This window comes from Mobula birostris, chromosome 9, assembly GCF_030028105.1.
Source record: "Mobula birostris isolate sMobBir1 chromosome 9, sMobBir1.hap1, whole genome shotgun sequence".
NCBI lineage: Eukaryota > Metazoa > Chordata > Chondrichthyes > Myliobatiformes > Myliobatidae > Mobula > Mobula birostris.
The window spans coordinates 125,627,450-125,749,345 of NC_092378.1; the positions used below are offsets into that span (position 1 = coordinate 125,627,450).

Genomic DNA, 121,896 nt, shown 5'->3' on the forward strand with positions numbered 1-121,896 from the left:
TTCACACAGGATTTATCTTTTCTTCGGTATAAGTTCTTAGTTGGATATCTGCAGGCTTCAGTTTAGTATCTTTGAAATGCCTCTCAAACTCATTTTGTGGAATCACTGAAACAGCTGAACCAGTGTCCAATTCCATTTTAATTAATTTGCTGTTCACTTCTGGTGTAAGCCATATTGCTAGTCTATTGTTAGTTTTCACATTGTAAATCTGAAGGCTACACAGTCCTGTCACTCTCATCATTAGCAGATTTTTAGAGTCATAGAAAAGTGCAGCACAGAAACAGCCACTTTGACCCATCTAGTCTATGCCAAACTATTTAAACTGCCTTCTCCCATTGATCTGCACCCATATCATATCCCTCCATACCCCTACCGTTCATGTACTTCTCCCAACTTCTCTTAAATGATGAAATCAAGCTCACATGCACCACTAGTGCTGACAGCTCGTTCCACTCTCTCACCATACTCTGAGTGAAAAACTTTCTCCTCATGTTCCCCTTAAACATTTCACCTTTCATCCATAACCCATGACCTCCAGTTAATCAATTACAGTACTGTATACATGTATAGAATAGATTAAAAAACATGCAAAAATCAGAAATACTGTATATTAAAAAAAATGAGGTAGTGTCCAAGGGTTCAATGTCCACTTAGGAATCAGATGGCAGAGGGAAAGAAGCTGTTCCTAAATCACTGAGTGTGTGCCTTCAGGCTTCTGAACCTCCTACCTGATGGTAACATTGAGAAAAGGTAACAGTGAGAAAACCTTATTTACATCTTTCCTGTATATAGGTGACCAAAGCTGTACGCAATTCTCCAAATTAGGCCTCACCAATGTCTTATAGAACTTCAACATAACATCTCATTTCCTGTGCTCAATATTTTAATTTATGAAGTCCAATGTGCGAAAAGCTTTCTTTACAACCATATCAACATATGTTGCCACTTTCAGTGAATTATGGACCTGCATTCCCAGATCCCTTTGTTCTACCACACTCCTCAGTGCTCTACTATTCACTATGTAAGACCTACCCTGGTTGGTCCTACCGAAATGCAACACCTCACACTTGTCTGCATTAAATTCCACCAATTTTTCACCAACAGCATGCAGATTAGTGCTCTTTTTGTTCAGTCAATTTATCTTGTCTGCCTGCCATCCTTTTTGTATGTGTCGTACTTTGTTGCTTTTTCTGCAACTTCGCCTTTGTTTCTGCCTGCATAAGTTTGGTATTTGTGAGCCCTAGTCACAACAGTAACACAATTTGGTCAGCCAGGCAAGTTCTGTTTAGACGTTGCAACTTTGTTCATGCTCACTTTCATTCCTGACTGCAACTCAATTGCATTTCTGGTTGTTGTTTCCATTGAAACAGCAATTTCAACTGCTCTTTTCAATGTGAGTTGCGCTTCTGTTAGGAGCCTTTTTTGAATGCTTTATTGTACGATTTCACAAACTAAATGATCTGTCAGTGCGTCATTAGCCCATTACTGAACTGACAGTGCTCAAACAGTGTCTTCAGTTCTGTCACGTCAGCTGAAATGGACCCCCCTTCCTTTTGACTCTGCTAATGAAACCTAAAAAGTTCTACAATCCATGATGGTTTCTGTTTTAAATGTTCTCACATTATTTTCATGATATCAGCAAAGCTGATTTCGACTGGTTTGCTTGGAGCAGTTCAATGTTTAAGCAAATCGAATGCTTTTCCACCCACTGCACTCAGCAAAACTGGCACTTGCTTTTCATTGGCTATTTTATTTGCTTCAAATTACTGCTCCATTTGCTCAGTATACAATATCTAATTACTTTTGTGCAATCAAATGCATCTACCTATTTGATGTAGCCAACTATTTCTGTTCTTTTTTCAATATTTTGGATAGTTATCACCTGATACTCACTGTTTACAAACCAGTGATTTCATCCATTTTCTGCCTTTTTAAAAAATTCTACTGTCTTTTCTCTTCCCCTTGCGAAGAAATGATGTGTTGTGCTTTCTTCACACTCAAACAACTTGCTGTGTTTCAACGAGCAGGTAGACTTCTTGGGTTTGTTTAAAACATCCACATTGCCATTGTTATGTTTACAACTCCGAAACATAGAACTAATTGAAAGAAAACACAGAGTCAGGAGATGTGTGTGCTATGTTTTGTTTTTACTTTTAGCAGGGCACACATTTATGACATGGTGGTGTGATGACATATGCCATTCATATACTATTATATATAATCTGTAATGAATTATTTAAACAATAAAGAATGCTTAGTCAAACAATATATTTACAATACCACTCAAATATTATTGAAATACTAAACACACAACAATTACCTTTTCAAGAAACTCTATAAGGTTCATCAAGCATGATTTTCCATGCACTCCTAATCAGTCTTGGTATAATCAGATGTTGGGGTAGATTCTATCCCTCAGAATTCCCTCCAGTCACTTCCCTACTACATGTCAGGCTGACTGGCTTGTCCTTGTTACCTCCCTTAAACAATGGAACAACATTAGCCACCCTTATAATGTGGCTAACAGTGAAGTACATAGCTCTGCAAGGGCCTGCATAATTTCCTCTCTGGCCTCCCAGAGGGATGTGAACGCACTGGAGAGAGTTCAGAGCAGGGCAACGAGACTCTTTCCAGGTCTACAGGGTAGGAGTTTTGAAGAAAGACTGAAAGAATGAAATCTTTTTTAGCCTAAGTAGACATAGAATGAGAGGAGACATGATAGAAGTGTTCAAAATCATTAAAGGTATCAGAAGGTGGATGCCAGCTGCTACCTCAAAATTAATCCATCAATGAGGACACGGGGCCATAGGTGGAGACTGGTTAAAGGGAGGTTTCGGACTAACATCAGGAAGCATTTCTTTACACAACGAGTTGTGGACACATGGAACAACCTACCTAGTTGTGTAGTTGAGAGTAGTACCTTAGAGACTTTCAAATCTAAACTTGATAGTTATTTCAATGCACTATGTGAATAGGAATTTGGCGAGCTTTGTTGGATCGAATGGCTTGCTCTTGCCAAATACTTTTTAATGTTCTAATTTCCACTTGTTTCCATCATATCTTGAGTAACTACAATTTGCTCCTGTAAACACCAAGGAGAAATATTTGTTAAAAATTTCATCCTTGCGCATTTCCTTGCTCACATCACTTCACTTCACTCTCCCTCATTACAAACTTCTCAAAAATGAAATTCTTGAATAAATTCCTGCTCACTTTTCCTATCCTCTTCCAGTTATCCAACTTTCTTATGGAATTAGAGACATGTGGTACTCAGTAAAGAGATTTCAGCAGAAAAACAGTGTGACTGAAGTTAGGATTTAAATAAACAATGCAGGTTTAGGATTTAAAGTGTCTGACTAAGTAACACCATTGGAAATGTTTATAAAAGGTTTTACTAAAATACTGAATTAAATCTAGTATTTGTGAAGAAATTAATGGAGCCAGAAATTCTTGTATCTTCATTAGCCACAGGTGAGATACCAGAAACATTGGGGATACAGATAATCCTTGGGGATAAGTATATAGTACCCTAAAAGTAGCGACCCAGTTGGACAAGATAGTGAAGAAGGCATGTGGGATACTTGACTTTGTTGTTTGTGGCATTGAGCATAAGAGCGCCTCATCATGAAGCAGTTGCCCAAGATGAAGGTGAGATTGCATAAACTATTGAGTACAGTTCTGATCATCACACTGTAGGAAGGATGTGATTAAACTAAAGAGCATTTAGGAAAGGTTTGCAAGTACTGGAGGGCTTGAATTATGAGGAAAGACAGGACAGGATGTGATTGTTTACCTTGCAATGAAGGAGGCTGAAGTTTGACTTTGTTGAGGTTTACAAAATCATGAGGGGCATAGATAAGGTGGATTGTTGCTGCCTTTATCCCAGGTAGGGAAGTCTGAAATGAGAGGGCATATGTTTAAGGTGAGAGGAGACTGATTTAAAGAGGATCTTCATGGCAAATTTTTCATATAGAGTGCAATGGGACTATGCAGTGAACTTTGAGAGGAAGTGGCATGTGCAATAACTAATGTTTAGAGAAAATCACTTAGGCATGTGTCTGGAGAGGAAAAGTTTGGAGAGATATGGGCTGGCAAATGGGACTCAGTTAGATAGGCGCCTTGGTCAGCATGAACAAGTTGGGCCAAAGGGCCAACTTATTTATTTATTTAGAGATACAGCACAGAACTGGCCTTCTGGCCCAATAAGTCCCACTGCCCAGCACCCCACCTATTTAACACTGGCATAATCACAGGACAGTTTACAATGACCAATTAACCCACTAACCAGTATGTTTTTGGAGTGTGGGAGGAAACCAGAGCACCCGGAGGAACTCCACACGATTTACAGGGAGAAAGTGTAAACTCCTTGGAACTAGCTCCAGACTTGAACTCTAAACTCCGGAATGCACAGATCTGTAATAGCTGTTTCTGTGCTGTATCTAACAGGTCATCTTGTTAACATTCAAATAAAGATAATGTATAATTTTTATTCAGTATAGGTTTTCTTAATTTTGCACTATATCACTATGAATCTTTCTCTTACTCTGTTTTGGCAAGTAAATTGAAATATGTATCCTAATTTTGCTCTGTTAAAACCTTTTTTGTTGACATCACTTGACCTCTTAGTTTGGATGAAAATGTGAAATCAGGCCAAAGATTAAAATATGTACAATGTTGATATATTGAACATTTACTTTTTGCAAATAATTGGATGCAGAAATGATATAGATTTTAAGTATAAATAACTTAATTTGAGAGTTGACATCTTCATTATTGAAAATTTTGATGAGGTAAGTGCATACATTCAATTTATCTTTACAGCATTAAGACTAACTAAACTAAAGATCAAGGAAGTTTGTTCATTATGAAACTAACAAAATAGATATTCAGTGTTGAGTGTGTAAAAGTAAATCTGACTATTCAAATTTACTGACAACAAAGGGTGAATTTATTTGCTATTATTATGGATTCACTAAAAGGACAGCCAACAATTGATAAGATTGGAAATTCTTTGTTAGCATTAATGCAGATAATCATCCTTGCTTAAATAAAGAGTGTACTTAACCTCAGATTACAAACAATGTTGTTTATCCTTTTATGCTATTTCTAATGTTTCATTTCTCTCTCTCTGACCATGTGTATTTTGATTGTCTGACTTTTAAAAAAAATTTGCTTCTCACTTTACCATTTATTCACAAGTGGATTGCAGAAATTGAAAGACTAAAAGATGATTTAACCTCATTAAAGACAAAACCAACTCAGGAGAAGGAAAATGACACACCTAGGAGGAACAAGCTATTTATTAAGGAAACTGAAGAGGACAACATAGACATTAACAGATGGGGCATCTATCAAGCTAGCAGGTATGAAGGGGGAACACAAGAATAACAAAAGAAGTACGTGTTAATCTGACTTCTGTCAGACTTATTTATAGATTTATCCTAACATTTTCTATCATTTTACTACTATTCGTATATTAGAACATTGTGCAATAACTGGTTTGCCATGGTTTTAGTTTTGGTGGCAAGAGAGCCGACTTGTTTGTTTTTCAGGCTGGGTGATATGTAAAGTTCAAAGTTCTTAGTGCAGGAAATACGGTACATTTTTAGACACTTTTTAATGTAGCATTTATTAGAAAACTGTTGTAGAAGTGGAGTGTATGTATTAATTGGATATAACAAATTTAATTTGTTTTGCTAAACTGGAAGTAAATTGATTCTACATCATGCTGATTTCTTTAAGTTTTATATTTCTCTTTATAAACTTGTTTTATCTATTGATAATTGACAACTATGATAAATCTAATGGTCAGTTCACTTCTTTTGCTCTTTATTGCAGTGCTCTCCCACGGCATTGGTATTGTCTTTTTGGTATTTGCTTTTATGTAATGTAAAAACAATTATAAAACTTTATGTCTTTTGCCAATGGCTTGCTGAACTACTCAAATTATAATCAGTTCTTCAAAAAAATCTATCCATAATCCAAGTAAGTTACAATTGTCCACATTCAGTAACTTACTTGTGTTCATTTTTGGGATGGTGAAAGGCCGTCAGTTATTCTCCATTCCTAAGCCCTTTTGAGAAGGTGGTGGCATGTTGTCTTCTTGAACTGCTCCATTATTCTGTTGAAACCCTCACATTGTGGTTGGGTGTTCCAGAATTTACACTGAGTGACAATGTAGGACAGGTGATACACAGTATTGCCAAGTCAAAATCCTTTCTTTTTCAATCTTTTTATTAATTTCAAAATATAGAAACAAAACATAGCAATAATACAGATAATATGAGATGTATTGTTACATTTAAAAAAAGAGTAATTGCAAAACCAAATAGTGGAAATTACCAAAACTCCCATACATGTAGAACTGGCCAAGTCAAAATCCTGGTGCACCCATGTAACTGACCTTCTTAGTGATTGAGTTCAAGGTTTGGGGTGATACCTCTGGAATAGCCTAGCAAATAACTGCATCGCACGTTTGTAGGTGGAATGCACTATATTTATTGGAGATGGTTATTATCTGGGACGTTAATGTAAATTTTACCAATCCATACCTGGATGCGTTGGCTAGGTCTTTCTACTTTTGAGTATGGATTATTCATTGTGCACCAGTGGTACAGGGAGTTAATATTTTGAGTGGTTAATAGAGTACCCATCAAATGTTCACTCTGATGTTGAGCTGCTTTAGAGTTGTTGGTGCTGCAAGGAAATGGAAATTTTTCCAACATGTTCCTGAATTTTGGCTGGTAGAAGCTTTGTGATGTCTGGAGGCAAATCACTTACTGCAAGATACCCAACTTCTGACCTGCAGTGATGGTTATACTATACTTCTGACTGATCAGTGATCCTAGATATTAATGGTAGGAGGTACTGAATCTAAGGGATGGGTGGCGAGACTTTTTTACTTGCAGTTAGCAATCCATACCTGGGTGCTGTTGAGATCTATCTGCTTATGAGCATGGATTGCTTCAGTTACTGAGAAATCATCAGTAATTATTTCAGTTTTGACCTTATGATGGAAGGTCATTGATGAAAAGCTGAAGATTGGTTGGAGCAAGCATATTGTTGTATGGAAGAGCTACAACAATGTCCTGAACCAGGCATAATTGACCTCCAACAACTGCACTTCTTTCTGTGTGTGAAATATGATTTTCCTTCAATGCCCATTGATTTCAGCTTTATCAGAGTGTCACGATACCAGGTTCATTCAAGCACTGTCCTCACTTCAGGAATTCAGCTTTTGTCCTATATTTGGACCAAAGCTGTGAAAGAGGTATGGAACTGAGTGGTCCTGTCTAATCCCAAAATGGGCACCTGTGAGTAGATTACTGGTGACTAATTGCTCCTTGCAGCACTATCAAACATTCTGTGATTGATAATTGACAGATTGCGAGATATTTAACCAAGCTGGATTTGTCTTGTATTTAGTGAGCATTAACTACCTTGACATTTGTCCACACTGTTGGCTACATGCAGTATTGTAACTACTAAATCAGCTATTTAGAGGCATAGTTTGTTCTGGAGCAAGGCTTTTTAAAGTCAAAATCAAATTTATTGTCCTCTGTAGAAGTACACCATAAGTAGAGGTGTGATGAAAAATTTACTTGCAGCAGTTTCACATGCATGTAACATCATATAAGCAGGCCTTAGCAAGAAAAACATTTAAAAATAAATTACTCCAAATGTGGTCTGACCAATGTTTCATAAAGCCTTAGCATTACATCCCTGCTTTCATATTCTAGTCTTCTCAAAATGAATGTTAACATTGCATTTGTCTTCCTATTGCAGACTCAAACTGTAAGTTAACCTTTCAGGAATCCTGCACTAGCACTACAGCTCCCTTTTCTCCCTGTTTAGAAAATAGTCAACACCTTTATTCCTTCTACCAAAGTGCATGACCATATACTCCTTTACCCTGCATTCCATCCGTCACTTCTTTGCCCGTTCTCCTAATCTGTCCAAGTGTTTCCGCAAACTTCCTGCTTCTCAACTCTCCCTGCCTCTCCACCTATATTTGTATCATCCTCAAACTTGACCACAAAGCCATCAATTCCATCATCCAGATCATTAACATATAACGTGAAAAGTAGCAGACCCAACACTGACAACTGTGAAACACAACTAATCACCAGCTGCCAAACAGAAAAGACCCCCTTTATTCCCATTCTTTGCCTTGTCAGTCAGTACCTTGTCAAAGACCTTCTGAAAATCCAACCACCACTGACTCACCTGTTACTCCCTCCCTTCTTAAAGAGTGGAGTGGCAATTGCATTTTTCCAGTCCTCCAGAACCCATTCCGGAATCTAGTGATTCTTGATGGATCATGACTAACGCTGCCACAGTCTCTTCAACTACCTCATTCAGAACCCTGGGTGTAGTCCATCTGATCCAGGAGATTCATCTATCTTCAGACCTGTCAACTTTCCAAGCACTTCCTCCTTAGTAATAATGATTACACTCTCTTCTGCTCCCTGGCTGTCTTGAATTTCTGGCATGCTATTGGTGCCTTTCACAGTGATGACTGATGCAAAATACTTATTCAGTTCATCTGTCATTTCTTTGTCTCCCATCACAACCTCTCTAGCATCATTTTTCAGTGGTCTAATGCCCACTCTTTCCTTTCTTTTACTCTTAGTATATCTGAAAAAAAAAGCCTTTTGGTATCCTCTTTTGTATCAAATGTCTAGTTTCTTGCTGCCAACAAAGTTAAATCTATGCTGGCTAGGACATCAAGTGTTACTTAATAGCTTTCAGTGTACCTGACTGTTCTGAGAGGATCATTGCTAAAACAGACTTAATGGAGCTAAAAGTTTTCATTTAATGCAAATGCAGAGTGACTAAAACATTTTCAAACAATTATTCGGAAATAACGAAACTAGGTAAGGTGGTGACAATAGTTTTTTTATGCATTACTGTTATTTAAATAGCTTTAATTTTATTGAAGCTTCCCCTGAAGAGGCTGTGGAGGCATTAGTTGTGATATTTCTGCAGTATCTTGTTTTCCTGATAGTACAACTAAGTAATGACATGTTATTCATTGTAATTAAACACATTTATATATGGTGCAAAGTATATGCTGTAATTAAATCAGTAATTATCATATTACATAAACAATATTACTAATATATACTGTTCATTAATGATTTTTAGGTGGATGTCATGGAAGCAAAAATTGAAAAAGCTGGCAAAACCAAATTCAAAAGTAAAGGATGACTAAAATGTTAATCCTACATGATTTCAAGTAAAGAAACAGTATGAAAGAGCAAAACCTGTTATGAGAACCATTAATTCTTCTTCCTCACATATTAGAGGTGATGGGCAGTGTGTTATCATGAACTAGTGACCAAATAATATCAAATACTAGTAGCTGTTTTTATAAAAGTGCAGCTGTTACAAAGTTCAATGATGTTATTTGCTTATTTTGATTAGGTTTTGATATCAAAGGGGCACAGAAATTTGTAGCAAAAACTACGCTCTTTGCCTTCTTTTTTAATAGTTCTGTGAGACAGACCCTGGTTTTGACTGTTCTGAAGTGACTAATGAGGCCAGTGTGGGAACTGTAAGCTCCTCCACAGATGGGGCAGGAGAGCACTACTGGGGGCTGGTGAATAATTTGGGAGGTAATTACGTGTACTCCTGACATTTGTGGTGAACTTCTAGGTGCTTCCAATGTGTGGACTTGAAGTTCTTGGTACCAAACAGAATGTTCCTTTCCATTTTGTAAGGTTACAGGTATTAGTATAACTTGTTATGTTTTATTCAAACAAAACATTGACATCCTAGAAAGACTAAGCTGTTATCCTGAATATCTTTTTCCATCTGGAGATATCAGAAAGTTATTGATAGATGTATAAGTCAACTTAATGGAATGAAATTATTAAATAATTCTTACTTACTTGCAGTAATTGCAGATCAGGTGGAGATCAGGTTTGGAAGTGTTTAGCTTAAGGTTAGATATTTAATAATCACAGGCCAAATAGAATAAATAGTTGCATGTTTATATGAAACCACATCACTTGTACTGTTGTTCCTTTTCGCACGTTGGGTGGCACTTTTTTTTTGCCATTTCCTTAGCATTTGTCTGCTTTTTACAAGGCCAAGTTGCTAGCTTGACCTTCAACTCAGCATGGATGGAAAGCCAGCCAGATTCAAACCTGGAACCATTTGCCTCGAAGTCTGGTACTGATACCACTACACCACCAGCCAGCAAACATTAATTGTATAGGAGATAAATCATGCGAAAACTGAATTCCATCATTATAGAAGATTACAAAAGTCAGAGTACCAGGATTACAAAGTTCGAGACCATAATTTAAGGGGTTGAATTAATTCAAATACTGTACACAAACTAATATGTTATAAATTACACCATTCTGGTGAAATTATAGTATATGTTCAGTAATGCCCATCTGAAATGTACAGAACTGTCAAATAGTGAAATCAATCCGCATGTAACTTTGACTTGACCGTAGCACTGAAGCTTTGGATTTGTGCCCACTTTTAACTGAACACATTTCACAAGGAGGATTTTCCCTTCCCTGATTGTGTTGTTTAAAGGGATTGCAGATTAGTTGCCAAATGATCTCTGGTGGCTTCTGATGCCATTGTAAAGGAGTCTGGTGCTCTTTAGAAGTTATTTAAGTCTAAATGGCATGGTGAGGCAGGTGTGGATTTCAAGGCCTCTGTGGAAACCAGTTTCACCCTGTATTAATAGGCATTCCCTTTAGGGTGCAAACACCTTACTAATTCTTGCAGATAAGGTAAATGTGGAGAACTCCTACTCCAGGAATGTGAGAGCAAAACAACCAATACCATTTTTACAAAGAATAGTTTACTGAGTAAAATAGTGACATTGAAAAGCTTGAGAACAATCAGATATGTTCTTATGATAGTTTTACATAAAGATCTGCTGTTTTTTTCAGGCCTGAATTTCCCTTTCCCTGATCTCAAACACAATCAGGTGTCAGCTATAGCGGATCTCTGATAACCCGCAACAACAATCAATCAAGCCAGCCAGACAATCAGACTGACGACTTTCCAGAGGCAGTAAACTCTAAGGTTTAACCTTTTAAATGTGAGCATATACAAAAGATCAGAACATTGACATGAGATTAAGATGGAAGGTGAAGTTTTACTAACAACATTTCGTCCTTGCAAAAGGATTGTAATTTTAAAATATTTTACTGAGCAACGTAACACCCACGGGCTTTTTCTCTGAGAGGGTCTTAAGGGTCTCTGCAGCATTGAGGTTCTACACCTGGACTGACCAAATGTGCTTTGATAAATGCAAAGGTAGAACACAGCCTTGATTCATATTAAAGCTAATATAGATCTTAATAAAATTTAATTAATTCTGACATTGAGAAATTTACAAAATGGTAATATTGGAATAGGATTAATACAACCTTATGAAATACTTTTAATTGCAAACAAGTGAAAATCTGCAGATGTTGGAAATCCAAGCAACTCACACAAAATGCTGGAGGGACTCAGAAGGCTGGGCAGCAGCTATGGAAAAAAGTATATTCAAGGTTTTGGGCCAGGACCCTTCGACAGGATTGGAAAAAAAAGATGAGGAGTGCATTTAAAAGGTGGGGGGGGAAGGTGAGTGAAACCCGGAGGGGAGGGATAAATTAAAGTGCTGGGAAGTTGATTCGTGAAAGAGATACAGGGCTGGATAAGGGGGACTCTGATAGCAGAGGACAGAAGGCATTGGAAGAAAGAAAAGGGGGGAGGAGCACCAGGGGGAAGCGATGGGCAGGTAAGAAGGTAAGGTGAGAGAGATAAAAGGCGATAGGGTATGGTGAAGGGTGGACATTACTGGAAGTTCAAGAAGTCAATTTTCATGCTATCAGATTGGTGGCTACTTCAGTCCTGTATCTCTTTCAACAATCAACTTCCCAGCTCTTTATTTCCTCCCTCCCCCTCCTGGTTTCACCTATCACCTTGTGTTTCTCTCTCCGTCCCCCACCTTTTAAATCTGCTTCTCATCTTTTTGTTCTCCAGTTCTGCCAAAGGTTCTCGGCCTAAAACGTCGACTGTACTTTTTACCCATAGATGCTGCCTGGCCTGCTGAGTTCTGCTAGCATTTTGTGTGTGTTGCTTGAAATACTTCTTAATTAAAGCAAAACAATTAAAAAAATAAACTTGGCTCCTATATTCAGGTCCAAACTTAACCACATAAATCAGTAAGTTTTAGATCCAATATTTAGTCTAACATTTCTTGAAGGCTCAGAGGCAATTCTCCTGTGTATTGGTGGTGGGTTCATTAAATTCCAGATTTGTATGTACATTTTGGTTCAGCACATAGTTTTATTTGAATGATTAAATACACCATTTACAATCAGAAGATTTGGAGAAGGTTGTATCAGTGTACTTTGTGGAGGAATACAAAAGAATCTGGTATCATGTTTAGTTATGAATGTTCACCTTCAAGAAGTTCCTGCCATATTTCCTCCATTACAATGGTGAATGGTTTTGAGAGAATCCTTACCACAAATTCCAAGCCAAAGTGTTGTACTCTCCGTTTTAACTGTTCTTAGAATTGAACCCCTCTTTGTCTGTAATACTATACTTTTCATGCCTTTGAGCAAATTTTGTGGCTAACATCATAATTAACATTGAAAATGATCTTATTAACTTCAGCAATAAGTTAAAATATATTTAGAGTAATCACAGGGCAGTTATCCTTGCAGTATAAGTTTAAGATATAGCCAACAAAGTCAAATCCCTGTGGGGACGTTTAGCAGATTTTCAGTATTATCTGAGTCATAAGTCATGGCCAACATCACATCATATGTTCCAAGGTCTATTAGTGTTTGTCTGTAAGTATGGCAGGTGGCAAAAAGGATAAAGGAAACCACAGGATATCTCACTTTGCATGAAATATTGTATGATGAGTAGTAAACCACTTTGTTCCTAGTAACCTAAATGGTTATCAGGCATGAATTTGCTTTGCTACTGTTTTTTTATGACCCTGTAATATGGCATAATGGAGTCTTGTTGAATAACAGAAAATAAAAATCAATCAATAGTCTTGCTCTTTTGTACTTGTTGTACCATCCCAACCCGATAAAGTAAATCCAATCACACTTTGAAATTTGACCAGAACAGGCTTAACTTGAGTTTGAATCATTACCTAAAACAGTGTATGTATTAGAAGCTATTCATTGCATTTGGAAGTTTGAAAGAAAGAGGGAAATAAATTATTCTAAAAAATTATATTGAAAATATATTGTATTATTCACAAAAGGCACACAACCTTTTGTTAGACTTTTAAAATACATTTTACAAAGACAAAAAACAGGAAATGTTCTCATTGTTCAAAAGTAAAATGTTTAAAGTACATTTATTATCAAAAGTATGTATACTATATACAACCTTGAGATTCATCTCCTTACAGACAGCCACAAAGCAAAGAAACCCAACAGAACCCATTAAAGTTTGTACCTTGCTCTTGGGCCTGGGCCCTGCTACTTCAATTTGGCCCATACCCAACCATTCCACTTCGGCCCAGTGCTCTGCCTCGATTTGGCCTGCACCCAACCTTTCCAATTTGGCCTGGCGCTCAAATAGATAAAGCCTTGGGTCCATCCTTGCTCTCAGGCTCGGCCTCTGCCTCACCTCGGTTCTGCACATTGAAAGGCCTCCAAGTCCGCTCCAGCAGTGAGGGATAAAAATATTTTATTGATGACTTTTTTCAGGTGCCACTTGAGCAAGAATAGAGCAGATCATTCTGTGCTTGGGAATATGCAATGGAGAGTTAATTTAATGGAGAAGGAAGTACATTTTCAATAAAAAGCACGAGAGACTGATCTATTCTCTCATTTCCCCTGCTTTAATCTGCACTAACCACTGCTGATTTGCTGAGTATTTTCAGCATCTTCTGTTTTTTTTTAATTTTCTGCATGTACATTGCTTAATTCTCCTGCTGCTATTTAAATTAGTTAGGCAAGCAAGCATTTTATTGCCCTCATTAATCATATATACCTTGATATGATCACCTTGCAAGTGGCGCTTTTCTAGACTGATCGTTCTAAGCTTTGCCATTGTGTCTTCATAACTCTGAGATCAGCCTTATCTCTTATCTTCACAATTGAAAGTGCCTTAGTTACAGTATTTTGGTGATATTAGTGACTCAGGACATGCCCAATTTCTACAAAGGAAGAATGGTGGTTAGTATTAATAGGACATTCAAATAACACTCATCTATATGCTGAACATGATGCATGAAAGTGCTGACATTCTGTTCACTCTTTCCACTGTCAATCTATAGTTCTAACCTTATTCTTGGATTTTGTGTTAAGTGTTCTTGGCAGATCACCTTAAAAATGGAATGGCAACACATTTTGACTGGCTGCAGCATTTAAGTGATTCTGTCAGTGGTTTTGAGACCAACAACTTTGTATTACCAACTAAGCATTACATGTTTCCCTCCTGCTCAGCCAAAAAATATTGTGTTTTGTAGCCTGTGACCAGGCTGCTATCGATAATGATGTAAAATCATAAAATGCTGGAAGCACTCTGCAGGTCAGGCAACAACTGTGGAAAGAGAAACAGAGTTCACTTCTCTGGTCATCACCACTGCAGGAAACAGTTTAGGTGTAAGTCTCAGCTCCCCCACATTGTCAACAACTTAAAACCAGCCTTTTTTTTTGGTCTCTGGTGACAAAGGGTCTACAATCTGAAATGTTAACTCCATTTCTCATTCCACAGATGCTGCCTGACTTGCTGTTGCTCTGTCCGCCAGAGAAAGCAGGATCTCCCAGTGGCCACACATTTTAATTCCACATCCCATTCCCATTCTGATATGTCTATCCGCGGCCTCCTTTACTGTAAAGATGAAGCCACACTCAGGTTGGAGGAACAACACCTTATATTCCGTCTGGGTAGCCTCCAACCTGATGGCATGGACACCGACTTCTCTAACTTCCGCTAATGCCCCACCTCCCCCTCGTACCCCATCCGTTATTTATTTATATACACACATTCTTTCTCTCTCTCTCTCTTTTTTCTCCCTTTGTCCCTCTGACTATACCCCTTGCCCATCCTCTGGGTTTCCCTCCCCCTCCCCCTTTTCTTTCTCCCTGGTCCTCCTGGCTCATGATCCTCTCATATCCCTTTTGCCAATCACCCGTCCAGCTCTTGGCTCCATCCCTCCCCCTCCTGCCTTCTCCTATCATTTTGGATCTCCCCCTCCCCCTCCCACTTTCAAATCCCTTACTCACTCTTCTTTCAGTTAGTCCTGACAAAAGGTCTCGGCCCGAAACTTCGACTGTACCTCTTCCTAGAGATGCTGCCTGTCCTGCTGCGTTCACCAGCAACTTTTATGTGTGTTGCTTGAAATTCCAGCATCTGCAGATTTCCTCGTGTTGACATCGACTATCTATTCATTTCCATAGATACTGCCTGATCTACTGAGTTCCTCCAGCATCTTATGTGTCTTACTTAGCAAATATGGCTCTTGGGTATGGATATCTTTCCACTGCTTATACTGAGGGAATTCTGCCCTGGCAAGCAATTCCCTCAGTATAAGTAGAAAGCTGCTTCTGACTGCTGCCCAGTTTCCCCCAAGGATGTCTATTTAAGATCTTATTTCAAAGAGGAGTAAGGGAGTTGTCACTGGCCAGGAATGATCACCATCTCAAAATTACTACCGAAAGGATTAGATATGTAATCATAAAACATGGAGACGGGTCCTTTTAGTCCACCACGTCCACACCAGCCATACACTTAATCCTATATTAATCCCCTTATTTTCTCCTGACATTCCCATCAACGCCTTCCAGATTGTACCACTTCGTCGGCGACGGTGGTAGAGGTGGATACAATAGGGTCTTTTAAGAGACACTTTGATAGGTACATGAAGCTTAGAAAAATAGAGGGCTATGCGGTAGGGAAATGCTCAGCAGTTTCTAGAGTAGGTTACATGGTCAGCACAACACTGTGGGTCGAAGGGCCTGTAATGTGCTGTAGATTTCTATGTTTCTATGTTTCACTCACTTAAGCAGAACAGGCAATAAACAGTGTCCAGTTAACCTATCACTCTGTGTGGGCACCATGGTAACACAACCTATCACAGCTCAGGGCATCAGAGTTTGGAGTTCAATTCCAACACGGTCTCTAAGGAATTTGTACGTCTCTCTTTGTGAACATTTTGATCTCTTCTGGGTGCTCCGGTTTCCTCCCACATTCCAAAGACATATTGGTTAGTAGGTTAACTGATCATTGTAAATTGTCCTGTGATTAGGCTAGGGTTAAATAGGGGGGTTTCTGGGCAGTGTGGCTTGAGGGACCAGAAGGGTCTGTTCTGCTCTGTATCTCTAAAATAAATATATTTTGGATGCCAGAAAACTCAACGGAAACCCATGCTATCACAGGGAGAAGGTCACACAGAGAGCACCAGAGGTTCGTTTGAACACAAGTCACTAGCTGTACTCTCACCCCATCCTCCCGCCACCCCACTAGGAATAGGGTTCCCCTTGTCCTCACCTACCACCCCACCAGCCTCTGGGTCCAACATATAATTCTCCGTAACTTCCGTCACCTCCAACGGGATTCCACCACTAAGCACATCTTTCCCTCCCCCCCCCCCCCCGCTTTCTGCAAGGATTGCTCCCTACGTGATTCCCTTGTCCATTCGTCCCCCCCATCCCTCCCCACTGATCTCCCTCCTGGCACTTTTTTTTTACAATCAAAAGACTATACTGGACTCCATGAAACTCAGGTACTGCAAGTCTACCCCATCAGTGAGCTGCTTGTTGATTAAAGTAGCTGGACTGGGTGTTAGCGAAGCCAGCTGGGATGTCAAAGGAGCCTGTCAGTGTGTTGGAGGAGCTTCTCAAGGTGTTGGAGGAAACAGCTGGTGAGTCAGACTGGGCTCAGAGGAGCTAGCCATGGTGCAGACCATGCTACATGAAGGCATTAGAGTTGGTGCACGAAAGCAGCATGCAGTGTAATTGTGGGTGATTGTCTTGAATGTTTCTCTGTGATCGCAGGACCCTTTTGGACATTGATAATGTAAGACGCCAGAGGCCTGTTTCCCTCATTTGTTGGTGCGGCAGGTGGCAGAGAGCTGCATAGCCTTGGTTGTAGTGAGGACCAGCCCTCAAGCCGTGGGCTTGCCTGCTGCTGCAGCCCAGGTGAGGAGACACCAGAGGCGGTGCAGCATGGCATCCATGCTGCTCGACTGGGGGCTGGGCTCTCCTGTCGCTGCTTCCCTCCAGTGTTCAATTGGTGGAATGACAGACTGGATTGCGTGTGTCTGCGCACTGCCAATAACTGTACTGTGGGACATGTCGCTAAAGGCTCTTGGGCTATATATGTGTTTTTTGCATGACTATTTCTTTTTGTTTATTGATGATGATGATGATGATGATGACATCGACTCAGGCCTGAGAAGCCAGTGTCAGGCATTTTCATGCCTTACAAGGTGTGGATCAGAAGGCAGTGTGGGGTGCCACTCCTCACACAGACATTTCGCAGTATTTTTCTTTATTTTACGAGATCGAGTTGTGGGCTCAACACTCAACCCGGCACAGATGGAAAGCGTACTCGGGAGCGACCCGACTGGATTCGAACCCGAGAACCTCCGTTCCGGAGTCCGGCGCTGATGTCACTGTGCCACCAGTGTTAGTTCACTGATGCTTTAGTGTTTGTTCATTAGTGTGAATGAACTATGTATACTTTGCTTCTTGGCCCCAGAATAATGCTGTTTTGTTTGGCTGTATTCATGTATGATTGAATGATAATTAAACTTGAATTTGATTGATGGATAGAAGATTGGCTGACTGGCAGAAAGCAAAGAACAGAAATAAAAGGGGCCTTTTCTGGTTGGCTGCTGGTGACTAGTATTGTTCTGCAGGGGTTAGTTTTGCGACTGCTTCGGTTTACATTATGTGTCAATGTCTTGGATGATGGAATTAATGGCTGTGTGGCCAAGTTTGTAGGTGATACAAAAATAGGTGGAAAGGTAGGTAACGCTGAGGAAGCAGGGAGTATATAGAAGGACCTAGACAGATTAGGAAAACGGGCAAGGAAGAGGCAGATGGAATACAGTGTCGGGAGGTGTGTTGTGCACTTTGATAGTAGAAATAAAGGTGTAGGCTACTTTCTTAATGGGGAGAAAAATAAAAATTCAGAGGTGGAAGGGGACTTGGGAGTCTTTGTGCAGAATTCCTTAAAGGTTGACTTGTAGGTTGAGTCAGTGATAAGGAAGGCGAATGTAATGTTAGCATTCATTTTGAGAGGATGAGAATGACATTGCATTAGCAAGAATGTAATGCTAAGACTTTAGAAAGCATTGGTCATACCTCATTTGGAGTATTGTGAGTAGTTTTAGGCCCCTTATCTAAGAAAAAATATGCTGGCATTGGAGAGGGTTCAGAGGAGGTTCATGAGAATGATTTTGGGAATGAAAGGATCAACATACTGTATGAGGAGCATTTTATGGCTCTGGGCCTTAATCACTGGAGTTCAGAAGAATGGGGAGGGGGGATCTCATTGAAACCTATTGAATATTGAAAGGCGTAGGTAGAATGGACGTGAAGAGGATGTTTCTATAGTGGGGGAGTCTATTACCAGAGGATACAGCCTCAGAATAGAGGGACGTCCACCTAGAATAGAGATGAGGAGGAATTTCTTTAACCAGAGTGTGGTGAACTTGTGGAATTCAATGCTAAGGACGGCTGTGGAGTGTAAGTCATTAAGTATATTTTAAGTGGAGGTTGATAGGTTCCTCATTAGTCAGGGCATCAAAAGTTACGGGGGGAAGGCAGGAGAATGAGTTTGAGAGGATAATAAATCAGCTATTGTGGAATGGCTGAGAAGACTTGATGGGCCAAATAGCCTAATTCTGCTCCTATGTCGTATGGTCTAAATCAATCACTAATGCTTTAGTGTTTGTCTGTTCTGAAGCCACCGTATATATTTCTGCTATCAATCTCTAATATTCTGTACAAATAAGTTGTTTTTAAACAGTTGAAGGTTTGACTTAATTTTTTTTTAAAATGACTCATTGATGCTTCTGGTGTCAAGTCTTCTGTCATTTCCAGACTGGAGTTTATTAAATATTTGAGACAAACAGCAAATGTTGTGTAAACAAGAAGTAATTGTTAAAGTATTCTGTGCTGACACTCCAGAGAAATATCAAATATCTCCCATAGGTAAATTTGCACCTGAAGATTTAGTTGCTTCCTCTTTAAGTAAACTGATGCTCTGATTCAGACAGGTTACCTGAATCAGAATCTGAATCAGTATTTGTTGTTTTGTGGCAGCAGTACTGTGCAAAGGCATCCAATTTCACCTCATTTAGGATTTTGATAATTATTCTGATTTTGGTAACTTGCCTGATTCAGGGAATAATTTTATTTAATTAGAAAGCAAATCAATCTTCAGTTGACACATATCAAAGTTGCTGGTGAACGCAGCAGGCCAGGCAGCATCTCTAGGAAGAGGCCGGAAACGTCGACTGTACCTCTTCCTAGAGATGCTGCCTGGCCTGCTGCGTTCACCAGCAACTTTGATGTGTGTCGCTTGAATTTCCAGCATCTGCAGAATTCCTCGTGTTTGCGTTTTCAATCTTCAGTTGTATGTTTTTATCCATTCTGTTTACCAGAAAAAGATTTTAAAATATTTTCAAATCTCAAATTTTTAATGGAATGTAATATTCTACTGTTTTTCATGAAGTAGGTAGAATATTGTAGGTCTAAAGTGTTGCAAAGATTGCAATGTTTTATGAAAACCTTGACAGGTAACAATTCATTGAAGGAAAAGGATCTTCTGTGTTTGATCTGACATTTAAGTAAAAATGCACATTTACAATGCAAGAGAACTGGGTAAATATAAAAAGCCAAATACTGTAGTCATTGAAAACCTGAAACTATTTCTGGTATTATCCTGGCTCTAAGATAGATTACACGTTGACAATTTGCTTAACTGTTGCTGCTTGTCCTATTATTCTACCTATATGACAACAGAACTCACCAATGCTAAAGAAAATAGATTGAAATTTGAAAAAATTTTTTAATTTCAACATTAATAATTATATCAGCACATGAACAACTTCATCAAACATGTTCTGGTAACAGTTTATTAAAATGCAATGGTCTACGTATTTACGCATCAATATAAATATGTAACAATAATACTTATATTTTTCTCACTTGGTTGGTATCCAAATATATAAAACACAATGCAAAATTTAAATGCCAATAAATTACAGATAATCTTCAGGAAAATTCAATGGAATGATTGCAGCAAATTTTCTGAGATGCTAGTTGTTTTCAATTTTCTTTCATTTTCCATTAACCATTCATAGGACATATTCTTCAAATAAGATAGAGAATTACTTTAAAGTTAGCAAAAATAATAATTTTAGGATATACCCTTATAGCTAAATACTTAACATCTTAGAAGGATAGCAGAAACATGAGCACTCAGGTGTTTAATAAGAGATTTATGAAAAATTACTATTTGCACTATACAACCTGATAAGGTTCAGATTCCAGTGACTGTCTATTTATTTCAGTTGAGATTTCTCTAGTAACTTGGAGTTCTTGTCCATTTGATTCTGAAGTCCAATTGGCTAAAAGATCACTAAAATCAGGTGTGCTAGTATGAAGGATGCAGCTAGGCACAAGAGAAACAGGCTCTTTCCAAAAAGATGAAGGAAGCTTTCGTCTGTGCATTGGGATTACATTGGCATACTTTTGATCCAGTTTTTGCATCCTGTTGTCTCTCCTGTTCAAGGTTGATGGTTTCATGTATTTGTACAAACCATATTCAAAAAGTTCTGCCAGGGGACCTAATTTTTTAATACTTTCTCTGTCACAGATTAATTCCAGTGCCTGAGTGTCTATTTCTTTGGGTTGCAGTAAAGATACATTTGGTTCCTCCTCTTCTTGATCTCCATCTTGTGCAATTTTTATGAGGTCTGCATAGTACAGCTCTCTACCTGATTTACCGGAATAAAACCTGTCTTCGTAGATATTGCAAGAATCAGGATCATCATCTTTGCTTTTCCTACCAAAGTACTTCTGAATATCATTGTTGATTAACTCAGTAAACCTTAGTAGCTGCAACGTGGTTTTGGTGCTCTTTGCTACAGGTGTAAATGACTGGTGCGTTGCACTGCAGTTTTCACCTCCAGGGCATTTCCTAATGCTTCCTGAATTCTGTTCTTCACTGTTATCTTCTAGTTCTTCCTCTTCCTCAGATGTTTCCTGGAAATCCGTGTCCTGGTGAACATCGAGATTTAGAAAAGGAAGCTGAAAGGCTTGCGCTAGTCTAAAATCAGACATGTTCTTTATCACACCTGCTGCCATTGCGTGCTTATCTTGGTTCTGTTTCTGGCTTGTATCTGCCCTGTGTACAATTTAAAAAGATACAGTGTATTGCCATGATTTTGCAATGCTATCAATCAGATCTCAAGATATAACCCCCCCCCCCCCCCCACACACACACAGAAACCACTGCAGGTAACAGTTGTTTCTACATAGAAAAATCGATTATCAATAAATTTGAATCATTAATCTGGGAGTTGGTGTAATAAAACAGTGACTTCTATGTTCCATTAAAACAGTATCTATGTTTAATATGAATCAAATAACTTCAAAAGTTATCAGATGTAGACCTCTTAACTAATTCTAATACAGACTTCCATTAGATTTTAACGTGCAAGCCTGTTACTTGAAAAGTCTGTCTTACATTTGAGTAATTCTCAGGTGTTCTTAAATTGACTTTATGAAGTTCACATTTCCTTAACAACAACACAGTGTGTTTTATAGTACAACATCTAAAGAATTAAGAAATTTCACCATATTTATCACTATGTCACCGCTAATCCTTAAATCTCATGCAACAGGGGTTGCTGAGAGCTTTACGTTTGTTTAATGGTTCAGAGGATCTTTTACAAAATTGGTAACAAGGTAATAGCTCTTACCTGAATTATACCGTCACACTGGAAAAGCACACCAAAGAGCTACCCTGCCTTAATAGCAGTTCCACACCTGTGATTAATGCATTTATAGTATTGCATGGACTGACTTTTGACAAATATTTGGTGGGAGTATTGTAATAGTAGACTTTGTAAACAGAGCTTCGGTTTGCTTTAGCACCCAGCAACCAGAGAGTGTTGAAGAAAGCAAATCAGAGGGACGGAAGATAGGCTTTAGCTTAATGGTCTGCTTGCCAGGGAATTTTCAAGTGCTGTTCCTGTAAATTCAGCTATTAAATCTCCATGTCACAGATGCTAAACTGGCTTCACACTTGGCCAAAGGGTTTTTATCAACTCTTCTGATTTGTGCTCAAATCAGGTGAGTCAAATAGGCGTAAAATTGAATTTCATGGTATTTTGACTTATTGAGTAGGCACAGTTAAGAAACATAATTGTTATTACACAATCGGTGTTTAAAGAGGATAGGGAGCAGTAATTTAGAAAACTAGTACATGATCAAATGCACTGCCAATGGTTTCAGAATTATGGATTCTTCTAAATAGCAAAGCATACAGTATGGCTTAAATTTAAAACATGCTAATTAATGGATGCTTTAAAATCATGTATGAATATTTATTTTACAAAATTGGTGACCAAAGGATGCAGTTACCTTTTAATAAAAATACAATTAAAAGATACTTCTCAGAATATGAAAATACTACTTTATTTAAAGCATTTTCGTAATTCTGGCATTGGCCTACTCCTTTGAATGCAAACAAGACCTTTCGATTTCCTATCTTTATGTTGTCCATCATTGACACCTTTAGGAACATATCAGATTCCACACATCTAGTGATGATTCTTGTGTATCTTTTTTATTTTGATGTGTCACGTAACCTGTCAGTAGATCATAGCCTCAGGTCATCTGTTGCTGAAATCCTTCACCCTTCATTAATTCTGTATTTAACTCTTCCATTTCTCTACTGTCTATCTTCTCACTTTATTGCTCTCTGTAAAATTTCAGCTCACTTAAAGGTTTTCTTCCTTTTTCCCAGGTTGCATCAAGTCTGTCATTCTCCATTGTTGTGCTTGCCAATCTGTATTTGCTCCTGGTTCAGCAGCATTCAATATTAATATTTTCATCTTTTTCTTCAAAGCCCCTCTTTTTCCCATCTATGAAACCTTCACCAGGCCTACTGCCCATTGAGATTCAAAGAGTGCTCCAAATAGGGCCTCTTGCAAATCATTGATTTTTATTGCTCCACTTTGAGAATCATGCATTTGACATTACTGTAAGCTTCAGATTTTCTTTTCTAAACCTCTCCATTTCTCTACCTTTAGAATATTCCTCAAAGTCCAAGTTCCTGGTCACCTCATTATTTCAATATGTACCTTATGGTGTTTTGCTGCTTTTAAGGTGTTATAGAAAGGCAAATCATTGCTCGTTAAGTCCCAACCTGTCTTTGACAGGATATTTATTGATTGACTGAAGAATATAACAATGGAAGCAAGTGGAAGAATTTAAATTTTAAGCTGTTATTAAGGGTGAGGGAGTTTTGAATTTCAAATGTTTATAGTCAAAAATATTATAATTTCAAGCACATTTTAAATAACTAATCTAAGAGAGAGCTTCAATTTAATAATTGTAAAATTTTTGTTTTCATAATATGAATCTTATTTAAAACTTAAACTGCCATTTTATGTTTTGAGTTTATAACTCTTGAGTTTTGCCAAAACAGAGTAGATTTCCTGAAGTTATTGTGGGATAGTCATTTATGCAGATTTATTTCTACTTTTGGAGAAGGAAAACTCTGATTTTAAACCTCCGCTGCCTTACGGCCACACCCACTCATGGGGAAGGATTCAGGAGTAAACCCTGAGGAAGAAATCTGGAGCCGGGGTCCCTAAGGCAGTTTGATGTTGTTCACAACTTCACTCTGACAACTTCTGTGACAACACTGGTGCCAAGCTGTATCGGCTCTTGCCCTTCCCTTGGACCACATCAGTGACGTGGAGAGGGAGACCTGCAGCATGGGTAACAGCCGATTCTTCAAATCTTCCTGCCCAGGCTGCACCCTGGAGAGGACACAGTCCACCAGAGGTGTAAACCCATGATCCCCTGGGATCGATGGCTGCCTGCTATTTTGACTACTTACATAGGCAACCTTTGGAAGAGGTAATTGACTTGTGACTAGTGACTAGTGGTGTTCCTTAGGGGTTAGTATTGGCACCACTAATTTTAACATTGTTTGCCAATGATTTAGACAATGGAATTGATGGCTTTGTGGAAAAGCTTGTGGATGATACAAAGATAAATGGAGGGGTAGGTAGTGCTGAGGAAGGAATGTGATTGCAACAGGACTTATATTGGAAGAATGGGCAAAAAAAGTGGCAGATGGAATACAGTGCTGGGAAATGTGTGATAATGCATTTTGGTAAAAGGTACAATAGTGTGGACTATTATCTAAATGGGGGAGAAAGTTCAAACATCAGAGGGACAGAGGGACTTAGGAGTCCTCGTGCAAGACTCCCAGAAGGTTAATTTACAGGTTGAGTCTGTTGGCAAATGCAATATTGGCATTTATTTCAAAGGGAATAGAATATAAAAGCAAGGAGATAATGCTGAGCCTTTGTAAGACACTAGTCAGGCCACACATGGGGTATTGTCAAAGAGTTTTGGGCCCCATATCTCAGAAAGGATGTTTTGTCATTGAAGAGAATCCAGAGGAGGTTCATGAGGATGATTCTAGGAATGAAGGGGTTAACACATGAGTAGCATCTGGCAGCTTTGGGCCTGTACTCACTGGAATTTAGAAGAATGCAGGGGATCTCATTGAAACCTACTGAATGTTGAAAGGACTAGATAGGGTAGATGTGAAGAGCATCTTTCCTGTGGTGGGGGTATCCAGAACAAGAGGGCACAGTCTCAAAATTGAGGGCAAATCCTTTAGAACGGAGGTAAGGAAGAATTTTTTTAGCCAGAGAGTAGTAGATCTGTGGAATGCTCTGCCACAGACTGTGGTGGAGGTCCAGTCCATGAGTATATTTTAGGCGGAATTTGATAGTTTTCTGATCGGTAAAGGCATCAAAGGATATGGCGAGAAGGCAGGTGTATGGGGTTGAGTGGGGTCGAGGATCAGCCATGATGGAATGGTGCAGCAGACTCGATGGGCTGAATGGCCTAATTCTGCTTCGATATCTTATGGTCTTATGGTAATAACGTTATTTTTATCTCTGATTCTGTAGATGGACACACCCACTGAGCTACACTTTATTATTTCAAAATACCCTACGAATTGGATAACAGGCAAACACTGTATGAAAAAGATTTGTGAAGGTAGTGTGGAAAATTATTTCAAAATTCAAGTTATAAAACAATCCTTTATGTTCAAGTTGTGGACTACATGTTATACTATCTTGATGTAATAGACTTTCTTATCTCAGATTATAATCAATATAGTTTGAGTCTGGATTGAAGACATCTGCATTCCGGTTTTTGAGTTTACAAATTTGGCCTCAGAGTGCTAATTTCATTCTTTCAATTTGTTTATTTTGAATAACTATTTATTACTATTTAAGAATACTCAAACAATTTTCATTACTATTTAAGTATACTTTAAAAGAAGATTACATTCCATACCAACCATTCCGTTCTTTCAGTTTCACAAACAAATGAAAAAGATTCAATAAAGAAGTTCTCCTCAGATTACCTTCTCAATTTCTGTCACAAAGGTCAAATTACTTCATTGGGATAAGAAGGATTCATTTTGGAGACCAGGCATAAAAATGGAGCTAAAGGAATGTCTGACCTTTGTAACTTTTGGAGGAATAGAGATAAAAAAACAAAGGTGTTATGATGCACTGTTATTATCCACTGAAGTCTACTATAAGCCTACTGACCCTCACAGCTATCTGGACTATTCCTCTTCTCACCCTGCCTCTTGCAAAAACGCCATCCACTTCTTGCAATTCCTCCGTCTTCGCCGCATCTGCTCTCAGGATGAGGCTTTTCATTCTAGGACGAGGGAGATGTCCTCCTTTTTTAAAGAAAGGGGCTTCCCTTCCTCCACTATCAACTCTGCTCTTAAACACATCTCCCCCATTTCACGTACATGTGCTCTCAGTCCATCCTCCCGCCACCCCACTAGGAATAGGGTTCCCCTGGTTCTCACCTACCACCCCACCAGCCTCCGGGTCCAACATATTATTCTCTGTAACTTCCGCCACCTCCAACGGGATCCCACCACTAAGCACGTCTTTCCCTCCCCACCCCCCCGCTTTCCGCAGGGATCGCTCCCTACGCGACTCCCTTGTCCATTCGTCCCCCCCATCCCTCCCCACTGATCTCCCTCCTGGCACTTATCCTTGTAAGCGGAACACGTGCTACACATGCCCTTACACTTCCTCCCTTACCACCATTCAGGGCCCCAAACAGTCCTTCCAGGTGAGGCGACACTTCACCTGTGAGTCGGCTGGGGTGATATACTGCGTCTGGTGCTCCTGATGTGGCCTTTTATATATTGGCGAGACCCAACGCAGACTGGGAGACCGCTTTGCCGAACACCTACGCTCTGTCCGCCAGAAAAAGCAGGATCTCCCAGTGGCCACACATTTTAATTCCACATCACATTCCCATTCTGACATGTCTATCCACGGCCTCCTCTACTGTAAAGATGAAGCCACACTCAAGTTGGCGGAACAACACCTTATATTCCGTCTGGGTAGCCTCCAACCTGATGGCATGAACATCGACTTCTCTAACTTCCGCTAATGCCCCACCTCCCCCTCGTACCCCAACTGTTATTTATTTTTATACACACATTCTTTCTCTCACTCTCCTTTTTCTCCCTCTGTTCCTCTGAATATACCCCTTGCCCATCCTCTGGGTTCCCCCCCACCCCCGTTTTTCTTCCTGGACCTCCTGTCCCATGATCCTCTCGTATCCCTTTTGCCAATCACCTGTCCAGCTCTTGGCTCCATCCCTCCCCCTCCTGTCTTCTCCTATCATTTTGGATCTCCCCCTCCCCCTCCAACTTTCAAATCTCTTACTAACTCCTCCTTCAGTTAGTCCTGACGAAGGGTCTCGGCCTGAAACGTCGACTGTACCTCTTCCTAGAGATGCTGCCTGGCCTACTGCGTTCACCAGCAACTTTGATGTGTGTTGCTTGAATTTCCAGCATCTGCAGAATTCCTGTTGTTTGTGTTATGATGCACTATCAATTACTCCAAAAGACTGGAAGTAGAGTAAATATTGAAAGGCTTTTATGAACAGTAAATGGACCAACGTCCATGCTGAGTATCGGTCCTGGACTGAGGGAGGAGCAGCGACACAATCACCTTTATTCAGGGATCTGTGGGAGGAGCCACAGGAGCAGTCAGCAGAGGGGCGTGTCCAGGCATATCCAGACGGGTAACCAAGTTACAACCTATAGATATATGGTTTACCACAAGTTAAAAAAATTATCAGAAAACATAATGCTATACCCATGATTGTCACTCCTGCTTGGCCTTTTTCCTGCTCCTGTTTACTCATGTTCTTATATTGAAAATATATTCAAAAGTATTATAATAATTGAAATCTGAAAGACACACATAACAGTAGTTCCTCTACAAAGTTGTACTTTATTTGCTCTGTTGACATTTATTATTTCCTTTGGTACAGTAATATACTGGATGTTAAGGATTAACTGGAGTAGGTAGCATATTTTTCATCTTGAGAAGAGACCTAAGAAGATCACAATGGTATTTGTGTGCACTTGTGGTACAAGCTGTGTCAGATTCCACACTGATGAAGGTACTAATATTACATAATGAACAGTCACAAGAGATATACAATACAATGCAACCAGATCAAGACATCAATTAGTATTCATTGGACTTAATATGATTTCCTCTGTTAAACACCAATAGGTCAATACATTGTAAGCAGCAGGAAAGATTCCCTATGTCTCAATGCCAGTCATTTAAAAAGTATCATGAACAACTCATATGTTAGTGATAAGTAGAGTTTCTGTTAGTTCTACGAACTTTTACTTTCTCCAGATGATTTAAATCGCAGTAATCTACAAGAAGTGATGGGACAGGTTCAGAAAGGCTTAAAGCTGCGCCTTCAGGCTTTGTTGAAAACCGTTGTTCCCAGATATGGATGCAACATCAACCATTTCCCTTGCTGTACAGTATAACTGATAAAAAATATCAACAGAAGGCATACAGAATGAAGTACTAGATGGGAAAGCCTTTCATGTAATCCCAAATGTGTCTAATAAGTTCAGAGAGGAATCTGTCTACTGAAATTTAATGAGAACAATGTGTATGAAGCCTAGACTTCACCAAGAATGCCTTCATTGAAACTTGTCACATATTCTGGCAATAATACATCTTTAAATGAGGATTAGCTCTAAACAATATGTGTTTAGAGATAATCTTCATTTAAAGGTGTATTATTTAAAGATGTATTATTAAGTACTAGCCACATTTAATATTGCCCTGGTGCTGTCGTCAAAGAATAGTTTGGTTAGCACTGGCTGGGTGCTGGACTGAACACAAAGTAATAAGATTATAAATTGCCTGCACTTCACTGAATGAATTCTAGTTAATCACACATTGTGATTCTCAGGACTATTATCTCAACTGAGACTCCAATTTCTGGCAAATATTTATATCATTTATGCTTTGCAATCATTCATACACATACATAAGGAATAGCAGTACATCTTTGCAAGTATTTACTTCAAAATGAGAATATATTTTATTCGGAGATACAAGTTTTCTTTTTTTATTATTAAAGCATTAGTGCTACATCAGTTTGCACTCATGGTTGAAAGTCTCTCCCTTTTTTTTGTTCAGCGTCTTGGTTCAAGTATTGCTGTATTCATTGACTGAATATTTGACCATCTGGTGACTATAAAGCTTCTAATGATCCAATAGAGTAACATGTACTTGCTGGAGCATATGTCCTAGCAGATGCTGCCCTTGATGTGCTCTCCAATACCTAGTATTTATAACAAAATGAGACATTTGAGCCACATGCCTTATCTTCATATCAGATTATGGCTTATACCTCCTCCTTTGCTTTTTGTGTTCCTTTGTCTCAGGAAAGTGCATAGCCTTTTCTGCCCTTCTGTAGGCCTCATTTGTACCTTACTGCATTCTTGGTTTAAAAAATGTACGCTGCTATTTTATCCAAGATTATGAGAGTTTTAATGATGCATAAAATGCATTTTATGCTATGTTGTTTTTTCAGTTATGAATTTTCTGTTTTAATACTCACCTTTGTTCAAGGGGAATGAACATAATAAAATGAAGGAGTAGCCAATAAGCTACTTGATCTTTAATAAGATTATGATCTTATCTTAGATCCAATCTTGATTAACTTTCCTGTCCTCTCCCCAAATCCACTTTCCTACACTCTTCCCGCACCCCATGACTCCTTGAGAGATTGAATATCTGCCAATATTTGTCTTGATTATATTCAATGACTCCATCTTCAAGCCCTCTGAAGAAGAGAATATCAATGATTCACAACACACTGAGAAAAGAAATTCTTCCTTGTCTTCTTCTGAAACTATGCCCTCTAGTTCTAGATGACCTCTAGGGAAAACATCTTTTCAGTGTCTACCCTGCCAGCCTTTGTTCTGAGGGGTATTCACAGGGTGGCTCATTTTAGCCATGTTCTGCTGCTGCAGAGAGTAATTTATTTCTCTCTCTCTCAGGTATAGTGAAGAGTTCTTCATCTTGATTGTTCAAAGATCAACATAACTTTATTATCAAAGTGTATAAAAGTTGCCATATGCTCCCTTGAGATCAATTTCTTGCAGGCATTTGCAGGAAAAAAACAACACAATAAGCTTATGAAAAACTATACATAAAATGACTAAGATTGACAAACATTTGTATTTCACAATGAGAGAATAGCCACAAAGGAGTAAAAAAGTGACATGGAGATTCTCTCTGACTTTCGTGTGTAACTCTGAACAGTCTGACTTGGAATCAGTACATAGTAGCTAACAGATGAAGTCAATATATGTTTTCGCTGTCATGTGCTATTCCATCGCATAGCAGTTAGTTATCCATACATATAATTTTTCGCAACATAATTATTTGTCCTGCCCTGTCTCCCAGCAATCTTGGTCACTCAAATAACTGATAATATTTTCAACTTTGAGAAGTTAATTGTTGCAATTAAAGTTGCTTTTCATGCTTGTTCCATGTTGAATGTTCCATGGTGGTTTACATAATTACATCCCATTTGTCTTGTCAGATGAAAATAAATGGCTACTTATGTCAAAACTCGGGAAAAACAATAAATTATACGATCAACTGAGTACAGAAAGCTCTGTTAAAAGTTCCTTGGCCACCAGTATTTCCTTCACTGATGAAAAGTCTTTTTTTGTTTTATTTTTCTAAGAACCACTTGCAAAAGATTAGCAAAATAAATATCTGTACAGCAAACACTAAATGATCAAGATACATTGGAGTAATGTTGTCTGGATGTAGTTAATGCACGGTTTTAACAGCACAGGAGCTGAGCTAGATGGAACTGGGTGATTATCTTGTTGAAGGTTGTGAGGGTTGTTATTAAAAAAGAGCTTCAGGTATATTCAAGCAGGTGGAGGACATAGGGTTCAAGGTGCAATATTTTAGGAAGTCTGAGAAGTATTGAATGTTAGAATGAGAATCTGAAAAGGTAGAGGAATGAGAAATGAAAACAGAAGAGGAGGTGTAAAAATTAAAAATGAGGAAATAGAATGGGGTTGGATATGAAGAGGCATGCAAGTCAGTCCCTGGATATAAAACTGGGGCAAAGCTAAAGATTCCTATCAGTTCCTGGAGTGGAGAATAGTGCAGGCTAGAATTTTTAGTCAAGGTTACATGTAGCAAAATTACCTGAAGTACTTCTGCCTTTACAAGGAGAGTCAAGTTATTTCTTTTGGCGCTGGGACCAACCAAAAGTATTTCAGTTTTAACTTCATTTAGTTTTAGGAAATTATAACTCATCCATATGTTTATTGCAGCCAAATCAGAAGTCAGAGAAAATAAGATGTTGTCATCATCAGGCACAAATATACAATTGTATATCTCCTGCGTAACTGGGAAAATGTATAAGGAGAAGAGCAGGAAACCAAGACTGCTTCCTTGTGGTACACTAAAAGGTTCATTGTATCTCTTAGAAAATTGGTCTCCAAGACAGACAAAAATTTTCTCTCTAAGATATATGAACAAAACTATTTAAAGGACAACCAAAGTCCAACTACCAGAGGGGCCAACTCAGTTCTCAAGGTGATCTGGGAGAATGTTGTGGTCAATAGTGTGGAAGGTAGCACTTAATTCTGGTAATTCTGGTAACAGTAGTAATAATGAAGAACGTGAAGATGAAATTTAGTTGTTACATGTACATCAAACCATTGAAACATACAGTGAAATGTATTGTTTATGCAAACAGCCAACACAGTCTGAGGATGTGCTGGGTGCAGCCCACAAGTGTTGGCATGCTTCCAGCACCAACAAAGCACTCCCATAACTTACTAACCCATACAACCACTACTGTGCAGCACGGGGCATGGTTGAGATTATAGGATGGATAAAGTTACTTTAAATCTTAAGCAACTGAATTGTGTATTTCATGTACAGCAGTTAAACCTTGTCATGTAATGTGGGGACAAAATAGTTCAAGAGAAGTCTGGAAACTTGGATGTCCAACCTGAGCAGAAATCCAGTGCTCACAGATGAAAACTAAGAACAACACCGTGAGTGTGTGGTAAACACAAGATGTTCTGCAGATTTGCAGATTATGCAGATACTTAGCAATACACACAAAATGCTGAAGGAATTCATCAAGTCAGGCAGCATCTATGGAGGGGAATAAACATGATGTTTTGGTAAGTTAACAGAAGTATTGATGAAGAAGATGAAGATGAAGGGCTCAGCCTGAAATGTCATTGTTTGACTCCAGGGACTTCCGGACTATGTGTTCAACAAGTCCTTTGAGAAGGACAGAGTGAGGATAAGTACAAGGTGAATTATAAAAGAGGAATACAGATGTATATCAAAGAAATAAAAGTTATTTATGGAACTTAGCATAATCCTCAGAAGTGTCTGTGATTGGGAACAATTGGGAGCTTAAGTGTGCTTGGGAAATTGCTGTTAGCCAAATGATTTCCACATTCAACACAAATGTGTCAGCGTACAGCAAGCAACCAAATCAACATGGCTGAGTTCAGTTTAGTGAGAATGGCTGCACGTTCACAGGTCTTCTGAGCTTCCTGAAGCTTGCCTCGGACAGCAAGGTGACAGTGTAATGGATTTGGAGGTTGCCAGGCGAAGACTGACAATTGCTTATTTGAGTGACATTTGGAAAGCTTATTTACAGAATTTGCAATGACAGCCAGCATTGGAGGTACATTTGTAAACTATGTATTTAGTTTAAGTATGGAAGCTAAACCTGTTAAAATAGCAGCAGCCCCATTGAAATAAATTGGAGAGATAGTTGCTGGGAGGAGCCGGATTGACCTTTTTTATTTGAATTTTTTAGAGTCATAAAGTTGGACAGCATAGAAATAGGTTCTTTGGCCCAAACATGACAATGCAGACCACCATGCCTATCTGCACATTACTTGCCTGCCTTACGTCTGTATCCCTTTTGCCTTGTTCATTTAAATACCTGTCCAGATGCCTCTTAAATGATGTTACTGTTCCTGCCTCTACCACCTCCTCTGGTAACTCATACCAATTACTCCTTGTGAGAAAAATATATCTTCACATCTTCTTAAAACCTCTCCCTCCTCACCTTAAACCACTGCCCACTGGGTTTAGACAATCCTACTATAGACTCTGACTATTTACCCTGTCCGCCTCTCTCTTAATTTTATATATGTAATTTATTTAGTGTCATTGAACACTACAGCACCAAAGCAGGTCTTTTGGCCCATCTGATCTGTGCTAAACTATAATTCTGCCCAGTCCCATTGATTTACTCCTGGACAATAGCCCTCCATACCTCTCCCATCCATCTACCTATTCAAATTTCCCTTAAATGTTGAAATCGAACCGACATCCACCACTTCTGCTGGCAGCTCATTTCACATTGAAGAAGCGCCCCCTCATGTTCCTGTTAAACATTTCACCTTTCACCCTTAATCCATGACCTCTAGTTTCACCCAATCTCAGTGGAAAATGCCTGCTGGCCTCGATCTACACCCCTCACAATTTTGTATATCTCCATCATATCTCCCCTTATTCTTCTTTGCTCCAAGAAATAAAGTCCTGATCTATTCAATTTTTCCCTATAACTCAGATCCTCAAGGCTTAGCAACATCCTCTGCGCTCTTTCAATCTTATTGACATCTTTCCTTTAGATAATGAGGAAAACGGCACACAGTACTCCAAATTAGGTCTCACTGTTAGGGCGTATTCTGGAGTTATGGTATATAGCAAATACTAATTTCAACAGCAGCCAGTCTTCAGACCTGAACATGGATTGTAGATTGAATTTAAAGTGCAGCTCTGAACAATGGTCTTCCTGGAGCTGCATTTTGGTGTGGACTGCAAACAAAGAAACACTGAATTTGACCTCAGATGCCTGCATATACATGATGCAGCCCAGAGTCTGTAAGAATTAACATTCATTTTGGGTGAAGATGGATATGTAATTCAAAGGAAGCGTTGTAGATACATTGTAACTATAGAATTGTGTCAAGATCTCTGAGGATCTAACCTGGTCCCAACATATCGATGTAGTTATCAAGAAGGCAAGACCGCGGCTATACTTCATGAGGAGTTTGAAGAGATCTGACATGTCAACAAATACACTCAAAAACTTCTATAGTTGTACCGTGGAGAGCATTTGGACAGGCTGCATCACTGTCTGGTATTGGGGGGGGGGGGGGAGGGCGGGATGCTTCTGCACTGGACCGAAAGGAGCTGCAAAGGGTTGTAAATCTAGTCAGCTCCATCTTGGGTACTAGCCTACAAAGTACCCAGGACATCTTCAGGGAGCGGTGTCTCAGAAAGGCAGCGTCAATTATTAAGGACCTTCAGCACCTAGGGCATGCCCTTTTCTCACTGTTACCATCAGGTAGGAGGTACAGAAGCCTGGAGGCACACACTCAGTGATTCAGGAACAGTTTCGTCCCCTTTGCCATCTGATTCTTAAATGAACGTTGAACCCTTGGACACAACCTCACTTTTTTTGCATGTTTTTAAAAAATCTATTCAATATTTGTATACTATAATTGATATACTTGTTTATTATTATTTTTATTTATTTATTATTATTTCTTTTCCTGCTAGATTATGTATTGCATTGAACTGCTACTGCTAAGTTAACAAATTTTACGTCACATGCCGATGATAATAAACCTGATTCTGATTCTTATTCCTGCTGTTACCTTTGATTTTTAGTATATAAAAATGTCATGTAGTATTGGGTCAGATCAGCCTCTTCTTCCAAGTGTGTCTTGAATATGATGCCTGCTGCTTGTTTTGTTGAATGAAGACTTTTATATCCACCAGCTTCAGTGTATCTCTGGTGACTTTGTTCACAGTCACAACACTTACCAATGACTTAAAGAGCTTTAGCTTAACATCCCAACTCCTGTACTCAATACTTTGAAAGCCAATGTACCAATAGCTCTCTTTACAACACTATCTACTTGTGCTGCCACATTCAAGGAATTATGGATCTTTTTTTCCAGATCCCTCTGTTCCACTGCATTCTTCAGTGCCCTATTGTTTACCAAGTAAGTCCTACCTTGGTTTGTCCTCCCATAAGTGCACACTTAACATTTGTCTGGCATTAAATTCCATCTGCTATTTTTCAGCCCATGTTTCCAGCTGTTTCAGATCTCACTGCAAAGCTTTGATAGTCTTCCTCACTGCCTAGTATACCCCCAGTCTAGTGTCCTGTGAAAGTTTGCTGAATCAGTTAACCACATTATCATCCAAATCATTGATAGAGATGACAAATAATCGTAGACCTATCACCAAGCTTTGCAGTAAACCACTAGTCACAGGCCTCCAGTCAGTGAAGCAACCATCTACTACCACTCTCTAGCTTCTCCCAGAAAGCCAATGTTGAATGCCAAGGGAATTCCATGTGGGAAGTTGTTAAAGACTTTGCTAAAGTCCATATAGACAACATCTGTGACCTTTCCTTCATCAACTTTCCGGGTAACTTAGTTAAAAGACCATAAGACCATAAGTTTTAGGAGCAGAAGTAGGCCATTCGGCCCAGCAAGTCTGCTCTGTCATTCAATCATGGGCTGATCCACTTCATTCAGTGATCCCCACTCCCCTGCTTTCACCTCATACCCTTTGATGCCCTGGCTAATCAAGAACCTATCTATCTCTGCCCTGAATACACCCAAAGATTTGGCCTCCACAGCCGCTCGTGGCAACAAATTCCACAGATTTACCACCCTCTGACCAAAGTAATTTCTCCGCATCTCAGTTCTAAAAGGACGTCCTTCAATCCTGAAGTCTCGCCCTCTTGTCCTAGAATCCCCTACCATGGGAAATAACTTTGCCATATCTAATCTGTTCAGGCCTTTTAACATTTGTAATGTTTCTAAGAGATCCTCCCTCATTCTCCTGAACTCCATGGAATACAGCCCAAGAGCTGCCAGACATTCCTCATACAGTAACCCTCTCATTCCTGGAATCATTCTCGTGAATCTTCTCTGAACCCTAAAAAAGTCTATAAGATCTGTTAGACATGACCTGCCATGCATAAAGCCATGTTGACTATCCCTAACAAATCCCTGATTTGTCTATCCAAATACTTACATACGCGATCCCTTTAAATAACTCCCAATAGCTTACCCACCATTGATATCGAACGCACTGGCCTATAATTTCCATCTTATTCTTAGAGCCTTTCCTAAACAACGGAACAATTTTTAATATCCTCCAATCCTCCAGCACTTCACCCATGGCTAAGGATATTTTAAATACTTCTGCTAGGGCCCCTGGAATTCCTGCACTGGACTCCTACAAGGTCCAAAGGAGCATATTGTCAGGCCCCGTAGATACATCCACCCTAATCTGCCTCAACACAGCAACCACATGCTCCTCTGTAATCCATATATGATCTATGACTTTACACCTTTTATGCTTCATTTCTATAAGATCTTTGTCCTCAGAAAATACAGATGCAAAATCCATTTAAGATGTCTCCGATTTCCTGTGGCTCCATGTATAGATGGTCACACTGATAGTCAAGTAGAAACTGATTTGTTTAAATTAATTTTATTGTTCAAATGTTGGGAAAAAACTAATTTAAACATAGAAAGATAGAAAACCTACAGCACAACACAATACAGGCCTTTCTGCCCACAAAGCTGTGCCGAACATGTCCTTACCTTAGAAATTACCTAGGGTTACCCGTAGCCCTCCGTTTTTCTGAGCTCCATGTATCCATCCAGGAGTCTCTTAAAAGACCCTATCACATCCGCCTCCACCGCCGCCGCCAGAAGCCCATTCCACACACTCACCACTCTCTTTGTGAAAAACTTACCCCTGACATCTCCTCTGTATCTACTTCCAAGCACCTTAAAACTGTGCCCTCTCGTGTTAACCATTTCAGCCCTGGGAAAAAGCCTCTGACTACATGATCAATGCCTCTCATCATCTTATACACAATTTAAATTTGTTTACTTTTTTTTAAAGAAGAGTTTCGACTGTATTTGGCAGGGGTAGTTACAAACATTCAATTTTAGTGAAACTTTGATAGATGGCAAGTGGGAGAATTGGTGGTGTACAGGGGTGGCCTTTGAAGCCTGTCAAGGGCATCATGAAAGTGCAGATAGTTGCGTGTACTGGGGCAAACTCCACACTGCATTTCACCATACCAAATATGGTAGGAATCTGTTTGCTAGTGGTACGCAGGATACAACATAGTCAAAAAGCAGGCAGCAAACTTGGACATCTTTCCCCTCTTCCGTTAGGGTTCTATCAGGTGGCAGATCAGAAACAAAGGGGGCTCACCATTGAATGCAAAAGTTCTTCTGGGCATCCTGATGCTGGGGAAAGCTTGATATAAATAGAAGGATCTTTTTATTTGGTACAGGAATCCTTTCACCTTCCACCTGAATTGCCAGATATCATATATTTTAATTGCTCAAGCTACCTGTGCCACATATTCTCATGATCCTTTCTACTGCTATAGAGCTTCAAAATGGTAACAACATACAGTTTAAATCCTTGTTTACAATATAGAATATACAGCAAAACCTCTGCAGCTCCGGAGAGGACAAGGGATTGAGCAACAGGAGAGAGAGTTCAAAAGAGGTGAGAAATTTGGGATATTCTGCAACCACAGTTCCCAAGGAGATGTGCAAAGGGTTGTGCAAAATTAGGTACTTGGCAAGGGCCAATAAAAGTAAGTTAGGTTTAAGTGCAGTGGCCACTGTCTGAGTGGGCCAATGTTAGAGTGGGGCGATTACGCTTTGGCTGATAGAGGCTTCGGTGAGAAAAGATAAAGGCTGTAGGTAGATTTTTTTCCGTTCAATATTTCTTTCTTTCTTCCTCATTGCACAGTTAGAGGAGTGGGATAGCCAGGCAGAATGCTCCTCTTGCAGGATGTGGGAAGGCAGGGAGACCGCCAGATCCTTTACTCCAAGTTGAAGGAAGGTCAGTGAGCCTCTGGTGGGCAAAGGAAACACTTCAAAGGGAACGTCAAAGTCAGTCTGAAGAAATTTATCACTGCAGCTAAAAACTGAGAAGACTTTGCACTCAATAGAAGAACCTGGAGGAAATCTGATCAAGAGGAAGCTATGCTGCATAAGAGCAACCTCTGCTGTGTTGCAGAGAACAAGTGACCACTGCTAAAGGAGAGACCGAACAACCAAAAGACTCAACCACTAACTACAATCACCACTTACACACTGCACCAGGATACATGGATCTTGGATCAGCCTTTACTGCCACCTGAGGACCCACCAATAGACACCCACTTAGGATACTTAACTCGAGTGACCACACTGATACAGCTACACCAGTAAGGTATGCATCCAGCTGCAGCTTCTTTCAGACCGTGTTAAGGAATTGGAGCTGGAACTGGATGAACTTGGATTATTCAGGAGGCTGAGGGGGTGATTGACAGGAAATACAGGGTGGTAGCTACCCTCAAGGTGCAAGGCACAGTTAACTGGATGACCATCAGGAGGGGGAAGGAGTTAGGCACCCAGTGCAGAGTACTCCTGTACCCGTTCCCCTCAACAACAGGTATACCGCTTTGGATACTGTTGGTAGTGGTGGGGGGGGGGGGGGGCGGGGTGTGACCTAGCAAGGAAAGCCACAAGGGTCAGATCTCTGGCACTGAATCTGGCTCTGTAGCTCAGAAAAGAAGTGGGGGAAGGGAGAAGAGGTGAGTTGTAGTGACAGGGGATTCTATTGAGGGGAACAGACAGGAGGTTCTGTGGATGAGAACAGGATTTCCGAATGGTATTTCACTTCCTGGGCATCTCAGATTGATTCCACAGCATTCTTAAGTGGGAGGGTGAGCAGCCAGTGGTCCACGTCGGTAAAGAGAGTTCAGGGAGACAGGTGCCAACTTAAATGACTGGACCTCCAGAGTTGTGATCTCAGGATTGCTACCCATGCCATGTGCGGGTGAGGCCAGAAGTAGGACGATCATACAGTTCATGTGGATAAGGAGATGCTGCCAGAGGCAGGGTTTCAGATTTTTGGATCACTGGGTTCTCTTCCAAGGAAGGTGGGACCTCTATAGAAGGGAGAGTTTGCACCTGAACTGGTGGGGGACTAATAACCTTGTGGGAAGGTTTGCTGGTGCTACACTGGGTGGGGGGGGGGGTGTGGCAGAGATTGTTAAATCAGAGTTGCTGGGGGATGGCAACCAGAACTCCAGAGCAGATAGTTGAGCAGGTGTGGGGAAAGATGTGGTTAAGCTTAAAGGGTGTCAGGAATCAAACCAATGAGCATGGTAGGACTAATGTTCTGAGTTGTGTATATTTCAATGGAGGGAGTATTACAGGAGAGGTGGATGATCTTAGGACATGGATCGCCATGCGGAGTTATAACAATGCAGCCATTATGAGCAACACACATCAAAGTTGCTGGTGAATGCAGCAGGCCAGGCAGCATCTATAGGAAGAGGTACAGTCAACGTTTTGGGCCAAGACCCTTTGTCAGGACTAACTGAAAGAAGAGCTAGTAAGAGATTTGAAAGTGGGAGGGGGAGGGGGAGATCCAAAGTGATAGGAGAAGACAGGAGGGGGAGGGATGGAGCCAAGAGCTGGACAGGTGATTGGCAAAAGGGATACGAGAAGATCATGGGACAGGAGGCCCAGGGAGAAAGACAAGGTGGAGGGGGGAAACCCAGAGGATGGGCAAGGGGTATAGTGAGAGGGACAGAGGGAGAAAAAGGAGAGAGAGAAAAAGAATGTGTGTATATAAATAAATAACAGTTGGGGTACGAAGGGGAGGTGGGGCATTAGCGGAAGTTTGAGGTCAATGTTCATGCCATCAGGTTGGAGGCTCCCCAGACGGAATATAAGGTGTTGTTCCTCCAACCTGAGTGTGGCTTCATCTTTACAGTAGAGGAGGCCGTGGACAGACATATCAGAATTAGAATGGGACGTGGAATTAAAATGGGTGGCCACTGGGAGATGCTGCTTTCTCTGGCGGACAGAGCGTAGGTGTTCAGTGAAACAATCTCCCAGTCTGCGTCGGGTCTTGCCAATATATAGAAGGCCACATCGGGAGCACCGGACGCAGTATATCGCCCCAGCCGACTCACAGGTGAAGCATCGCCTCACCTGGAAGGACTGTCTGGGGCCCTGAATGGTGGTAAGGGAGGAAGTGTAAGGGCATGCGTAGCACTTGTTCCGCTTTGGATAAATGCCAGGAGGGAAATCGGTGGGGAGGGACGGCGGGGGGGGGGGGGGGGATGAATGGACAAGGGAGTTGCGTAGGGAGTGATCCCAGCGGAAAGCAAGTGGGGGGGGAAGATGTGCTTAGTGGTGGGATCCCATTGGAGGTGGCGGAAGTTACAGAGGATAATATGTTGGACCCGGAGGCTGGTGGGATGGTGGGCGAGGACAAGGGGAACCCTATTCCTAGTGGGGTGGCGGGAGGAGGGAGTGAGAGCAGATGTGCGTGAAATGGGGAAGTAATAATTCTTACTCCTTTTCCTGGTGTAGTTGACATGTACTATATATGGAACAAATGAGCACTCAGAATATCTTTAATATAAAAGTCACAAGCTGGAACGTTAGGGGACTAAAGAGGTTAACCAAATTGAAACAGGTTATAAATAGGATCAAACAGCTTAAGTCCAAAATAATTTTTCTTCAAGAAACCCATCTGACAGTCTCAGATGTTGAACTCGTACGGAATAGATGGCCTGGCCAAGTAACATATGCAACATACAACAACTATGCTCGAGGTTTACTTATTCTTATTCATAGAACGATACCATTTCAAACTATGAAAACAATCCAAGACTCAGCTGGAAGGTACGTTATTACGCAAGGTAATATCCTTTCTTTCACATTAAACCTAGTCAGTATATATGGCCCCAATGAGGATAATCCTAAATTTTTTGAAGATTTTTTCCTTACTGTGTCCACTTTATGAGACTTTTATATCATTGGGGGAGACTTTAATTGTACTTTAATTTATCCGTCAGTATTCCAAATTTAATGCAACAGATTGAATTGTTTGGGCAGTTCTCTGGTTATAACAGTAACAACTCAAAATCATCAATACTGTACTATTTTTGAACAAAGAAGAAAGATTGAAACCAGTCATAAAAACCCCATTTATAAATGCAAAGGAAGGATTTACCCATCTTGGTGTCAAAATTACCCCTGAAATTAAAACGATTGTCCCAACAAACTATGACCCACTTAGTGGGCGAAGTGAAGGAGATGTTGGATTGATGGATAACAATGCCCATATCAATGATTGGCCGTATAAACATGATCAAAATGAATATATTACCAAAATTTCTATACCTTTTTCGAGCACTTCCTTTCCCACTACCAAAGTTATTTTTTGATAAGCTTCATAGTATTTTTAGTAAATTCATTTGGAATAATAAAAAATCTAGACTGAGACTTAGGCCGCTATACCTGTCTTATGAAAGGGGAGGGCTACGGCTCCCGAACCTGAAATGGTATTATTGGTCTGCTCAGTTACGTTCTGCAATGTCTTATTTCTCAATGGAGGCCCTTCCAGCCTGGGTGAATATTGAATAGGAATCAGTACCAAACCTCCCATTAAAGCTCTATCTATACTCTGCAGACCCAAGAAATCTGAAAAGAACAACCGAGAACTCTTTCGTCAAAAATACTATTGACATCGGGTATAAAGCACATCAGCATATTGAAGATACTCCTGCCATTTCTCACTTCTCCCCAGTATGGGGCAATACATACTTCAGGGCAGGAAGAGCAAATGGCGGTTTCAGAATCTGGGCAGACACAAAGGTGTGCAGAAAATAGAAGACCTTTATATGAATGGTAATCTTATTACATTTGATCAATTGTGTCAGACATACCATATTCCCAAAAAAACTTTTTAAAATATTTGCAACTGAAACATTTCATGTTATCAAAATATAAGCGTTTAATATCTGATCCACCACTATCACATCTTGAAAATCTCACACTTCTAAATCTAAAGGGGAGGAGTCAGATTCCTTTATTCTATACAGCTTTGATGTCATATGATAAGGAGTCCACCATTGACAGGCCAGAGGCATGGAGACTGGATGTTCAAGAGGACAATAAGAAACTGAGTGGGAAATGGCATGCATAAAAGCCCAAAAACAATCAATTAATACCAGAATGAAGCTATTACAATACAAATGGTTAATGAAAACTTATATTACCCCAGTCAAACGGAACCGTTGGTCCCCTGACATCCCGGACACTCGTGTTAAATGTTTAGAAGAAAAGGGTTTTCTGTTTCACTGTGTATGGAACTGTCCAAAATTTTAAAAATATTGGAAAACAGTTGTTCAGACTATATCTGAGATTGTTGGAGTAAAGTTGCCTCACCAAGCAAAAATGTGTGTACTAGGTATATATCCAAAGAACTTTACCGTTAGTTCAAAACAGTCAATTTTAATTGACTTTGGACTCCTGCAGGCCAGGAGGATGATAGCTTTATCTTGGAGAAAAATGGATATACCTTCGATACATGTATGGGCGAAGGAGATGGCATCTTGTATTGTATTGGAGAAACTGACTTACATAACCAGAGGAAGGGCAGGAGAATTTGAAAATGTATGGAAACCATTATTGGAGTTTCTTGGACATCAAGGTGCACAGTCATTCTGAAATAGCTGTGTGTTGTTGAGTGCTTCTACGGTTTTTTTCTGATGTGTTTTTATTTTATTTCTTTGTTAAATATGTGAAATGGTATACTTCTTTTCCTTTGATTGTGAAAAACATGAGGACATGTTTTGCTATTTAGATTATTTATTATTATTGTTTATTTGTATATGTGAAATATATGTAAAATTCAATAAATTTTAGAAAAAAAAACAAGAATGCCTACCATGCTATTCCACGCCCTCAGTTAGGGAAGTCTGATCACCTGGCTGTACTTCTACTCCCTGAGTATAGGCAGAGACCGAAGATCGCAGCACCAATAGTGAGGACCAAGAAGGTTTGGTCAAGGGAAGCACAGGAGTGCTTACAGGACTGCTTTGAATCGGTGGACTGGACTGTATTCAGGGATTCATCTTTGAATCTGGATGAGTATGCTGCGATTGTTACTGGCTTCATTAAAACCTGTGTGGATGAGTGTGTGCCTATAAGGACTTGCTGTACATTCCTAAACTAAAAGCCATGGATGAACCAGCAGGTATGTTGTCTGCTGAAGGCTAGATCTGTGGTGTTCAAATCTGGTGACCCAATTCTGTACCAGAAAACCAGGTATGATTTGCAGAGGGCTATTTCAAGGGTGAAGAGACAATTTTGAATGAGGTTGGAGGTGACATCGGATGCATGCAACTCTGGCAGGGTTCGCGAGACATTACTTCCTACAAGTGAAACCCAATAGCATGAATGGCAGCGATGCTTCACTACCAGATGAACTCAATGCCTTCTATGCCCGCTTTGAAAGGGGAACACAACTACAGCTGTGAACATCCCTGCTGCACCTGTTAACCCTGTGATCTCTGTTTTGGAGGCTGATGTTAGTCTGTCTTTAAAGAGGGTGAACCCTTGCAAGGCAGAAGGCCCTGACGGAGTCCCTGGTAAAGCTCTAAAAACCTGTGCCACCAACTGGCGGGACTATTTAAGGACATTTTCAATCTCTCACTGCTATGGGCGGAAGTTCTCACTTGCTTCAAAAAGGCAACAATTATACCAGTGCTTAAGAAGAATAGTGTGAGCTACCTTAATGACTATTGACCAGTAGCACTCACATCTACAGTGATGAAATGCTTTGAGAGTTTGGTCATGGCTAGATTAGATTCCTGCCTCAGCAAGGACCTGGACCCACTGCAATTGCTTATCGCCACAATAGGTCAATGACAGACGCAATCTCAATGGCTCTTCACATGGCCTTAGACCACCTGGACAATATAAACACCCATGTCAGGATTCTGTTCATCGACTATAGCTCAGCATTTAATACCATCATTCCCACAATCCTGTTTGAGAAGTTTCAGAATCTGGCCCTTCTGACCCTCCCTCTATAATTGGATCCTCAACTTCCTAACAGGAAGACCACAATCTGTGCAGATTGGTGATAATATCTCCTCCTTGCTGATGTTCAACACTAGTGCACCTCAGGGGTGTGTGCTTAGCCCACTGCTCTACTCTCTATATACCCATGATTGTGCGGCTAGGCATAGCTCAGATACCATCTATAAATTTTCTGATGATACAGCCATTGTTGGTAGAATCTCAGATAGAGATGAGAGGGTATACAAGAGCGGGATATACTAACTAGTGGAGTGGTGTCACAGCAACAACCTCGCACTCAACGTCAGTAAGACGAAAGAGCTGATTGTGGACTTCAGGAAGGGTAAGATGAAGGAAAACATACCAATCCTCATGGAGGGATCAGAAGTGGAGAGAGTGAGCAGTTTCAAGTTTGTGGGTGTCAAGATCTCTGAGGACGTAACCTGGTCCCAACATGTCGATGCAGCTATAAAGAAGGCAAGACAACAACTATATTTCATTAGGATTTCGAAGAAATTTGGTATGTGATCAAAAACACTCAAAAACTTCTATAGATGCACAGTGGAGAGCATTCTGACAGGCTGCATCACTGTCTGGTATTGTGGGGGGGGGGGGTGCTACTGCACAGGATCGAAAGAAGCTGCAAAGGGTCGTAAATTTAGTCGGCTCCATCTTGGATACTAGACTACATATTCCCCAGGACACCTTCAAGGAGTGGTGCCTCAGAAAGGCAGCGTCCATTATTAAGGACCCCAGCACCCAGGGCACCCTTCTCTCATTGTTACCATCCATTATGTAGGAAGTACAGAAGTCTGAAGGCACACATTCAACGATTCAGGAACAGCTTCTTCCCCTCTGCCATCCGATTCCTAAATGGACATTGAACCTGTGAACACTACCTCTTTTTTTAAAAAATACATATTTTTCTGTTCTTGCATGATTTTTAATCTATTCAATATAAATATACTGTAATCTATTTAACACTCACAACACGCTGGAGGAACTCAGCCCCTCCCCCAGCTGCCTACCACCTCCCTCTTGGTTCTGCCTCCTTCTACTACCCATTGTGTTTTCCACTATTCTTCCTTCACCTTTCCTGCCTATCACCTCCCTGCTTCCCCTCCCCCACCCCTTTATCTTTCCACTTACTGGTTTTTCACCTGGAAACTACCAGCCTTCTCCTTCCCACCCTCCCCCCACCTTCTTTATAGGGCCTCTGCCCCTTCCCCCTACAGTCCTGACGAAGGGTTCCGGCCCGAAACGTCGACCGATCTTTTCCACGGATGCTGCCCGACACTGCTGAGTTCCTCCAGCGTGTTGTGAGTGTTGCTTTGACCCCAGCATCTGCAGATTATTTTGTGTTCTGTAATCTATTTATGTATTTTTACTTTTTTTTCCTTCTATATTATGTACTGCATTGAACTGCTGCTGCTAAGTTAACAAATTTCACGCCAATGCCAGTGATAATAAATCTGTTCCTGATACTGATATATAAGTACTTGGCTAGATAAAGACTGATTAGGATAGCCAACATGACATTTGTGTAGTAGGTCATGTCTAACCAACCTTATGGAGTTATTTGTGGAAGTTACCAGAAACGCTGATGAAGGGAAGGCAGTAGATGTTGTCTACATGGAATTTAGCATGGCCTTTGACAAGGTCCCACATGGGAGGTTGGTCAAGAAGATTGTGTCACTTGGCATTCAAGATGAGGTAGGAAATTAGACTAGGTATTGGCTTCATGGGAGAGTGATGGTTGCCTCTCTGACTGGAGGCCTGGAACTACTGGTGTGCTGCAGGGATCAGTGCTGGGTCTGTTGTTGTTTGCCATCTATATCAATGACTTGGATGATAGCGTGATTAACTGGATCAGCAAGTTTGCAGATCACACCAAGATTGGGGACATAGTGGATAGCGAGGAAGACTATCAAAGTTTGCAGCAGGATCTGGATCAGCTAGAGAAATGGTAAATGGAATTTAATGCAAACAACTGTGAGCTGTTGTGCTTTGAAAGGACAAACCAAGGTAGGACTTACATGGTGAGTGGAAGGGCTCAGAGGAGTGTGGTAGAACAGAGAGATAAAAACCATAGAAACCACATAAACTACAGCACAGAAACAGGCCTTTTGGCCCTTCTTGGCTGTGCCGAACCATTTTCTGCCTAGTCCCACTGACCTGCATACAGACCATATCCCTCCATACACCTCCCATCCATGTATCTGTCCAATTTATTCTTAAATGTTAAAAGAGAACCCGCATTTACCACCTCGTCTGGCAGCTCATTCCATACTCCACCACTCTCTGTGTGAAGAAGCCCCCCCCTAATGTTCCCTTTAAACTTTTCCCCCCTCACCTTTAACCCATGTCCTCTAGTTTTTTTCTCCCGTTGCCTCAGTGGAAAAAGCCTGCTTGCATTCACTCTATCTATACCCATCATAATTTTATATACCTCTATCAAATCTCCCCTCATTCTTCTACGTTCCAGGGAATAAAGTCCCAACCTATTCAACCTTTCTCTGTAACTGAGTTTCTCAAGTCCCGGCAACATCCTTGTAAACCCTCTCTGCACTCTTTCAACCTTATTTATATCCTTCCTGTAATTTGGTGACCAAAACTGAACACAATACTCCAGATTCGGCCTCACCAATGCCTTATACAACCTCATCATAACATTTCAGCTCTTATACTCAATACTTTGATTAATAAAGGCCAATGTACCAAAAGCTCTCTTTACGACCCTATCTACCTGTGACGCCACTTTTAGGGAATTTTGTATCTGTATTCCCAGATCCCTCTGTTCCACTGCACTCCTCAGTGCCTTACCATTAACCCTGTATGTTCTATGTCGGTTTGTCCTTCCAACGTGCAATACCTCACACTTGTCAGTATTAAACTCCATCTGCCATTTTTCAGCCCATTTTTCCAGCTGGTCCAAGTCCCTCTGCAGACTCTGAAAACCTTCCTCACTGTCTACTACACCTCCAATCTTTGTATCATCAGCAAACTTGCTGATCCAATTTACCACATTATCATCCAGATCATTGATATAGATGACAAATAATAATGGACCCAGCACTGATCCCTGTGGCACACCACTAGTCACAGGCCTCCACTCGGAGAAGCAATTCTCTACTACCACTCTTTGGCTTCTTCCATTGAGCCAATGTCTAATCCAATTTACCACCTCTCCATGTATACCTAGCGACTGAATTTTCCTAACTAACCTCCCATGCGAGACCTTGTCAAAGGCCTTACTGAAGTCCATGTAGACAATATCCACTGCCTTCCCTTCATCCACCTTCCTGGTAACCTCCTCGAAAAACTCCAATAGATTGGTCAAACATGACCTACCACGCACAAAGCCATGTTGACTCTCCCTAATAAGTCCCTGTCTATCCAAATGCTTGTAGATTCTGTCTCTTAGTACTCCCTCCAATAACTTACCTACTACCGACGTTAAATTTACTGGCCTATAATTTCCCGGATTACTTTTCGATCCTTTTTTAAACAACGGAACAACATGAGCCACTCTCCAATCCTCCGGCACCTCACCTGTAGACAGCGACATTTTAAATATTTCAGCCAGGGCCCCTGCAATTTCAACACTAGTCTCCTTCTGGGAAAGATCTGGGAATACTGATCAATAAATCCTTGGAAGTGTGTCAGAGGTAGATAGAGTCTTAAGGAGAACTTTTGGCATATTGGCTTGAATAAACCAAAGTACTGAGTACTAGAATTGGTGAGGCCTAATTTGGAGTACTAAGTGCACTTTTCCTCACCTACTTACAGGGAAGATATCAATAAGATTGAAAGAGTAGAGGGAAAATTGATAAGGATGTTTTCAGGACATGAAGACTTGACTTATATGGAAAGGTTGAATAGGTTAGAACTTTATTTCCTAATTTATCAAGAATACATTTTTTTAGATATCTACAAGTTAGAAATTTCCTAAGTACTATACTTTCTTCCTTTCCAATACTTCCTCCTTAGATACTATTTTAGATTCCATTTTAGATACTATAATTAACCTTAATCCATGTCAGAAAGGTGCATCGGCTATGATTTATAATATTATTATGAAACTTAGGAAAGCTCCATTTGATAAGATTAGGGTAGATTGGGAACAGGAATTGGGGTCTATCATTTCCATGGATGACTGGGGGCAGATTTTACAATTAGTCAATACTTCCTCTATCTGTGCTAAACATTCCCTAATTCAATTTAAAGTTGTTCATAGAGCACATATGTCCAAAGATAAATTAGCTCGCTTTTATTCTCATATTAATCCTTTTTGTGATAGATGTCCGGGGCAGATAGCCTCTTTAACTCATATGTTTTGGTCTTGTCCTACTCTGGAAACTTTTTGGAGAGACATTTTTAATATTATCTCCAAGGTATTGAATATAGATATCTCTCCTCACCCTATTACTGCTATCTTTGGGCTACCTAAAATTTCCAGTAATCTTTCTCCTTCAGCCCGTAGAATGATTGCATTTCTTACTTTAATGGCGAAAAGATGTATCTTACAACATTGGAAAGAGCTTAATGCTCCAACTACCCTTTTTTGGTTTTCTCAGACGATATTATGCTTGAATTTGGAGAAAATTAGAAGCAATCTTTATGACTCCTCATTTAAATTTGAACAGACCTGGAGATCTTTTATTCAATATTTTCATTTAATGTAATATATACCCTTCTTGTTTTTTTTTACTGTTTTTAATGGAGGTTGGGATTGAGGATGTGATTTTAAGTTTTTTAACTCTGTTTGGTTTCAAGTTAGCCCATTGCTTTGCTTTGCTTTTAGTTAGTTGCACGGTGGGTTTTTTTTGGGGTTTTTTTTTTCCTTTTCTCTATTGATATATATATAAAAATTAGTATACTATTATATTACCTTGGTACGTTATGTTTAAATTACATTGTTTGTATCTTTTTTTTTGTATTAATATCTTCTGTAATTTTATTATATTCTAAGTGTATTAGTGCCTATATGGCTTACCTTTTTGTATACATTCAATAAAAAGATTTAAAAAGAAAGAAAGAGAGAACTTTATTTCCTACAGCATAAAGAATGGGGGGAGATTTGATAGACGTATACAAAATTAGGTGGGGTATAGATAAAATAAATGCAAGTAGGTTTTTACCACTGAGTTTGGGTGAGACTAGAACTAGGGGTCATGGGTTAAAGGTGAAAGGTGTAATGTTTAAAGGGAACATGAGGGGAACTTCTTCACTCAGAAGGTGGCAAAAGTGTGGAACAAGTTACCAATGGAAGTAATGGATTAGGATTTGATTTCAACACTTTATATAAGTATAGTTCTGGCAAAAGCCTTAGGCAGTCTTTTGTTTATATCAATTTTGCTTTAGGTATTTATTTTTTGTCTTCTGCAATAGTATGTCAGTAGAAAAGAACAAATTTTAGATTTTCAAACATTCATTTTCCAAAAAATAAATGTTATGGAGAAATGTTTGTATTTTGGTTAGAAAGATTAAGTAATAGAGCACTTTTTAATTAAAACTTGATTACTTTGTACAACATAGTTTTGTAGGTAAACAGTACATTACTTTATTGGTATGACTAAACAAAGATAACAAACAGGATGATAATGATCAATGACATAATGAGTTGAATGAACTAAACTGAAAAACTGAAACAGGAATCAAACTGGGCAAAGAACAACCAAACTAAACTGTGGCAGATGTGACAGTTTAACCTTCAAGTCAGCAATTCTTACACCATGGCAAGAATGAACAAAGCAACAGGACACACGCTAGACATCCTGCATCAGCAAAGGTCTCTCCCAAGCAGAAATTTTGCAGCAGACAGGAGATTCAGGATGTGCTATCCAAGCTCTTCTGAAGAAGCATAAAGAAACAGGCAAGATTGAGGACCAGAAACGCAGTGGTCAGGCATGGAAACTGAGTGCAATAGACAAGAGATACATCAAACTGGTATCCCTTCTAACTCAGAAGAGGTCCAGTACAGTACTGCTATCAGCTCTGAACTCAGAGAAACTACTAGAACCCAAGTACTGTACTCCTCCGTACAGCCTACAGTCTTGTCAGAAGTGGTCTTCACGGAAGAGTTGCTGCCATAAAGCCATTCCTCCAAAGTGGAAACAAAACCAAGAGACAAACCTACTCACAAAAACACAAGGACTGGGGTGCTGAACAATGGGAGCAACTTCGCTGGACTAACAAGTGAAAATTGAAATTTTTGGCTCAAAAAGGAGGCATTAGAAGAACTGGAGAGCACTACATGGATGCGTGTCTGCAGCCAACAGTGAAGCACCAAGGAGGTTCCCTGCAAGTGTGGGGCCATACTCTGCAAATGGAGTTGGTGAACTGGTCAGAATTAATGGAATCCTTAATGCTGAGGAGTACAAGCAGATTCTTATCCATCATGGAGTACCATCAAGGAGCTGTCTGATTGCTTCCAACTTTATTCTGCAGCAGGACAATGACTCCAAACACATGACTAAGGTCACAAAGAACTATCTTCAGCGAAAAGACGACCAAGATGTTCCGCAACGGATGAGGCTGTCTGGGATTACCTGGAGACACAAAAAGTCAGCGAGACAGCCAAAGTCAACAGAAGAACAATGGCAAGTTCTCCAAGATGCTTGGAACAACCTATCAACTGCTTTTCTTGTGAATCTGCTCAACAGTGTACCTAAAAGAATTGTCCCACCAAATATTGACTTGATTTAGATTTATTTTTACTGTTTTCTGTTCTTTATAATAAGTTATTTTAATATTTAGAAACAATCACTTTCATTATTTTTGAAAACTTTGCTTTACAGATTTTTTTACATGTGCCTAAAACTTTTGCACAGTATTGTACATGGATTGGAGGAGCATGGAGATCTATGGTCCTGGTGCAGGTTGATGGGACTAGGCAGATTAATGGTTTGGTATGGAACCAATGGGCCTGTTTCTGCGCTGTAGTGTTCTCGGACTCTATAGCTTTAAAACCACCTTCGACAATCTTGCTGAAAAAGTTGACACACACCTTCACATTTGAGGTGTGGCCTGGCTCACAAGGTCAGCATTTCCTGACTATTACTTATTGCCCAAGAGAAGGTGACGGTAGATCACATTCCTGAACTGCTGCTGTCCTTCTGGTGACGTTATTCCCAAAGTACTTTTATGAACATAACACATTGTAGCAAGAGTTAGTCATTTAACCCTATGTGATATTTCCACAACTCTATAAGATCATATTGCTTTTCTTTCCACTTTAGTCCATGAATATCTCAGTATCTATTGAGCAGGGAGTTTCAGGATTCAGAGTTGATGGTAAGTGAATTGCGAAATATTTTCAGCTCAGGATTGTGTGTGACTTGGAGCAGAATCTGAAGGTAGGGATGTCCTCATATGTCTGTGACCTCATCCTAGGTGACAGACATCATGAGTTTTGGAAATGGAACTGAGGTTCAGGTCATTCTGCAGGTCAATCCTAAGATTTCAGGTTTATTTTAAATATATTTTTCATTCTAGTTAATTTAAGAAAAATTGTCAGTTTTTGAGCCTATTTTACGTTAAAAAGGAAGAAAAATACATTGGGTTTGTGTGGGAAACTCAACTTGAGGTACAGAATTTTAAAAGTTATACTTCAGTTGGAGAAAAAAAACTTCAACATTTATAAAATTGGAAGGTTTCAGAGAATAAAACTTTTAAAAGAAGTTTTGGTTGTTAATACAAATTACACATTTTACTGTTTCAATGTATGTGATAAACTCAAATCTTGAATTTTGATACTGTGACCATATGTTGCCATCTAGTGGATACATTAAGTATTTAAAAAATATGAACGTGACGCTTAACTAGGTTAAATTTGGGCAAATTCAAAGTAGTTTAAGGACCTGTTGGATGACATTACTCTCCATACAGAAATACTCAGTGTAAAAGCTCATATTTGGTCAAGTTTATCTTCTTTGATATATCCATTAGCTCATCAACACACATGGTTATTAAACGATTTGGGGGAAAAAACATGTAATACACAACAATGAAAACCTTTCCAAGACAGAAGCACAAATTAAACACTTTAATTTTGCAAAATCCAATTATAGCTGCTGTAAAGAATCAGATGTGCAACAAGGAAATCCAAAGTGAGGGGATAAAATATTGGAATAACCATTAATACCTTTAAAGATTTCAAAAATATACTTTATTCATAAAAAATATATAAAACAGTGCATATCTAATTTTACATTCATTGTGCATTCAAATCCATATGTACTCTTACAAAGCAGCAATACCACTCATGTTTCCTCTTACTGACTCCACACTATGGTACTTCACCAGAGTACATCAGTGAGCATGTAGTCCTACATTGTGGACTTGCCAGCTAGTCGCTTCACTTATAAACATCTTGCTGCAATGGAATACAGACAAATTTGTGGTATGTCCCCATTAACGCTTACTGATTTTTAAATTGATGCACCTCAGAAAGCATCCTATCTGGATGCATTTTGGCTTGGTATGGCAACTGCTCTGCTCATGACCACAAGAAACTGCAGAGAGCTGTGTCAGCCCAACACAAAAAAAAGTCTCCTAAAGACTTTGGACTCTGTCTGAACTCCGTGATGATTCGGTATAACAACCACATAACCCTCCCACCCTGAACATCCTCTCCTCTCCCATTGGGCAGAAGATACAAAAGCTTGAAAGCATGTACCAACAAGCTAAAGAACAGCTTCTATCCCACTGTTGTAAGAGTATTAAGTGATTCCCTAGAACGATAAAATGGTCTCTTGACCTCATAATCTACAGTTATGATTTTGCATCTTATTGTTTTACCTGCATGCTACTTTCTCATTTGCTGTTACATTTATTTCTGCATTCTGTTCTTGTTTTCCCTTGAACTACCTCAAAGTACTGTTGTAATGAATTGATCTGTATGAACAATGTGCAAGGCAACTTTTCACTGTACCTTGGTGACAAAAATAATCCAAATCCTATTCTAACTGCAAAGTGCATCTTTCACCCGGGTTGATGATCTTCCAGCAGTAGTTGAAGACTGTCTTGGAACAGTCTGCAAATCAGAGAGTCCTCTGTTAAGCAGCTGCTAAAGAGAATATTGTGATTGTAAGTGCCGGGATTTTTGTACTGTAGGAAATTTCGCAGTCAATTCACATGTATCACTCTTCCACAAGTGATAATGACTAACTTTTACTAGTGCTAATTGGGTGATAAATATTAACCAGGCCACCAAGTGGTCTCCTATGCTACTGACAGAGTATATGGGGTCTTGGTTTAAAGTTCTCATTTGAATGACAGTAATTCATTAAACTGGCCAATACCTCAAGATTACTTCTTTAGCCAGGTGCTAGACTTGAGAAGGAAGAAACAAATCATGAAATCGAAGTGTTTATTAAAGTTTTGTGACAAAACAAAAACAGGACTGGGATAATAAAAATGTTCAATGGCCTGACAAAGTCTCCAGGCACTTATCCCTGCAAACAGCCCAAGTGCTACACCTGCCCATTCACTAACAACAGGAATTCTGCAGATGCTGGAAATTCAAGCAACACACATCAAAGTTGCTGGTGAACGCAGCAGGCCAGGCAGCATCTCTAGGAAGAGGTACAGTCAACGTTTCAGGCTGAGACCCCTCGTCAGGACTAACTGAAGGAAGGGTCTCGGCCTGAAACATCGATTGTACCTCTTCCTAGAGATGCTGCCTGGCCTGCTGCGTTCACCAGCAACTTTGATGTGTGTTGCCTGCCCATTCACTGCCTGCCTCACCTACATTCAGGGCCCCATACAGTCCTTCCAGGTGAGGCAACACTTCACCTGCGAGTCTGCTGAGGTTGTCTATTGTGTCCTGTGCTCCTGGTGTGACATTCCCTGCATTGGTGAGACCTGTTGTAAACTGGGAGACCACTTTGTTGATCACCTCCGCTCTATCCTGCAAATGCGAAACTTCCCGGTAGCCTAACATTTTAATTCCGATTCCCATTCCCATACCAACATGTTGGTCCATGGCCTTCTCTTGTGCCAAGATGAGGCCACCCTCAGGGAAGAGGAGCAACACCTCATATTCTGTCTTAAAGGCCTCCAACCTGATGGCATGAATATTGATTTCTCCTTTCGGTTTAAAAAAATTCCCTCCCCCTCTCCCATCTAATCCCCACTCTGGCCCCTTACCTCTTCTCACCTGCCAATCACCTCCCCTTGGGTCCCAAAATCCTTTCTTTGCTCCTATGGTCCACACTTCCCTCCTATCAGATTGTCTAGCTCTTTATCTTTCCCACCCACCTGGCTTCACCTATCACCTTCTAGATATCCTCCTTCCCCTCGCCCCCATCTCTGTATTCTGGCTTATTCCCCCTTCCTTTTCAGTCCTGAAGAAGGGTCTTGGCCCAAAACGTCAACTATTTATTCATTTCCATAGATGCAGCCTGATTTGCTGAGTTTCTCCAGCATTTTGTATGGGTTGCTTTGGATTTCCAGCATCTACGGAGTTTCTCGTGTTTCCAGTAGAATAAGACACAATCCTTGTTAATCATTATTTCCTGATCAGCTGTGAATTGTCTGGAGCTTCAAATCTTTCTTCCAGCACTTTTGTGATTTTTTTCTTCTGTGTGGTTCCATCTCTCAGTTTTCCACTCAGTGAACCAAATCTTCTTTTATTGATTTCAAAAGTGACCATTTACTGTGCCACATATCACTCTGCCTCCTTTCACACGTACTGCAACACCGCATGTTCTACCAACGTTGTTACTTATAGTTTCACCTCCTCCATGTTATCTTCCATATCCACTATTCTGTTCTGACGTGCACACCCAGAATCAGAATCAGGTTTAATATCAACGGCCTAAGTTGTGAAGTTTGTTGTTATGTGGCAGCAATACAATAAAAAACTATAAATTGTGAATATAAAACATGATAATAAAAACTGTAAATTACAATAAGTATATATACGGTGCTGATAAAAAGTATTCACCCCCTCCCCCTGGAAGTTTTCATGTTTCATTGTTTTACAACGTTGAATCACATTGGATTTAATTTGGCTTTTTGACACTGGTCAACAGAAAGACTCTAATGTCAAAGTGAAAACAGATCTTGACAAAGTGATCTAATTACAACTATAAAACACAAAATAATTGATTGCCTAAGTATTCCCCCCCATCAAGTTAATGTTTAGTAGATACACCTTTGGTAGCAATTACAGTCTCTATAAGCTTTGCACATCTGGACACTGCAAATTTTCCCCATTCTTCTTTACAAAACTGTCAGATTGCATGGGGATTACCGTACGGCATTAACTTGGTTGTTTTAAAGTCATTCCTTTGTAGCTTTGGCTTTATGCTTGGGGTCATTGTCTTCCTGGAAAACAAATCTCCCAAAATGCAGTTCTCTTGTAGACTTTCCTCCAGGATTTCCCAGTGTTTTTCTGCATTCATTTACCCTCTACCTTCACAAGCTTTCCAGGGCCTGCTACAGTGAAGCATCTCCACAACATGGTGCAGCCACCAACATGCTTCATGGTAGCGATGATGTGTTTTTGATGGTGTGTGGTGTTTGACTTACGCTAAACATAGCATTTCATCTGATGGCCAAAAAGCTCAACTTTACTTTCATCAGACCATTGAACATTCTTCCAGCTGACTTCAGAGTCTCCCACATGCCTTCTGGCAAACTCTAGCTAAGATTTCACATGAGTTTTTCTTCATGATTTTTTTTCCCCACTCTCCCATTAAGCTGCGACTGGTGAAGCACCTCGGCGCAGTCTCTCCCATCTCAGCCCCTGAAGCTTGCAACTCCTCCAGAGTTGTCACAGGTCTTTTAGTTGCCTCCTTCACTAGTCCCCTTCTTGCATAATCATTCAGTTTTTGAGGATGGCAGATTTACAGCTCTGCCATATTCTTTCCATCTCTTGATGAGTGACTGAACTATACTCCGAGGGATATTCAGTGACTTGGAAAAATTATTATATCTGTCTCCTGAAGTGCTTTTCAATAATCTTTTCAGGGTTATATCTTCATGGTGTAGTTTTTGCCAGGATACTGACCCACCAGCAGTTGAACCTTGCAGATACCAGTGTATTTTTACTACAATCAATTGAAACACCTTGACTGCACAGAGGTCTCCAAAAACAGATCTCCATTTAACTAATTATGTGACTTCTAAAACCAACTGGCTGCACCAGTAATGATTTTGTGTGTCATATTATGCAATACTCATGCAATCAATTATTTTGTGTTTTATATTTGTAATTAATTTAGATCACTTTGTAGAGATCTGTTTTCACTTATACACAAAAGAGCTTTTCTGTTGCTCAGTGTCAAAAAAGCCAAATTAAATCAACTATCATCTAATGTTATAAAACTTGAAAACTTCCGGGGGATGGGGGGGTGAATAATTTTTATAGGCACTGTATATTTCTTGTCATCACATGGCGTAAGCAATACACTGAATCCAAGGGAATTTCACCTGAAGTACAGTATCACAATTCACATTAAGTATAGTATCATGGCACTTTAAGTTCCTAGGAGTGAATATCATCAATAACCTCCAACCACATTCTCACCAAGGAAGCTCACCAGTGCCTCTACTTCCTCAGGATGCTAAAGATATTTGTCATGTCATCTTTGATCCTTACCAATTTTTACCCATGTACCATAGAAAATATCTTACCTGTATGCATCACATGGCAACTGCTCTAACCGTAACTGCAAGAAACTCAGCACGTCTTAGAAACCACTCTCCCCTCCATGGAGTCTCCCCACGCTTCTCACTCCCTCAGTATAGCAGCCAACCTAATCAATCCACCACTTCTCAGCCCAGCAAAGCATTCGATCAGTTCCATTGTAACCTATCACAATCTTCTACTCTATCCATAATACCCCCAATCGTGGTGTCATCTGCAAACTTACTAACCCACACTTCCACTTCCTCATCCAAGTCATTTATAAAAATCACAAAGAACAGTGGTCCCAGACCAAATCCCTGAAGAACACCACAGGTCACTGCCTCAAAAAATTCAGCATGCCCCATGCTGATTATCCCTAATTAGACTATGTTTCTTAAAATCTAAGCACTCTCTCCAATAGTTTGTCCACTACTTACTTAAGAGTCACTGGTCTATAAATCCCAGGACTATCCCAATTATCTTCTATGGAGAAAGGAATAACATTTGCTATCCTCCAGTCTTTTGGAACTACTCCTGTTGCTATTGAGGACAGAAAGTTCATCGCCAAGAGCAGAGCAATCTCTTCCCTCACCTCCTATATTAGTTTGGGGTATATCCCATCTGGCCCTATGGACTTATCTATCCTATGTTTCTCTAAAGTTCTAGCACATCCTCTTTCTTAACATTGACATATTCCAACATATTAGCCAGTTTTATGTTGTCCTCACATTCGTCAATGTCCTTCTCACTGATGCAAAATATTCTTTAAGGACCTCCTCCCACACCAGGCACATTTCCCCTTTTATCCCTGACTGGTCCTACCCCACTCTAGTCATCCTTCTGTTCTTCGTATATTTTAGAATGATGAGGTTTTCCTTAATCCTACTTGACAAGGCCTTCTCATGTCCCCTTCTAGCTACATCCCTTCCTGAGCTCCTTCCTGTCTACCCTCTCACTCTCTAGAGCCCTGTCTGATCCTTGCTTCCTAAACCTTAAATATGCATCTTTCTTGCCCCTGACTAGATGCTCCATATCTCTTGTCAACCATGGTTCCTTCACCCTACCATCTTTTCCCTGCCTCAATGAGACAGTCTATCCAGAACCCCATGCAAGTATTCCCTAAGCAACCTCCACATTTCTATTGTGCATTTCCCTGAATGCAACTGTTCTGAATTTACACTCCCAAGTTCCTGCCTAATTGCATCATAATCTGACCTCCCCCAATTAAGTGCTTTCTCATATTGTCTGCTCTCATCTCTGTCAAAAGCTATGGTAAACGTCAGGGAGTTGTGCTCACTGTCTCTGAAACACTCACCCACTGAGAGAACTGTCAGATGACTAGTTTCATTGCCTAGTACCAGACCCAGTATGGACTCTCCGCTAGCTGGTTTGTCTACATTTTGTGTCAGGAATCCTTCCTGGACACACTGAATAATTCTACCCAATCAACATCTTCTGCACTAAGGAGGTGTCAATCAATATCAAGGAAGTTGAAGTCACCCTTGGCATCAATCCCATTATTTTTGCACTTTCTCAAAAGCTGCATTCTGATCTGCTCCTCAGTTTCTCTGTTGCCATGGGAGGGGCGTCTGTATAATACTGCCCATAGTGTAACTGCTCCCTTCCTGCTTCCGACTTCCACCCACAGTGACTCAGCAGACAATTCCTCCACAATATCCTCACTTTCTACACCTGTTACTGCCTCTGATAAGTAATGCTACTCCCCCACCTCCTTTACCTCCTTCCCCACCCCGTTGCCTTTTGAACCATCTAAACTGGAACATCCAGCAGTCATTCTTGTCCTTGTTCAAGTTCAAGTAATTTTTTCTTATCAGAGTACATTCATGTCACCACAAACAACCCTGAGATTCAATTTCCTGTGGGCATACTCAGTAGATTAATAGAACAGTAACTATAACAGGATCAATGAAAGATCAACCAGAGTGCAGAGACAACAAACAGTGCAAATGCAAATATAAATAAATAACAATAAATAACACAAACATGAAATAAAAAGATAAAGAGTCCTTGAAGTGAGATCATTGGTTGTGGGAACAGCTCAATGGATAGGCAAGTGAGTGTAGCTACAACTTTTTGTTCAAGGGCCTGGTGGTTGAGGGGTATTAACTGTTCTTGAACCAGGTGCTGCGAGTCCTGAGGCTCTTATGCCTTCCACCTGATGGCGGTAGAGAGGAAAGTGCATGACCTGGGTGGTGAGGATCTCTGATGATGAACGCTGCTTTCCAACAACAGTGTTTCTGTAATGGCCACAATGTCTTAGTTGCATGTACTGATCCATGCTCTAAATTAATCAGCATTGCTCCTGATAATTCTTGCATTAAAATAGGCACATTTCAACCCATACAGCTGACTGCAATGACGCTCTATTGACTGTCTATCTTACCTCACTGTGTCTCTACATGCTGTATCTACCCTTACACCATCTGCCCCATCTTTCGACTTATTACTCTGGTTTCTATCCTCCTGTCAACCTAGTTTAAATCACCCTTATCTCGAGAGAACCTGCTTGTAAGAACCCCTTCAGAGTTCAGGAGTACCCAGTCCCTTTTGTACAAATCATACCTTCCCCAGAAGAGATTCCAATGATCCACAAATCTGAAACTTCGCCCCCTGCACCAATTCTTCAGCCACACATTCAATCGATAAATCATCCTATTCTTATTCTCACTGGTGCATAGCATAGGCAGCAATCAAGAGAATACTACTCGAGGTCCAGCCTTTCAACTTCCTACCGAGCTCCCTTTATTTTATCTCCATGACCTCACCCCCCTCCTTTTTTTTGCCTATATCGTTGCTAGCAAATTTACCACGACTTCTGGCTGTTCCTCTTCCCCCCTTAAGATTGCTGTGAGCCTGATGTGAGACGTCCCTGGCCCGGGCACCTGGGAGGCAACGTACCATCCGGGAGTCCACAAAATCGCCTCTATGTTCTTCTACCTATTGAATCACCTTTCAAAACCCCTTCCACCAGCATCTCCTCTCCCCATGCCCCACGGCTCCCGTCTGAGCCACAGAGCCAGCCTCAGTGACAGAGATCCCGTCATTACATCTTTCCCCTTTGTTGATCCAGAAGTAAATATTTGGGTTAATAAAACTCCTTAACAGATCTAGCAGTGCTTCTGTTCGTTCACCTTGCACCGGGCTCTCTCAGTGGCCGTGGCCGCTCCAGGTGTTCAGCGCTCAGGTGTCAGGTGCGCGTCGTGCGCCAGGTGGCCGTAGGGCCACGTCTCGTGACGTCACAGCCCCGTTGCGTCAGAGGGCCTTCTGCGGAAGGGGAAGAAGCTCGGCGTTAGTTGTTAGTCTGCCACAGCGATGGTGTCGCAGCGGGCTGTGTGTTGGTTCCTGAGCCTCCTTGGGCTGATGCTGGAGGATGGCTGGGCTCGGCTGGCTGGTAAGGGGGTGACCGGTGAAGCGGTGTCAACACGGCGGCTGCCCGAACCGTCCCGTCCCGTCCTGTCCCGGCGTTGTTGGGTCCGCTCGAGATCGCAGCGAGAACCGTCTCCCCAGCTCCCGTCGAATCCGGCCGGTTTACTAACCGACCCTTCCGGGACACGGGATCAGGCTGGCAGCACGTCCTGTGTTGTCAACCTTCCTTCGATGACCAGTCCAGGAAAGAGGGGTTTGGTAGTACTGTGGTCGGGGGTGGGGGTACAGTCGAGTGGGTGATGGACTAACTGTGTGTTTGTGTGTGCTGGGGAGTGAGAGGGTGAGTAGCCGCACTGTTGGATTGGGGAATAGAGGGATGGTGGGGGTGGGGGGTTGTGATTGAGCAGCTCCACTGTTAACGGGAGGGAATTGAGTTGGCTTTGGGGGGGTGGTGGCATGAGTGGCTGCACTATTGCCAGGGGCATCAAGCAGGGATGGGTGGTAGGTGGGGGGGAGGAGAGTTGAGAGGCCACACTGTTATCAGAGGGAATCGAGTGAGGGTGAGAGGGATGAGTGGTCCCACTGTTGTCAGGGAGAGTTGAGGGAAGGTGGACAGGGGTGTTGAGTGCCCCACTGTCACTACGGGGATTTAAGTGTGAGTAGGTAGGGAGGGTAAGTGGCACACTGTGGGAGTGGGGGAGCATAGTTAATGGTGAGCCATTGCGTTTTACTCATCGTATTTTGTGGGGGGGGGGAGGAAGACGTGAGTGGGTTGGCCACTGTAATCTGACTCTGTAGAGTAATGCGAAGTGAAGTGACAATTAGTGACCAACTTGCACCAACCTAGTGTGTCTGTGTATCCTTGGTTAATATTTTATATAGTCGTCTGAACAGTACAGCAAAGCACTGATGGTTGGTGTCTGATTGTTTGAAACTCCTGATGGTTTGGCATGTACCTCACTCATTAGTCTGAAATGAGCTGGGGGTCCATAGTGCTTGTGGGTTGTGCATCCAGAGCCAGAGGTTCAGGCTGGGGCTGGATTTGTGACTATGTGTTGATTGGTGTGGCTGGATCAGGGGTTTGGGATCTGGAACACCAGGGATCAGGACCCTGGGTAGGTTTGTGGCAGGAGCTGGAGTCTGGAGTACTTGTATTTTTCCTGTTCCCTTTAAACTCGCCAGGTTCATTGGAGAATTTATTAAGGCTGATTTATACTTGTGCGTCAAATCGACACCGTAGGTACAGCGTAACCGCGAACCCTACGCAGTGCCTACGCGGATCCCTACGCCATAGCCTGACGCGCACTTCAACCAAAATGTAACTGTGCGTCGCGGCAACGCAGACTGCAACGACTGTGATTGGTCCGCTTGGTAGCATCGCATTTCCTCCTACACTGCAATAGCTTCCCATTGGGCGACTGAAGGGCAGGGAAGGAACTCTGGCTGCAATGCTTTCCATAAAGCTTTACAGACCTCTGAAATTATGGAGGACACATTTCGCTTTTATGAAAAAAGACACTCGCTTTAAACTTGTTTACCCTGAGAAAGACTACCATGACCTTGAAGCCTTGCATGGGCAGATGTGTGCGCATGCGTGACATGCAAATATGTGATGTGCACATGCGTGCATATGCCCGAATTGCAGAGTGATGCAGACACACCAACGCACAAGTATAAATGCTCACAACGGCGTAGCCCACTTGCGTAGACTACGGCGCAAGCTAGTACACACAAATATAAATCAGCCTTTATATTGTTGCATAAAATGTTTATAAAATGGTGTAATAAAGTGTGTTTTGGTTGTTATTAGGAATACTGTCAATTAATCTGTCCCTAAAGTTCCAGGTTTGCAGGATTACCTTCTGAAACAGCAGAAGCCTAACTGTGATCCTGCAAAGTTGCAAAATGCTTCTGGCACCGTCTTGCATCTAGACTTGGTGTTGCCCTTAGGGCTGCATGTTATTATACACACTCATAACAATGCTGTACTTGTTTTTCTATTAACAAGTTGAGTTTTGAAAAAAAGTGCAATTATTTTCTGGGAAGTTTGTCTGTTTCTGTCTCATCTTCCAGAAGCAGGTTAGATAAGATTCAAAGTCTGGGTTTAAAATCAAGGGTGTGGTTTCCTGGTTTAGTATGGAGGGAGAGAGCATTAGAATGATGAAATTGTAGAACTGAATTTTCTTTGTTTAAAAGTATGTTCGAATGCTCAGAGGAGTATTGCAAAAAAGACCAGCACAATAATCAAGACCAGGATTAGGACCGAGGGTCCCTTAAGCCTTCTCTACTCTACAATTCAGAACGATGATGGTCGATCTGGTCTTGGCATTAAACCACTTTGTTTTCTTCATAATTCTTGATTGCCTATTTGGCTTGAATGTGTGTCAATTTCCACTTTGAATATTTTCAATGGCTCTGCCTCAATAACTCTCTGCGATATAGATTCCAAAGATGCATGCTTCTCTGAAAGAAGAATTTCTGCCCCATTTCCCTGAAATGGGCGACCACTTATTCAAAAACGGTGCGCCTCCCAGTTTGCAGCAAAATACTCTTCTCACCATCCACTCTGTCAAACCTCATCAGAGTCTTCTGTTTCAATAAGATTACCTCTGATTCTTTTTTTCAGTGTGAGTAGACCCAACTAGTTCAAACATTTTTAGCTCACAAGGTCAAGTTGGGCCGTTTTCTCTGCACTGATTGCACTGTAAGCACATTTTCCCTTAATTATGGAAAACTATACAACTGTATTCCAGCTGTGATCTCACCAACACCCTGCAATAATGCATCAGAACCTTCCTCCTTTGTCATGCTCTGTACCTCTTTCAGTAAAGGTTACTGTTTGATAAGCCTTTCTAATTACTTACTGTATTAGCATACTATCTTTTTGTGTTTAATGTACAGGGACTCCCAGATCGTCTCTGTACTGCAGCATTTAGTGGTTGGTCTCTCGCTATTTAAAGTTTGCTTAATAGCTTGTTTTTCATTCTCCTATCCCAATGCACGCCCTTGCATTTCCCACATTGTACTGTATTCTGGCAGCCAGCTTCTTGCCCACTCACTTATCTGTAATTCTTTTGAAGGCTCGTAGTGTCTCCACACAGCTTGTATCCCATTTATCCTTGTGTCATTTTTAAATTTGGCTGCAATATTCTTAATCCCTTCATCTATCAGTACAAGTTGTAAATATATAAGGGCTCAGCATTGATTTGTGTTTTCACCCTGCTAGTTACTGGACTGCCAATACAAAAAGAACCTATTAATATTCCAATTCCTTGTTTTCACTTCTTTATCAACTGCCCCCTATTTTGCACACTCTTATCTTGTGCATTAACCTTTTATGTGGCTTCTGATTGGATGCTTTCTCACTGATGTGAAACAAAGTAGAAAGGAACATTGGGAACCTCTTGACAAAAAGAAGAATATGCTTTGAAGACGTGAGTTTTTTTTCCCTTTCCATATTATTTCTCAAATATCAAATCCATACCCATCTTTCCCAAAAATTCATCATTAATATCATTGAGTTGTAGGCTACTCAAGGGGAAGACAGAGTTGTTTTCTAGTTTGAATTTGGCCTCGCTAAGGCAGTGGAGAAGACTGAGGACAGACAGGTCCGTGTAGGAATGGGAAAGAGAGTTGAAATCAAATACAGTCTGAAGCCTGTAATAGTGCATGGTCTGCGAAATGGTCACCGAGTCTATGCTTGGCCTTGCCGATGGACAGAAGTCCACGTTGAGAACACTGAATGCAGTAGATGATGTTGGATGAGGCGCATATGACTCTGCGCCTCACCTGGAAGGGTTGTTTAGGTCCTTGTATGGTGGTGTGCGAGATGGTGTTGATGGTATTGCACCTATGATAATTTCAGGTGGAAGTGTTGGGGTGGAGAGCAGTGGCTGGGAAGTAATGAGGGAACCAACAAGTCATAGTGAGAGTAGTCCCTGTGAAAATAGAAAAACGAGCGAGATGTGTAGATGAGGCTGATGGTGGGATCATGGAAATTTCAATGGGGTTTGTATCCTGGATGCGGAAGCAAATGAGGTGAAGTGAGGATGAAATAAGATCTGCCTTTCTTCTCTCCGGGGCGCATGGGTCATCTGGTGACAATGAGCATCCAAGAAATGGAGGAAATGCAAATGAGGACTTCTCAGCTGTGAGGGAGGGGAAGCCATGTTTCTTGAAAAAGGACTTTTCTGATATCCTGGAAAATAAAGCCTCATCTTAAGAACACATGCAATGGTGAAGGTGAAACTGTGAGAAAGGGATGGCATCTTTGCAGTATTCAGGAGGGGAGAAGCTGCAGTTGAGATAGCTGTGGGAGTCAGCTAGTTTATTGTAGATGTTAATGGATAATTTGTCTCCTGAGATGAAGACAGACAGATTCAGAGAAATGAGAAGTGTCTGAAATGATGACAGGAATGAAATTAGTAGCAAAGGTGATAAAATTGATCAGTCTTGCATAAGTGCAGGGCAAAAGACCAATACAGTTGTCCATGTGTTGGAGAAAGTTGAGACAAGGTAATGTAAAATAATATCAAAGGCAACCAGTGATAGTGGGCTGTTAGTTATGTAGATTACATATTTGTAATTGTAACTGTTTTTTAAAATATTGGTAAACATTTTTGCATAAAGTGTAGTACAAAGGTGATTCGCTTTGATATAGTGTGGATTGTTATCTACTCTTTATGACTGAAGATAATGTATTTGTATTCCTTTGGGCATGTTTATGTTTAAATTGGTTTCGTGGTTTCCTCCAAAACTCAAGCTATAAACTTCCCAGTTGGTAAATGAAGATTTTTGCAAGTTTGTTAATGCTTGTATGTACAGTGGCATGCAAAAGTTTGGGCACCCCGGTCAAAATTTTTGTTACTGTGAATAGCTAAGCAAGTAAAAAATGAACAGATTTCCAAAAGGCATAAAGTTAAAGATGACACATTTCTTTAATATTTTAAACAATAACTTAAACATCATCAAGAATCTGTGGATAGACCTCAAAAGAGCAGTGCATGCAAGATGGCCCAAGAATCTCACAGAACTAGAAGCTTTTTGCAAGGAAGAATGGGCGTAAATCCCCCAAACAAGAATCGAAAGACTCTTAGCTGGCTACAAAACGTGTTTACAAGCTGTGATACTTGCCAAAGGGGGTGTTACTAAGTACTGCCAAGCAGGGTGCCCAAACTTTTGCTTTGGGCCCTTTTGCCTTTTTGTTATTTTGAAATTGTAAAAGATGGAAATAAAAAAAGTTCTCTTAAAATATTAAAGAAGTATGTCATCTTTAACTTTATGCCTTTTGGAAATCAGTTCATCTTTTATTCGCTTAGCTATTCACAGTAACAGAAATTTTGACCAGGGGTGTCCAAACTTTTGCATGACATTATATATCTGTGTATTTTAAATTGTTTAAAGAGACTTGTGCATATAAACTCTTTTCCTTGTTTTATAGGCCCAATGTATGTATCGGAATATTACTCTCAAGCTCCTCAAAAACTTTCTTTGTATAGTTGGTATGGAAGTGCACGTCTATTTGTCTTCCAAGTGCCAGAAAACACTGTGCTAATGAGATGGATCTTACAAGCCTCAAGATCAAAGGGATGCCAAAATATTAATGTAACTGTGTATGTAAGATTTTGCGAACTTGGATATAAAATAATGTTTCATAAGTTCTGACTTGTTCAATAGCCTTTAAGTGTCACCAGTATATTTGAAAAGGTAGACTAAGGAATGAATTCACAATATTAATAATTGTATTTTATGTTGATATATAATTTAAGGTTATTTGTAATTTTGTAAATTTCCAGGTGTACGACTCCATAGTTAACAATTTTGTCAAGTATAAATTGTTTTTATTCAATGCTGTTTGATCTAATTTACTTCATTTTCTTCAACAGCCATCTTCGGGCTGGTGCCCCTCCAGTAATCAATCCTTTACAAACCAAGTTTGGACTAAACACCGTTGCTCTCCCTTCATTTAACCTCACGATACCATTGGTGTCTGGCGATCAGACCAATACTTACTTAAACATTTCTAAACCTGTTCCAGGTGACTGGTTTGTAGCTGCACACCTACCAAAAGATGATGGCAAAATTGAAGTGAAGGTATGGTATACCGATTTGTCTGAAAACCATACTTTAACATTTGAATAATGAAGATGACTGTTGGAATGATTCTTTCAGCTTGAGATATTCATTGATAATTCTGTTCAGAAAATTTCCTGCTTAAGCATTAAAGTTTGTGGATAGTTTGTGATTTTCATTTCCTTTTGTGGAGAAGATTTTTTTTTTGTAAATACCTATAGTGACTAAGCACTTCTTTGAGTTTTGAAATATTATTGTTTTGCATGTTGACTCATCAACCTATTGCACCATACGGGGTAATGGGATAATTACCATGTTTTGTATACTTTTTCATTTGTCAGTTTGCTATTTATTTTAGTAACGTCACTCTTTTATACTAACACAGGATGTGACATAATTTTCAAACACCGAGATGTTAAGAATGCAGACCTGACATGTCATGGATGTCGAGGTGTAGTTTAACACCCCTGCTAAGAAGTGAAACTAATAATTACCTAATTTTGGAATTATTTTTAAATGACATACTGAGACAGAATTTGAGTTAGTTTTCCCAAAATCCACCCCATTCTCTCAACTTATCTCTATTGCTGTATCCCACAGCTGCTGTATTTAGATCAGAATGCTGGTGGTGGATTGATGGTTTTCTAGAATCTATTGCTCCCTTCTAAGTAATATCATTGTCAGAGGGACTTGCACAAATAATGATCTGTTACATTCTGCTATCATTGCCTCCCTGTGTCCCTGCAACTATAATGCATACCATCGCATCATGGGCTACAATTCTGACATCAGCTCTTTCTGGTTAATGGGTCCCTCAGGCACAGCCTTTCTACAGAAGTGATTTGTTTGGGTGCAGGTTCCTCAGTCACTGATTCGCTTGACTCCGCATTTACAGGGCCATGTAGAAGTATTGAGCCCACAACCCTTTGTTCACATGAATGAATATTACAACCAGGGATCTTGATCACTTTTACTGAAAATTTTTATTTTGTGAATCACGTGCTCCTTTTTTTTTTAAACAGTAGAGGCCCGTAAAAAAGGAAAATGTTAAAGCATAGAAAATGTCAGCAGTTCAAAAGTATTCACCACCTCCCCCTGAACCCACCCCCACATCTTTGCTCAGTACTCAGTCGGATCACCTATCACAGCTATTACAGATTCTACTCTCTTTGGAATAAGTAATTATTAGCTTTGCATAATGTGATGGAGCGAAGTTTACCTATTCCTCCTTGCAAAATTGCTTAAGCAGCATGTAGGTTAGTTGGGGAGCGGCAATGGACAGCAATTTTGAGGTCTTGCCAGAGATATTTGATTGGGTTAAGCTTCGGCTTCTGACTGGGTCACTCAAGGGCAACAGTTGGGATCTCTCTGTATTTATCAGTTTTCATCTCCCCATCAATCTTGACCAGATTTCCAGTCCTTGCTGCTGAAGAGCATGATGCTACCTCCATCATACTTCACAGTAGGTATGGTGTTACCTGGCTGATGCGCAGTATTAGATTTGTGTCACATGTACTGCTTAGTGTTGAGGCCAAGAGGTTCCACTTTGGTCTCATTCAACTAGAAGACCTTCATCCACATATTTACAATATCTTTTACGTGATGCTTTGTAAAGTCTTTACAGACAAGGATATGCTTTTTGTTTAGCCAGGGCTTCTTCCTTGCCACTCTTCCATAAATACCCTCTTGTATAAGACCTTAGAGATTGTGGCACCATGAAATTCATCTCCAGTCTGCGTCACAGTAGTTTCTCTTACAAGTGCCATTCTTCTGTGGTGACTAAGGGACAGCAGGACCCTGGCATTATGGATGTGGTTTAATATTTTTCTGCTTTTTTATGATGGACTGAACTGAGCTTTAAGGTATGTTCAGTGCCTTTGAGATGGTCTTGTAGCCTTCCCAGATTTGTGCTTCTCTATTATCATTTCCCTGACTTGTCTTGCTGTTTTGTCTTCATTTTGGTTTGGTCTGTTGAAAACCTACCATACTGTTGGAACTTGCAGAGAGAAGGGTATTTACGTTTATGAATTCATTAAAAACGGGTGATCCTCCAACTTTCTTCATCAACAAATTAAGAGAGATGGTAATGTAATACAGTATATTGCACCTGAGGAAAGTGTTGGAATTACAAAGAAAATTAATACTTTTACAGTCTCACTATTTTGGTTTTGAATTTTTAGCAAATTGACAGTTTTTGGAATTTTTTTTTGATTTGACTTGATGTGCACAATGTTTTCTAGATTAGCTCAAAAATCCTACTTAGCTATATTTTAAATTTAACAAATGAGCCAGTAATATGTGAAAATAGTTGTGGGGACCGAATACTTTTTCAAGGCAGTATACCTATCTTAGAAATCTCTTGCCCCACCTGCTCATTTATTGCGTTCTTTTTTCTTTATAAATCTAATGCAATTGTAATCCTCAGGTTCGGCCAGCTTACGTTTGTCTAGGGGAAGACAGCCTCTGGCCCAGCCAAACTGAGAAATCTCATTTGTGTGGATGCTGCATGATGTGTTGCCCGGTTACAAATCCGTACCACAAAATATCATACAGTACACCATACGCAATTAAATGATTGAATTTTATAAATCTTAATCTGACTATAGGGTTAGTAAAGAAAAGAAAAAGAAAAAGGGCTCATTTTAATGAAACACTCTAATGTGCACATTGGAGCTCATGTTTCCGTCCATTTGTTCCCCATCAACCTCCGAGCGTTGCTGACCCTCGGTCCAAGTCCACTCTATCCAGCAGTCTACCAACTCCCTCCACTCACGTCTTCTCTCTTCATCTCTTGCCAACAAAAGAACGTGAATACTTTGTCTCATACGAGAACAACATGCCCCTCATTGGATGGCACACATGCCAAAGTCCCATTTATCTCTAGTCATAACCCAAACACTGCTGCTACAGAGAACCATTACATTAGCAGTGAAACATTACAATGTGTTACATAATTTTACAGTCATTAAATCCAGAGAATGCAACAATTATTTATTTTGGGGGAATGGGACAAGAACTATGGTATATTTGATAAAATGTTATAATGAAGTGCTCTGTGTTAAGACTATACTGTAGGATGTATTTTCTTAATGTTTTTCTCCATAATGACTGTGGTGGGAGAACATACTGGTGATCAATATTTTTATGGGCAAAATTGCATAAATTAATAAAACTTTGCTGTGAAAAAGTTTGTAATAATTTGGTTTGGCACGTTGAAGGGTAAAGTTAGAATTCAGTAATTGTGAGATTGCAATTGTATTTCTACATTTTTTCCACTTCTGTAATTCTGACTTTCAAATTGCCATTCAGATTGAGCCAGGATTATTCATTCTAGCCTTTGCATTAAGAGTTCAGTAGTTTAACCTTTGTGCCATCAAATCTGTAACTGATTCATTTATTAATATTTGACTACAAAATTTGACACATTTCTAGGTGAAAGTATTTGTGTTTTTCAACAGGGCTTCTCTGCCAAGTGCTCCTACGTGTTTCAGCCACAGATGTTTGTTCAGCGATTGATTAATGTGCCTATTCTTGAACCAAATACTTCATTGCGGATGACAGTTTCTCTTCTTCATCCAGTTGCAAACTTGAAGTAAGTCTTTAGCATCCTTAGAGAGTTAAGTTTTAAATGATCGAAATTGAGCACAAATACACTGTCTGTTTGGTTCCCTTCAGAATTTTTATTCCTGAAAATACTGCAGAACTTGCCATTCAGCTAACAAACTGCACTATCAACAACCATGCTGTGGAAGCTTGTCCTGTCCATCTAGTAATAGGTTCAAACTCATTACCTAAATCTTACTTGAAGATTGTAAATTGCAATGAAAGTGCAAAGTGCAGAAAAACACTGGATTCGCCACCTTGGATGAAATGGTTGCAAATCGCTGTTGAAAGCAGCAACAAACATTGGATTGTCTCCTTTGACATTGAAGCTTATTTAACAGGTATGTTCAATTTTGAAATCAGAATTTTTGAGTTTATAGTCTGTGAATCACTGCAACAGAGGAGGAGGCTGGTACCAGCTCTTTGTAATGGTGGTTGTTTCCTTTCAAGCATTTGTTGACTTTATTTTTGAAATGAGTATATTTTAGATCCTAAGTAGTTACTATGATTAAAAAGGTTTGCTTTTGTTATCTTTGGTTTTTATTTTACCTGTAACCTTAAGTTTGTATTCCTTGGTTTCTCTACCCTGATTCTATTTATTTTTTTGTTTAGTTTTCCTTTTAATCTTTTGTTATATCTTTTTTGTATAACCAGCCTTCATGTTCTTTGCAAAATTTGATGACTAGAATGAGACACAATATTTCTCTTGAGACTGCACCTTTTATTTCAACATAATTTTATCCTTTTTTCTCTTTTGATAATATTTATGACACCCAGGATGTGGTGTATTTTAAACTATTTTTCAGCAAGTCTTTCTTTCTTTTAACGGCTCATTCAAAATATCCACAGTTCCTGGATGCTGTTTAAAATTGTATCCTTTAGATTAAGTTCAAGTTTATTGTCATCTGACCATACATAAATACGGCCAAGCGCAACAGAGTTCTTCCGGATCGCTGCACACTCACCAAATGTAAATCACTCACAACACACAAAGCAAAATATTACCACAAATAAGTCAATAAAATATAATGTGAGTGCATGTAGTGTGCAGCACAAGTAAACAATGTTCTGGTGATGAGACCTTAGTGGTGGCAGGGTATTCGTTAGCCTCTCAGCCCAAGGGAAGAAGCTGTTACCCAGCCTGGCAGTCCTAGACTTGATGCTCCTGTACCGCTTTCCTGACAGTAGTGGGTCAAAGAGATTGTGGGATGGGCGGTAGAGATCCTCATCAATGCTTTGTGCCCTTCCCTCATATTATGTTGTCTTCCTTTGTTATTTCTACCAATATGTATCATTTTGCACTTCTCCATATTAAATTTCACTTGGCACAGGTCTGTCTGCTCTACTGAATTTTTTTAATGTACACTTGAATTACTATCTTCCTCGGTGTCTATTGGGTTTCCAAATTTTATCATCTGGAAAACTTCAATCTGATGTACCCAAGTTCAAGTTATTAATGGGACAGAATACATTCAGCTGGGCCTTTTTCGCTGATATTGTTGCCCATGGCCCTTGTCTGAGCTTTCCTGGGGCATATGCAGAAGCATTATTTCACTAGCTCACCATAACCTCCAGTTCAGCATTTAAAAACCTGTTAAAATTCATGCAAGTAACGATTTAGTTAAATAGAAACAATGAAAGAATTGGGAATACAGTGGATTCTGGTTAATTGGGACCAGTTCATTTTTGCCCAATTAAGTGGCTGCCCCAATTAACTGAAATTTCATGGAAATAGTTAAAAAGGTATTTTAAAAAAGACAAACTGAGTAACAAATTATGTATTTAAACAAAATACTGAACAAATTAGAATATTACCAATACTACTATGGCATTGGTTATTGATGGAGGAATTCATCCAAGTTAAATTCTTTTGACTGTAAATGAACAAGTTAGTGCAGACACCTAGTGCAGATAATGGACTGCCTTAATACAATGCTGTTGACAATTGCATCCTCCAGGCTTTCATTGTAATATTCAAAATTGTTGTTGATACCTTCTTTGTAGTTTTTAAACTGTTGAAGTAGTGAAGTCATTTCATTTTCACCCCTGGCAGTTTGTGGCATCTCCAAGTCTGAATGCTTGAAACCACAGCGAGCAAAGCAGTTCTGAACTGTCTCTTGCTGCTTATTTCTCGCTAACATCAGAAACAAAAATTGCTGCTTTTTGAACACAAACACACGCAACTATTTGCTTGAAGCATGGTATTGTGTCTAATGGCCATAGAAGTGCAAGCGATTGATGCTAGTTAGAAACTTCAGCAGTTTCCTGCCCCAAATAAATAAAGGGAATCCTTGCTATTTTCTCAATTAGTTTTTATTATCAAAGAGTTGTCGCAAATAAGCCCAGTAGCCCAATTATCTGGAATCAACTGTGCTTCAAAAACATTAAGCTAAAAAATAATTTTAAAAAAACCTTCCCTTTGCCTCTTTGATACAGTCCCATAATCCCTTTTGAAATCAATGGGATCCTGCGCAAGCTCTAACCTGGGGCAGGATCTGAGTAGCAATTTCCCAGCATTATGCTAAGTAGTTCTGAGTCATTTAGTAAATCATGAACTCAACACATGGCAGTAGAAGTATTAGCCAAGGCTAGAGAGCTTCTGCCCAATGTGTACTGAATAGTAGTCTATTATCCCATGAGAAACGCCATTGTAGTCCTGCCTTTGGATTGAAAATGAATTGTAGACCTGTGATGAAGGGTCTCGGCCCGAAACGTCAACTGTACCTCTTCCTAGAGATGCTGCCTGGCCTGCTGCGTTCACCAGCAACTTTGATGTGTATTGTAGACCTGTGATCTGTTTTTATCCCAGAGTTCCCCTTCTCTTAATCTTGGGTTTTAGTTTTGCAGATAAACCTATGTGTGAGTGTATCCAACGTGTTTTGAGATACATTGCACTCACCAACCCTCTCTGACTTCTTTAACAAAACCATGCTGGTTTCTCTATATTAATCCACACTTTGAGTTGCAGAATGCTAGTAATACAGAATTAAACATTTTCTCATTTGCAATTATTTTGAATAAAGGACTAATTCTTTCTACCAAAATCAGAGTCAGAATCAGGTTTATTATCACTAGCATGTGACATGAAATTTGTTAACATAACGGCAGCAGTTCAATGCGATACATAATCTAAAAGAAAAAATAATAAATAAAATAAAAATAATAATAAATAATAATAAATAAACAAGAAATCAATTACATATATTGAATAGATTTAAAAAGTGCAAAAAAGGAAATACTGTATATTTTTAAGAAAAGGTGAGGTAGTGTCCGAAGATTCAATGTCCATTTAGGAATCGGATGGCAGAGGGGAAGAAGCTGTTCCTGAATCACTGAGTGTGTGTCTTCAGGCTTCTGTACCTCCTAGCTGATGGTAACAGTGAGAAAAGAGCGTACCCTGGGTGCTGGAGGTCTTAATAATGGTCCTTTCTGAGACACCACTCTCTAAAGATGCCCTGGGTACTTTGTAGGCTAGTACCCAAGATGGAGCTGACTGGATTTACAACCTTCTGTAGCTTCTTTTGGTCCTATGCAGTAGCCCCTCCAGTGATGCAGCCTGTCAGAATGCTCTCTGTCAGAATGACAGCGATGCAGCCTGTCAGAATGCTCTCCATGGTACAACTATACAAGTTCTTGAGTGTATTTGTTGCCATGCCAAATCTCTTCAAACTCCTAATAAAGTACGGCTGCTGTTTTGCCGTATTTATAACTACATCGACATGTTGGGGCCAGGTTTGATCCTCAGGGATCTTGACACCCAGGAACTTGAAGCTGCTCACTCCCTTCACTTCTGATCCCTCTATGAGGATTGGTATGTGTTCCTTCGTCTTACCCTTCCTGAAGTCCACAATCAGCTATTTCGTTTTACTGACATTGAGTGCCATGTTGTTGCAGCACCACTCCTCTAGTTGGCATATCTCACTCCTGTATGCCCTCTCGTCGCCACCTGAGATTCTACCAACAATTGTATTGTCAGCAAATTTATAGATGGTATCTGAGCCTTGCCTAGCCACACAGTCATGTGTATATAGAGAGTAGAGCAGTGGGCTAAGCACGCACTCCTGAGGTGCACCAGTGTTGATCATCAGTGAGGAGGAGATGTTATCACCAATCTACACAGATTGTGGTCTTCTGGTTAGGAAGTTGAGGATCCAATTGCAGAGGGAGGTACAGAGGCTCAGGTTCTGCAACTTCTCATTCAGGATTGTGGGAATGATGGTACTAAATGCTGAGCCATAGTCAATGAGCAGTATCCTGACATTGGCGTTTGTGTTGTCCAGGTGGTCTAAAGGCCGTGTGGAGAGCCATTGAGATTGCGTCTGCCATTGACTTGTGGCGATAGGCAAATTGCAGTGGGTCCAGGTCCTTGCTGAGACAGGAGTTCAGTCTAGTCATGTCTAACCTCTCAAAGCATTTCATCACTGTTGATGTGAGCGCTACCGGTTAATAGTCATTAAGGCAGCCCACATTATTCTTCTTAGGCACTGGTATAATTGTTGCCTTTTTGAAGCAAGTGGGAACTTCCTTCTGTAACAGTGAGAGGTTGAAAATTTCTTTGAGTACTCCCGCTAGTTGGTTGGCACAGGTTTTCAGTGCCTTACCAGGTACTCCATCGGGACCTTCCTCTTGCGAGGGTTCACTCTTTTTAAACACAGCCTAACATCGGCCTCAGAGACAGAGATCACAGAGTCATCAGGTGCAGCCAGGATCTTCACAGCTGTAGTTGTGTTCTCCCTTTCAAAGCATACATAGAAGGCGTTGAGTTCATCTGGTGGTGAAACATCACTGCCATTCATACTATTGGGTTTTACTTTGTAGGAAATAATGTCTTACAGACTCTACCAAAGTTGCCATGCATTTGATGTTGCCTCCAACCTCATTTGAAATTGTCTCTGCAAATCAAACCTGGTTTTCTGGTACAGGCCTGGGTCACCAGACTTGAATGCCACAGATCTAGCCTTCAGCAGATGAAGGTTCATCCTGATTCATCCACGGATTTTGCTTTGGGAATGTACAGCAAGTCTTTGTGGGCACACAATCATCCACACAAGTTTTAATGAAGTCAGTAACAATTGCAGCATACTCATTCAGGTTCGAAGAGGAATCCCTGAATTCAGTCCAGTCCACTAATTCAAAGCAGTCCTGTAGGCGCTCCTGTGCTTCCCTTGTCTGTACCTTTTTGGTCCTCACTGTGGGTGCTGCAGTCTTCGGTCTTTGCTTATACTCGGAGTAGAAGTACAGCCAGGTGATCAGACTTCCCAAAGTGAGAACGTGGAATAGCATGGTAGGCATTCTTGATGGTGGTGTAGCAATGGTCCAGTGTGTTGTTTCCTCTGATATTGTAAGTGATCTGTTGATGGTAGTTGCTTAGTGATTTTTTTTCAGACTGGCCTGATTAAAATCTCCCAAAACAATGGTGAAAGCGTTAGGGTGCACTATTTCATGCATGTTGATCCCATCACTCAGATCATCCCTGAGCCTGGTGCTGATGTGTGCTTTCAGGCTTTTGTCTTCTGCCCAGTGAGAGAGGGCAGAAGAGAATGTGTGGGTCGGTGGTGTCTTTGATAATGCTGGCTGCTTTACTGAGGCAGCCAGAAGTGTAGACAGATTCTAAGGACAAAAAGGTAGTTTCCATGATGTGCTGAGCTGTGTCCATAATGTTGCAGTTTCTTGTCAACGGCAGAGCAGCTGCTATACCAAGCTATGATGCACTTGAATAGAAAACTTTCTACAGTGTACCAGTTAAAAATTGGTGCGGGTCAACTGGGGCATGCCAGATTTCTTTACCCTGGTGAGCTTTCTTGGCTACAGCATCAATGTAGTTGGACCAGGACAGGCTGTTGGTGATAATCACTCCTAGCTTCTTGAAGCTGTCAACTCTCTTGAGGTCAGCACCATGGATGTAAGCATGAGCACGTGCTCTGCTGCCCCCCAGTTCTTCTTGGAGTCAATGAGCAGCTCTTTTGCTGACATGGAGGGAAAGATTGCTGTCATTCCTGTCGCCAGGCTTGCTGTCTCCTTCCTGAACTCTGAATCATTGTTATTTGAGATATAGCCCATCATCCCAGGCATGTAGAGGTGTTGGAGCAGAATCTGGTCACCCAATTGCAACTGTATAGGGAGTAGTGGTGTATGGGGCTGAGATTGCACCTTTTGTGGGCTACCAGTGTTGAGGATAATGGTGCCGGAGGTTTTGCTGCCCATCCTTACTGATTGCAACTGGACTTCCTGATGAACAGACTGCAAAGGCAGCTGTTGAGTCCCTGGTCCAGGGGTTTGGAGAGGAGTCGGTTTGGGAATATGACATTGAAGGCATTGCTGTAGTCAATACTCAATCGTCTGACACAGGTTTTGTTTACTCTCTAGATATTACGGTGTAGGACTAGGGAGATGGCATCTATCATGGACCTATAGAATGTGAAACACTTTGCATGTGTTTCATCACAAATCTAGTCTATTTGGTGAAAGTACTGTATCCTCTATTGTCTGGATATATTTCAATCCATTGGGAGATGAGGATAAAGGTCCCACAAATTCAATTTAGTCCATGACCCTTCTACAGCGTGTATGTGTTTTAAAACTGTTTTCCAAGCCAGTCTATCTGAATAATACTGGGCACAAATCAAACATTTTTACCATAATATTCTGCATTTCCTATATTCTTGGCTGCCAACGTTCCTTCTGTTCCTGTGGTATTGTCACCTGACACTTGGGTTCTCCTGCATGAAGCTTTTGCTAAACACTGACCCTTTTAAACCTGTCTGGGTTATGGGAAATCTCTTGCAAAATGTCTTTTACATCCCCAGTTAAAATAATTCCATGTACTCACTGGAGGGAAAATACTTAGATTTTAGATCTTTGTTTTCTTTTCTTTCTTGCTTCCTTTCAAGACTCCATGCTTCAGTGTGTTTGTGTAGGGCACATGTGATCAAACATCACCCACTTTCTTTGCCTTCTCAGTACTGTGGGTCACCAAGATTCTAAACCAGTTTGTACTCTGTTGTTGAGTTGAATTCCTTGAAAAAACAGCCACAATCTCATCACAAATGTAGAGGGGTGGTCCCGCCCTTTTTTTTTGCAGAGAAACACTTAAGCAGAGCTTCCATTATGTCACCTGTTAATCACCATAGCTTCTAATATAGCATCTTGTAAATCACCCAGAGTCCCCTAGCCTTGAGTCGGCTCCTTCGGGATGCAATATTGAAGTAGAAACAGAAGGGTTAACTTTTGCTCCTGTCCTTCATTCATGCCACATGTTATCCCATGTTGCCGATATACAATAGACAATAGGTGCAGGAGTAGGCCATTCGGCCCTTCGAGCCAGCACCGCCATTCACTGTGGTCATGGCTGGTCATCCACTATCAGTATCCAGTTCCTGCCTTATCCCTATAACCTTTGGTTCCACTATCTTTAAGAGCTCTATCCATCTCTTTTTTGAAAGCATCCAGAGACTTGGCCTCCACAGCCTTCTGGGGCAGAGCATTCCATATATCCACCACTCTCTGGGTGAAGAAGTTTTTCCTCAACTCCGTTCTAAATGGCCTACCCCTAATTCTTAAACTGTGGCCTCTGGTTCTGAACTCACCCATCAGCGGGAACATGCTTCCTGCCTGCAGCGTATACTGACAAAATTAAGATTATCCCCTGTTCACACTTTGGTATATTTGTAGCTATGGCGCTGAATAGGACCACACCAAAAGGAGTATAATACATACTGTGTTATAACCTTTCTCCCTAGTTCTGATGAATCCCTAGATTCTTTTCACAGGCACTATTGGTGAAGGGGATACTGACGGCTTAACGCCCTAGGAGGGAGCCTGATTATAAACCTCAATTGATCTCACTATAGTGTGTCACCTTGTCCACAATCACCCCAATCTACATTATCATTATTCCTCTCTCCAAATGCAAATAACACTCCACTCTGAGAGCTGACCTTGAAAATTTTTTATCTGTTTTAAACACTTGGTATGATCAACACTGATTCTCCTCCGATTTAGTGCTAACCTGCAGTCCATACATCCTGACACTCTTCCATTTCTCTACTTTCATATTTGCTTGTTTACACTTCACATTTTCCCTTTTCTCTTATCACACATTCACACTGAACTGAAACTGACTTAAGTATCAAATATGTCTGTCCCTGCTCCCCCAACATTTCATTTTATTTTCCCTCTCTCTCAAAATCTTACCTGCATTCACATTTTTTTCGTATATAACTATACAATTAATTTTCTATTTTAATATTCTGACCTCCTAACCTATGTGGTAGTTCAATTTGAAGGTTAAGGGGTCCTGGGTCTTTTCTTTTCAAGTCTTAACTAAAGGACTTCAAATATGTTGACTATTAACTTTGTTAGGTGAATGACTACACAAATACTAATTAATTTAAATTGCTTGCAACTTTATTGTATCAACCTGTTATATCAAGTGCAAATAATCCACATAATTCATGAATTCTCTTTTTTCCTTTTGGACCAATGCTCATCTGAACTACTTTTCTCACATACTGAAATAGGGGATCTTCTGTTGGTCAAACTACTGAACCTTTGTCCCTCTGCCCCAGCCATAGGGGGGGTCTTTATGATAACTGGTCTCCCCGAATTCTAGTTAGTCTTCTGAGTTCTTGCTGCTCTGCCTCTGAAAACCTTTATTATTCCCCTATCAGTTCTGCACTATTAGGATGTAGAACTGTGCTAACACGCCTTCTTCATGATTGCATCAGTATGTTAGACTAAGATAGATCCTGTGAGATGTTAACATTTATGAACTTGAAGCTGCTCACGACCGAGCCCACAATGAGGAGTGGTGTGTTTTCTCCAGGCTTCCCCTTTCTGAAGTCCACAATCATTTCTTTGGTCTTGCTGACATTGAGTGCAAGGTTGTTGTTACGACACATTCAACAAAATGAACCTATCTCCTTCCACATGCCTCTTTATTGTCATTTATTGAGATTTTGCCAACAATAGTGATGTCACTGCCGGATTTGAAGATGGAATTGGAACTGTGACTAGCTACACAGTCACGAGTGTATAGAGATTTGGGCAGTGAACTAAGCACACATCCTTAATTGGTACCTATGTTGATTGTCAACAAAGAGAACATCTTATCACTGAACTGTACTGATTGTGGTCTACTGATAAGGAAGTCAAGGGTCCAATTACGGAGGGAAGTACTGAGACTCGGGTTTTGAAGCTTGTTGATTAGTAGTGAGTGGATGATGATGTTGAACATTGCGGTTATTGATAAGTGGCAAACTTGCATGTGTTCAGTAATAATATTGTAGTAACTTTCAGAAACTTGGTCAAAACTGATGTTTTATCACCTTCGTGCACATCTTTGTTGTCATTTGCACATTAATTGTTTGTACCCATTGATTCTATTGTTGTATTTAGTGTGAATACCTGCAAGAAAATGGTGACATTTAGGTTCTTTGATAACTTACTTTGAGCTTGTAGATTTTTTTGGGGAGCAATGTCATTCCTCTTCACTAACCTCTACTAAAATGAGGTTTGACTGCTGACCAGTAAAATGACTGCACCTGTGCAACCAATTCATTTTTTTTAATTTGATGATACATTGCAGTCCTGAATTACTAACATTAGGTGTTTGTTTGGGAGTGATGGGAGGAGCAATAAATCTAGATATTTTTAATATTTAATATTGCATGATGAATAAAGTGATGTACACATTGTACAAGTAATTGAAATGTAAACTTTCTTGTCTCTTACAGTATGTTCACCCATGAATACTGGATATCTTTCCATTATGAGCAGAAACTTCACTCTGTCAAGCAAAAGTGTAATAAACAATGTGGATATGTTTAGATTAAACATGAAGATCAATAATACAGAAGCAAATAATGATTGGAAATCATGTTTTCATAATCAGCCTGTTCTTCGGGAAGCTTTGGATATTACTTCTGTGAGATTTTTTGTTTTAAATGGACCAGATGTTTTTGTCACCTCTGACTGTCCTTCAATTCTTCTGTTGAACTTAAATACTAAAAGAGACAGTGGTGGAACAATTATCTTGAACTTGCGGTTAAATAAGGTATGGTTTTCTATTTCTTCCCAGTTATGCCATGCAGAAACTGCTATATCAGTCTAAGTTGGGCAGATTTAATTGTAGATATTGTCATGTAGTTGCAAGGGACTTTTTAACGAATTCCATTTTGTTCAACTTATCTCCCTTATTAATGGAACATTTTGGAAAATGTTATTGGATCCCGTGTGGTACAACTAGGGTACAACCTGTTTCTTTAATATTGCATTCTCCTGAACATAATTGACCACAGAGGATGACAAAGCAGGGATGATGAATTTTATTAGCCAACCTAGGCTACCAATATTCCGCAATATTTCAAATATTAGTATTTATTTTCTATGTAGAAATAAAAGGTTGTTTATTGAAGGATGCATAAGAAAATTGTTTTCAATCTTCTAGACTTCACTGTCCAATGAAAACGCAACTGTGTTAGCCTGTTTAAGTGCTGGGTCTCCTGTGATGTCTCTTGATGTCAATTCCGTTAACTGCAGAGAAGGTACTCAATAGTTCACAAATGCAATGAATTTCTAATTATCTAATTGATTTTTTTCATATTTTGGGCTTGAATTTGCATTCTTTTGTTTTCAACATAATGGTGATTTGACTGTTCTAAAATTGAAGATTTTATAAATTAATCACCAGATTTGCATTTAATTTGCGGGTTATGTTCTGCATTTTTATGAATTTCACTTGGTTCTCTGACTTTGCTTGTTGAATTTGCAAAATATGGCATTTGGTTTGTCTTTTGAATTTCTTTAAAAATTTCTCTCACTGTGCTTCAGATTAATTTTGAATATTTTTGTGAATATAGTCTTTCAATAGAGCTGCTTTTTTCAAAAAAATGCATAACTAAACAATATAAATAACATTTCAGTTTTTGTTCTTCAAACTCATGGACAGAACAGTCAAGAACATGGTTCTGAAGATAATTTGAGGTGTATAGAACTCAGCATTTGAAGGATTGTCCTTAGATGCAAAAAGGCCTTTCTCAAAATCTCATTGCAAATATCGTTGAATAAATAGCAGCTACTGTTTATTGAACTAAATGCTTTGGGGCTAGTTTAGGCTTAGTTTTCATGTTCTGGAGGTAGAATGTCTTACTTTAAATTTAACTGACATCCAAGTACCAGGTACTGGAAATGGGACTCCAGTGGTATATTTCAGATTTGGATAATTTGCTTTCATTGAGTAAAGTGTCATCTTATCTGAGGATCAGATATCTGGAATCTTTTCAGATTAGCATGACTTTTGAAGTATGTATTTCATCAGAATAGATGGAAAGTTTTAATTTTCTTTCCATCTAAGTCCACAAACAGAAAATGAGAATATAAATTTTGGAAAAACATTTATTAGTTTTACAGAATCTCCACAGCTAAGGCACTTCCTTTAGGTTTCTTGTATAAATCCTTTTTGTTAAAGTTGACATCCGTAACCTCAATTTCTCAAAATTTTCTACACTGTTCCTATTTTTAAACAAAAGTAGAGTCCAGTCTTTTTGAGTTGCGTGAGGGTTTGAATGCTATTTTTTTGTTGCAGTGCTTAAAGCTTGTCTAAACTCTTCTGCATTACTTTTGTATAATCTTGCATGCAGGTATAAAAGTCAAAGAATGCTCAAGAACACAATTCAGTGGGTCCATGACTTTGGATTGGTTAAATCTAAATATTTAAGACTACATCTTTTCAGGTTTTGATTTTATGCATTGTATGCGTTATAATATATGTTTTTCTTTTCAAAGCCTTATCTTGGGGATATCTGCTTAAAATGAATACTTCGATATTATCAACATCCCTTCATGTTCCTTACCCAGAGACTGACCGTTGGTACCTCACCTTGCAAATCCTGTGTCCCAATGATAAAGGGTGAGGCCATTGTTGATCATGAAATAAATCATTCAAAATCAAGTAGTCTTTAATTGACTTAGACTTAACTAGATGAATGCACATCTTTAGTACAATTGCAGATTGATTATTCTAATGTTGAGCAGGTCAGAGGTAAGTTGGATAAAGCATGTGCAAAAAAAGTTCCTAAATTTAGGGCCTTGCCAAGATCAGGTTCTTTTTAAAAAGGCTAGTGTTACATTTATGTAGTTATTTCAATACCCTGGGATATCACAAAGCACTTCATAATCAATGTAAGTACGTACTAATGTATGAAGCTCTCACAGGTAATTTTTTCATTGACAATAGGAATCTTCTGCCAACAGCAATAAAGTAAATTTATTTACTTTTTATTCTCTTTCGATTTTGTCATTTGAAGAAAGACCACTCGCCAAAAAAAGCCATTAGCTATTTGGATACCACCATCTTAAGCCCACATACAGAGGGTAGAAAAGGGGCTATGTTAAATGTCTCATTCAAAAGACAATACTTCAGTTGGCAGAACTGGACTTCCACAGTAATAGAATCACAAACATGAGAAAATCTGCAGATGCTGGAAAGCCAAAGTAACACACACAAAATGCTGGAGGAACTCAACAGGTTAGGCTGCATATATGGAATCGAGTAAACAGTGGATGTTTTGGGCCGAGACCCTTTTTCTAGACTGGAAATGAAGGGGAGAAGTCAGTGAGAAAGTGCAGGGAGGGGAGGAAGCCTGATTTCTTTTCCATAGATGCTACCTGGCCTGATAGGTTTCTCCAGCATTTTGTGTGTGTTCCACAGTAATAGAGTGAAGTGTCACCCCAGCTTATAGGTTCTGCCTTTAGATTCTTGACTTTGTGATATGGTTGGGTGAATGGTGGCATTGAGCCAAGGCTGACACCATTCCATGATTTGCACGTAGAGGAATAAAAATAAAAATTAATTTGAATTAAGACAATGCATAATGAATTAAGACATGAATAATGCACAAAATGGATTATTGTTTCTAGTGAAGGTTCAGAAGCAAATAATTTTGAATATTCTAGACTTCTACTATGTACGTTGAATGTCAAGTGCATTTATATAGGGCTCCTTTTGTCTTTATGACTGCAAAACATGCAATTCAATGAATTACATTGTTAAGAAATTTTGTCAGTGTTGTGTAGGCCAATATAGCAATTGCTTTATGTATCCTTTAGTTCCAGACACAGCAGTATTATAAAAAGCTAATTAATTTGACCTTTTGTGGTGGTTGAGGGAGGTAAAGATGTGCCAAAACAGAAGGAGATATCTCTTGGATGGTTTTATTAATCTGAACTGATTGTTGGAGTTTTGTTGTAACATACCACAAAAATAATTGGATTGTGTATCAAATTACTTTGGTACTAATTGAAACATGCCACTTTGTGCATACTTAAAGTACAAGTAGTCACTTCATAATGGTGTGCATTTGTGTGATGTAATGTTAGGGGAGAGCTAACAATTGTTTCTTTGAACTAGTAATATCTAAATTATGGAGGTTAGATGGACATGCATTTCAAATTTTGTTGCAAGAAAATGTTTTAAAAAATTATTTTTTGCTTTTACCCAGTATAGAAACAATAGGGGTGGGCTATAACAGCCCTTCAAGCTTATGGTGCCATTCATGATGTAGCTTGTAGCTCAGAAATGTCCTGGTCTAGAAATGCAAGGAACTGTTTCTATCAGATGTTCATACTAGTTCATTCACAGCTCTGTGACGTCCTCAGTGATGGAGAAAGGACTAAGTTTTGGGTTTGGCTGTCACCATACACTGAGGGGTTAGCATCTACATAACAATTTCTCAAATCTAATACTAATTAAATATTTGGGAATGAAAATAATACTATATTGGCACAATATAAAATTGTAAATTAATTTAATTGTATGCAGGGTACAGTGAATGAAGACAAGTTCACTATATAATATCCAGGTATAAAAACCATGAAAGTTAGTTTTTTGTAGAGCAGCACAGTACATTACAAAAATAGCTTACTTATAACTTGCACAGAGTAACAAGCAAAAATAAATGTAATGACATTAGTGCAAGTTGAGGAAAATATAGTCCAAGGTAAAAATAAGGTTTTTTTCGGAACCTGTTGGCAATGGAGAAGAAGCTGTTGTTGAACGTTGAGGTGTGGGTCTTCAAGGCAATATCCTACATTGTGTATCTGTGAGTTATATTTTTGGAGAATTGTTTTAATAAGTTTTTTAAATGTCTGTGTCCAGTTGCATTGATGCTTCATCTGGTTGATGTGCCTTTGCTACATGGCACTACAGTCAAATTTAAAGGCTTATTTTAACTGGTGTCAAATTCTAATCCATGAATAGATGATGGAGAAACAATAGTAGCTTTTGTAAAGATGGGGAAAGAAAATTGTTAATAGTGATTATTTATCATTCACAAATCTTAAGTAATATTTTAAGTAACAATGATATTTGATGCCTCTTACCAGATACTTAAGCAAGTTGAAAGGAGTTATTTTACTCTTGCATAGATCAATAATGTCTTCACACTTTGGGGGTTATTTATAATTTTGGCCACCAACTTTCGGAATGTATTTTGAGGTAATTGTGGAGTTGTCAGTAACTTCAGATTCTAAATTGAGGATGAGTTCTGAGGCTTTAAAGTGCATGAAAAGCGTATTAACTCTTAAGAGTTTTGAGAGCTACACATGGTCTGCTTTTTTGGCTGGCCAGACTGTATAATTTATAGTTGGAGCAGTTCAATTAAAACTGGAGTTGGTGTTCTGTGCCATCAAGACTGTATAGATATGATGCTTTTTGATCCTGTCTGATATTCACTCCATGTGTTTAGAGGGTATTATGTCTAAAGCCTGCTGTTCATCAATATATATTTAGAGATAGTAACACCAAATTGTCAATCATTGAGAAGGAAAATAATTTACTGACTTATGTAATTAACTATTAATTATCATTTTCTGTCTTTTAGCAATCAGGTTTGTGTAAAGGAGTCTGCTCTGATAACTGTATCAACTGTACTGAGTCCCTGTATTGGTGATTGTGGTGTGTATGGAGAATGCAGACTTCTTCGAACTCATGGATATCTTTATGCTGCATGTGTTTGTAAAGCAGGTAAGCATGCTCAGCAGAATAACTTCTAACCTGGAATAAATCACCCTGGAAGCTATGCTTCATCTTTGTAGTTTGCATTATGTATAACAAAATGTATGTCTGTCTCATTTCATTGACAACAAACAAAAAGATAGGTATTGTGCCGACAGACAAAAGCCATGGATTTATTATTGATGGAGTAAAGAATTCTTGAGTATCTGTTACGTTACTTCAAATGAAGACCTGTTTTATTTCAATAAAGCATATTGTTAGTGGATCACCATGCTTTATGATTGTTCCTTGTGAGAAAATAATTCTACCTTCTTCTTCTTCCTTAGGCTGGAATGGATGGAGCTGTACAGATGATACCTACGCTCTATCGTATGGACAGCAATTGCTTGCAACGCTCTTGCTGACATTGAGTAATTTGATGTTCATTCCACCGATTGTGGTTGCTGTATATCGCTATTACTTTGTAGAGGCTGCTGTTTATTTCTTCACCATGGTTTTCTCAACGGTAATCTTAAAAGCAGTAGAGATACTGTTAATAACACATTAATTGCATTTTTATCAAAACTATTGTAATTTTAAGTTTCAGTTTTACTGCAATATAATTATAGTAAAGTAAATAAATATATTTTTTTTCTGAATACTTTCTGATATTAAACCCCATTGGAAATGATGCTCATTGTTAGCAGGTGGATCAAAATTACAGATAGGCTTTCTAATTTTAAAACGTATTTTCAGTTATGAAAATGTCACTTTAGAGTCCACTTGCCCAGGCTAATGGGATATGGGCCAGACATAGTGTGCATGTACTTTAAATTTCTATCATGTGTTACTATGTTCACAGTTTTTGAGTTCATTTTTTAAAAAATGCCGTGAGCTCAAAGTAGGTATGTATTTTATAGAACGAGCTGTGAGGAGTGGCACTGGGTGTGAAAATGTATGACTGTTTTAATTCTTCACAATATTTACAGTAGTTCAGTTGTAAACAATACTTCTGCATTTGTCATTGAGCCCAAAGAAACTTCTCCCCTTGAAGTGAAATTTTTACAGGACTTTTGAGGTTGTTTCTTGCACCTGTGCTTGCATATAGAAATTGAGGCTCAGTGATGCACTCTGTGCCTAAATTAACATGCAGTCAGACTGAGTGGAAAGCCCTTGTTTTGTTCCCTGAAATACATTAAGAAAATTGCTCAATTAATGTTGCCCCAGTAGCATTCATGTATGTACTGGAAGTGCCCAAGATAGATGACAAGATAAATAGTTTGTTTTTAAAGAGTGCCTTTGATAACAATGCTGGAAATTTAAAAAATATAAACACTAGAGTAAATCCCTACATATTTTTTGACAAGCTCTACGGGTAGTTGCTACAATCTATTTACTAACTCTGCTTTTCCGTTACTGGTCCTTGAGCTCTAAAGAAGGAGGAACTCCTTACTTCCTCAGCAGTGTAATAAAGGAATCTTAATCAAATTCCTCTGACTACAAGCAGATAGCCTTCAGATGTAACTGGGTTTCAGTGATTATCCTGTTTAAATAAAAATATTCTCACAAAACCAATCACTTCATGTATACAAAAAAAAAGCTGACACGTTTTCTCAAGATTGCCTTGGGAGAATATTTTGTGAAGTTAAAAATACTGTTACAGAAAAGTGAGATGTACAGCATGGAAGCAAACTGGGGCAATTGAGTGGGAAGAACAAAAAAAACGAGTCAGTGTCACAAGCTACTAGAGAACAAGAGAGAAACGGGAGAGGAAGAAATCTTGTTGCTTTTCTCGTTTGCTCTACAACTTGACGTCATTGATACTGAGTTTAAGGCCTTCCAAAGATGGACTTGAGTGTGCTATGTGACAATTAGTGAATTGAATGAAGTTCACTTTTGGTGTTATTTATTTTTATAATTGTGTTTCATGAATATTGTAATTGATACTGAAGAAATAGCAACAAGTAATTTCTGTGTACACGCATCCTTAAATTTTTTTGCTTTCTTCGATTATGGTTTGCATGATAAAACTAAAATACCTTATTTAGTCTTGTTAGTTTCATATATTTATATATAAAGCATTAGTGTTCAATGATTCATTCTGTGACTAAATTAACATGAAGCCAGATTTGGTAGAAATAACAATGTTAAGGACCCAAAGGGCATTAGCAAACTTAGATTTATACATTGCCCTTATAACTTTTTTGGTTATAGTTATTTAAAAGAATGAATCTGTATCAAGATATTGTCATGTACCCACAACCTGTTATTTTTTAATCTAATGCCAATTTAAATGATGCTGTTGTACTAATATTTATTAAAACATCCATTGTAGATATTATCATTTTACTTCATTAGTCTGACAGATTTTGAATAAACAGACAACTGACAATTTTAAAAAACTTATTCCTTACAGTTTTATCATGCGTGTGATCAACCAGGGATAGCAGTCTTGTGCATTATGGAATATGATACACTTCAATACTGTGATTTCCTCGGCTCAGTTTTATCTGTGTGGGTTACTATTCTCTGTATGGCCAGGTTAAAGTCTCTACTTAAGTATGTAAGTATTTACAATTATTTTTGAAGGGATGTTTGGGTTTTTTAATCATCTTTCCACAGAAATGTGGAGTTATCATTAAAATGTTTCAATGTCTAATTTATTCTCACTTTAAACAAATCATTGACACCATCTGATATAATGTGCAGTATGCTGGAGGAACTCGGCAGTTCATGCAGCATCTGTAGGAGGAAAAAATTGTTGACATTTTGGGTCAAAAGCCTGCATCAGAACTCTTTGTCCTCTGAGGGAACTCATAATGAACTCTTTCAGACATAATATGCATTTTTATTTCTCGTGGACTTTAAGTAATGAGCTATTTGTAAAGCCAAATTGTTCATACCAAATCCTTATTGAATCCAGTGGCCTGTTTCCCCTTTTGGGCTGTGAACAAATTGAGGGATTTGATAAGGTTGAGATTGTAGATGCAGTGAAGTATTAAAATGAGTTAAGTTTATTCAGGTGAAGTCCAGAGGATTTCACATGTTCCCAGGTTGTTAACGTGAAGTGAATTATGAAGTCTGATGAATCAACCAAGTGATTGTGGGGGTGTAGGGCAGCTGTGTGTTCACATTGGGTGTAGAATGTATGTTCAGATCGTACAATAATGAGATTAAAATTTACAGATTAAGTCGAATTGTGATACTGTAACGAAATTTAAAAGAACACTTGCCTGACCATCAGGCTATATCTCAACAAGTACTTAGACTAACTTCAGAAGTCCTTTAACATCTGCCGGACGATGCTGAGGATGTTCTACGAGTCTGTGGTGGCCAGTGCTATCATGTTTGCTGGTGTGTGCTGGGGCAGCAGGCTGAGGGTAGCAGACACCAACAGAATCAACAAACTCATTCGTAAGGCCAGTGATGTTGTGGGGATTGAATTGGACTCTCTAACGGTGGTGTCTGAAAAAAGGATGCTGTCCAAGTTGCATGCCATCTTGGACAATGTCTCCCATCTACTACATAATGTACTGGTTGGGCACAGGAGTACATTCAGCCAGAGACTCATTCCACCGAGATGCAACACAGAGCGTCATAGGAAGTCATTCCTGCCTGTGGGCATCAAACTTTACATCTCCTCCCTTGGAGGGTCAGACACCCTGAGCCAATAGGCTGGTCCTGGACCTTTTTCCTGGCATAATTTACATATTACTATTTAACTGTTTATGGTTTTATTACTATTTATTATTTATGGTGCAACTAACGAAAACCAATTTCCCCCGCGATCAATAAAGTATGACTGAAAAATTAAAGAGCAGAAAGTAAACAGCATGAATTTCTAGTCCAGAATCCAAATGGTATTATTTTCATTGGATTTAGTCACTGTGCCTTGCAGGTTGACATAGGACTGAGTTAATCTGCGTACAAGTCTAGTGCATGTCCTAAAAGAATGGTGCTGAACTGGAGAAGTGTGTTTAGAAGGTGTACTTTTACAACTACCAGGGTGTTGTGATCTAAGACAAGTCAATAGTCCTGATTTTTTTGTTTCAAAATTCAATGTTGGAGCATTACTAGCATGTTTTCAAGGAGAGAAATCAAAGGTCAAACATTCAGATCAATATCTTAATATCTTTAACATGTTGTAGAAAATGGTGAAGTTGTACTAAACTTTTGCTTTCATTATCAAAGGTGCTTTTTATTCTTGGCTCCTTATTGATTGCAATGTCAATGCAATTAGACCGACGTGGTCTTTGGAACTTATTGGGGCCTTGCCTTGTTGCCCTGGCGATCATGGTAGTTGCATGGGTGAGTGTTATCTTAGACATCAAACTTTTTTTTAAAAGACAAATTTTATTTAAACTTTAATTTTGATCAAAATTGGTGGATGGGCATAATATAAATCTATACAACTTGGAGTTGAGGTAGTCAGCTGCTCCTATTTAATCCTAAAAAGATTAATTCACAATCTCACAACTGCAGTTGAGCTGGAGTATCTGTTGGCCAGAATTTCTATTCTTTGGTGAACTGTAATCACTTAATGTTAACTACAAAAGAGATTTTGCACTCATGCCGTATATTTCTCCTATTTGAACGTGGTCCATAATTGGTTCCATCACTTGGAGTTAGTTACATGGTCTTTTAGCATGTAACTTTAAATCGATACAGCATGTAAATAACTACATCATTTAAATCCCATTCATTAGCACTGGGAGTTGTTAACTCTTCCTAAGCTGCTGCCCCTGGCCTGGCCAGTATTGTCAAAGCTAGTTAGAAACATTTGTAATGTTCAAAAAGCTATTTTAGAAATTTAAAGCAATTTAATTTGACATATTTAAATTCCTAAACTGTTTAAGTAGTTATAAACATTCAAACAATTGATTGCTTTTGTTCTTTCCATATTTTCATCTGTTGAAGTCAATGCAATTCCATTTTTGTACCATGTTCAATCTGGCACAGGTTTGTTGGATTTCCCCATTATAACTGGCTATCATTTTGGGAATATGGTCATCCTACATGGGCTCTGTAAATGGGTAAACAATTACTGCCCTACTCTTAATTTCCCACGCAGTATTTGCTAACTCACAAATTGGGATCTTCTGTTGGAATCCCTGTTGCTCTCTGATGGATGTTTATTATTAACAAATTTCTATTTTTGAAACTTGTCTGATAGTTGGTCACTCTGAGCTTTTGAATTAGTTGTCTTTTGGACTCTCATTATCATAAACTTTCCTAACTAAGCCGAGTTGACAATGATCCTTGTATCCTAACTCATCTATGTTGAACCATTCTCCATATTTTGTATGTTGGTTGTTTGTCTTTGCAGCTTTTTATTGATTCTGTTGTGTTTCTTTGTATCTAATGTGAATGGCCACATTGATAGAATAGGATATGGTGACATTTATGTACTTTGATAATAAATTTACTTTGAACTTTGAACTAGTTTCCAGTTTTACTTTCATTGAAGTCCAGGCTTACCAAGCCACTGCAGTTCTTCCTGATTAACTTTCTCACACTTCTTATGGTCTGTCGTGTTGATCCTTGCTTCATCTTCTATTCCTTTGTATCTCTCCTTATGGACCAGACTGAAAACAAAATTAGTCTGAGGGTAAAAGGCAGAGCGTGACAGTGGAGGTTGTTTTTCAGAATAGGAAATCTGTAATCAGTGGTGCGCTAAGAGGGGATTGGTGCTGAATCTTTTATGGTTCATCATTTATATTAATGATTTTAAATAGAATGTGGGCGGCATGATTAAATTTGCAGATCAAAAGCAGAATCTGGTTTATTATTACCGTGTTGTGAAATTCGTTGTTTTGCAGCTGTGGTATAATGCAAGACATGAAAATATGTTATAAAAATAATGCAGAAGACAAATAACGAAGTAGTATTCATGGGTTTATGGACCATTCAGAAATCTGGTGGAGGAGAAGGAAGCTGTTTCTAAAGCATTGAGTGTAGGTCTTCAGGCTTCTATACCGATTCACTGATGGTGGTAACACGAAGTGGACATGCCCTGGACCTTGAGGGTATTTAATGATGGATGCTATCTTTTTGAGGTACCACCTCTTAAAGAGGTTCTTGATGATGAGGAGGATTGTGCCCTTGATGGAACTGGTGGAGTCTTCAACCTCTCCAGCCTCTTGCGGTCCTGTGCATTGGAGGCACCATACCATGGTCTAGGAGAGAGTGAGGAAGATTATTTAAGGTTACAACAAGATCAAGATCAACTGGAAAACTGAGCAAGGGAATGGATGATGGAATTTAATTGGGACGAGTGTGAAGTGATGCATTGTAGAAAGTTGAACCAGGCCAGTATATGGTAGAGTTCCAGGCAATTCTGCTGAACAGCCAACTTTAGGGTACAAGGGAAAGCAGCAACACAGAGTGGAGAAGATGTATAATATGCCGCTTTCATTGCCAAAATATTGAGTTTATAAGTTTAAAAAGTTATGTTGCGGTTGTACGAGTCATTAGTTAGGCTGCACTTGGAGTTCTATATTCAGTTCAAGTCGTAGTGCTGTAGGAAGACCAGGATTAAACGAGATAGGGTGCAAAAATATTCACAATAATGTTGTCTAGACAGGAAGGCTTGAGTAATAGATTGGGATGGTTTTTCCTGGAGCAATGGAGGCTGAGGGGTGACATTATGGAGGTTTATAATGTAATGAAGAGCATGGATAGGGTATGTAGCTAGTCTCTTTCACAGGTAGGGGACTCTGAAGCTAGGCAAGGTGAAAAGGAAAGGATTGAAAGGAGACTTGAGGACCAAGTTTTTCCTCATGGGGAGATGGTATACAGACTGCCAAAGGAGGTAGCTGAGGCAGTTGCAATCACGCACAAATGATATTTGGAGGTACATAAATAGGAAAGATTTAAAGGTAAATGATCCATATACAGGTGAATTACATTAGTGTTGATAGACATCTTGGTCAGCATCAATGAGTTGGGTTGATTGGCTGGTTTCCGTAACTGTAGGAATCTATGAATCTAGTCCTCTGTAATCCTCTTCCTAAACTGGTTCTCACACATGGTCAGTTGTTTTCTGTGACATTTCCATTTCTTAAAAATGGCTCTCCTCTAATGATACACATCAAAGTTGCTGGTGAACGCAGCAGGCCAGGCAGCATCTGTAGGAAGAGGTGCAGTCGACGTTTCAGGCCCTTTGTCCTGACGCAGGGTCTCGGCCTGAAACGTCGACTGCACCTCTTCCTACAGATGCTGCCTGGCCTGCTGCGTTCACCAGCAACTTTGATGTGTGTTGCTTGAATTTCCAGCATCTGCAGAATTCCTGTTGTCTCCTCTAATGATTTTGATTTCTGATTGTCCAATAACTTTGGACCACTTCCTTATAAGAAGTAAAATTCAGATCTGAGTGCAACACTTGCACTAGCTTGTTACATTGATAAAGCAATTGCCAATTATGTATTGGATGCACTCTCAAGTTTTGCCCTGGAAAGGCTATACAGTAATGAAAAAGATTAAAATGTGGTGAAAGATTTTTCTGAGGGTCTGACAAAAATCAAAGGATCAGTTTTCACTTGAGTAATGAGTCTTGTATCTTTGCCTTCAATCTTGACTTTTTGATTGTCTCTTTATCAGCTTGCTTGTGAATATGGAGTAGAAGGTCATTTGACAACCTTGGTTCTAGTTAGCTATTAAGTTGCAGAACAGCCAATCTGTCATCTAACAATTGCAATTATCCATATTTGCTCCTTGACACCTTTCTGTGTTTTTGGAATCAAAAATATTACAATCACACATTTAAAATGAACTCTTAACCAGCAACAGTTGCCTTTTGTTCCAAAGTTTCATATTTCTGCCACCTGCTTGTCACATTTATAACTTGTGCAGATTGATCTGAATGCAACTTCCTGTTCAGCTCCAGTCTCTCAGCTTCCACTCCTGGCTAATGTCACCTTTACACTGGAAGTGACAATAAGAGAATTTCTGAACTTGCATCTTTCTACAAAGAGCCACTGGCACCTGTCTCTTTCAACCCAAGAGTCACTGAATTATTGTCGTTTTGAGAGTTTAGTCTAGAGTTGATGCAGCTCCTTGACCCACCTCCAAAATTCTGTTCCCTGTATCCAACATGGCACCTGTCCATCACCTTTCGTCCTTGAGTGTTAACTGTCAAACTGCTGCATTAAATCAACTTATTTGTTTTTATCTTTCTCTGTCTCTTTCTGGACACCAGACTCAACCATTCTCCTCCGTCCAGCAGAACTTGTCATCGGTCATAATAATTTCCCCTTTGGCTCCTCCCACTTCTTTCAAAAAAAGGTATACCCATGGGCACATGTAAGTCCCAGCTATGCCTGCCTTTTTGTCGGCTACATGAAACAGTCCATGTTCTAAGCCTACACTGGTGTCCATCCCCCACTTTTCCTACGCTACAGCGACAACTGCTTTGGTGCTGCTTCTTGCACCCATGCAGAGCTTGTCGACTTCATCAACGTTGCCTCCAACTTCCAGCCTGCCCTCAAATTTATGTAGTCCATTTCTGACACCTCCCTCTCCTTTCTCGATCTCTCTGTCTTTATCTCTGAAGACAGCGTATCTACTGATATCTGGCTCTACCTGTTCCCACACTGTTACTTGTAAAAACTCCATCCCCTTCTCTCAGTTCCTCCTCCTCTGCCGCATCTGTTCTCAGGATGAGGCTTTTCAATCCAGGACGAAGAAGTTCTCCTTTTTCAAAAAAAAAGGGGGCTTCCCTTCCTCCACTATCAATACTGCCCTCAACCACATCTCTTCCATTTCACGTACGTCGGCTCTAACCCCATCCCGTCGGCACCCTACCAGGGATAGGGTTCCTCTTGTCCTCACCTACCATCCAACCGCCTCGACGTTCAGCACATAATTCTTTGAAACTGTCACCATCTCCAATGGGATCCCACCACCATGTACATTTCCCCCCCTCCTTCTGCTTTCCGCAGGGATTGCTCCCTATGCGACTGCCTAGTTCATTCGTCCCTCCCCACTGATCTTCCTGGCACCTACCCTTGCAAATGGAACACTTCCTCCCTCGCTGCCACTCAGGGCCCCAAACAGTCCTTCCAGGTGAGGCGACACTTCACCTGTAAGTCTGTTGGGGTCATATGCTGTGTCTGGTGCTCCCTGTGTGGCCTTCTGTATGTCGGTGGGACCTGACGTAGATTGGGAGACCGCTTTGTTGAGCATCTACATTCTGTCCGCCAGAAGAGGCAGGATCTCCCAGTGGCCACCCATTTTAAATCCACCTCCCATTCCCATTCCGATATGTCAATCCATGGCCTCCAGTACTGTTGCAATGAGGCCATACTCAGGTTGGCGGAACAACACCTTACATTCTGTCTGGGTAGCTTCCAACCTGATGGCATGAACATCAGCTTCTGGACCTTCTGGTAATGTCCCCCCCTCCCCACCATTCCCCATCTCCTTTTTCCCTCTCTCAGCTTATCTCCTTGCCTGCCCATCACCTCCCTCTGGTGCTCCTCTCCCTTTTTCTTAATTCCATGGCCTTCTCTATTGGATTCCCCCTTCTCCAGCCATGTATCTCTTTCACCAATCAACCCCAGCTCTTTACTGCTTCCCCTCCCGGTTTCACCTATCACATTGTGTTACTCCCTCCCCTCCCCCCACCTTTTAAATCCACTTCTCATCTTTTTTTTCTCCAGCTCTGCTGAAGGGTCTTGGCCCGAAATGTGGACTGTACTCTTTTCCACAGAGGCAACCTGGCCTGCTGAGTTCTTGCAGCATTTAGTGTGCACTGCTTGAATTTCCAGCATCTGCAGACTTCCTCTTGTTTTTGGCCCCTTTTGTAAATTTGACTTGATGTATGCTTTTCTTGTTTTTCTCTGAAGTAGTTAGTATTTTACTATACTGGACAATTGAGATTTGTATTGCTTAAGCATCAGTTCATATGCTTTCAGTTTTGCCTTGTGCTGAATGTGTTCAAGTAAGATACTTCTCTGGAATCCATGTGGGAGTGTTCCATTTGTTTTTACTGGTATTATTGGCATTGTCTATAGATCAGGTTTTTAATTGAAGCAAATAAAACTTAGCATTTTTCAGGTGTTTAAATTAAATATTAAATAGTTACTAGTGAGCCAACAGACAGAATAATCTTCTTTTCATCCCTTTCAGGTATCTCGGTGTGTGAAACGCCGGTATTGCTATCCTCCAACATGGAAACGCTGGGTATTTTTCTTATTGCCAGGAATAGGTGCAGCATTAATTGCTATTGCTGTATATGGACTTCTGGAAACTAAGGAGAACTATTATTACACACACAGCATTTGGCATATTCTTGTTGCTGGAAGTGTGGTATTTTTGTTACCACCAGGTAAAAAGCACATAAGCCTGCAGTTCTGGACACGTAAAATTACATGCGGATACCAGATTTGTTCTAATGTAGAAGAAGACTTGTACGTTGTTTGTTGACCAGGCCAATTTAGCTGTATTTGCTTAAATTGAGGAAACACATTCTTTTTTATAACAGGAATACATTCATAAAGTGTTTTGTTGTTGCATGTTAAAAGTAGTGGTAAAAGAAGTAATGACCATAAACATTTTAAATTTCTATAAAAATGACAAGATAATTTTAATTTATTTTTGACTTTTTCTGCAAGATGCAGATAGATTTTTATACCTAAATAGAAGAGACATCTGATGTTTTCTTTAACAAAAAGGTAGCTTCATGCACTTTTTTGGTCCGTAGTAATATTGGCCAATATGATATATTGCAACTTGTTAATTTTATTTTTTGTTACCTGTATTATTGTTGTAGATACATAAAGTCTTCATTTTTAATAAAACATCTGACAATGTATCATTTGCTACAAAGTCAATGCAAGAGAATTAATCAGGCTAGCAAGTTATTAGCTAATGAGTTATATCACTATAGTAATTATATTACTTTAGACACCAAAGAACTGAAAGTTATGATTTTAATTAAGCACGTTACACCACCCTTAAAAAAATTAAGTGATGAATTATTCTTTTTGATTTGTGCATTAATTGGGGTGCTGGCACATTTGAAATTCATTTACAGTTTAATCCCAAAAGTTGCCTGGCTAAATTATCTTTCCTTCCTTGAAAACTGAGAATGTTTTCAGTGTATTGTGCAGTGTTATAACTGATCTGTGCTTCAAAATTTGTCTGTCTCTTGGTCTTGAAGGTACCAGAGAGATTATTTCACTGTGGAACCATGTCAAGTGTAGCAGAACATTGAGGGAAATTCATGTTATATTGGTTTTAACAAGAATTGTCCATACACAAAAATATTGCAATATTTTGGAATAATAATTTAATCGATTTCCGGATGTGATTGCTGAAGGGAGCCCTTTTCAAGAGACATTTTAGTTTTCAACTATATATTTCCCATTTAAGAAAACCTCACAAACAGTTATTCTAATTATTCAAAGCTTATCATTCAGTTCTTAGTGTACAGTGTACTAAAAGTATTGTTTATAATTACCTGCACACCATATTTTCTGGAGTATCATAGAGAAAGAATCTTTTACAATTAAAGGAGTAAATTAACTTCTGTTGTCCCTGGGTGGCCAGCAATATGCAACCTTGCATTTTTAAGATTTTTCTTTCTAACTTATTGATGAGCATGCCACTGGTATGGTAATCATTTGGTATCTTTTTCAAATTGCCTTTCAAGATGGTGGCCAGTTACCATCTTGACTCTCAGCATCCTTTGGATGATAGTACTCTCAGGGCGTTTCTAGTTGGGGAGTCCCTGGATTTAGACACATTGATGACATTTATAGGTCAGAAAGGTGTGTGACATGAAGGAAGACTTACAAATAGTGTTCCTGTGTTCCTATTAAACTTTTTATTCCATATTGTAAAGGAATAGGGAGTTGAACTAGACTTAATTAGTTTCTGCAATGCACTTCCGAGATGGAACACATTACAGCCTTTGGTGCAGTTTAATATTACAATTTCTACCAAAGCTTTATCATCCAAATATAGTTCTGTCTTCAAAATGACTGTAAAGGCCTGGCATCCAAGACTACTGCTTAGTAAATACTAGAATATATAAGTATATGGAATTTTCTCCTTTTCAGCTTTTATTATCTCATTGTAATTTCTTTGGTAGATATATCACTTTACCAATATTAGCTCATGATTAAACAATCTGGAAAGGAAATTGTTATGTTCTGCATTCTTGCAGAATTCCTGTAAGCTAAATTATCAAGCCTTCCAAAAGAGATTTAATCTAGACACAAATGCTAAATCTTCAGAGAGTGAATATTTGCAAATGTTGAATTGTACAAACTAAAAACTGTGTAGGAGGCAGCTTTTTTTAAAAATTAAATTAATTTGCATCTTAGAATAGACACTGGGTTAGGTCAAGGATTGTACAAGACATTAAAGATCTTTGGGTATAAAATACAAGTGTGCTGGAGTTTAATAAAACTTGAATTGCATGATGTATATAATCTCAATATTATAATGGAAATTTTCCAGTTCTGATGTATAACCACATTTTATTATAGAAAATCAGTAATATCTCTTAAGTTTCTCAATCTTTTTCAAACATTAAGTCTTTCTCTGTCACCACACTTCTAGTTAGTAGTGGAAATTGCTCAATTTTTTCTTAACAAAACACATCATTAAAAAAAACTTTTCTCCAGTTCTCACCTTTTTTCAGGATTTGTTGTTTTATTGTGAAAAAAATTCAATCCCCTGACATACTTTTTAGTGAGCAACTGTATAAATATGTTAAGACATATTAATGCAATGCAATCTGTCCTTTTAGCCAAACTAACCAGATATTTATTTCATAAAGATCTAGATAAGGTTCATTAACACACAATCTGGAGTTTAATTTGTGGTTTTGTATTGGTTCACTTAATTTTCCCTGAACTATTACCATCAGATGTTTTATTTATCATGAGCTCCAAAGCAGCATGCTGATGCTTTAGGCAATCTAATTAAACAGTAAGTTATACAAACTTACTGAATAGGTTTAAAATAATATTTTATAAAGAAACTTGAATGTAAAGTGCTGCTGTGTTTTATGTTTTATCTGTGTAAATGTTTTGGTGAGACCACTGTTTTAATTAAGCTAAGACTTCAATGCTGCATTAATCGTGAATTAATGTTTAGAACCAGGACTGCCGAAGTAACTATTTTTTATAAAGCTGATATTCAATGGAAGAAAAACACTGTTATTCCAAAAAATATTGAAAGAATTTGATGCACCATGTATGTTCTGTTAAAGTGATATTTTCTTATATGTATATAATAGTAAAGATTCTATGTACTATAATTTGGGGGTAAGAAAATAGAAGTTTCCTATTTAAATGGTTGAATTTATTCTGATAAAAACACCTATTTATTTTTATGTAACTCTATACATCATAATACATATTTTGCTGTGTGCACTTAGATTGCCTTAAATGGGAATTTATATTTTGGGATAATGTATTTAAATCATAATGCAGTTTAATGGTGGAAGCTTTGTATCATGTAATTTATAAAATGAAACAGATTATAATATTATTTTGAAACATTGCAAAATCAATATTTTAATAAATGCCTGCACTAAATTTAAATTTTTAACTTTGCTCTTATTTTGAGGTGGATTAGTAGTTAGAGCTGTTGGGTCATCATCCATTCAGAAGGTCATGGCGAAATCGGGTAATAATAAGAGTGAGAACAGCCTTTCGTGGGAGGTATTTCATCCTTAAGAGGCAAAAAAAAAATCCTATTAATGGAATAATTACAATAAAGTTTTGGTGTTGAAAAATGTTAACGCTTGTAACTATTTGCAGTTATTAGAAGATTGAGTTCATATTGTATAATGTCTTTCATATCCTTGAGTCTTCCCCAAGTGCTTTCCAGGGAGTTATTTAAGATCCATTCACTATTTGAATCATGAATATTAATATGTGTACGAGGTCCATGATCGAGCAATTAGTTAATCTGGTTTTGTGGTGGTGTTGGGCAAGGAAACGTTGTTAGCCAAGGCACCCAGTGGAACTCCCCACACATGCCATTAATTCACTTTATGGCCAGTTGGGACCTCTGTAATAGCTCTATTCAGAAACTGATGATGGAGGGAAGTTGGTGGAAAACCCTGGAAATGATGATGCATAAATAATCTATTGGTTTGACAGTGCAGAATCACCTGAGATTTGTGTGCTTCCACCTCAATAATACCATTGCATCACTCAGCAATCAGTAACTGTTAGTTATTTCATCGGATGCAGATTCAGTCACTACCAGGTGAAGTTCACAGATGTGAGAAAATCTGTAGATGCTGGAAATTAGATTAGATTAGATTCAACTTCATTGTCATTGTGACGAGTACAGATATAAAGCAAATGAAGTGCATTTAGCATCTGACCAGAAATGCAAAGAATAGTGTTATTTACAAAATAACAGCGAATAAAAAAAGTGCTACAGCACACAAATATAAAAGTACTGAGACAGTACAATATGGATGCAATACTGCTTAGTGCTGTGATGTGAGGTTCAGCGTTCAGCAGTGTCACGGCCTCAAGGAAGAAGCTCTTCCTGTGCCTGCTGGTGCGGGAGCAGAGGCTCCTGTAGCGCCTACCGGATGGGAGGAGAGTAAAAAGTCCATGGGTAGGGTGAGATGCATCCCTGATAATGCTTTTTCCCCTGCCCAGGCAGCATTTATGGTAGACGTTCTCAATGGTGGGCAATTGGGTACCGATAATCCGCTGGGCAGTTTTCACCACACGCTGGAGTGCTTTGCAGTCCGATACAGGACAATTGCCATACCACACTGAGATGTAGTTGGTGAGTATGCTCTCAATGGTACAGTGGTAAAAGTCCATCAGTATCCTGGGACAGAAGTGAGCTTTCTTCATGCTCCGCAGGAAATAAAGGCGCTGTTGCGCCTTTTTGATCAGGATGGAGGAGTTCAGGGACCAGGTGAGATCCTCAGAAATGTGGACACCAAGGAATTTGAAGCTTGATACACACTCCACTACAGTTCTGTTGATGTAGGTGGGGATGTGAGTGTGACTCCTGGCATGCTTGAAGTCCACAATGATCTCCTTGGTCTTCTGGGTGTTAAGGACCAGATTGTTGTTGGCACACCACACAGCCAGGTGCTGAACCTCATCCCTGTAGGCCGTCTCGTCATCCCCTCAACACCGAATCCAATCAATCCCCTCAATTCCCTCAAATCTAAAGCAACACATGCAAAATGCTGGGGGAGCTCAATAGACCTGGCAGCATCTATGGCAAAGATAAAATAGTCAACGTTTTGGGCTGAGACCTTTTTTCAGGACTGGAAAGGAACGGGAGAAGTCAGAGTAAGAAGGTAGCAGGAGGTTGAGGAAGCTGCCTGGCCTGCTGAGTTCCTCCAGCATTTTGTGCGTGTTGATCAGGTGAAGTTAACTGCTACTCATTGAAACCACAAATGCAGCAGTGGGAAATGACAAATATCTATGGCTGGTATTGATAGATTTACATGTGTTCTGGATGTCTAAAAGGTCCTGTGGCAGAGCAGGGATTATAGCAGATATTCTGATTTCTTCTGGCATTTCTAGATATTTAAGTGGATGAGGGGTTCATATATGCTCCACGACAGAAAGCTATCACGACCTATTGTGCAGTTTCAGTGATAGATGGTGTTTGCTGAGGTTGAGTGCCCATGTCCCGAATTAATTCCTAGAAAATATTTTAATTTTCATGTGTGTTCCGGTGCAAAGAATATATCAAATCTTTTATCTCAATTACAGCACTACTGGCCATCTATGCTTCCCCATGTTTTGCACTTTCATAGATCAGTTAAAAATCTTAATGTCAGGAGGCACAATACAAAAGACACATTGCACGTAGCAACAATTTCCACTACTACAGCACTTTAATTTTACAGCAAGCTCATGCACATCTCACATCCATTATGGCAGAGGCTTCACACAACAACATTGCAAGGCTTTATCTAATATTTCTCACACCCTGTGCGATCAGGGTGTTATCACTAATTGGACCTGTGCTGGTCAATACTTGCTTCCTCAGTTCAGTGATCCAGAGGGGAGGGGAGTGGAGTATTCCACTGGACTGGCCGCCAAGGGCTCATTGAAGCTGATAATATGTTGTATTTAAATCAGTCTTTTTGCATTGTAACTTCTGATTTGCAGGAAGCAGTTGATGAGTTCATGAATATATTCATGTGTCAGCTTTTAAGTTAGTATTCCTACCTGCATCAGTATTAATCTTCATGGCTCAACAGCCGTGAGTAAAATATCTAGACCCTTAGTCTGACTTTTGCAACAACTTGGTTTGCTATAGATAAAAATTGAAATTTAATACTGTGTTTAATGTAATTCTTGGTATTTGCAAGTCAAGTTTTTTTTTTACACAGTAGTTTGTGCTGCCAGTAGAAATGGTAAAAACAGATTTGAGAGAAATTTTTAAAGAGGCATTTAGACACAAGCAAACAGGCATAGGTCAGTGCAATCAGATTAGTTTAGAATGACATCATGGCTAACTGTGCTGTTAATGTTCTAGGTTCTGTGCCTCCTCTACCTTTGGCAAATTGGCCAAATATTCAGATGTCTGTGAGAAAAAATTACCTCAGATTCACTTTAAATTTCCACCAAGTTCTTAAACTTATGCCCTCTAGTTCTATCCTTCTCTGCCTTGTCGGGGGGAGAAAGATGGATATATGGTTAGAATCTATGTCCCTCAAGTTTATAAGCACCTTTCAGGTTACCCTTCAGACTCCTACATTCCACTGAGAATAACCCCCGCCTACCAAATTTGTATAAAATTATAGCCATCCAATTTAGGTAGTATTTTCTCTGTTGCTACCACATTCTTCCTGTGGTGTTATCAGAACGGTGACAATGCTTTGTGTGATCTAACTAACATTTTGTACAATTGCAACATGAGTCCTAAGTCTTGTACTCAATGACTTAGCCTCTAAAGGCAAGCATGCCAAATGCTTTTTTCACTACAGTATTTATCTATGCCACCATTGGAAAGGTGTGAATTCACTGGAAGGCATGCAGAGGTAATTCACTAGGTAGTTGCTTGGATGGAGTGTACTGGTTATGAGGATTGACTGGATAGGCTAGGTTTGTTTCCTTTGAAATGAAGAAAGCTGAGGGGAGACCTCTGTGAAGTATACTATATTGAGGGTGATAGATAGGGGAAATGTTTCTCCTTGGTGCAGATAACTATGACCGTAAGGCACAATTCAAGATGAGGGTGGAAGATTTGGAAGACATCTGAGGAAGAATTATTTCCTTCTATATAATGGTTGAAGCCTAGAGCCCATTGCCAGAGCGGGTGGTGGAAACAGATATTGTCACAGCATTTCGGACGAGCACTTGAAGTGGACTGGGAGTGAAGAGTACCGGACAGTTTCTGGGAAATGGGAAATGGAAATGGGTGGAAGTGATGGCCTGTACTGAGGTGACTGGCCAAAGGGTTATTTTCCAAGCTGTATGATTAAATGACTTAACTGTTCAGGGTGCTGATTAGTCAACCTGAGAAATACCAAATGTGACTTTGGCTGCTTTCATTAAAATATAAGTATGCCTCTAATATCCTTTAAATGAAGGAAATGGGTTTTAGAAAACTGCTGGTAATCTGTGACAGAAAAGGCACAGTAAGACACACAAAATGCTGGAGGAACTTTGCAAATCGGGCAGCATCTTCTTCATGTGCCTTATGCATTACACGCTTGGGCGATCATGGCTCTCCACATCGAACGATCCCTCGCAGCATCAATGGTATCTCACACATATAGATCTGTTAGTTCTTTCACAGTGTCCATATATTTTCTTCTTTGCCTTCCTTTACCATGTTTCCCAGGCATACGGCCTTGTAATATAAGACATTCTATTTCTCCCTTTCTGATGACATGGCCCAGGAATTTAAGTTCCCTCTCATTTAATGTTTTCATTGAAGATCTTATTGTATGGGCACATTGGAGTACTGTCTCATTAGTTATCCTATCTCTATATGATATTTTCAGCATTCTTCTAAGAAACTGCATTTCTGTTTCTTCAAAGTTCCTTTGGAGTTCTGGTGTTATAGTCCATGTTTTGGAAGCATACAGCAAGATTGACCAGACGTAAAATTTTAGTAGCCTAAGCCTTGTTGTCATAGAAATGTGCCTGTTGGTGAAAATGGATTTCATTTTTTGGAAGTTAGTTTTGGCAATGACAACTCTTCTTTTTATTTCTACTTTACCTCTAGCATCTTGTGATATAAAACTACCAAGGTAATTAAAGCTGGTCTTTTGTTCAATCTCTTGGTGACTGATGTATAATTGGCAGTTGGGAGTATCCTGCTGTTCTGACATTACCACACATTTGTTTTTTTTTTACAGCTGATGGTTAGACCAAAATCTGCACTAGTTTGTACTACTTTGTCTAGGAGGATTTGTAGGTCTTCTGCAGCACTTGCTATTAGGGTGGTATTGTCTGCATGTCTTATATTGTTGATGTTAACACCTCCAATTTTTATCCCATCTAGGTCTTCCATTTCTCTGAGAATCATTTTGCTATAGATATTAAATAATTCCGGTGATGCAACGCATCTCTGTCTAACTCCTCTTTGAATTTTAGTCCAACTGCTTATATTATCATCAATTTTTACCACCGCCGTTTGGTTCCAATATAAATTTTGAAGCAGTTGTTGGTCCCTTCTGTCTATGTTTACTGAGAATTTGAAATAATTTTTCATGTTGCACTTTGCTGAATGCTTTATTGAAATCAATGAAACTTAAAAAGACATCATTTTGATATTCAATTGCCCTTTCTGAAAGTATGAAAATTTTGTTCTTAGTTCCTCTATCCTCAATAAACCCATATTGCAATTTAGAAGTTTCTGGTCTTAATTTATTTTTAATTCGACTCAGAAAAATTTTCAACAAAATCTTTATTATGTGATTCATAAGACTGATTGTTGTATAATTTTCACAGCCAATAGTTCCAGGAATTGTTGGCAGAGTTATAAATACTGATTTCAAGAGATCATCAGTAATACACTAGACTCATATATGCCATTAAACGGTTCAAAAAGAGTATCTATGCCCAGCTCTTCTACGGTTTATATCATTTCCACTAAAATTTCATCAGGTCCAGTGGCTTTACCATTTTCAGGATTTTCATCGCTTTAGTTATTTCTTCTTTGGTAATAGGTGGGCCAGAATGAGGGTGTTTTATATCTGGGGGTTCCCCTTTATTATCTTCAAAAAGCTGCTTTATATACTGAATCCACCTCTCACATACTTTATCTGAATCTGTTATTAATGGATCTGTCTGCTGATCTTATGCATCCTGAAGAGGAGGTTTTCTTAATCCAGTAATTTCTTAAATCCAGTAATACAGGGAGCTAGACAGACGGACCAGACAATTGTGCAATATTGCAAAGGAGGAATGGCTGAATCAAAAATGCAATGAAGTAGAAGGCCATATTAACAACAGCAAAGAAATGCACAAGAAAATTAAGGAAATTACTGGGCAGCATCTACGGAAAGGAAAAAAAAAGTTGATGCTTTGGGCTGAGATTCTTCATCAGGACTGAAAGGGAAGCCAGAATAAGAAGCTGGGAGGAGGGGAATGAGCACCAGCTAGAGCATGCTAGGTGAAGCCCAATGAGGGTGTAGGGAGAGGGCTGGGGGAGGAGTGGATGAGGTGAGAAGCTGGGAGGTGATAGGTGGAAAAAGAAAAGGGCTGAAGGAGGAATCTAATAGGAGAGGAGAGTAGACCATAGGAGAAAGGGAAGGAGAAGAGGCACCAAAGGGAAGTGATAGGCAGGTGAGGTGAGAAGAGGTAAGATGGGAACCAGAATAGGAATTGGAAGAAGAGGGAAGGAGGAGTGCTTTGAAATTACCTGAATTTCTCCCCAAATTCCCAAAACTACTTACCACTAACTTTACATCTGTCAAAGCTGTTATCTTCTTGCATTAAATAAATTCGAATCTTAATTTTTCATGTTTTTAGAGTAATTTTAGTTGATTTCGCTTTTAATGTCTTCATAGCAGCTGAATGTTTAAAAATTTAATTGGAATATTATTGAAGCTTGATTGCCTTAACAGATGGCAAAGCTTAAAGGCTTAGTTTTGTTGATCAAACTTTTTTATTTTGCCCTCGTCTTGATTTCAATGTGGGAGAGCATAGTTCTGTTCAGGAGTTAAGTGCCAGGGAATGTTGCATTCACAGGCAGAATGTAAACATTAAGGCACTCTACAGGATCTGGGGCATGGTGTGGTTAGGCTCACTGTCTCAAAGTCCAACTTTGATCACTAGTGTATGATTCTCGGCTTTCAGTGTGAATGTTTGTATCACCTTTCATATGAAATGGTTCGGTTCATATTAAAATGCTGTAAAAGTGTTGAAGAGAAGGTGATGATATATCTTTCATTCCCTTGGGCGTTCTTTGTTTGCGGGAAAGCTCAATCAATGGTGACTCCAAGTACCTTTAGCGTATCTAAGTATACATATATGTACTCAGAAGCAGATGAATGCTAAGAAAAATAAGCAACACACAAAATGCTGAAAGAGCCCAGCAGGTCAGGCAGCATCTACGGAAATGAATAATAAATCTTAGCTGACATTAGGAGATTCGGAGTACGGTTAAAATTTTGGACAAAGAACTGATTGTCTTAGTATATCTGCCCTGTTCACTTAAAAAGGACTCTTGTAATGTAGCTCGGGGCATCGCAGTTTGGAGTTCAATCTCAGTGTCCTCTTAAAGAGATTTTTTTTCCCCTGTGTAATGGGGTTTCCCCCCCCCCGTGTGCTTCAGTTTCCTCCCACAGTCTAAAGTCATACTGATTGGTAGATTAATTGTTCTTTGTAAATTGCCCTGTTAATAGGTTAGGGTTTGTCAGGGGTTGCTGGGCAATGCGGGCCGAGGGGCTGGAAGGGCTTATTCGACACTGTATCTCTAAATAAATGCTGCAAGTAAATAAACGATACTAGGAACAGCCAGGAATTTAAACTTATCAACAAGGGTGCTTCATTTATGAAACAGTCTATGGAGCCAGATAACTTGGTTCTTTATTCTTAAGGGATTTGCTTCACATCAAGTTCTACTGCAACATTGGCTCCTAGTCAGATAAAACTACATTTAAAGTGGATGATAATACTGAGGGGACAATTATCGTACATGTACTGATATTGTGTTGTAAAGGAGCTATTCAAACAAGAAATTGTACGAAGAATTCCTTAATCAAATTGTGACAGCATATTCGAAGAAGGAGTCTGAGAGTCTGAGTGGGAGTGCTGAGAAAGACATTTTTGAAATTTTCGTTATTTGTTTTTTCTCCAACGGCGTTCTGAGAGGCGGGACTGCGCAGGCGTGTGACATCGGTCAGTGCAGCGCGGCAGATTTAAAAGGAACAGAGCCTCATAGAGTGGGCAGCGTAGTTTGCGGGCAGTGGAGTGAGCCGGGAGCAGAGTGAAGACTTAAGGGCTTCGGCTCAACGGGCTTAGGTGGAAACTGGCGAGGCAAGGAAGGTTTGGCATTCATTTTCTGTTGTTATTTGAGGAGAGGGGCAGTATGAGTGAGAGGGCAGTTTGCTGTTCTCGGTGTCGGATGTGGGAGGCCCTGGAGTCTCCAAGCCTCCCGGACGTCTACATCTGCGCCAAGTGCATCGAGATGCAGCTCCTAAGGGACCGCGTTACGGAACTGGAGCTGCAGCTCGATGACCTTCGTCTTGTCAGGGAGAGTGAGGAGTTGATAGAGAGGAGTTACAGGCAGGTGGTCACGCCGGGGCCACGGGAGGCAGACAAGTGGGTCACGGTTAGGAGGGGGAAGGGGAAGAGTCAAGTAATAGGGAGTACCCTGGTGGCTGTGCCTCTTAACAATAGGTACTCCTGTTTGAGTACTGTTGGGGGGGACGGCTTACCCGGGGGAAGCGAAAGTGGCCGTGCCTCTGGCACAGAGTCTGGCCCTGTAGCTCAGAAGGGTAGAGCAAGGAAGAGGAGGGCAGTTGTGATAGGGGACTCGATAGTAAGGGGGTCAGATAAGCGATTCTGTGGACGCAGTCCAGAGACCCGGATGGTAGTCTGCCTCCCTGGTGCCAGGGTCCGGGATATTTCTGATCGTGTCCAAGATATCCTGAAGTGGGAAGGTGAGGAGCCAGAGGTCGTGGTACATATAGGTACCAATGACATAGGTAGGAAAAGGGATGAGGTCCTGAAAGGAGAATATAGGGAGCTAGGAAGGGAGTTGTGAAAAAGGACCGCAAAGGTAGTAATCTCGGGATTACTGCCTGTGCCACGCGACAGTGAGAGTAGGAATGCGATGAGGTGGAGGGTAAATGCGTGGCTGAGGGATTGGAGCAGGGGGCAGGGATTCAAGTTTTTGGATCATTGGGACCTCTTTTGGCGCAGGCGTGACCTGTACAAAAAGGATGGGTTACACTTGAATCCTAGGGGGACCAATATCCTGGCAGGGAGATTAGCGAGGGCTACTGAGGTGACTTTAAACTAGAATGGTTGGGGGGTGGGAATCAAATTAAAGAGGCTAGGCATGAGGAGGTTAGTTCACAATGGGGATGGGAACCAGTGCAGAGAGACAGAGGGGTGTAAAGTGAGGGTAGAAGCAAAAAGTACTAAGGAGAAAAGTAAAAGTGGCAGGCCGACAAATCCAGGGCAAGCATTAAAAAGGGCCACTTTTCAACATAATTGTATAAGGGCTAAGAGAGTTGTAAAAGAGCGCCTGAAGGCTTTCTGTGTCAATGCAAGGAGCATTCGTAATAAAGTGGATGAATTGAAAGTGCAGATTGTTATTAATGATTATGATATAGTTGGGATCACAGAGACATGGCTCCAGGGTGACCAAGGATGGGAGCTCAACGTTCAGGGATATTCAATATTCAGGAGGGATAGACATGAAGGAAGGGGAGGTGGGGTGGCGTTGCTGGTTAAAGAAGAGATTAACGCAATAGAAAGGAAGGACATAAGCCGGGAAGATGTGGAATCGATATGGGTAGAGCTGCGTAACACTAAGGGGCAGAAAACGCTGGTGGGAGTTGTGTACAGGCCACCTAACAGTAGTAGTGAGGTCGGAGATGATATTAAACAGGAAATTAGAAATGTGTGCAATAAAGGAACAGCAGTTATAATGGGTGACTTCAATCTACATGTAGATTGGGTGAACCAAATTGGTAAAGGTGCTGAGGAAGAGGATTTCTTGGAATGTATGTGGGATGGTTTTTTGAACCAACATGTCGAGGAACCAACTAGAGAGCAGGCTATTCTGGACTGGGTTTTGAGCAATGAGGAAGGGTTAATTAGCAATCTTGTCGTGAGAGGCCCCTTGGGTAAGAGTGACCATAATATGGTGGAATTCTTCATTAAGATGGAGAGTGACATAGTTAATTCAGAAACAAAGGTTCTGAACTTAAAGAGGGGTAACTTTGAAGGTATGAGATGTGAATTAGCTAAGATAGACTGGCAAATGACACTTAAAGGATTGACGGTGGATATGCAATGGCAAGCATTTAAAGGTTGCATGGATGAACTACAACAATTGTTCATCCCAGTTTGGCAAAAGAATAAATCAAGGAAGGTAGTGCACCCGTGGCTGACAAGAGAAATTACGGATAGTATCAATTCCAAAGAAGAAGCATACAAATTAGCCAGAGGAAGTGGCTCACCTGAGGACTGGGAGAAATTCAGAGTTCAGCAGAGGAGGACAAAGGGCTTAATTAGGAAGGGCAAAAAAGATTATGAGAGAAAACTGGCAGGGAACATAAAAACTGACTGTAAAAGCTTTTATAGATATGTAAAAAGGAAAAGACTGGTAAAGACAAATGTAGGTCCCCTACAGACAGAAAAAGGTGAATTGATTATGGGGAGCAAGGACATGGCAGACCAATTGAATAATTACTTTGGTTCTGTCTTCGCTAAGGAGGACATAAATAATCTTCCAGAAATAGTAGGGGACAGTGGGTCCAGTGAGATGGAGGAATTGAGCGAAATACATGTTAGTTGGGAAGTGGTGTTAGGTAAATTGAAGGGATTGAAGGCAGATAAATCCCCAGGGCCAGAGTGCTTAAGGAAGTAGCCCAAGAAATAGTGGATGCATTAGTGATAATTTTTCAAAACTCGTTAGATTCTGGACTACTTCCTGAGGATTGGAGGGTGGCTAATGTAACTCCACTTTTTAACAAAGGAGGGAGAGAGAAACCGGGGAATTATAGACCGGTTAGCGTAACGTCGGTGGTGGGGAAACTGCTGGAGTCAGTTATCAAAGATGTGATAACAGCACATTTGGAAAGCGGTGAAATCATCGGACAAAGTCAGCATGGATTTGTGAAAGGAAAATCATGTCTGACGAATCTCATAGAAGTTTTTGAGGATGTAACTAGTAGAGTGGATAGGGGAGAACCAGTGGATGTGGTATATTTGGATTTTCAAAAGGCTTTTGACAAGGTCCCACACAGGAGATTAGTGTGCAAACTTAAAGCACATGGTATTGGGGGTAAGGTATTGATGTGGATGGAGAATTGGTTAGCAGACAGGAAGCAAAGAGTGGGAATAAATGGGACCTTTTCAGAATGGCAGGCGGTGACTAGTGGGGTACCGCAAGGCTCAGTGCTGTGACCCCAGTTGTTTACAATATATATTAATGACTTGGATGAGGGAATTAAATGCAGCATCTCCAAGTTTGCGGATGATACGAAGCTGGGTGGCAGTGTTAGCTGTGAGGAGGATGCTAAGAGGATGCAGAGTGACTTGGATAGGTTGGGTGAGTGGGCAAATTCATGGCAGATGCAATTTAATGTGGATAAATGTGAAGTTATCCACTTTGGTGACAAAAATAGGAAAACAGATTATTATCTGAATGGTGGCCGATTAGGAAAAGGGGATGTGCAATGAGACCTGGGTGTCATTATACACCAGTCATTGAAAGTGGGCATGCATGTACAGCAGGCGGTGAAAAAGGCGAATGGTATGCTGGCATTTATAGCGAGAGGATTCGAGTACAGGAGCAGGGAGGTACTACTGCAGTTGTACAAGGCCTTGGTGAGACCACACCTGGAGTATTGTGTGCAGTTTTGGTCCCCTAATCTGAGGAAAGACATCCTTGCCATAGAGGGAGTACAAAGAAGGTTCACCAGATTGATTCCTGGGATGGCAGGACTTTCATATGAAGAAAGACTGGATGAACTGGGCTTGTACTCGTTGGAATTTAGAAGATTGAGGGGGGATCTGATTGAAACGTATAAAATCCTAAAGGGATTGGACAGGCTGGATGCAAGAAGATTGTTCCCGATGTTGGGGAAGTCCAGAACAAGGGGTCACAGTTTGAGGATAAAGGGGAAGCCTTTTAGGACCGAGATTAGGAAAAACTTCTTCACACAGAGAGTGGTGAATCTGTGGAATTCTCTGCCACAGGAAACAGTTGAGGCCAGTTCATTGGCTATATTTAAGAGGGAGTTAGATATGGCCCTTGTGGCTACGGGGATCAGGGGGTATGGAGGGAAGGCTGGGGCGGGGTTCTGAGTTGGATGATCAGCCATGATCATAATAAATGGCGGTGCAGGCTCGAAGGGCCGAATGGCCTACTCCTTCACCTATTTTCTATGTTTCTATGTTTCTATATATTTAGAAAACCCATCAATTGAGTTCATTGATATGCCATTGTTTTGTTTTAATTGAAGTTTTAGTAACAGTTATGATACCTTTCTCCCAGTCACTAGTATGGAAATAGAGTAGGGCAGTGACTGCTGATTTCCTCACTGATCCAAAGTGGCATGAGTGAGTGGCACCGGTTACCAGCTGCTAGGCCCGGCAGGTGACATTACAGTTTTTAAAGGGATTAATGCCAGTATTTAGATGGATTCCTAAGAGGATGTCAAGAGTGGTTAACTAGCACTCATCATTCAGGATTTTCACGCCTGGCATGGTGATAAATGAATATAAAAACAATTAGCTGGGCTAGAGATTGCCAATTAAGTGGTTAAGCAGGGCAAGAAATTAAAGACGGAATGAACATTACCAGATGACTTGAAGATAAAATCAAAAATGGAACAACAAAATTCCAAAATATGCAAGGATGAAGTTGAAGAAATATTTATTTAGCAAATCCTATTATTGCGACCCCCCCCCCCCCACAGTGAATGGTAATAGATTTACGTTAACTTTAATGCTGATAAATGTCCTAGGATGTGTTCAGAACTGTGTAGTAAGAAATAGTTATGTTAAGTTATAGAAGCCACGATCAAAGTTTTGTGTAAATTGACAGTTTCATTCTCTAAAGTATTGGAAACAGTAATTTAAACTGTCAACAAGAATGTTTTATTTGAGCATCGGCAATTTGGAATATTGTTGATGTAAGAAAGGACACAGTTAGACACAATACGTGAACATACATAAATACCCAAAAAGTATAGCTCCTAATAATACCCCGGGCACCTTTTATTAGGTACCTCCTGTAACACGTGGTTATTTGAATTACTGTCACCTTCTTGTCAGCTCGAACCAGTCTGATCATCCTCCTTTGACTTCTCTCATTAACAAGGTGTTTTCACCCACAGAACTCCACTCACCAGATTTTTAAAAATTTTCTCGCCATTTTAAAAACATTGAAAACCTACAGCACAATACTGTCCCTTTGACCCATAATGCTGTGCTGAACATGTACATATTTTAGAAATTACCAAGGGTTACCCATAGCCCTCTATTTTTCTAAGCTCCATGTACCTATCCAGGAGTCTCTTAAAAGACCCTATCGTATCCGCCTCCACCACCGTCGCTGACAGCCCATTCCACGCACTCACCAACCGTTGCGTTAAAAAAAATAACAAAAATATTACCCCTGACATCTCCTCTATACCTATTTCCAAGCACCTTAAAACTGTGCCCTCTCGTGTTAGCCATTTCAGCTCTGGGAAAAAGCCTCTGACTATCCACACGATCAATGCCTCTCATCATCTTATACACCTCTATCAGGTCACCTCTCATCCTCTGTCTCTTCAAGGAGAAAAGGCCAAGTTCATTCAACCTATTCTTGTAGGGTATGTTCCCCAATCCAGGCAACGTCCTTGTAAATATCTGCACCTTTTCTATAGTTTCCAGATCCTTCCTGTAGTGAGGTGACCAGAACTGAGCACAGTACTCCAAGTGGGGTCTGTCCAGTGTCCTATATAGCTGTAACATTACCTCTGGGCTCTTGAACGCAATCCCATGGTTGATGAAGGCCAATGCACCATATGCCTTCTTAACCACACGGTCAACCCGCACAGCAGCTTTGAGTGTCCTATAGACTGGGACTCCAAGATCCCTTTGATCCTCCACACTGCCAAGAGTCTTACCGTTAATACTATATTCTGCCATCATATTTAACCTACCAAAATGAACACTTGTCTGGGTTGAATTCTATCTGTAAACTTTAGACTGTAGTGCTTGAAAATCCTAGGAGATCGACAGTTTCTGAGATAGCAAACCATCCTGTCTGGCGTACAGTCTTCCAGGATCACATGACGTTTGGTCTGAACAACAACTGAACATTTGATCATGTCTGCATCCTTTTATGCATTCAGTTGCTGCCACGTGATTGGCTGATCAGATATTTGCATTAACGAGCAGCGGTACCTAATAAAGCAGTCACTGAGTGTACTCTATATTCTTATATTAACATAATTTTATAATACATTGTGACACGATGTATGAGTAGGATTCTCCGTATTTGTTTAAAAACCAGGATTTCCATTTCTGTGCCATCTTAGACTTTGATAATTACCCAAAGACTAACAGCCTGATCCTTGTAAGTTACCATTTGGTTTACAAGGAAGGTTCTGGGAGTGGACTCATGGATAAGGAGTCTTAAAATGATCAGTTCTTCCAGGTTATTAGTCAACTTTTAATGTTTGTTTAGTATTCTGAAATGCAGTTGGATTTGTGTGGACTTGAGGGCAGTTTTTGACTTGCCTAACATATTTCAAGAGTTGGGTAACCTGCCACTACTGTCTTTCTAAAACCAATGGTCATTAGAGTAAAGTGACTGGAACAGAGTGACACTTTTAATGAAACCCTTTCCACTATACGCAGTCAGCTTTAAGAATCTGACACTTCTGTCTGTGTCAATGATGTTACTGGTGGATGTCATGATATCAGGAGTTTTCTTTCTGTTGCTACTTTCTGATGGGCTGAACTTTGCCCGAATTCCTTTTTATTTCAGATTTCTAGCAATCGTTGTACTCCAACTCTCTGCTCCATCATTTTACTATCTGCTCTCGTGCCCTCATTCGTTCTCCTCTACCTGTGGTTAACAAGCATTCATCCAGGATGAAGTGTCTTAGGAAAGCAGTTATAAATATGTCAGCTGATTCTGTTGGCTATTTCATTAATAAATCACCTTTGTGGATTGGTATATTTCTGATTATTTCTAGTATCTTAGAGAGTGAATAAGGCACTCACCATTGATCCTGGTGTTTATTTTATCATGGGCTTTCCCTTTATCTTCCCCCACCTCTCCCCCCTCCCCCCCTCCCCCCTCTCTCCATATCACTAATTAAAACATTTGTTTTCTAACTTCTGTTCTGCTGAACGGTCATTTACCAGTATAAATTATTTGGTGTAGCTGTGAAATTAAGATGAGCGTAGAGATATTCACTAGCTGTTAGGATTTTAAACGGGTTTGAATAAAGAATTGGATTTAACATTTTACAATGAATTTGGTTAGTGGTGTCTCAATATGGATAATGCAGCCTCTTTCTTTTGTACCATACAAGATCAAGTTGCATTTCTGTAACTCAGTAGAATGCCAAACGTTTACTTCTGTAGAATGAAGTAGATGCAAAACTTGGATCTGGTTTCATTTTACCAATTATTTTCTCAGGCTTCCTCAATAAAGTGGCTCCCATTAGTAAATAGGTGAACAGCATGAAGATCATATTAGGCTTGAGGGGAGTAAAGGTGTTACACCCTTTGACCTCTACTATGTTGCTCTTCAGCAGATTGACATAAATTGAAAGAGTGATGAACTGAAGAGAACATCTAATGCAAGCACTCGAACCTTTAACATCAGTGTTTTATTGGAAACCATACAGTACATCTTAAGCATATCATTAAAAATCTTAGTTATATCTTTAAAAGAAAGCACTGCTTCACAAATACAAAAACACACAAAGGTTGCATGCAGCAGTGAGATATTAATTTACATCAACTTTTTATAACATTTAGGATAAGGTCAAGGAATTTACGGTTTTAAGTTTCGATGGCTCTGCTTGAGAATTAAATGGATACAAAAGAATTTATTATCATATCTTTAAATGATGGAGATGATGGAGTTTCCTGTTCCTATTCCTATTTTGCCGCATGATATAAATGTATAATTCATAGCTAAACTAACAAGAAATTATACTGTTACCAAGTAACATAAAACATATAACAGCAATGGATTTGCTTTGGCTTTGCCAAAGTATAAAAATATAAATTTGGAAGAAATAATTTTATCTCTACTAAAAATACTTTGATTTTTTTTTCTGTTTCTTGTTCTCTCTAGCAGGAAGATTAACGTTAAAACATGTTCTGTAGTTTTTCTATTATTGAGTCTTTAGAACAATCCATAATTCATCAGAGGAATATGATTCATAAAAATCATAATCTTTTTAATGCTGCCTATCTTCAAATTGCATTGGATTAATCACAGAACAAGTCCCAGAAGGACAGTCTGTAACCTAAGGAGGGTTTAAGGATTCTCTTGTCTACTCTGACAATAACCAGTCAGAATGCTCTCCATGGTACACATGTAGAAATTTGTGATAGTCTTTGGTGACAAACTTGGTCTCCTCAAACTCCGAAGGAAAAATAGCCACTGTCGTGTCTTCTTTATAATTGTGTCAATATGTTGGGCCCAGGAAAGATCTTCAGAAAGGTTGATACACAGGAACTTGAAACTGCTTCCCCTTTCCTCATTGAGGACTGGCATTTGTTCCTTTGACTTCCCCTTCCTGAAGTCCACAATCAAGTCCTTGATCATATCTTGCACTCAACATCAGTAGTTGTTGTGATACCACTCAACCATCTGATCTATCACACTCCTGTAGTCCTCTTTGTCGTCATCTGAAATTCTGCCAGCTATAGTTGTGCCATCAGCATATTTATAGATGGCCAGCTGCACAGTTGTGGGGGTAGAGCGAATATAGCAATGAGCTAAGCATGCATCCTTGAAGTGAGCCAGTATTGATTGTAAGCGAGGAGATCTGCACCGAAAGTGGTCTGCTGCTGAGGAAATCAAGGATCCAGTTCCAGAGTGAGGTACAGAGGCCCCGGTTTTGGAGCTTGGTGATTAGAAGTGAGGGTATGGCGGTGTTTAATGCTGAGCTTTAATCAATAAACAACAGCCCAACGCAGGTATTGCTATTGTCCAGGCGCATCCACTGCAGACCTACTGTTGTTTTAGGCAAATTGCAGTGGGTCCAGATCCTTTCTTCAGCAGGAGTTGATTCTGGCCATGACCAACCTCTTAAAAACACTTCATCACAGTAGATGTGAGTGCAACTGGGTGATAGTCATTGAGGTTACTCACCCTCTTTTTGGGCACTGGTATGATTGTCACCCTTTTGAATCAGGTGGAAACCTCTGACTGCAGCAGTGAGAGATTGATGATGTCCTTGAACATTCCCTGCAATTGGCTGGCACAGGTTTCCAGTACCCTACCAGGGTACACCAATGGGGCCTGGCACCTTGCAAGGGTTCACCATCTTAAAAGATGTTCTGACATTGGCCTCCAAGACAGTGATCACAGTTTCACCAGATGCTCCAGGGATTTGAACAGGTGTAATTTATTCTCCCTTTCAAATCGAGTGCAAAAGGCATTGAACTCATCTGGGAGTGAAGCCTCACTTCCATTCATGATGTTGGGTTTTACTTTGTAGGAAGTCATGGCTTGAAAACCCTGCCAGAGCTGACGTGCATCCAATTCCATCTCTAACTTCAATTGAAATTGTTGCTTTTGCTGTTAAAATAGCCTTCAGTGTGTCGTACCTGGACCTCCTGTATGGTTCTGCATCATAGGTCTTGAATGCCACAGATCTAGCCCTCTGCTGACTACAAATCTCCTGGTTCATCCACGGCTTTTGGTTTGGGTATATCCAGTATGTTCTCAAAGGCACACACTCATCCACAAAGGTCGTGACGGAGCTGGTGATAACTGTAGTGTATTCATTCAGATTTGGAGATGAGCTGTCCTGTCTTTGCAGGAAATAGTGGTAGACTGTCTGTCACAGGAACCGACTGAAGGTACTTTTGACAGTCTTATGTAGTCATACTCCAGCTGAGCCATCTGTCAAATCACAAATGTTTCTGATTTTTCAAAACTCTTTAAAATTAATCAAAATAATCATATGAAAAATCATTCCAAAAAATAAGCAAAGCACTTAAGCTGTAAATTTTCAAATGAATACAATTCAAGATCTAAAAATACCAACATTTAATCCCTTGTGACTATTCTCTGCCATTGTAGTTCAAATATATTTCCCAAAGTAAATGGGGGGGGGGGGGAAGAGAGGGAATAGATTTAGTTTCAAAGAGTAAATGTGGAACCAGGATGAACAGCAGTCACAAAGTTGCCTCTTCAGCATTTATATACCATGTATGGAAATCTCCGACTTGCTGATGATCATGGCACTGTGGGCATTTCCCTACAAAATCAGGCCCTGTGACTGTGATGATGTGACATCTAAATCTGCTGATTTCTTCATAAATAGGAAACATAGAAACTACCTGAAGAACTGAGTGGGCAGAAATTTGACAAATGGAATTCAAAGTGGGAAAGTCAGTGCTCATCTATTTTGGAGCCCAGGATAGTTCTGATCACTTCCTAAATTTCATCTGGTAAAATTGAACTGTAAGGCCCTCAGTGCAGAAGAACCAGTGGAGAGTGTTGGGAATATGTTCAAAGTCACCAATGACAGACACTGAAGCTGATGACATTAAAGTCTTTGTTCATCACGACAAGCTGGCATTATTCTGGAGACTCTCTCTGTAGAGGCTCACAAACCCAAAATCACTTTTTATAGCCTTAAGATCAAAGGTAACAGTGGTTGGTTCAATAAAATTTCAATAGTTACAATGACATTATTTATTTCAATATTTTGGGTTAAGATAAAATAAAACTTTATTTATCCCAAAGGAAATTATTGCTTGAAGGTTGCTCAGTCAGAAATATATACTTTAAAATACAAAATGTAAACATTGAGATATGGAAAAGAATACAAAATGTTCAAAAAAATGATAGTTCAAAATACAGATGTGCAATGAAACCATATACATGCCGTTCATACTTAAGGAGAAGGAGTTTAGAGTCTTATAGCCACCATAGTCTGCTGGGATAGCGGGGTGAGAGTAGCTGATGCCAAGAAGATTGAAAAGCTCGTCAGGAAGGCTGGTTCTGTTCTGGGAGTGGAACTGCATTTCCTGGTGGTTGTGTCTGAGAGGAGGATGTTGCAGAATCTTCAGGAGAAAGGATCTCCTATGATGTCTAGTGGTGCACCTCAGTGGGATCAGTCAGTTACTAAAAGTACTCCTCTGTTTGCCCAGTATGTCATGGAGGGAGTGAGAGGGATGGTCCACAATGCTTCGTAGCTTCTGCAGTATCCTCCTCTCAGACACAACCACCAGGGAATCCAGTTCATCCCCAGACAAGCTAACTGGTTAGCTTATCAATCTTCTTGGCGTCAGCTCCTCTCACCCTGCTGCCCCAGCAGACCACAGCATAGAATAGAATGCTAGCCACCACTGAGTCGTAGAACATCTGTAGCATAGTAGTGCAGGCGTTGCATGTCCGGAGCCGCCTCGGGAAGTACAGTCAGATCTGTCCCTTTTTGTACAGAGCCCCTGTATTTTTAGTGTAGTCCGGTTTATTGTCCAAGTGAGTTCCCAGGTATTTGTAGTCTCGGACAACTTCCACATCTGTTCCCTTGACAAATTGTTCCTTGAGATACATAATGGAAGCACATTGTAATTGAAAAGACATCTCTGAAGGTCCAAGCATCTTTGAGAAAAACTAATTGACATCTGAGAGCCAAGCACCCAAAACTAATGTTATTAGGGTTGTCTCTGAGTACACAAATATGGTAAATACACAAAGACTGCTGATTGTCTATACCTGTGGCCATGTCTGATAGGGTAAGTGACAACATGTCTGGTCTGCCAGCTTGAACTCAGACACAATGGTGCAAATAACTTAGCCCTTGTTGCCTCATTTGATGCAAGACAGCTAGCACAATCCTATTGATTTAATGGTGGGGTCTTGCAAATGGAATCTCTTAGGCTACGTCCACACTACGCTGGATAGTTTTGAAAACACCGGTTTCGAATGAAAACGACAGGCGGACACACTAAGCATTTTTCAAAATATCTCTGTCCACACTAACACGGATATTTGGGCGAATCTCCTCTACTGGGCATGCGCAGGACACGCAGAAAACAAGCGAAGAGGAAACGGTATACTTAGTGCGCGTTTGTCCAGTTACAGAGTAGAAAAACTTAAAAGGAATTGCTCTTGGCTCTCGCGCAGGAGGACTTAAAACAAAAGAAAACAAATACTGGAGCGTATGGAGGCAACTGATAGGGAGTTCATGGACAGCATGACCCAGCTGACGACGGAACATTGAAAAACTGACTAACTCTGTTGCATTATTAAAGCACGTTGTTAAATGTATAAACCATGTCTGCATCAGTGTTATCTTGTATTTCCATACAATGTTATATTAGGCTATTGCATGAATAGGTAAACCACCTTCATACAAGCAAGGACAGAAAACAGGGCAAAGTGAGGATACTTATTTGTTCAGTAAGCTATGGGTCAAAGTATTTGGTGAGTACATTTCTAACTCTTCTGGCTTCAGTCTCATTGCTATCTGTTCTGAAATTGTTAGGTTCTGCGAAGCGCAGAATCAAATATCGCTGTGATGATTGTACGTTCTAGTATCAATTGTTTGGCGACAATAAAGTAGTAATAATAATAATAATAAGAAGAAGAGACAATGAAATGCCGGGCTGTCGCCATCTGTTCCAGCACGTCATGACAGCGGTTTTAAAAAGCTCCGGTTACCCTGTACACACTGCAACGGATATTAGGCGTTTTCAGATTTATTCACTCTGGAGACTGTTTCTGAAAATCTCTGTTTTTGGGGGATGAAAACGCCGTTTTAGTGTGGACAGGGAGTCAAAACAAAGAGAAAAAGCTTCATTTTCAAAATTATCTGGCGTAGTGTGGACATAGCCTTAGTTTGTGGGTCAGCCTGAGCTTTTAACTTTAATTTACTGCTTGCAATTTGCAAAAAAAACTGAAGAGAAATTGCATGCTTCCTGACTTAATTATATTTACAATAACAACTGAAGACTGGTTCTTGTTTGAACTAGTATCTGCTATATTCACATAACTCCAGAACACTCCCTAGCATACCCTCCTCTTGACTCTTGGAGAAAAATCTGTCCTACGAAGACGAAAATTTAAGGTGGATCTGATTACGTGGTGCAGCAAAAATGATCTTCACTCTGGACCCCTTCCCCAATTGCTAACCTATGTGTAGCTACGTCTGCACTATCCAGCATCCCTAGTTGGCTATCTACAAGACTGAGCAGAGATGGCAATAAAACATTTCAGAAATATGATACAGTATATCCTCTTCCCCCCTTCAATCTCTGACAATTAAAACTATCAGTAGTGGCTGTCAGTAGTTACTCTGTGTGGAGGGTCACAGCAAGGGAACTTTGTTTCAGGTTCATGCCATGCCATGCCATGACAGAAGATTATCAGAGTAACCTCGACGACTAATCTTTTTGATTGATCTGCTGGAGGGTTTGTGGTGATCTCTATTTGAATAGCTGCAAGGACCTTGCCCCTGATGGCAGCTTCTCCCATACTGACCTTTCGATCGTTGGCCCAACTGCTGAAAGTCTCAGCTCATTTGTGTTCACTTCCCAGCACTGTGTGCAATTTCTTCTCTCTTTCTTGGTTTGCCTTGTTTATTGCGGAACTTGCCTTAACTCGATCCTTTCCCATCCAGTTTTCCCAATATTTTTCTATTCTGACGTATACAACTAATCATCTACCTTCAAGAACCAGCTTTCAATACCTGGTTACCATTATACTTAAACTTTATGGTTCGCTGACAGCTCTCTCTCTCTGTCTTCGCATTTGCATTTCTATTCTCTTTCATCTGTTGATCTACTTCCATCAGGTGTGGATCTGATTAAGTGGTGCAACAAAAATGTGTTGGCATGTGGCCAAGTGGTTAAGGCATCGGTCTAGTGATCTGAAGGTCGCTAGTTCGAGCCTCAGCTGAGGCAGTGTGCTGTGTCCTCGAGCAAGGCATTTAACCACACATTGCTCTGCAACGACACCGGTGTCAAGCTGTATCGGCCTTAGTGCCCTTCCCTTGGACAATATTGGTGGCGTGGAGAGGGGAGACGCAGCCCAGGCCTGTGCCTTCCAAGGTGCAAATCCATGGTCTCACAAGACTAACGGATGCCTAAAAAAATCAGGTGTGGTCAAATGTGTCACAGGAGTCTGATATTCACCTAGATTCTCAGTAATGACACTGTTAATGGGCAGACTTGATCCTTTGTTCTGTCTGTGGAGTCGACAAGAAGGTGAGTAATACAGTTTACCTGGAGTCCAGTGGCTGCCTCAGCAGGTCTGTACACAAACACGTGTCATTTACGAGAAGCACCTCCTGTGGTCCTATCCTACCTAGAAGTGAACACTGTCTTTTCAGGTAGCTCCGTTACGATGACAGTCTCCTGTTTGTGGGAGGATTAACTTCTCTCCCTCTGGCTCTCTCTAATCAGCAACAGAAGGCAACTAAAAAAATCATTAAGAAGGTAATCATAAGTTGGAACAATTTTATTCATACTGGAAAAAATGGTTTAACTACATAACACCTCATAGGCCTGATTTTATTCTCACAAGTCAATGAATCTGTTGTAAAAAAAGTCACTCCCTACTTTGTACATAGTTTTCTTCTTTTGATTGTTCTTTCTTTCCTCTCCTTTCAATAAGTGTATACCTCAGTAAAATATTATGTGGAGATTTGTGACAAATATGAGTATATGATATATAAGTACAGTATCAGAAATACATCTTATGGAAATGTTTGTTTGATGATGAAATTCAATAAAAAATAAATTACAAAAAAAGGAGGTAAAGATGAAATACAAAAGTAAGCTAGCCAATAATATTAAAGAAGATACCAAAAGTTTTTTCAAATACATAAAATAGGCTGTAGTCGGCATGGTTTCCTAAAGGGAAAATCTTGCCTGACAAATCTGTTGGAATTCTTTGAAGAAATAACAAGCAGGTCAGACAAAGGAGAATTGGTTGATGTTGTGTACTTGGATTTTCAAAAGGCCCTTGACAAGGTGCTGCACATGAGGCTGCTTAACAAGCTACGAGCCCACGGTATTAAAGGAAAGGTTCTAGCCTGGATAAAGCAGCGGCTAATTGACAGGAGGAGAAGTGTGGGAGTAAAGGGAACCTTTTCTGGCTGGCTGCTGGTGACTAGTGGTGTTCCACAGGGGACTGTGTAGGGACTGGTTCTTTTTATGTGGTATGTCAGTGATTTGGACGATGGAATTGATGGCTTTGTCGCAAAGTTTACAGACAATATGAAGGTAGGTGGAGGGGCAGGTAGAGAGGCTACAGAAGGACTTAGACTAGGAGCATGGGCGGAGAAAGAGCAGATGGAATACAATGTCAGGAAGTGCACTTTGGTAGAAGAAATGAAAGGGTTGACTATTTTCTAAATGGAGAGAAAATTCAAAAAACGGAGGTGCAAAGGGACTTGGGAGTCCTTATGCAGGATTCCCTAAAGGTTAATTTGTAGGTTGAGTCTGTGGTGAGGAAGGTGAATGCAATGTTAGCATTCATTTAAATACTAGAATATAAAAACAAGGATGTAATGTTGAGACTTGATAAAGCACTGGTGAAGCCTCACTTGGAGTATTGTGAGCAGTTTTGGGCCACTTCTCTTAGAAACGATGTGCTAAAACAGGAGAGGGTTCAAAAGATGTTCACGAAAATTATTCCAGGGTTGAATGGCTTGTCGTATGAAGAGTGTTTGATGGCTGGGCCTATATTCACTGGAATTCTGAAGAATGAGGGGTGACCTAATTGAAGTCTATCAAACGGCGAAAGGTCTTGATAGAGTGGATGTGGAGAGGATGCTTCCTGTGGTAGGTGAACCCAAGGCCAGAGAATACAGCCTCAGAATGGAGGGGCGTTCTTTTAGAACTGAGATGAGGAACTTCTTTAGCCAGAGATTAGTGAATCTGTGGAATTCTCTGCCACAGGCAGCTGTGGAGGCCAAATGTTTATGTATATTTATGGCAGAGGTTGATAGATTCTTGATTGATCAGGGCATGAAGGGATATGGGGAGAAGGTAGGAGATTGGGGCTGAGAGGAAAATTGGATCAGCCATGCTCGAATAGCCTAATTCTGCTCCTATATCTCATGGTCTTAATAGTTTTCGAATCCCTAGCAGCTTGCACATTTCCTTCATCACTTTCCCTGTGAAATATCCTCCCCGATTCGAGTCTAGAAGATTTCCAGAGCTAAAAGCTGTGCCACTGAGCTGGCAGTACCATCTCTCAGGAAAACCCCTACCCACTGGCTGAAGTGATTACCAGACAGTAGTTTCCCCCCTGC

At 39.9% G+C, this 121,896-nt stretch overlaps 2 protein-coding genes across 2 annotated transcripts; one reads left to right on the forward strand and one right to left on the reverse strand.

The window, feature by feature from the left end:
* Nucleotides 1-20,474: 20,474 nt before the first annotated feature.
* LOC140203461 (protein PERCC1) lies at nucleotides 20,475-21,320 on the reverse strand. Its single transcript, XM_072269520.1, has one exon. It carries the CDS (start codon nucleotides 21,318-21,320, stop codon nucleotides 20,475-20,477), a length of 846 nt encoding a protein of 281 aa, XP_072125621.1.
* Nucleotides 21,321-59,516: 38,196 nt separating this feature from the next.
* On the forward strand, nucleotides 59,517-97,988 carry pgap6 (post-glycosylphosphatidylinositol attachment to proteins 6). The gene is made up of 13 exons (XM_072268760.1): nucleotides 59,517-59,642; nucleotides 65,058-65,229; nucleotides 65,503-65,710; nucleotides 69,148-69,281; nucleotides 69,365-69,633; nucleotides 79,027-79,346; nucleotides 79,740-79,836; nucleotides 81,077-81,200; nucleotides 84,172-84,314; nucleotides 84,632-84,810; nucleotides 86,701-86,847; nucleotides 88,476-88,592; nucleotides 94,413-97,988. The coding sequence occupies exons 1-13, from the start codon at nucleotides 59,564-59,566 to the stop codon at nucleotides 94,707-94,709; spliced, it is 2,286 nt and encodes a 761-aa protein (XP_072124861.1). The 5' UTR covers nucleotides 59,517-59,563; the 3' UTR covers nucleotides 94,710-97,988.
* Nucleotides 97,989-121,896: the final 23,908 nt, after the last annotated feature.

What these genes read in the sequence shown, in the direction of transcription:
- LOC140203461 (XM_072269520.1), bottom strand. Translation starts at nt 21,320, where the DNA reads ATGGCAGCAGGTGTGATAAAGAACATGTCTGATTTTAGACTAGCGCAA.
- pgap6 (XM_072268760.1), top strand. Translation starts at nt 59,564, where the DNA reads ATGGTGTCGCAGCGGGCTGTGTGTTGGTTCCTGAGCCTCCTTGGGCTG. An exon ending in CATCCAGTTGCAAACTTGAA is followed by an intron (nt 69,282 to 69,364) that starts GTAAGTCTTTAG and finishes GGTTCCCTTCAG; the next exon opens with AATTTTTATTCCTGAAAATA. An exon ending in TCACCATGGTTTTCTCAACG is followed by an intron (nt 84,811 to 86,700) that starts GTAATCTTAAAA and finishes TATTCCTTACAG; the next exon opens with TTTTATCATGCGTGTGATCA.